The sequence below is a fragment of the Pseudophryne corroboree genome, chromosome 10 (assembly GCF_028390025.1).
Source record: "Pseudophryne corroboree isolate aPseCor3 chromosome 10, aPseCor3.hap2, whole genome shotgun sequence".
Taxonomy (NCBI): Eukaryota; Metazoa; Chordata; class Amphibia; order Anura; family Myobatrachidae; genus Pseudophryne; species Pseudophryne corroboree.
The window spans coordinates 292101683-292245861 of record NC_086453.1 but is presented as its reverse complement, the minus strand read 5'-3'; the positions used below and the strand labels follow the sequence as shown (position 1 = coordinate 292245861).

Sequence of the window (144179 nt, the reverse complement as noted above, 5' to 3'; positions counted from 1 at the left end):
GTAGACCATAGGTTCTCAAACTCGGTCCTCAGGAGCCCACACAGCGCATGTTTTGCAGGTAACCCAGCAGGGGCACAGGTGTATTAATTACTCACTGACACATTTTAAAAGGCCCACAGGTGCAGCTTATTATTTCACTTGTGATTCTGTAATGAGACCTGCAAAACATGCACTGTGTGGGCTCCTGAGGACCGAGTTTGACAACCTATGATGTAGACAATTCCTCTTCTTCCCAAGCGGAAGCATCCTCCCACTCAGAATCCAGTTCACCTTCTTCCAGAGGGGTGGCTACCAAATCTAACTCCTCTCCTGGGAAGGCGATAGCGGGCAGCGGATGCTGTCGTTTAGTGGCTGCTGAGCTTGAAGCAGTCACAATTTTGCTAATAGACTGTGCTAAGTCTGAAAGACTTTTGCCCATATTTCTTGCCCATGGTGGCTCCACAGTAGATTGACCGTAATCAGTACCTGACTGGGATTGATGCAAATCAACAATAGCATCGGCCATGTTCCTGGCCCACAGGGGGATAGCCTGATCTGTAGACACACTAGGCTGCTCTACAGCAGGCGTCACGGAGCATGCAGTGCAGAGAGAACCAGGATCCGTGCTACCCTTTGAAAGCTTGGAGCCACACTGAGAACAGGCAAAATACACAGCTGAGCCTGCTTTCCCCTTAGTAAAGTTGTCCGGTTTACTGGCCATTGTTAAACTCTATCAGTGGCCTATTAAGTAAACAATAAGTAAATAATAAATAAAAAGACAGTAATTCTATAGAGTTAAACTTATAAAAGATTTCCCTCTAATTATGTGTTGTAATGCTGTGTACCCCACCTGTAAAAATCACAGTGTAATAAAAGAACCTAGAGTCTAGAAGAAAAAAAACCTAAACTAACTCCACAACATATGAAATAGCTGTGCTATACTTGCTATTTTGCTGCTCCCCGCCTGTACTAAACAGGGTGAGATGCTGGATCCCCTGTGTAAATGTGCTGTGTGCAGCGCAGCATCCCCCGCTGTGTCCTTCCAGGCAGCGATAAGAAGATGGCGCCTGCGGCTGGATCCTGCCCCCACAGAGTGAGGACAGTGGAGGGGAACACGCTGCAGGGCAGGAATGTAAGGCGGGAAGACGTCACCTTCCCCCTGCGTCCCGCCGCGGCTCCCGCCCCTTTAGCAAACGGACCCTAGCGCCTTACAGTCCCTTCCGTAAGAGGACCTTGAGCCCTGAACTGAGGGACGCGGCTCCCGGTTAAATGAGCGGTGGCAACGTGATTGATCCACTCCGTTAGTTCCTCCGCTGCCTCCCTGCTGCAGTGCACAAACCATCTATAGACAAAAAAAAAAATCTGTGCCTGTACTCCTCAGGCACAAAACTAAAACTGAGGTATTCTGCTGGTCAGGCTGGAGATGGGAGGGTTTAGAGGGGGGAGAAGTTAGTTTTTTATAGGTTGTGTGCCAAACTCCCATCCCACACACTCTAACCCATCAGTAAGTGTGCAGCGTCCCCCAGATGGATGAAAGAGAAATTAGGATTTTAATGAAGTCTGGTTTAGTCATGAATGGGCTTGGATGGGATTGGGGGATGAAAAGTGCCACTGCCTGAAGATCATCAACTCTAACTTTCCACGGTTCACCTTTGGCCCTGAAGTTCAGCAGAAGGTTTGGAGGAGTGCTGTCACTAAACTCTGATCTGTGCAGAAGACACTGAAGTTACCAATGTATAGTGAACATTTGGCCTCTTGATGGTTGGTCCCCAGTGCAATGGTCCCTCTGATCCTTGGGTTTCATCTTATTCACAAAACATAGCAACTCTTTACAAGATCAAAAATAAAAAAAAAGGCAAAGGAGCGTGACTCCAGATAAAACTGGAAAATGGCAAATTTTCATTCAAGCCATTCACCAGGGCCAACTGTAATTGTCAATTGTCAGGTTAACATATCAACAAGACAGGGCCGGCTCCAGGCACGTTCGATGGGAGCAGTCGTCAGGGTGCCATCCTTAATGGGCGATACGTGGTTACAGATCTCTCTCCCTCCCTCCGGACTACATACAGCAGCAGATCATTTGCTTCCAGCAACGAGCTGGTTAAAGCTGTGGCAACAAACCCCATCCCCTATTCACAGAAAAAAAGGCAGCTTGGCGCTAATTGCTAAATAGATGGTGTGTGCATAAATTACTAAAAAAGAACACTCTTGGTTTAGAAAGCAGCTGTTAAAAAGGGAAAGTACACTACCCTCTAACTGAAACAACCAAACAACAAAAATTAACAGCGCTAATCTAAAGCATATGTGTACTTTTATTATAGAAAATTTAAAAACAATTTATACATATAAATACCATAATCCTAGGTACCGATTAATTCTACAAGCATGGAATGATCAGCATAATTAATACTGTACACTTTTACAGAGAATAGGTGAAAATTTAAACCATCAAATAGTTAATCATATCTCATGAGTGTAATCACTCTATCTTGACAGTCTCTTCCAGCAGTGATAGAGTAACTTGATATAGATCAATCAGTTAGTAGCAGATGTCAGTAGCTTTACCAATTTCCACTGGGACAGATTTAGCAGTGGGTTCCACAATTCAATTTGAGCAGTAATGAATTAGTGCTTATCACATTGAGCTATCAAACATCAATGAGAATGTCCGTACAGCTATTGCATACAACCTGCCTTTAGAGGTTAAACTTTAACCCTTATGGTCCGATGTATTGGTGTCTCCCGACTCCTGGTGCATGAATGTCCATTAGTGTGGGTCTTATCCGGAGTATCCAAACACGGATCCAATTTAGAGCAGGTAGAGTGGACTTATGCAGCTTGAGTACCGGTACCGGATAGGTGAATGGCTCTTACGCGTTTCTCCGCCTGTCACTTGTTCAGCGGCTTCCTCAGAGAGATATATCACCGTCTCTCCGTGCAGCGTTTAAATAGAGGGCAGTCTCCCGCTTCTAGGGACGTCATACACACCCTCGTTGTATTCCAAACCTCGTTTCCGTGGGGATAGATGGAGCGCATACATCAGTGAACTCACATGTGTTAATGCGCATCATTAATCATTTGTCCGTATCTCCCATCTCAGACATGGAAACAGTTTTCATTCTCATTGATGTGCTATTAAAGTGCTTTGAATATATGCTACTTAATTACCGAGGGGTATAGATAATAGTTTGCTGGATTTCTCCTCTAATTTAACATAATTTGCTTACACGGAGCTGGAGCTTATAAACATGAAAAAACGTATATATATGTATATATAATAAATTAAAAAATGATAATAATTAAAAAGATTTTAAAAGCCATATATATAATGGCATAATGTTAATAACTAGTGCACACACTTAGTGAACATTACCAAACATTTATTTATCATTACTTTAATAACTTAATAGTTAGAGAATTGTTATTTAATTAGAATAAACATCTAACATTATTTATTCATTCATTATTAACTACACCGCTCAGATGTTTCACACATAGAGGGATCATTACTCATTAGCCCGTTGGATCCAATTAACCAAATTGATGAATGTGTAGTCGTGTTGGAGAGAGAGAGAATATATATAGTGTGTAATCATGAGGAAATTATAGGCATCATAAATCATTTAACATTGCCCATAGATAGTAATATAGATAACCGTGGACATGGAGAGTTATTAGCTTAAATTAAATATATTATCACTGCCCATAGGTAATAGCATGTATAACCGCATAAGGAAGTTATTAACTTGAATCAAATATATAGAACTATTCGTATGTGTAAAGGGAGGTTATAGAGGAATTTTTTAGACAGATCAGAGGGACCATGTATCATAGAGAGAGATCACAGCATCTAAAGGTTACGATAACTATCTCCATACACTGATGAATCGGAGAGATTAACAGTTTATATGGTGAATCATAGATCACCTATATCTTATACCTAATATAGAACAAGCATACCTATATGTAAAAAACACACATATATGCACTAGCATATCAGTGCATGCAGACATGCTGTGCATATGTATGCATATGCCCCCCTATTTATTATTATTTTATCCATTTATTTATTTTTATTTATATTTAGTGCTACCATCATTTTATTTTTAGTTTTATTTTTATTTTTAATTTTAATTAATTATTAATACTATCTTCATGATTAGTTAGATTTCTATTATAATGGTAGTTTTTAATTCGTTAATTCTTATACCAATGATCCTATTTGTGAACTGATAGATATGTTCTATAGATGGATAATCTCATTTATACTAAATATTGTTCAATTCAATCGTGTCATTCAGGCCACCAGGTGTTAGGGTTCCTAGAACAAAAATCCAATATGCCTCTCTTTTGCATAGTAGATTAAATCTGTCTCCTCCACGTTTAGTTATTTCTACTTGTTCTATTGCTGTTATTGACACCTTTTTTAAATCTTGTTTTTGACAATATGATATATGAAGTGAGATTGGGTGTGTCCTGAGACCTTTTAGGATATTTCTCCTATGTTCAGAGAACCTTACGTGGAGAGTGCGCGTCGTGCGACCCACATATTGTTTTCCACAACCACATGTGATTAAGTAAATCACATAGGTAGAATTGCAATTGAGAAATTTCTTTATTGGATATGTTTCCTTCGTAGAAAAAGAGGTGAATTCAACGTTTTTTCTGGAGGTGCACATACATGTAGTACATGCCATTCTTCCGCATTTATGAAACCCAGCTGGTTTTGGCGGTAGCCATGTTTCTACCACACCATGAGATTTTGTTGAATTATTGAAATGGCTATGTACTAACTTGGATTTCAAGTTGTCAGATTTTCTAAAGGTGACTTGTATGACGTCCCTAGAAGCGGGAGACTGCCCTCTATTTAAACGCTGCACGGAGAGACGGTGATATATCTCTCTGAGGAAGCCGCTGAACAAGTGACAGGCGGAGAAACGCGTAAGAGCCATTCACCTATCCGGTACCGGTACTCAAGCTGCATAAGTCCACTCTACCTGCTCTAAATTGGATCCGTGTTTGGATACTCCGGATAAGACCCACACTAATGGACATTCATGCACCAGGAGTCGGGAGACACCAATACATCGGACCATAAGGGTTAAAGTTTAACCTCTAAAGGCAGGTTGTATGCAATAGCTGTACGGACATTCTCATTGATGTTTGATAGCTCAATGTGATAAGCACTAATTCATTACTGCTCAAATTGAATTGTGGAACCCACTGCTAAATCTGTCCCAGTGGAAATTGGTAAAGCTACTGACATCTGCTACTAACTGATTGATCTATATCAAGTTACTCTATCACTGCAGGAAGAGACTGTCAAGATAGAGTGATTACACTCATGAGATATGATTAACTATTTGATGGTTTAAATTTTCACCTATTCTCTGTAAAAGTGTACAGTATTAATTATGCTGATCATTCCATCCCCTATTCTCCTGCCTGCCCACCCTTATCAGCTTAGTCAATCGCGGGACACATAGAGCTGGCTGTATTCACAGCGAGGGCAGGCACCGGGACATGCAGGTCATACACATCGCTGCTGTTGCTGCTGGTATAGTGTCACTCCCACCCCCTTTTCTCTACCCAGGCTGGGCTGCACCTCAGAGGCGACACGTGTACTGTCATATCCGGCTTACCTTGCTCCTCTGGGTGCCGGATCAAGGAGGGGGGCAGCGCTGCATACAGGAGGGGAGTCACTCTGCCGGTGGCTGAGGAAGAGACAGCACTTCCTCCGGGTAAGTGACTGCGCTGGAGTAGTTTTAACCAGGAGAAGTGTGAGGCTGGGGGGAGAGGGGTTGCTGTTAAGTGTAATGTTAAGACTCAGACACTTTCCTGCCACTGGAGGGGGGAGGTAATGAGCTTGTTCTTTAGTCACTCTCTGCCGATTCCTGTCCGCCACTGCCTCTCCAAGTCATGCAATGCCTCTCCCTGTCACCCCCAAACCCCCCTATCCCACCGAGGCCTGATGGACCCATTGACACTCTCAGCCTCCCCTGTCACCCGCTACATCCTGCTGTCACCAACTGCCTACCCCTAGCACCCAATGCCTCCTCCATTTCCCCCTCTGCTCCCCCTATTTCACCTGCAGTCACACACTGACACTGCCAGCCTTCCCAGTGACAATCAGCCTCTCCCTGTCAACCAATACCTCCTTCCTTTTACTCCTGCTCTCTTCCCTCCCTCTGACAGCTCCAAACTCTCCTTGACTGTCCCGACCCCTCCCTTCCCTATTTAGACAGGTACCCCTCACAGCTCAACCCCCCCCCCCCCCCCCCGCAGCTTCCATGACCTCAAACAGGTTTCCCTCACAGCTTCAAACCCCCCATCCATGGGACCTGCGATCTCCCTTCCCCCATCCTCAAACAGGTTCCCCTCACAGTTTCAAACTTCCCCCTCATCTGCAGCAGCCTTCCCCTCCTCCCACCTCACATGTCATGTTCCCCTCTCCTGTCTTTCCACCAGCATCAAACTGCCCCCCCCCCCCCCCCCCATCTGCAAACCCCCTTCTCCGACACAGGTTCCCCTCACTGGTTCTTTCCTCACAGTTACAAACCTTCCATATCAGCAGCACCTCCCCCCACTCTCAGACACATACAGGTTCCCCTCTCTTGCTGTGTTTGTCTGGCACTACTAGTGGAAAATAATGTGTATCTGGCACTGTGGGGGCGTATTATGTGTATCTGGTACTTCTGGGGGCATATTATGTGAATCTGGCACTTTTGGGGGCATATTAAGTGAATCTGGCACTTCTGGGGGCATATTATGTGTATCTAGTACTGCTGGGGGCATTATTATGTGTATCTGGCACTGCACTGTGTAGGCATATTATGTGTATCTGGCACTACACTGTGGGGGCATATAATATGTATCTGGCACTGCACTGTGGGGGCGTATTATGTGTATCTGGCACTGCGGGGGCATATTATGTGTATCTGGCACTGCACTGCGGAAGCATATTATGTGTTTCTGGCACTGCACTGCAGGTGGCATATGTGTATCTGGCATTATTGGGGGCATACTGTATGTGTATCTGGCACTGCACTATTGGGGGCATATGTGTATCTGACACTTTACTGGGGACATATATAGTGGCAGATGCTCAATTAGCTTAGTGATATCACTCAGGTGCTTGCAAGGGAGGGGTACCGTATTTCTAAGCAAGAAAAAAAGGCATTTTGTTTCCCCCAGCACCCTGAATGATACCAGTAACAAGATTTAAATCCTACAAAATATTAGAATTCAGAGATCTTTGTTACATACATATGTATCTTGGATACATATATCTTGGTTACAAATGTATGAATAAGCCCCCAAGCCTCTTCAAGGCCTCTCTGTATATTGGGGGTCCCTATTTCTATATCTGGGTGCGGCACCCCAAAAATCAACATAAGCAAGAAAGCCCGGGGCAGCACACCAGTGAAAAAACAATAGTGTTAGGAAGCCGAAGCTATATACAGAAAGTGATATAAAAATAATGAGATGTAATTAAAAAATAGTGTTAATAAAGAAATTAGTAAGTGATAAGTGTTAATAGAATATAATGGTATGCCACACTAGAGCCATCCAGCCCGCCCAATCCAGGGGCACCCCACACCTCCATTACCCCAACCTGGGTCTATGATTAACCAGCAAAGAGCTACATGATAATGGCTCCTTACTATATATATTTTTTCTTACTATACTAGGGACATTATGTAATGGGGGGGGTGTGAAAATATATATACTTAAAGTTTCATAATATAAAGTTGCGAGGCCACACCCACTTTCCCACGAGCGCGCGTGCCTTCGGCGTGCGCATGGGGAGGGGGGGTGCTTCAACATTTCTTGCTCAGGGCACTAGTAGGCCTGGAGGCGGCCCTGCAACAAGACATTTCATACTGCCCATAAACCCATGGGTGACATCCTTCTCCTGATTAAAGGTGACCAGGGCTGCACATAGTGATCCTTGATTTAATGGACCTTGTCCCTGAGTAGGGAGAGGGTGTCTGCCTTCCTGTGGCCTAGATTACCACAGGTCTTGTCGAAGTGGACAATTTGCCCAGTGACCTTTAGCTGCTTGGCTAGTACAGTACTTTGGTGAGGATCTTGTAGTACATGTTAAAGTGGCACCACTTTTAAGGTGGCCAGAGTGGAGAGTCCTGAAAAAGAATTGCATTTTTCTCCCTGATCCAGATTATCCACTTTGGAATGAAACATTATGAGCCTGAATTCCTTTTCAAAGTGCCATTTCCGGGACTCTATTTCTCCTCCAACTCATCACTCACAAGCTAGCCAGGGGCGGAACTACTGGCAGGGCAGGCAGTGCATTGCACTGGGGCCCCGCCACACTCAAGGGCCCACAGCCGCCAGCATTGCAATGAGTCACAATGACTCATTGTATAATGCCGCACACCAGGCACCAGCGCTCCCGTCGGGTCTGCGGCCCGCCGCCCGCCCGTCGTAACGAACAGATCAGGGCACTACGGGCAGCAGCCGCAGCACCAGACACGCTGCCGCGGCTGCCACCTCTGTAACACACTCAGCGGCAGCCCGGCTGAAGGGGAAGGAGCAGGAGGGGTCCTGGCCGAAGAGGGAGGAGGGTCCGTCCCTCCCTCATACACAAACTGGTCTCACTCGACACTCACTGTGACTGGCTGCTGCTGCTACTGCTGCTGGAGGGAATGCTCTCTCCAGCGCCTCCTCCTCCACACGTCCTCCTGCTGCAAGATCATGATGCCAATCAGGAAAGCGAGGAGGGGCAGCTAACTCAGCTCCTCCCCCTTCCTGTTTATATTCCGCCCCTCCCTCGGCTTCCTCTCTCTCTCTCTCTCTCTCTGTATTTGGGCGCCGGGGATCTGACAAGCATCACGCCAAGATCTCGTGGCCGTCCCCGGCGCCCACTGTCATAATGGGAGGGACTGGGAGAGAGAGAGAGAGGGAGAGAGGGGGGCTGGAGCTGGAGCTGCTGCTGCTGTTCATTCCCTAATTTCCCTATGTGCATGGTGAGTCTCCATTTGCTTTTATTGCTGTCTGCAGCAACCCCCTGGTAGGAATTATGTGTTTCAATTGTGTTGCATCACATGTGTATAAAAACACACACACAAAAAAAAAAAAAAAAGGGGACGCTGTCTGCCGTAATGTGTAACAAGGGCACGGTCTGCCGTAATGTGTAAAAAGGGGACGCTGTCTGCCGTTATGTGTAAAAAGGGGACGCTGTCTGCCGTTATGTGTAACAAGGGTACGCTGTCTGCCGTTATGTGTAACAAGGGTACGCTGTCTGCCGCTATGTGTAAAAAGTGTACGCTGTCTGCCGCTATGTGTAACAAGGGCACGCTGTCTGCCGTTATGTGTAAAAAGGGGATGCTGTCTGCCGTAATGTGTAAAAAGAGGAATCTGTCCGCCGTAATGTGTAAAAGGGTCTCTACCTGGTGTAGTGGTGCTACTGTGCGGCGTAATTTGAATAATGGAGACTACTGTGCACCGTTTTATGAATTGGTATTATTTTGTGGCCACACCCCTTCCCCACGAAGCCACGCCACTATGTATTTTTGCGCGCGCCTATGGCATGTTTTGCATGCAGGGGTGGGGCTCCGATGCCGTTTCTTGCACACAGTGCTAAAATGTCTAGTTACAGCACTGTTGCTAGGTATCCATTTCTCTGGCCCTGAGCAGGTCCCCCTCACCAGATCCTCTCCAGGGGTGTGGGGGTGAACTTGGATGGGATGGGGGGGGGGGGGGCAAAGCATTTTGTCGCACCTGGGCCCACCGCTCGCTAGTTCCGCCACTGAAGCTAGCCACAGAGTCTTAGGTCTTGCAGGGACTGCAGTTGTCTTTGCTGCCTTATGAAGTTCCTCCTCTCATATGCCTGAAATCTCAATTTTGCCTAAAAGAGCTACAAAATGTGACCTTAACATATTCCCACCAGTCACTCAATATACAGAATAACATTTATCGTTCTTCCCTGTGATGTAAGTTACTCCAACATCACAGAGATGTAGGTTATTCCAATGCACTGTAGGGAACTCCAAGCACAGTTTAACTTCCAGGAGCCCCTCAAAGACCATAACTGTTAAGCAGGGAACCAAGGCATGCCTATTTTGCTTAACTGCCCTTGATGTGAACAAAGAGTCACTCCAGGAACACACTGAACTATTGTTCATTGCTCCGTGTAGTGTATAATTTGCAGTCAGTCACCTTGGATCTCATGCATCTCATTGGGATGTGTGCCTTCGCTGTGCAGCTTGGATACGGTATTCAGTTTAGTAGTCTTTCTGAAGCTAAATCTTGCCCTTGTCAGGAGTAGTTGAAATCTCCAATCACTACTACCCTAGTGGTTGCAAGCTGGACCTGCAGGGTCTGGAAGATCTCCAAATGCTCACGTGTTCAGTTGCTGCTTATGATAAACAATCTGCCCCTGATCAAATGTAAAGTGTAAAAAAGCTTCACCAACTGTGTGAGGGCTACGCCTCTCCTCTCTTTGATTAGGGCAGTTGCTCACATTAAAAAGGAAATTCTGGCATTAATGGTTTCAGTACCTCTTCCAGATGGTAACGGAAGCAAATATAATGTAGAAGATCCATTTCTTGTAGCGCTGTATGCGGTCTGTAGATAGTGCTCGGCAATACTGGCTAGCACTGGATAATTCACAGCTTTACACAGAAGTCCTGAATGGAGTACAGCAGGACTGACTGGAACTTGAAAGCATTCAGCAATGCACAGGAGTCTCAGGATAGCACTCAGCAGGACTGGCTAGCACTGGAGAAATACACAGCAGCTGGGTGGAACACACTGAACTGTGAAGCTAAACTGCAGGTACTGCAATCAAGAACTACCAGGTAGGATACAACAGACGTTTTTCTGGGAGGCCTGGCTATTGATAGGTCTCTGGAGTCATGTGCATGAGATCTGGACTTTAATTGGTTGAGCACCGGTCAACTGATCTCAGGATAGATGGCTGCCCACATGCCCCGGCAGCGCCAGCTCCATTTGTAGAAAACAAACAGTCTTTATTATTATTATTATTATTATTATGGCTGGGAACATGTCCTGACAGTCTTGGTGAGTGATGCACTGCCATGAAGCGATAGCACCTGGTGTAAAAATGTGCTTTATCAGTCCACCATGTGACAACATGCCATAAAAGTTATCTTAAATGGTGACCTTCTTTGTGGATAGGCCTGCTACCTATCCTGACTTCCTCTATATTACTGAAAACTCTTTTGTCTGTCCTGCCCTTGTCTACTATACTGAAAATTCTGTTACTGAAAAGCCTGTGTTACCTGTCCTTACCTCATCTATGTTGTTGGATATCTGCTGCCTGTCCTGACCACAGACTCTTTACTGGGAATCCTTTCTCTGCTTCCTATCCTTACCTTGTCTAGGTTACTGGATATCTGCTGCCTGTCCTGACCTCAGCTACTTTACTGGTAATCCTTTCTATGCTACCTTTCCTCACCTTGTCTAGGTTATTGGATATCTGCTACGTGTCTTGATCTCAGCTGCGTTCCTCATGATACACTGCTACCTGTTCTGACCTTAGTTATATTACTGGATATCCACTGTCTTCTACCTCATCCTTATCTCTGGCTACATTTCCTTATTCAGGCACTAATTGTCACTTAAGTAAGTCCCTGTGTCGCATTCTGTGGTCTGTCAAGTGATACCTGCCTACTCTGTTAGAGTAAACAGTGTGTTTTGTAATACCACTTTCAGATCGCAATGCCGGGTCGCACCCAGGAATTGGAAACAGGTCCTCCCCGTGTGCGAACTGGCATTGGACCTTTTCTGACTGTCTTCCCAACCCGTAAATATGCCGGGGCAGGTTGTCATTGGGGCGAGGACAGAGGCTGCATTGGGGGAAGTTGCAGAGGCGGTGCTGGGTGATGAGATCATCTCTGCGCCGCATCTGCCTATACTTTGAACGGGTCCCGGGTCACATCAACCCGGCAACCCATTCACACTACACCTGACCTGCAAATAACCTGGGAATTAGCCTTCTTTATTTCTGGGTTGAAATACCGGGCAGGCGACCCTGGAATTCGGGAGTGACCCCTTTCACACCACACAGCGACGCGCGTCAAACCGGCAATATACCGGGTTATTTGTGCGGTGTGAAAGGTGTATAAGATGACTCTAAAAGAAAAAACCTTTGCAGCTCACAATTAGTCTCTGAAAGTTTAACCAGTCTTTCCAAAAACTATTTATCAAAATAAGACTATTCAGTGTAGCTCTGAGTATATCTAATAAAAGTAACAACGCATGTACTGTATCACTGACAAGAAATAGAAACTACATTTCTTAATAAGCAAGTGTTCAAATAGATATTTGGTCAGTTTTCACCAATTGTGTCTCTAAGCAACTTTTCCACATAGAAGGTGATAAAGCTAAATATTTATCTTATTTAAAACCCTTTGTGAGGTCTAAGAACACTGTACGCTATTCACGTATGGAGTACCGTAAGGGTACGCACGTTGCGTAACAATCGCTTAGCCGTGGTCGAGACGCTCAAGCGTCACGTTCGCTCACGGCCAAGAGATCACAGGCAGGCACGCTATTGGCTGCTGACTAACGTAATGGTTCGCTATAGCGTAGCGGACGCTGTATCGGGAGCGGGCCGCTCGAGCGATACAAACGCTCGCGAGATTACGCTGTTGGTATCGGACACACTATAGGTGAGCGACTACCTTAATGCTACGCTATCAGCTCGACTTCTTGTGGTTCAACCTGGAAAATTGTATAAACTTATATATATATACAAAACACTCACTCACCACATGTACACTTTTGTTTCTATTTCTATTTCTGCGCAGAAATTTTCTTTAGACCAGATGTGTTGTGAATTTGGAGAAGGATCTGTTAATCTAAATTTCGGACACTAAAATAGACTTGCGCTACTTACCTCGTTGCCACCTTTCCGCCTGTTGCAATAACACTATCGTGTGATTTGAGTTACGTGGGCGTACCCGGACGCTCCGTTGCGTAATTTACGCTGCGTGCGTCGGCCTTTGAGTTGCGTACGCGAGTCTCACCCTTTGTTAGAGACACGTGTACGCAAAGCAAATATCCACCGTAACACAACTAACACGTTTTATCAATGTAGATGATCCTCGATCGTCTACCGCGCAACACACCAATCTCTCCTTATACCTTAGGTAGAGTTGCGTGTGGGCTTTACACTTTATTCCTTTATATATTACATTTACACTTTAACTATGAAATAGCGACAAATCTCTCTTAGCACGTTTTATCAATTATAAAATGGCAAACAGGAGAGTGATATGAAAATACACGAATGAAAAAGAAATGCAGATATGTGCGTGTGTACGCAAGACAGAAATAAACAGTTTTAAAAGACACTAGCGTGTTGTTCTTACCTCCGGTTCCGGATTCCTTCAGCACCCTTTACTAAGCGAAGCAGACGCTTATCCAAACAGCACTACGAGGAATATGACCTCCCGCCCTTTGCTGCTGGATAATGTCTGCTGAAATTACCTAGCAGAGATATGTGAAGGACAGGACGAGCCGCCAATTGATAAAGCTAAATATTTATCTTATTTAAAACCCTTTGTGAGGTCTAAGAACACTGTACGCTATTCACGTATGGAGTACCGTAAGGGTACGCACGTTGCGTAACAATCGCTTAGCGGTGGTCGAGACGCTCAAGCGTCACGTTCGCTCACGGCCAAGAGATCACAGGCAGGCACGCTATTGGCTGCTGACTAACGTAATGGTTCGCTATAGCGTAGCGGACGCTGTATCGGGAGCGGGCCGCTCGAGCGATACAAACGCTCGCGAGATTACGCTGTTGGTATCGGACACACTATAGGTGAGCGACTACCTTAATGCTACGCTATCAGCGTAGCGGACGCTCGAGACCACGAGGAGATCACGAGCGGCGCAGACGCTCACAATGTTAAACCTTTAAATCTAAACCATAAACAATGTAATATGCAGTAAAACCTTAGTGTAGAGATAGGGTGTAGATGCAACACAGTGTAACCTTATTAACTTAAAAGCTGTTCGAGCGTCACCGACGCTCTGAGAATACTTAACACTATAAGAAATACACAGATACCGTGCTTAGGGTCCAACGCCTTATATGAATGTTATTACTTGCAAAAAGAATAATACAATACAAGTCACACACTACAATATAACATAGACTAACTAACCAGATAACTACACAGGAAATACAATACAATACTATTACGTTTAAGAGAATACGAGAGAAAGAGGAGAAGAGAGAGAGAGAGAGATATGGCCCATAATAACAAGAAAGACAATATGATTGCGGAGAAAACTTACGCACAAGGGGAACGATCGCATGCGCCTCTGGACATCCAGCTCCCGATTTTCAGCAATGAGAACCGTTGAAGAGTGAGCTGGATGTGATCGGCTTGTCTATTTATGCCCCACACACAATACAATTCAATGGTCCCTACAATCTCATTGTTCATTGGACACAGGAATTCCTCCTCGTATTATAACAAAAGGTCATAGGTTGATTCATACAGGTGGGCTGTGACGATTTCCAACTGCTCAGGTGGGTGGGAAACTAGGTTTCCCGCCGCATGGATAAGTAAGTGCAAATAATAGTAAATGGACATAAACTTCTTATGTCCATAACTATTCGCACGAGCGATTAATCCGCTTCAAACCAACACCGGAATATTGCTAATTAAATACTCTTCCGATGGATACTAAACACCACAGTATTACTCCTGTCTGACCCTTCGTATCAAACAAAGAGGGATTTCTCTGTCCATGAACATGCTACATTAACCAAACTTTCAGAATCTATCAACGGGACCATGATCTACAAAATACATTATATAGTGGAAATATGTAACGATTGAGTCGCACTCTACGAACACATGAACTCTACCGTAAATGCACATACCGCGCGCCCGCGGGTGCCCGCAACAGCGAGTATGCGCACGCACGGGAGAGCGCACGCATGCGCAGCGCGGACCTGTATGAGGTGCAAATATGGCAGTGTGCATCGTGATATTTTTCTGACTTTGACAAAGGAAACACAGAGGCTTTCAGTTCTCAATTATGACAGTTCTTCTTAATGCTGAATGTCCTATAGACATAAAGCACTAAGACGTGTACTCCAGTGGCGGAACTAGCGAGCGGTGGGCCCAGGTGCAACAAAATGCTTTGGGCCCCCCTCATCCCGTCCAAGTACACCCCCTCACCCCTGGAGAGGATCTGGTGAGGGGGACCTGCTCAGGGCCAGGGAAATGGATACCTAGCAACAGTGCAGTAACTAGACATTTTAGCACTGTGTGCAAGAAATGGCATCGGAGCCCCTCTTCTATGTATAACAGGGGCAGTGCGCGCCTACGGCACGTGCAAAAATTATAGGGGCGTGGCTTCATGGGGAAGGGGTGTGGCCAAAAAATAATACCAATTCTTATAACGGTGCACAGTAGTCTCCTCTATTCAAATTACGCCGCACAGTAGCACCACTACACCAGGTAGAGCCCCTTTTACACATTATGGAAGACAGATTCCCCTCTTTACACATTACAGCAGACAGCGTCCCCTTTTTACACATTACTGCAGAGTCCGCCTTTTACACATTACGGCAGACAGCGTCCCGGTTTTACACATTACGGCAGACAGCGTCCCGTTTTTTACACATTACGGCAGACATCGTCCCCTTTTTTACACATTACGGCAGATAGTCCCCCTTTTTACACATTACGGCAGACAGCGCCCCCTTTTTACACATTACGGCAGACAGTGTCCCCTTTTTACACATTACAGCAGACAGCGTCCTTTATTTTACACATTACGGCAGACAGCGTTCTCTTTTTACAAATTATGATAGATAGATAGACAGACAGACAGACAGACAGACAGATGGACAGACAGAATAGATTATACTTACTCTCTCCGCTGGCAGTCAGGCTCCTCGGTGCAGCAGCTTCTGGTAGATCCCGGGCAGGGGAGAAGGAGGAGGGAGGGGGACTCGGGAGCCACAGCAGCACACTGTAATTGGTGGAGGCGCCGCTGCAGCTGTCCCTTTCCCTCCACATAGGCTGCCCGCCGCCGCAGTGATGATGGAAGCGCATCCTAGCATTCACAGCAGTGGCCAGCCTATGTGGAAGGAGAGGGACAGCTGCAGCAGCACCTCCACCAATTACACTGGTGGTAGTTCCGCCACTAGTTTACACTTGTTATAGTGCAAATCATCCATTGTTATAAAGCACAAATAGTACGGGTCCACAGATGTATCCATGAATACAGAAGTATAACTGTGGACAAAAAAATCTAAACGTTTAGTATGCTCCGGCAAAGTGTCAAAAAATAATAATAAAAAAAAACCCATTACACATTAATTTATAAAAATCCAAATACAAAGAAATCTTCAGCCCAAATATCTCTCTTAAAGGGCCATGTGGGATTTTCTGTCCCGAAACAATACAAATGTGTACGACTTATGTACTGCCCAGGGGCAAACGCAGGATTTATTCAGGGGGGTTTCCGTGGGTATGTGTATAATATATCATTTGTTTATATGGTTGGTGAGGTAAGTGCGCTTTTCACTTCTGAGCACAAAGGAGTGGTGTGGTGTAGTCTGGCGCTATATTGTTGCTTTAGGAGGTGCCAAATTTCACTGTACATCTAAGGAGTCAATCTCAAGCGAGTTGGGCCCTGCGAGACGTTCTCATATCAAACGTACCTGAAAATTAGGCTGGCTACACATCAGGGTGATGTGTTCCTGGACGTTCCACCGGCCAACATATTGTGCCGTGCGATATGCAGTGGTATGCAGTGCGTACACCATGACAATGTCGTGGTATGACTGCACGATGTACAACATGGCATCATACATAATATCTTCTGATTGACAGTGCAGCACAGCACACCAGAAGCTATCGTGTATGACTCACTGGATTGTGCAATCATGCATAAGAGCCCAGAGATGGAGAGAACCAGGAAGGGAGGGCTTGACAGAACCAGGGTGAATTAGCTGGACAGAACCTGGAGGGAAGGTGCTGGACAGAACAAGGTATTAAGGAACCGGACAGGATCAGGGGGGAAGGTGCAGGACAGAAGCAGGGAGAAAGTGCTGAGCAGAACCAAGGGGGAGGATGCTGGACAGAACCAGGTGGGGGAATGAGATGGACAGAAACAGGGGATCTGGATAGAACCAGACACAACGATTGGGAAGAAGCTGGACAGAACCAAAAGGGAATATGGGGGGGGGGGGGGGGGGATATGGTGGTGGTGGTGGGGCGAAGAAAATAAAGGGAGAGGAGTGGTACTACTACTGTGTGGTGTATTATGTATAATGGTCACCACTACTTTTACCCCTTTCACATCGCACATAACCCGGTATCGACCCGCTCTATTGGTCGCTGTGTGATGTGAAAGGGGCAATGGAGAATTCCCGGGTCACCTGACCCGGTACTTCAAACCGGGTTATAAAAAGGGTTATTCCTGGGTTGAACACCGGGTCAGTGGCAGTGTAATCGGGTTCCCGGGTCGATGCGACCCGGGATCCGTTCACTACATAGCGAGAAGTGAAGCAGAGATGAGCTCATCTCCCAGCGCCGCCTCCGCCCCTGCCCCCACTGCTGGCTCTGTCCCAGATATGGCAACCATATTGGGACGGGAAGCCTGACGAAGCCTACTGTTAGGGTCCAATGCCAGATCCCACTCAGGAAGGATCCGTTTCCAATTCCCGGTTGTGAAAGGGGTATATGTTGCATAATGTGTAAAATGGGCACTACTACTGTGTTGCATAATGTGTATAATGGCCTCTACTACTCTGACATAATGTGTATGTGGGGTACTTCTACTTTGTGGTATGTTTATAATTTATAAAAAAAAAGCCACCCTGGGGCCGCCCCTGGTTTAAATAGTTAAAAAAAGCCACAGCCTTGATTTTTTTTTTTTTAAAGCCCCAGACAACAATAAAAGTCAATATTGTTGGAATAAGAGAAAGACCTAGGGAAATGATGAAGAATGGTCAGACAGCCGTCAGAGAGTACCTAAGACCTCTATTAACGCTAATGTAAAAGAAAACTCTTGTAAAATTTATACTTGATGGTACATGGTTCCCGATTGGTTGCATCTATTTATCCAACGACCTCAGATCTATTCTGGCGTCAGTGTTGGCATAAGGGCACCTATTTTTACATATGGGGGGTAATTCCAAGTTGATCGCAGCAGGACATTTTTTAGCAGTTGGGCAAAACCATGTGCACTGCAGGGGAGGCAGATATAACATGTGCAGAGAGAGTTAGATTTGGGTGGGGTGTGTTCAATCTGCAATCTAATTTGCAGTGTAAAAATAAAGCAGCCAGTATTTACCCTGCACAGAAACAAAATAACCCACCCAAATCTAACTCTCTCTGCACATGTTATATCTGCCTCCCCTGCAGTGCACATGGTTTTGCCCAACTGCTAAAAAATGTCCTGCTGCGATCAACTTGGAATTACCCCCATGGTGAGAATGTCCCCTTATTTCTGATTATTGTGATACTGTCTTGTCAATATTAGGGAATTTCATCACTCACCTACCCCCAAAGGATCTACGCACTGCTATGCTTACCAATACCGGAAATGTCCAAACCTTTCTATAAATTCTGTGGACATGTTTTTAATGCCGCTAAACTGTTAATTGCCTTGAATTGGAAGCAAATTGCTGCACCTTCTATTGTAACCTTAGTAAATAAGGTTTGATACATTGCCCCTATGGAGTATATTACTGCTCTTCTACATGACACTGTAGCCAAATTTCATGAAGTTTGGTCCCCTTGGTTCTCTCACTTTAATCGTACTCTGCCTGGCCTGGGTAAATTTCCTTTAGTAACTATGGGGGTCATTCTGAGTTGTTCGTAGCTGTGCTAAATTTAGCACAGCTACGATCATGTCCCCAGACATGTGGGGGGACGTCCAGCACAGGGCTAGTCCGCCCCGCATGTCTGTCCGGCCCCCCCCTGCACAAGTACAAAAGCATCGCACAGCGGCGATGCTTTTGTACTTGTTGAGTAACTCCCGGCCAGCGCAGCTCGTGCGGCTGGCCGGGAGTTGCTCGTCACTGCCCCTGGTTGCAGCGGCTGCGTGTGACAGCACGCAGCCGCTGCAGCCCGCCCCCGGCATGGTCCGGCCACGCCTGCACTGGCCAGACCGCGCCACCCAAATGGCGGCCTAATGCCGCCGTGCCGCCCCCCTCTACCGTCCTGTCAATTAGGCAGAGGTGCTAGCTAGGGAACGACAGCCTTCGGCCATCTTGCATGCGCCAGCGCACTGCGGCACCAGCGCATGCACAGTTCTGACCTGATCGCTGCGCTGCGGACAACTGCAGCGAGCAATAGGGTAGGAATGATCCCCTATATTGCTGTCTGAAGTACTCACCCCCCCCCCCCCCCATTTTTTTCTTTCTTCTTTCCCCCTTCCTTTATCTTTCTTTTTATAGTTATTCTTCTTACCATCGATTCTTTAATAGGATTATGTTTATAACTTGTTGGGCTGGAAGTAAATTAAAATGTAAAAAATGGTAGTCTGATAATACCTACTTTGAATTGTGATATTTCTTGGCCAAATTAGCAGTGTTATACCTCTAAATTTAGCACAGCTACGATCGTAAACTCAGACATGCGGGGGGACGCCCAGCACAGGGCTAGCCTGTCCCGTATGTCTGTGCCGGCCCCCCGCACAAATACAAAAGCATAGCACAGTGGTGATGCCTTTGTACTTGAGGAGAAACTCCCAGCCAGTGCAGCTCCTGCGTTGGCCGGACCACTCCCCCTAAACGGCGGCTTAACGCCGCTGTTCAGCCCCCTCCCGCCCAGCGACAGCCTCTGTCTCAGAGGCGATCGCTGGGCTCCGACGACTGCCATGCACCGGCGCACTGCGGCGCATACGCAGTTCCAACCCGATCGCTGCGCTGCGACAAACTGCAGCGAGCGAATGGGTTGGAATGACCCCCTATAATCTGTATTTCCTTTTTGCGAGATATCTATATATGTTTTACACAGATAGATGTTATAGCTTGTTGGGCTTTGTTACGAATGTTCCATTGTATTTAACTATGTTTTCATTGTCTACTACCGATACAAAGAGATTTAAAAAAGTTAATTTTTGTCAATCTTTTTTTTTTTTTTAGTGGAAAAAGTTGCGCATGGCATTTATTCACAGTGAATGGACATCTTGGTTGCATCCCACCATGGGGGTCATTCTGAGTTGATCGCTAGCTGCATTCGTTCGCTGTGCAGCGATGAGGCAAAAAAACGGCACTTCTGCGCATGCGTATGCGGCGCACTGCGCAGGCGCGGTGTACTATTACAATGAACGATGTAGTTTCACACAAGGTCTAGCGATGATGCTTTTCAGTCGCACTGCCAGCCGCAGAGTGATTGACAGGAAGTGGGCATTTCTGGGCGGCAACTGACCGTTTTCAGGGAGTGTTCGGAAAAACGCAAGCATGCCAGGAAAAACGCAGGCGTGGCTGGGCGAACGCAGGGCGTGTTTGTGACGTCAAATCAGGAAATGAACAGACTGAAGTGATCGCAAGCGCTGAGTAGGTTTTGAGCTACTCTGAAACTGCACAAAATATTTTGTAGCCGCTCTGCGATCCCTTCGTTTGCACTTCTGCTAAGCTAAAATACACTCCCAGTGGGAGGCGGCATAGCGTTTGCACGGCTGCTAAAAACTGCTAGCGAGCGATCAACTCGGAATGAACACCCATGTCCATTAGAGATGGGCATGACCCCTAGAATGACAAATGGGGGGAATGTTGTAAAGCCATGCCCCCTCACTGGTTGGCCAAACCCCTCTTTTCAGGACAGATTTTTTATTTATTTTTTGTTTGGGGGAGGGGGAGGGGGGGGGGGTTTGCCATTTCTCATTTTAACCCTAGTTATATCTCTGGTACTGACTTGGATTGCATTTGTGTTCTAGAGGACTAATTACCTGGCTGCATAACTAGTCTCTCTTGGGTGTTTGGGGGTCATTCAGAGTTGATCGCTCGCTGCCGAGTGGGACTAAATATTTTTTGCAGTAGCTCTGGACTTACTCAGCCCTTCCGATCACTTCAGTCTTTTTGGTCCCAGAATTGACGTCAGACACCCGCCCTGCAAACGCTTGGACATGCCTGTGTTTTTTCCAAACACTACCTGAAAACGGTTAGTTGACACCCATATACGCCTTCTTCCTGTCAATCTTCTTGGGTTTACTGTCTTGGTTAAATCCATCGCCCAGCAACGATCCACTTTGTACCCGAACAACGCACCTGCGCATTGCGGTGCATACGCATGCGCAATAGGGACCTGATCGCTGCGCTGCAAAAAAACGTCAGCGTGCGATCAGGTCAGAATGACCCCCATTGTGTAATACTTTACCAAGAATGCACATTTTCTTCCTGTTAAGAAATTGCTGTCATCTACTCGGAAAGTACTCCTATTTTTCAGCACATTTATATGGGTCAATCCAATCAGGTGCAAGTTTGCCAAAGTGAGTATGTTTCAGGAAATATGCATTCTGCATGTCAATGTGCACACCCAAGAAATGCGAGATGCATTTAGAAATGCGACCCAGTATACTGTAAGTGCATGAAAAAGTGGAGAAACCATCCAGCCACCTCTCCCTCCCTCCCCCCAAAAAATAATAATAATAACAATAATAATAATAATAATAATAATAATAATAATAATAATAATAATAATAATAAAAATGGCATCTTAGCTAGCAGGACCATATAAAAGGCTGTGTACTGGGAGTTTGTAAAAGGTGTTCAAATGATGATTTTTGCCCTTATTATTAATGGTGGAATAATGATAACAAGTGTTTTTCATCTAATTAAAGTCTTTCTAGCATTTTGGGCTCCAGATAATTGTAAAGTGATTTTTCAATGTTTTATTGTTGTTTTTGTAAAGAGCTGGAATAAGCACTTTTAGCTTTTATTTCAAAAACCCCTCTCCCATCAATACAACACCCCAAGTTCCTGCCCCACACCATTTAACCCATTGTTGAGCTTTACAGAGAAAATTACCTGAAAACTGGCGTCTTTATTGGCAAATTACAACCTTTAAACACCTCAATTTGCATGATTATTCATTGGGACGGGTGTACCAGAGGTACTGCACTGTCTCCTGATATTTGTACCTTATAATTAAGATGTTCTTTACCTTTTCAGCTGCTCAGATGGGTGCTTAAAAAAAAAAAAAAAAAGCTAATTTCAACTACAAAATCAATGCAAGTTTGTAATTGGATTGCAAATGTAACTTGCAGTGCAAGAAAGGCTCACAGGACCCAACTCACACCTCATTGTATTGACCTCTTAGATTAATTGGCTGTCCAGGACCCATTGTGTCAGGGGTGGCAGTGAGGGGAGGGGGGCAGTGGGTGGGGGAGCAGTGGTGGGGGGGGGGCTGCTGGGATAGGGGGCAATGAGAGCAATAGGCAGCCAGGATGGGTCAGTAAGAGCAATGAGCAGCTTTGTTGAGGCAGTGGGGGAGCGGGCAGCCAGGATGGGGGTAGTGAGGGGAATGAGCTGCTGGGATGGGGACAGTGAGGGGAATGGGCAGTCAGGATGGGACAGTGGGGCGAGTGCAGCCAGGATGGGGGCAGTGAGGGGAGCTGGGCAGCCAGGATAGGAACAGTGAGATAAATGGGCAGTCATGATGGGGGCAGTGAGGGATATGAGCAGCGAAGATGGGGACAGTCAGGGGAATGAGCAGTCAGGATGGGACACTTAGGGAAGGTGGGCAGCCAGGATAGGGGCAGTATGAGGAATGGGCAGCCACGATTGGGCAGTGAGTAGGGTGTGCTGTCAGGATTGGGGCAGTGAGGAGAATGGGCAGATGGTATGGGGGCAGTGAGGGGGGTGATCACTCAGGATGGGGGCAATGAGAATGGGCAGCTGGGATAGGGGCAATGGGCAGGCAGGATGGAAGCAGGGATAGTTCCCACTGGGCCAGTCCTATACACCCATTTGCTAGGCTGGCTGACACTCACATGTTTCTCTGTGCTAGTTGCCACATTTTTGGGAATTGCATTCCTCTGTAGAACACAAACCAGAGGCTCCCAGCTTCCCCACATCAGTCATCTCTATCACCTCCGTGTCTCCTCACTCCACTTATCCATTCCCTTCTCTCTGTAGGATGGGTTGGGCTGTCCACTGAGGCTGCTTGAGTAGAGGTAAGCTTCTGTGCTGATGGGACTCGTGAGTAGGAGCCGGAGGAGCGGGACATGGCGGGACCTTTTCAGGCACATTCACTCCAGCTCTTTGTCCTGACTCCTGTTTAAGGCTCAGTGGTGGAACTAGTGAGCAGTGGGCCCAGGTGCAACAAAATGTCCCGTCCCCCCCCCCTTCATCCCATCCAAGTCCACCCCCTCACCCCTGAAGAGGATCTGGTGGGGGAGACCTGCTCAGGGCCAGGGAAATGGATACCTAGCAACAGTGCCGTAACTAGACATTTTAGCGCTGTGTGCAAGAAACGGCACTGGCGCGCCCCCTTAATGTAAAATAGGGGCAGTGCGCGCCGTAGTCGCGTGCAAAAAATGTAGGGCCGTGGCTTCATGGGGAAGGGGTGTGGCCACAAAATAATACAATTCATATTATGGTGCACAGTAGTCACCATTATTAAAATTACGCCGCACAGCAGCGCCACTATACCAGGTAGAGCCCCTTTTACACATTACAGCAGACAGATTCCCCTTTTTACACATTACGACAGTGTCCTCTTTTTACACATTATGGCAGACAGCGTGCCCTTTTTTACACATTACAGCAGACAGCGTCCCCTTTTTACACATTACGGCAGACAGCGTCCCCTTTTTACACATTACGGCAGACAGCGTCCCCTTTTTACACATAACGGCAGACAGTCCTCCTTTTTTACACATTACGGCAGACAGCGTCCCCTTTTATACACATTACGGCAGACAGCGTCCCCTTTTTACACATTACGGCAGACAGTGTCCGCTTTTTTACATATTATGGCAGACAGCGTCCCTTTTTTACACATTACGGCAGACAGCGTCCCTTTTTTACACATTACGGCAGACAGCATCCCCTTTTTTAAACAGAAAGAAAGAAAGAAAGAAAGAAAGAAAGAAAGAAAGAAAGAAAGAAAAGATTATATTTACTGGCTCTTCGGTGCAGGCAGATGATGATCCCGGGCAGGCAGGGAAGGAGGAGGGGGGAGGGGAAATCAGGACTGGAGCCGCAGCAGTGCAGTGTAATTGGTGGAGGCGCTGCTGCAGCTGTCCTCTTCTTCCACATAGGCTGGCCGTCGCTGCTGTGATGAGGGAAGCGCATCCCAGAATTCACAGCGGTGTAGGACAGCCTATATGGAAAGAGAGGGGCAGCTGCAGCAGTGCCTCCACCAATCACATTGCGCTGCTGCGGATCCAGTCCCCCTCCCTCCTCCTCCTTCTCCCCATGGCGTGGCTGTGTCCCTGCGCTGAGTGCGCTCTCCTCCTCGGCGGCCCGCAGCGACAGGCGGCATTTAATGAATCAGTTTGACTTGTTACATGCCGCGCTGGCTTTGGGACCCTTCACAGTGGCGGGCCCCAGTGCAAGGCACCGCTTGCACTGGTGGTAGTTCCGCCACTGATAAGGCTGTTGTCAGTGCTGCTGCTGCCGATGGAGGGAGTCGGAACCCAGGAGATATGGGGAACAGGTGACATTCTTGCTTAACTTAGTCTGACTTCTTCCCGGTGAGTCCCTTTCACTCCCATCCTGCATGTTTCTTCCTACCATTACTTCCATTATGCCTCCTGCTTCACACCGCTACTCCCATCCTGTCCCCCTGCTCAGCAGCACTACTCTCATCCTGCCCCCTGCTCCGCACCACTACTCCCATCCTGCCCCCTGCTCCGCACCACTACTCTCATCCTGCCCCCTGCTCCACACCGCTACTCCCATCCTGCCCCCTGCTCCACACCGCTACTCCCATCCTGCCCCCTGCTCAGCACCACTACTCTCATCCTGCCCCCTGCTCCGCACCACTACTCTCATCCTGCCCCCTGCTCCACACTGCTACTCCCATCCTGCCCCCTGCTCCACACTGCTACTCCCATCCTGCTCCCTGCTCAGCACCACTACTCTCTTCCTTCCCCCTGCTCCACACCACTACTCCCATCTTGCCCCCTGCTCCACACCGCTACTCCCATCCTGCCCCCCTGCTCAGCACCAAAACTCTCATCCTGCCCCCTGCTCCGCACCATTACTCTCATCCTGCCCCCCTGGTCCACACTGCTACTCCCATCCTACCCTCCTGCCCAGAACCACTACTCTCCCCCTGTCCCCTGCTCCACACCACTACTCTCATCCTGCCCCCTGTTCCACACTGCTACTCCTATCCTGCCCCCTGCTCAGTACCACTACTCTCATCCTGCCCCCTGCTCCACACCTTTACTCCCATCCTGCCCCCTGCTCCACATGGCTACGCCCATCCTACCCTCCTGCTCAGCACCACTACTCTCCTCCTGCCCCCTGCTCCACACCACTACTCCCATCCTGCCCCCTGCTCCACACCGCTACTCCTATCCTGCCCCCTGCTCCACACTGCTACTCTCATCCTGCCCCCTGCTCCACACTGCTACTCTCATCCTGCCCCCTGCTCCACACTGCTACTCTTATCCTGCCCCCCTGCTCAGCACCACTACTCCCATCCTGCTCCACACTGCTACTCCCATCCTGCCCCCCTGCTCCGCACCACTACTTTCATCCTGCCCCTGATCAACACTACTACTACTCCCACCCTATCGCCTGCTTCCCATTACTACTACTACTCCCATCCTGCCCCAATTCCCACTACTACTACTTCCAGTGATGGCAGAGTGTATGGAGCTTGTGCTCCAGGCCTCATAGTACAATACCCATCCTAACCACCGCCCCTCCTCTGGAATATACCCGTAACCCACCCTATCATCCCCGGCCTCGTAATATATCCTACCCCCCTGGCACACTAAACATACAGTGCCCCCCTCCCCCCAGAGCAAGGACATACACTACCCTCCCTAGACGCCATCCATCTACCCGTCTAAGGTTACTACTCTGTCAGCGGGAACATTTACTGCATTTAGGTGGTCATTCCGAGTTGTTCGCTAGCAGTTTTCGTTCGCAGCGCATCAATCTGGCCAAAAAAGGCACTTCTGCGCATGCGGCGCAATGTGCACGCGTTTCGTACTATTACAACGAACGATGTAGTTTCATACAAGGTAAAGTGAAGCTTTTCAGTCGCACTGCTGGCCGCAGAGTGATTGACAGGAAGTGGGCGTTTCTGGGTGTCAACTGACCATTTTCAGGGAGTGTTCGAAAAAACGCAGGCGTGCCAGCAAAAACGCAGGCGTGGCTGGGCGAAAGCAGGGCGTGTTCGGGACATCAAAACAGGAACTGAACAGTCTGAAGTCATCGCAAGCGCTGAGTAGGTCTGAAGCTGCTGTGAAACTGCACAAAAATTTTGTAGCCGCTCTGCGATCCTTTCGTTCGCACTTCTGCTAAGCTAAAATACACTCCCAGAGGGAGGCGGCATAGCGTTTGCATGGCTGCTAAAAATTGCTAGCGAGCGAACAACTCGGAATGACCACCTTAGTCACAGCTTGCTGGCTGTCATGCTGCATTTCTGACTTGCCCATATTTCCAGTGTGACTATTTTAGATCTAAAGCTTCCTGAGGTACCTTACATAGGTGAGTCCATATGTATGACATCAATGGATGACAGTTTGCCAGTGTCATCTAGCTCAATGAGAGCATGTAGATGATATGAACTGTTTTGATATATTTTTGATTTTTGCGCGGCAAGTCATATATGACATAATAAAATAGTGTTGTATTATTTATTGAGTCCCTGTCATATTGGAATAGTGAAAGGAGCTTATTCAGCATATTTGACTTAGGGCCTGCTTTTTATTATTGTTGTGAATGCTCCTTTTATTACCTGAAATGACTCAGCCTCCATCTGTGTTTTTATTGCAAAGACCTCTTGTGCATCACTTTCAATTATTTAGTCTCCTCCTGTTATTTTATTGCAAACAACTTGAATTTGTTACTTTTAAGATGATACAAAGTGACATGTTATTTTGTTCCCTGGTAAAACTGAAACATGCAGCGCTGCAGTTGCAAGTCTATATATCTATTTCCAAAGTTCTATAAACGTGGAAAGAGTGGTTACTTTCCTGACATATTCCTGTGTGTAGCTGCAGAGTGCTGTGAAGTGCCACTGTTAAAAAGAAAACTTATTTATTGGTATACGGTACCCCCCCCCCCCCCCCCCCAACCCAGACACATACACTATCCATTCCCCAAGGAACATACACTTAACATCCTCTTTTTTCCTATTGAGAGCAATGTGGTTCACCCTCCCCCCTATCCGGGACCGATGTGCTTGTCTTTTTCTGTGGGGGGCAATATTTTTTTCTTATGCAATGTTTTTTTGTCCCGATGGTGTTCGTACAGAAATGCGGTGCACATTTATACACACGCACAAAGAAGTGTATTAGAAAAGTGCTGGGTTTTCCTAGGCAGCTACAGGTGTTTGGTTAATAAGGCACAGATGTAAAATATTATGGACGTGTTGCTTATACGGACACATTAGAGGCCATACTCAGATGGAAGATCTGTACTTAGCATAGGGCTGGTGAAAGTTTCAGTGGTGGCGTCTAAAGATGCACAAAGCCTGATTGCAGCGTCTGCAGACACTGACAGTGGGTGTCTCAGTTCTTGTAAATTCAGACGCACTGGGCTGGATTGAAATGGGCGATGGCACCCGCTGGCGTTATTCTAATGTTACTGCTGATGGGCGCGACAAGATCATTTCAGCTTGCTACCCCCAGAGGTAGCAAGCTGAAATGCATGTAAAAAGACCCGTTTGGGCAACCAAAATGGTCTTTTCACGATCGCGCCCATTGGTTTAGTCTGGTTTAGGTGCTTTGCACGCCTAAACCAGACTGTACTGGGTGCAATAGGGGCGAAAACGGGGTACATTTGAATATCGCCCCTCTATCTCCCGTCACTTTAGACCGGAGATAGGGGGCGCGTTAACATTTGAATGCAGCCCACTTATGTACACGAAGGAAGGGCTGTGTATTGGCATTAGCATAAAGTTACAGATGCAACTACAGCAAAAGATGCAAGAAAAGCCGGAACTGTGTTCAACTGAGAATAGGGCTGCTGACATAAATTTCTGAGGCTGGTTTTCCATCCCAATCCATCCCTAGTGAAGAAAATGGGCAGGTGGGATGGGGGCAGGGAGGAGAATGGGCAGCCCGGGTGGGGGCAGTGAGGTTAACGAGCAGCGAGGAGAGGGACAGTGGGGGTAATTCAGACCTGATCGCGGGGCAGAGATTTTTGCTGTCCTGCGATCAGATACAGGGGGAGGGTATTTTAGCTGTGCAAGTGTGCGATCACATGTGTAACAGAGCTGCACAAACTGATTTTGTGCAGTCTCCGCGCAGCCCAGGACTTACTCAGCCGCTGCGATCACATCAGGCTGTTCAGGACCGGAACTGACAATTGACGTCAGACACCCGCCCTTCAAATGCTTGGACACGCCTGCGTTTTTCAAGACACTCCCTGAAAACGGGCAGTTGACACCCACAAACCCCCTCCTCCTGTCAGTCTCCTTGCAATCGCCCGTGCGATCGCTTTTTTTCGCACCATCCTATGCTATGCACAGATGCCCGATGCAGTCGTTCGATGCGCCTGTGGATTGCGGTGGATACGCATGCTCAGTTCAGACCTGATCACAGGCTGTGAGAAAACGCAGCCTAACAATCATGTCTGAATTACCCCCAGTGAGGGGAACAGGTAGGTGGGATGGGCAGTGGGGAGGGGTGTGGTATGGTATGCCAGCGGCCGTCTCCCGGCGACAAGCATACCGGCGCCGGAAGCCCGACCGCCGGCATACCGACAGCGTGGGGAGCGCAAATGAGCCACTTGCGGGCTCGCTGAGCTCGCCACGCTGCAGGCACGGTGGCGCGATACGCTATTTATTCTCCCGCCAGGGGGGGTCGTGGACCCCCACAAGGAAGAAAAACTGTTGGTATGCCGGCTGTCGGGATTCCAGCGCCGGTATACTGTGCGCCGGGATCCCTACAGTCGGCAACCTGAAGACCACCCGTGGGGAGGGGGGTAGTGATCAGTCAGGATTGGGCAATGAGCAGGCGGGATGGGGGCAGGGAGGGGAATGGGCAGCCAGGATGGGGCAATGAGCGGAATGGGCAGCCAGGATGAGGGGAGTGGGCAGGCGGAATGGGGCAGAGAAGGTAGTGGGGAGGCGGGATGCGGCGAGGGGAGTGGGCAGCCAGGATGGGGCAGTGAGGGAAGTGGGCAGCCAGGATGGGGCAATGAGGGGAATGGGCAGCCAGGATGAGGGGAGTGGGCAAGCGGGATAGGCCAGCGAGGGGAGTGGGCAGCCAGGATGGGGCAGTGAGGGAAGTGGGCAGCCAGGATGGGGCAATGAGGGGAATAAGCAGCCAGGATGAGGGGAGTGGGCAGGCGGGATGGGGTAGAGGGGAGGCGGGATTCGGGATGCGGCAGCGAGGGGAGTGGGCAGCCAGGATGGGGCAGTGAGGGAAGTGGGCAGCCAGGATGGGGCAGTGAGAGAAATGAGCGGCCGGGATGGAGGCAGTTTAGAGATGGGTGATCAGTCAGAATTTTAACACACACAGCGCTGTCACTATTCCGCTGACTACAATGGAAAAAGCATAGTTGTAGACTGTCAGCGTTCAGGTAGGCCACGCCCTGTGGGCAGACTCTTCCCCCCCCCCCCCCCCTCCCCCGCCACGCCCCTGTGCAGCGGCTCGCGGCTGTTACATAACGTGCACGGACAGGTGACTATCAGCTGTATCCCGGAAGTAGCGCCAATGGTCGCCTCGCACAATCTGTCCCGGCCACGCCTCCGCCAATCCGCGATTGGTTTGCTGTAGAGTCCGGCCTGTAGGAGGACCGTGGGTGGGGCGCTGTCACGTTGCACAGTGAATGTGCGGTGTGTGTTCCCGGGCGACAGCGGGGAGATTCCGAGTCAGATAGGGAGCGAGCAGTAACCGAGAGCGGAGAGTTCTTACCGGAGAATACATTGCCACAGGAGGCCTCAGCGGCAGCTAGACATCCCAGAGGAGCCGGCGCCTGTGTGAGTGCTGCACCAGCTCTGCTTATCGCCTTACTGTGGTTGTTGTTATTTATTTCTTATTAGTTTAATATATATGTACAATTATCACTGTTATTGTTAATAATCATACAACAATATTATTATTATTATTATTATTATTATTATTTGTATTTTTATTATTATTAAGATGAATGATGATGTATAGGTGCACCCACCCTCTGTATGGCAATGGGCATTCCTCTGACTGCCAGTACACAGTAACTTCTCACCGCTACACATGCACTCGCCTGCAAAGAGCATTATGCTGACCAATGTGATATCATGCAGCTCACAAATGTCCTACAGATCTGGTGATGAAATTGTACAGTCTATATAATGTATCAGCAATGCAATATACCATGGCTGCTGCAATGATCACCCATCTCTGGCATTTAGAACCCCAGGAGTCCCCTGGCTTTGGCAATGGGAGCTGGCGCCTGGGCTGTGATTGCACATTGGTGGAACAGATGTTTGGCTGTGTGACCTGTCATTGTGTGTAGTTATCCGGCTGTGCGGGTCCCTGTGATGCTGTTATTGCAGCACATGGCATATCTGTGTGACATGTTTCTGCCCCCCCATCCAGCACAGACTTATTACTGTGGCACGTATAATAAGCGATGGCAGACTGTGCTTGCACAGGGTAGGTCTTGGCATAGAATAGTGTATGTGCTGGATTTCTACCCCCACCTATTGTTTGATCCATGTGGATTTCATGAAAGTGACACATGAGAACATGCCTCGCTATCTGCATGCAGGGCTCCCTTGACTATGTCCCCAAAGCAATGCTTTATGGGTGCCCGGGGTGCAAATGTGCAGCCACGTTGATGCTTCAGTCTGCAGACCATAATAATGTATTTACACCTTTGCAACCTGCTATTTTATACTCTCTGCTATGCTTTATTCACCTCCTCTTCCATGCTATATGGTAAATGTTTGCAGTGATATCTGGCATATTGACGATTGTATTGCTTTCTGATCTGTCCGTAAAACTTGAATTGTTTGAAAGATACATTTGTGTAGCTTGGTGGGCCCATCGCCTGTGGAAATAATAATGCAATCCGTTGTCAATGGCACGTTGATTAGAAATGTGTCAAGCCGTCAATATTAGTGGTGGTTATGCTTTAGACTGGCTGTAACAAACAAACTTAGGCTTTAAATGAGGATGAAATACAGCTTTTCTGTTAGTACTGAGGCTTGGAAGCTGATTGATGTAGAGTTCTGTGCCAAACACATGCAGGAGATTGGCACTCAGTGCAGAGCCAATAGGAGAGGGTGTACTCAGTCTGATCTCCCCATTGGTTCTCCACTGATTGAAAATTCACAGCTTAGCAATTCACGTGAAGCAGACATGCTTTTCTGAAACAGTCTATCTGCGCTGCACATGCTGTACCACCTCCCCGCCATATCCCCACCGCTCCTTCTGATACGACATGCCACCACTAGAAATCTGTCCTTTAGGATAAAACAGCAGTTCTGATTTTATTAACACTGTCCAATTGTATTGAATATGGGTGTATGTGTGTTTATGTATATATGCATTATATAAAAAAAAAAATATATATGACTGACCTGATGACGGAGTGGTAATAAAGTTCTCCGAAACGTTGTATATTCTGCCTTAAACGTATTCTACATCGGAGTGCCGCCGTACCTGGGAGTATATATGTATGTATGTATGTGTATGTATATATATATATATATATATATATATATATATATATATATATATATATATATATATATATATATATATATATAATATAGTGTGTATATATATATATATAATATAGTGTGTATATATATATATATATATATATGTGTGTATATATATATATATATATATATATATATATAATCATAGGGGTTGACAGTCATTAGGTCGACATGAATTTTATATTAAAAAATAATATATATATATATATATATATATATATATATATATATATATATATATATATATATATATATATATATATATATATATATATATATATAATTTTTTTTTTTTTTTGGTGTCTTTTTTTTTTTTTTTCTTCGTAAAGTGATTGGGAACGCCAATTAGTGTACCGTATCCCCTTGCATGACTCACGTAACTATTCCCAATCGTAGTCCACGCGGATTGTATAGTATAAAAAGTAATTTTAAAAAAGTGAAAACCGCATGTCGACCTAGTGACAGGTCAACCACTTTTGGTCGACATAAAGTGCTGTCAACTTAAAGACCAGATACCAGATATGAGATACAAAGCTCACCTTCACTAACGTTAATTAATATAATGTGTGTGTGATTTTTATATATATATATATATATATATATATATATATATATATATATATATATATATATATATATATATATATATATATTTTACTGGGCAAAATAATAATCAGTTATTTCAAATAAATTGGTATACAAGCGATCGCGTGGAACTAAAACATGAAAAAAGCTATGACTGCACTGTGATAGAGGAGGGTACAGGTGTACACGGTTTCTCTGTCCTAAATTGTGGGAGTACTTTCTGTTTTTGTGACTGGGTCACATCATCCCAGGCTAACCCCTTTCAGATTACAAAAGAACGTTGCACCTGGGATTTTGTACACAGGCACAACCCGGCTGAGACCCCTTTTAAGACTTGCGTCTGGACCCGGCTCATTGCCAGGTCAGCAATGTCTCAGCACCGGTGCTTGGAGATGAGGTCATTTCCAAGCGCAGACTCTATGTTGTGAACCGGTCCCTGGTCGGATCGACCTGGGTTGCCCGTTTACGCTGAGCCTTATCTGAGTCCTTCCTGGAATAATTCCTGGTTCACTGGACCCGGATTGAGACGTTTTCACTAACCAAAATCTCGGGTTCACATGTAATACCCCGAGATTTTCATATCCGTGGAAAAGGGGTGTAGATCCTCCTGGCTCCTAGATGTGACAGATCTGGTATTTTAGCCAGCTCTGAATGGATCACCTTATTACCAATGTTGCGTACCAAGTTACTGATGTGGCTCATTAATTACTGTCCTGTAGACTGCAGTGTTTTGATATAGAAGTCCGAGTTATCTATAAACAATCTTGGTGCAGTTCAAATATGGGTGACTCTCGGCTGCGCACATATTTGCAGTACACAGCTGTATTGCAAGTTTTCTGTGGCATGTGAGGAAAAATCTCCCTTATCGGCTGGACACGGTGTGCCGGTAAGAATGTCACATTGCAGACGTCGCATGTAACTGCATTGCCCCCTTAGAGGAATTTCATTTTGCAGAATTTTTATCATGTTGATTATGGAGCTCCATTAAGAGCTGGCCGCTGCTGCGTCCCAACAACACCGTTTGCCTGCGTGGCCTCGAGCATTGCGGCCGCATTCCTTCATGTGATTGACAGCGCCAGGCATTGGGTTGCGCCGGCAGCATTTTTTGGGTAGGCTGTGTGACGCCACATGCAGGCCAGTGATCGCGCTGAGACCAAAAAAAAGTGGGTCCCAGGGACCCCTCACTTTAAAAAATCGGGGTCCTACCTGTCCTTTTCTGGGTCCCATCGGAATGAAGGTTTTAATTTCGTCTTATTAATGATTCAAATATAAAAACACAAACTTGATGTGGACACTACAAAAGTGGTGCAAAGGGGAGAATGGGGTGACGATGCTGCTGGGCTGTGTAGCATACAGGACAACCCGCACTATAGATGTAACTAGACATTTTGGTGACCTTGTGGCAGAAAGAGAATTGGTTCTCCCTCACCTACACTGAAAACTGCGACAATGTGCGCCAAATTTTTTAGGGGCGTGGCTTCATGGGGAAGGGGCGTGGTCACATAATAGTACCAATTCATATTACTCCACACAGTAGTGCCGCTTATACAAATTGCACCAGGTAGAACCTCCTATACACACTGAGCCAAGGAGAGCACGTTATACACATTGCGCCAGGCAGAGCACGTTATACACATTGCGCCACACGTTGCGCCAGGCAGAGCACGTTATACACATTGCGCCAGGCAGAGCACGTTATGCACATTGCGCCAGGTAGAGCACTTAACAATTATATGATTAAAAAACAGGACAACATTATTAAATAATACATTTTATATATGTAATGGCTTTATGGTGCCGCTATAATAGGAGCCCCAGACTGGATTTAGACACTACAGAAGTGTTGTGGGGGAGGGAAGGTGACAATGCTGCTGGGCTGTTATCATATCGGAAGTATGCGTTCAGGATCCTGGCTGTCGGGATCCCAGCAGCGTAATACCGATGCCGGAATCCTGACAGCCGCCAGAATACCAACACTGGCATCCCGAGGAGATCAGGATCCCGGCAACGATATCCTGACAGTCAGGATCCTGAAGGTAAGTATGCACTGCCGCCACTGGTTTAGCGGGGGGGGGGGGCTGGGGGGGGGTTAGGATATGGTGTTGGGGAGGTTAGGGTTAGGCTGCAGAGAGGGGGGATAAGTGTTAGGCACTAAGGGGATGGGTTAGGTTTAGGCTGCGGGAAACGGAGGGTTAGGGGTGGGAGGTTAGGGTACCCTCTGCACTCGTCACTCTTGTCAGCTTTGCTGCGATCGGGATGCTGGTGTCGGTATACTAAATGCCAACATCCTGACCGCCGACTTCGGACACTTGGTACAACCACTGGATTCGAGTCATGCTGCCTGTAATTTATTTGCTGACTGATCAACTTCAGTGACACTCACTGTGCTGGCTGTCTTTACAGTAACCAGCAGCAACCAACAAAGACAGCCAGCACAGTGAGTGTCACTGAAGTTGATCAGTCAGCACATAAATTACAGGCAGCATGACTCGAATCCAGTGGTTGTACCAAGTGTCCTGTATGCTGCAGAGACCAGCAGCACTGTCACCCTCTCGCCTCACCCCCACCCCATGCAACATTTTTGTAGTGTTTAACACCTGTTTGCCGGCGCCATGCAGCCCCCATCTCCGCCTTCCCACCGATATGAGCAGCCCCCCAGCCGCCACCGCAAGTCCAGCTCACCCTTCCGCACAGTCCGCGTTCACTTCCACCCGCAGCACAGTGTGTTAGCGCACCGTAGAGCCGTCCTTGCTCTCTGTGTGCCCCCCCCCCCCCCCCCCCCCCCCCCCGTGTGAAGCTGCAGCAGGTGATCGGCGGGGGAAAAGCCGTTCTCTCTGTCCGGCCCCCGTGATGCTGCAGCAGGTGATCGGTGGGGGGGGAAGCCGTCCTCACTCTCTGTCCGGCCCCCGTGATGCTGCAGCAGGTGATCGGTGGGGGGGAAGCCGTCCTCACTCTCTGTCCGGCCCCCGTGATGCTGCAGCAGGTGATCGGCGGGGGGAAGCCATCCTCACTCTCTGTCCAGCCCCCGTGAAGCTGCAGCAGGTGATCGGAAGTGTGTGTGTGTGTGTGTGTGTGGGGGGGGGGGGGGCCGCACCGCCGCAAGAGGGCTGGTCAGGCTCCGTCTCTGTCCTCTGTTACAGGAAACTTAAACAAGACAACCAGCTTCAGCGGAGCGCCTCCCCGGGGACCCACACAGTTTAGAAAAGTGAGTCCCCCGGACCACAGATCAGGATAAAATACGTGCTATAGCGCGTATTTGCGAACACTGGCAGGCGCTACAATTTAAAAACACGGCGGCGGACCGCCTGACAGCGCAGCCAGGAGAGCTGCCAGGGGTCAACCTTAATTTGATGTGTCAGCAGTGGACGTGTTGGCAGGTGGCGCCACACATGCTGGTCGGCCTTGTCCTGTGCTGGGTGGCACCCAGCATGTGCGGACATGGACGCAGATCTTTCTGCGTATGCATCAATCTGCGTCCATCTCTGAAACAGGTCCCTATGCAGTACTTTATCACCCACTTCTTCATGCAAAAGCTGATGCTGTAAGCCAGAATAATATACACATTCTCCAGGGAGGAGACGGAGCGTTGCTTGGGCGGTGCGGCACAAACTGGGATGGAGGGGTGGTCAAACTGGGGCGTGTTGTCGGTGTGATCACGGCAACTGCGTGATGTCGCACACAGCCGCCGCAATAAAATGTATGCCTGCGGGACTCCTGTGGGCGCAGCTAAGCTAGTTTCTGCTAATGGGCAGAAATTGCGATGCGTTTGCAATTTCTGCTTGTTCAACGAGGGGAGGCGGCGGTCAGCATGCTGGGCGGCCTTCCCCAGCAATGGGTGGCCACCAGAATGTGCGCCAAAGCGTTGCAAATTCTTCTAATTAGCAGAATTTGCAATTCTTACTGAATTAGGCCCTGTATTCGAGAGCTCCCATGTGTTCTGTGCAGCACAGCATAATGTTTTGGGGCTGTATAAATAACTATATACTACTTCTTTTAGGTAAATGGACATCTTAATCTGTTCCAAAAAACATCTCTTCTGGTGTCACTCAAACCCCTCCTCTTTTGGGAGTTCACACCTGGAATCCACACCCCATTTAGTAATTTAGGCAATCCCAAGAGATGACATGTTTCATTCTCTTACCTTCTGTGGCCTTGGTAAGCTGCTTTAAACACTCTTGTGCTTTCTTTCCGTCTTTTTAGTCGTTGCTGTTTTGTATAAATTATAGTCTTGCCTTGTTTCGTCTATCATTTTGGTTAAACCACAATCTCCCAATTAGCGTCTGATTAAATTGTAGTCTGAAATAGCGTGTTTAAGGTAAGGAGCTTAAAAAACCAAACACAAACCATTGTAGAAGTCCCTGTGTATCGGGCGCCTGCTGAGTTTTTACGTGTGGCAGTGAGTCATTGCTTGGCACTTCTCTAGGAATAGGGGGTAAAGGCAGCAATCTTTGTGCTGGCAGTACTAAAATATCTGGATTGTTTATGATCACGGATGTTCTAAACCCTGTCTAGAATTTAATGCGACATGTACTCATTACAGTTCATTAGCGGTAGGTCTCTTGCGGCTCGCCAGCTGATATGGCACTACATGTCCCAGCATGCCCTGACAACCAACTGGAGAGCTATATCTAACCCAATCACTCCCAGCTTTGGAAGCAGCATCTCTCCTTGGGTATCATCTGCCGGGGGGGGGGGGGGCAGAAAGCTGAATGAATTGGGAAATCTTTACTGTATAATACAGAAAAGCTCCCAATTTACACAAACATTTGTGTGTGTGTGTGTGTATATATATATATATATATATATATATATATATATATATATATTAATGTGTGTATCTCTGTTTTAGTCTTCCTGCTGTTTCAGATGGATTGTAGGCATATTGTTATGCTTGGTGTTGGCGTAGTGCATGGTACTATAACTTGGCTCGGGGCCGAGTAGGTGTAAGTCTCTGCCTCTGATTGGCTGGCAGCTTTTTGTTCTAACCATAGGTTGCGTAATGACACGTGTGGTGCTGGAACATTTTGTACTAATGTACTTTCTCTGTTCTGTCAGTCTACAAATATGTCCTCAATAGTACCCAGAACAGGAAGCCAAGCATGTGTATGGTTACATTGGGTACATGTGTTATTCATCATTGTCTTATCTGTTTATCACAACTTGAAAATGCATAGTACTGCTGGGAGAGTTTGCCAAACTTTCAGTCCCTTATAAAGCTTATATACTAGAGAGCACTGTCTGCTGTTGGATATTAACTTTTCCTTATTAATGAGCCGTGTGCTATGCTTTATTGTGATTTTATACCAGCATTCTCATAGGTAAATACTGCAGTAGGCATATGCGGTGTGTCATGCATGACGCCGGAATTCTGGGGGGGGGGGGGGGGGAGCGCGAAATGAAGCCCCTAGCGGGCTCGATGGCGACCTGTGTGTTTTACTCTCGCTCTATGGGTGTCATGGACAGACCGTTGGGATTGTGAGGGTGCGGGATGTAGGGAGGGTCTCCTGACCGCTGGTCACATAACTAGATTCCTGGCATATGTATTGGGCCTTACACACTGGACGATTAGTGTGATATGAATGATGATCGATATCGTCCAAATTGGCTTACATTGAAAAACGATGAACGACCATGGGGACGCGCATCGTTCATCGTCTGTGCCTCCACAATAAATTATGTGAACGATATATCGTACATTTCGGAACGATATCGTTCTTGGATATCGTCCAGTGTGTAGGGCTTTTTGCTCTTTTATGGTTCATCATTGGAACTTTAGGGTGTGGTATGGAGGGTCGACAGTGTCTAGGTCGACCACTATTGGTCAACATTAACTAGGTCTACAGGGATGCTAGGTCGACATGGCCTAGGTCAAAAGGTCAACATGAGTTTTTCTTTTAAATGTTTTTTTTTTTTTTTTTTTTTTGGTGCCGTTTTCTCCGTACAGTGACCGGGAACCCCAATTAGTGCACCGTGTCCCCTTGCATGGTGAGCGGCTTCAGGCAAGGTTACTATTCCCAATCGTAATCCGCGTGGATCGTTAAGTATGAAAAAGTTTAAAGAAAGAAAAGAAAAAATGTGAAAACCTCATGTCAACATTTTGACCTATAGACCTAGATAGAACATGTCGACCAATAGTGGTCGACCTCGTTACTGTCTACCTAGAAACCGGATACCGGATCTTTAGAGTACTCTACTTCTATTTGTTTTGGGCTATTTGTTATCTGTGAGAATACAAACTACTGGTGAAAGAATTTAGGAAGGCGGGGGCATAGGTTTCGCACCGATGTTAGTCATTGGGAAGAAGTCATGCTCTTATGTAGGTTGTACTATTCCTAAGTACATGCTACTGTATGTTTTAAACACTGTCCTTACACTGTATATTGCTAATGTTGAAATGCAGAAGAGCGTTGTTTAAAATATACAATGCAATAACATGATTTATACAGATGTTATCCACTTATGTTCGTGTATGTGTTGGAATTCGTAGGAACCAGTTAAATATTAATATAACCTACTCTCTGGTTCCTGTGGGTTGTAGAGCATCTGTGCACATCCAAAATATTTCACCACATATCTTTGTTTTACCTTGTTATGAAGCAAAACGTTCCTCCCCTTAACTCCAGTACACTGTGAACTTCCCCTGCAACTTAGAAAACTCACGTGGCTGCAACTGTGTTTGTGGTTCAAGAACAGTCGGTTTGGCTGCTGTCAGTGGCACAGTATGTTCAGCCAGGGGGTGTGTCGTCTGAGAAGAGAATAGGATCTTATCTGTACTGTACCATGACTGCTCTATGGGCTGTGTGACAGTACGAGCAGATAAAAATATCTTGCAAACTGTAGGACAGGAGCGAGGCCTGATGTCATGATAATTACATTCTCTTTTATCGCCCCTAATTGACTAGGAAGTTAAGGTTTTTTTTTTTCTTTTGCTTTGATACTTTTGCAGAATTAACCATTATTCCTAAACAAACCTAATAATTAAGTATCTCCTGTTACCATTCAACTCCCACTCATTTCACTTGCTTTTGTGTTTATTTTTATATCTCGCTGTGCCGTCATTACACGCATTGAAAGGGAGATAAAATAGTAATGGGAAGTCTGCGTAGAGAGTTGGAAATTACGCTAAATGCTGTGCCATTGATAAATATAGGAACTTGGAGAAACAGATGTATTCAGATTCCTTTTGGCATGCTTAGTCTAATTATGATCATTACTATTTGAATCCTTTTCCTGTTAAAACTGTGTGTGTCATGTTCCCAGTCAAGTGAGAGCTAATGTTATGTTTAGCAAAATGTGTTTTATTTGAACACCACGCCTAAATATCCTGAGCAGTTAAGTAAGAGATTAATGATGATGATTAATAATATCATATCATATGCTGTGTCTCTCTGACCTGGCATAACTTTTGTATTTAACTGTAGTAGGACATAGTGATTTATTTTTCCGTCCAATAGGAGGCCAGCTACCTGACTTTAGGTCAAAAGGACGTGAGGTAGACTCAATTATTCATATAGATTGTGCCCTGGAGCAGCCTGCGCTGACTATAAAATTACAGAAGGACCCGAGTGGTGTAATGTTCAGCAAATTTCTAATATCCTCTCACATCAACCTTATTCCCACCTATACCAACCATACTGATACACCTTTTCCACTGTACTAACCACATTAATGCCCCCTCACACCTACCCTACTCCCACCTATGCTACTCACACTAATACACCCTCACACCTCCCCTACTCCCACCTATACTACCTACACTATTACACCCTCACACCTACCCTACTCCCACCTATACTACCTACACTAATACACCCTCGCACCTCCCCTACTCCCACCTATACTACCTACACTATTACACCTTCACACCTACCCTACTCCCACCTATACTACCTACACTATTACACCCTCACACCTCCCCTGCTCCCACCTATACTACCTACACTATTACACCCTCACACCTCCCCTACTCCAACCTATACTACCTACACTATTACACCCTCACACCTACCCTACTCCCACCTATACTACCTACACTAATACACCCTCGCACCTCCCCTACTCCCACCTATACTACCTACACTATTACACCTTCACACCTACCCTACTCCCACCTATACTACCTACACTATTACACCCTCACACCTCCCCTGCTCCCACCTATACTACCTACACTATTACACTCTCACACCTACCCTACTCCCACCTATACTACCTACACTATTACACCCTCGCACCTCCCCTACTCCCACCTATACTACCTACACTATTACACCCTAACACCTCCCCTACTCCCACCTATACTACCTACACTATTACACCCTCACACCTCCCCTACTCCCAACCTATGCTACCTACACTATTACACCCTCACACCTCCCCTACTCCCAACCTATGCTACCTACACTATTACACCCTCTCACCGCCCCTACTCCCACCTATGCTACCTACACTATTACACCCTCTCACCGCCCCTACTCCCACCTATGCTACCTACACTATTACACCCTCACACCTCCCCTACTCCCACCTATACTACCTACACTATTACACCCTCACACCTACCCTACTCCCACCTATGCTACCTACACTATTACACCCTCTCACCGCCCCTACTCCCACCTATGCTACCTACACTATTACAACCAGCTCCTGTCGTGTTTTTTGAATCCAGCCTGTGACATGGCACATAGAAGCTGGTTGGCTGGTACTTTATCACTTTTTATCTATCTCCACATTAAAACTTTTTAAGGCTCAATACATTTGGGCGGTGTTATACCATTAAGCAGTTTATAATGAAGACCAAATCCCATTGAGCTACAGTGAATCAGCAAATGCAGATGCAGAATTTGCTTCAGTGTTTAATAATCTCTTCCTGCGCAGGTTTGCTTTATTCTAATTGGCCTTTACTAGCTTTCACTTACATAATAGTGGTGAGGGGAGAGGTAAGATCAGGATCACTGCTATGAATGACTGTAAGCTGCTAAACCCTTTTATCCATCCTAGCTGGCAAACTCGCACATCACATACATATGCTAATGTACGCACCTTTTTAGAGCAGGATTTCTGTGTCTTGTGAAAACCTTATCGCACTTATCTGTTCCCTCTTCCATCCTAGAACTGCAATGATAAATATGTCAGGTGTGTTTTATATTTAGTGACTTTGTTTATAGAAACTCACTTTATCTATTGCTTTATTTTTAGGTAATAATATTCCTTCCGTGACCACCTCCATCTGAGATTATGGAGAACAACAAATTCCACAGACATGGAGATCTCCATTGAATCGGTTTGCTCTCTCAGCCTTTTATGAAAGATTAGAGGTGCACTTACAGACCCCAGCAGTGTTCCCCTTGCAGGACGACCTAACGATCAGGCTCTTCATTGGTGTTTGAGACCATGGTAAACTGGGCAGATAGTTTATAATCGGTGACCGCTATCATGAGCGCAGAGCCTCAGAGTGAGGGCTTGATGCAAAATGAGAACTGGACTGCAGCCGGGCGAGTGGAGGAGGAGGAAACCCCTCCTGAAAAAACTTTTAACTGTGAAGCTTCTGAGGAGCAGAGCTCTGAGCACCATGAGGACATGGAAATGAACTCTAATGGATCTAATGGCAATGACTCTAGTGGCAATGACTGTAATGGCCATGAGTCCAGTGGGACAGACTCCCATGGTAATGAACCTAGGAGGCCAAGCTGTACTTTCCGGAGACCGAGCAAGTCTACGGGCAGCAGCAATAACGGGTAACGCTGACGTTCGTAAAGAAAAGCTACTGTCAAAGTATGAAAGATGCAATCAAAAAAGGAAAACCACCCATAACGTAAATGACAGATTTTGGGTGCTGTTTGGCATGTTAAATACAGAGACTTGCTTACCTTGGTGTACGACAAGTGGTGTACCCGCTGGACCTCTTTGGGTACAGCGGGTCACCCAGTGCATTTCTCATTACTCTGCTAACAATAACTGACCCGTTTCATATAGACGGCGAGCGGGGTTATCGCTTTACTTGTGACCGTCTCATTTGCATTAGCAAACATTCGCCTGTCACTATTAAGATAGGTAATCGGTATCGGTGCCACTGTTTGAGGTATAGTGTCAGGGACGGTTTAAGAAAGGAGGGGATTGGCTGTGTAGTCCCCCTCTCTGTTAGTGCAGTAAATTCTGGCTTTGTGCCAGAGTCTACAGCGCATGTGCAGATCTTCGTGAAAAAAGCCGTCATGCCATTTTCCCAGTTCTTTGTATCTGCAGCACAGGCCAACACGGGACTCTGGTAATGTAAGTGTCATTATGGGTACACCCATGATAGATAAGCTAGTGCAGTGTTTCTCAAACTGTGTGCAGTGGCACCCTGGGGTGCCTCGGAATACTTGCAGGGGGTGCCTTGGTTTGGTGGTCCAAGAACAATTAAAATTATTTATGGTCAATGTAATAGGCAAAATCAGTGGTGATGGCTGTTGGTCATAAAATATGTGGACAAACAGAAGCAAATCTGGTCCCTGACCACACAGTAGAACCTAAGGATGACCTATAAACACAATTTACATAATTTAATATTTCTTTCTAAATTTCTCAGTAAGAAACCTTTGGCCTAGAGGTGCCGTGAAAATAATTCTGATACTCTAGGGCGCCACTGTTCTAGTGTATAGTGGGTCCCACTGGGTCAGCTGGTTTGTCAGCCCTATATTTTAGCTTAACATGCTGAGCTACAGACAAAACGGTCATAATGTAGAATAATATAATTCTGCTTTATGATTCGTTATTCTCGATCTTTATTATTTAATATACCGCTTCATGCATCTACTACTATTTCATGTTTTTTTTGACCCAGGGAATATTATTTACTGAATAAAAGCAAATAAACTTGCCAAACATTAAACGCTGCTTACTAACCAGGAGCAAAAATACAATATGTTATAGTGACCATTAAAAAGGCCGTTTTTCTGTCGCCCCCAAAGCGAACAAATGGAGAGGACTCGGTCGCACAAAGAACTGATGACCATGGTGCAGGAAATGAAACGGCGGCTCCCACTAGAAAAAATAAACCGCAGCAAACCCAGCACGGTGGATGCGTTGAACTACGCCTTAAAGTGCGTTCGTCAAGTCCAAGGTGAGAAATGGTTTGTTACGGTTCTGAAGTTGAGCTGAGAAAGAATGGAACTTTCAAGTAATTCTTTTTTTTTTTTTTTTTTTAATTATGTATGTGTGTATGTATGTATGTATATATGTGTGTGTGTGTGTGTGTGTGTGTATATATATATATATAATCTCTCAAGTCTCAGACTGTAGCTGTAAACACTGTGTCTGATCTAAAATCGAATTACAAAATGATTTCCACATAAAAGGAAGGTGAGATGTATCAAGCCTTGGAGAAAGAAAACGGAGACGTTGTCCAAACCAACCATTCAGCTATTGTCATTTATCTAGCACAGTCTTTAAAAGGACAAAAGCGGACTGGTTTCTTCTCCATTTTCGCTCTATCCAAGGCTTGATACACCTCACCTTCCTTTTATGTGGAAATCATTTTGTAATTCGATTTTAGATCAGACACTGTTTACAGCTACAGTCTAATGAGACTTGAGAGAGAGATATATATATATATATATATATATATATATATATATATATATATATATATATATATATATATATATCTCTCATCTCTCAAGTCTCATTAGACTGTAGCTGTAAACACTGTGTCTGATCTAAAATCGAATTACAAAATGATTTCCACATAAAAGGAAGGTGAGGTGTATCAAGCCTTGGATAGAGCGAAAATGGAGAAGAAACCAGTCCGCTTTTGTCCTTTTAAAGACTGTGCTAGATAAATGACAATAGCTGAATGGTTGGTTTGGACAACGTCTCCGTTTTCTTTCTCCAAGGCTTGATACATCTCACCCTGTAGTCTTTGTCACCATGGCATGAGGCACAAAGTTATTGTTTCGCTCTGACTAGCTGCACCCACTGAGGGTAAGTTCTGTCCGGCTTTCAGACTATTTATATTACACCACTTTCTGTCCTAGGTTCACAAATGTTGTGGTCAAATGTAATATGTGCCTGTGACCGGACTGTTCTGTACGAAAGCCCTCACCGCCTCGCATCCCGCCCCCAGTCACGGAATGGAGATTTAGGTCACGTGGGACCTGGCCAAATAGGGATTCCCGCTTACTGTCAGTAACAGTCTGTTACGGACTCCACTCACTGCACAGTGGGCGTGTACTACGCTGCCACCACCAGACTCCTTGTTGCCGTGGCATCTGGAACCACGGTTCTGCTCTGTCTTACCACCCCTGTGTGTTGTTGACGAATCCCCGCTGGTCACTTGACCAAGCCTCTGCATGGTAGCTGGCGGGAGGCGGAGCTTGGAGACGCTGGGTTTACCCTGGCCAGCTGAAGAATGGAGCTAGGTTTCGCCTAGCCCTGCAGGTCACAAGAAGAAGTGGTCGTCTTGAGGCAGAAGATGTTTTTTCACCCAAACAGTCTTAAAAAAAGACCCTTCCCTATTTCTAGGGACAACAGCAATACAGCAGATGTTTACAGCAGAATGAAATTGGTATAATACCTCCTGAAGCTCACAAACCTCCTCTTTTTATCTCAAACCAACATACAATATCACAGGGGGGTAAGCCCTCCCTGTCTTCTCCAACCAATCAGGTTATCGCACAAAATATAAATAAATACAAGTTACATTTCAAAAGAGTTAAGAATCAGATAAAGCAATGTTCTGCTCCTTTTCTTATATGACCCAAACCAGTGTGCTTTCCCAAACACAATCTGATTAACATGTTCCTGTCTCTTTCACACATGTAAATATAACTTGAATTTCAATTGCATTCACCCTTTCACCCATAGACAAAGTTCTTGTAATTTAAACATAAATCTGCATCCTACATAATGCAGCTTAGGAAATCTTAGGTCAAACTGTTGTTACATGAAACCCACTAGTTTGCATTCGTAAAACACAATCTGATTTAGCATCCACTGTTGTCTTTCACATCATGCAAAACCAGTTTTGGCTTATCACAGAACAGGAGATGCTGCAAAGCACCCTACAGTCTGCTCTCCAGACCTAAGTTTGTATCTCAAAGAAAATGTTTGGCCACCAGAAGGCCTGCTAATCAACACCTATTCCCTACTGGAGCTAGGACAATGAACATATGACTTTCTATGTACAAGTTGCTGAAGATCAATTGTCAATGCCTTTTAGAAACAAAATACCTCATACTTTTCTCATAAGTGCTTTGTCCATGCAGTTCTATAACTGTGCAGTCCATCATTCTCCAACTATGCACTGCGCAATGATATAACTTATAATACATTATTAAACATGCATTTATAGAACATGGCGCCAATTCGTCTATTTAAAAATGGCGCCGGTGATGGAGGGTTAACCCCTTACATGCCTTTGTCCATGTGGCTGACGGGGTCTCCGGCCACAGTGCTGATAGACTGAGAATTGGGAATGGTGTTGTCTGTTAGCTTATCTTTCAATTGCAATATATAAATAAAGCTGCCTGATTTTCCTGTATTAAAGGATAGTGAGAGAGCAGACCGTGTGAAAGCAGGATCTTCCTTTGTATCTCTGGAGGCAGTCAGTTGACCGCCTGTCGGGAACCCGGCAGTCAGGATACCGACACCAGCTAAAATATCGGCGGTCGGAGTCCTGACCGCCGGCTGGTTACCCCTTTCGGGTGGTGGTCCACGCCACCACCCGGAGGGGAATAGAAACTTCGGTCGCCATTGCGAGCCCGCGAGGGGACACGCTGCGCTCGCCGCTGGGATCCCAGCTGTTGGGCTTCCGGCGTCTGTCTCCTGACCAGGATCCCAACCGCCGGGATCTCGTACTGATTGCGTATCCCTTTGCTTCATAACATCTGCTCCTGACTCATAAATTAGCCCAAAAGTGGCTAATGTGTCCTTGCGTGTTGGCTGAGCTGTGTATGGATGGGAGCACTTATATACTTTATTTACATGCAGTGAGAGTTTGGAATGGCTCTGGTCTGATGGAAAGGGTTTACTTGTACTGTGTGCTGTTTAATATCCGGGGTTTGCATCTACATACAATAATTATTTGTATTGATTGTGACCAAATACTGTGTCCTATAATGTCACTTTTTCTTGTCCCGCAGCAAACAGTGCATTTTTCCAGGTCCGTGGTGACAGTGGTACATCTCGAGTGGATTCCAACCTACATACCATTGAAGATCTGGAGACCATAACGTCAGAACATCCGCCAAAGAACACGGTATGCTTATGAGTCTTGTTCCTTTTCAGATCTGTCAGGAGATGATTTAAAGTAGTTTGTCCATCAAGGGCAATTTAACCAGCATTTTGCATGATATATTAATGAACACAACTTGAGGTCACCAAGAATCAACAAATCGCCAATTGTTTGATTTGCAGGTAAGTCATATATCCTCATGCTTCCTGTTAGTTTACGGGGAAAGTGGTACCTGCTATTTCATGCTACAAAGAAGATGTAAAATATAGTACAGCATTATAGAAGGATGCTACCGAGAGATCTTTCTTCTCCACCGCTACATAGTAGACCCATATGCTCCCATGTGTGGACTCTTAAGGTTCTAGCCCCCAACCCCAGTGATACCTGCACTTGCACAACTCTCCAATAATCACAACCAGGAGAAACCCATTCTTAAAATAGGTAAAACACCTCACACCTGGTGTGTCGGTAAATGTACAGAAGTCTATTAATGGCCTGGATGTTTGGTCATCTTTTTAGGGAGCAGCTAGATCTTATCGAGTTTGGGCAACTGTGGGCCTGAATCTGAGCTGAAATAGGGATAACTGCACCTGAGAAAACCATGTTGTAATGCAAGGGGGAGAAAAAACATATATTGCTTTTGCGTGCAGGGTAAATGGTGTCTGCTTTTGCATTTAGGCTACAAATAGGTTCCACAATAGCTTTATTGTTACACTGTTATTTAGATTTCGAGTTTGGACACTCCTCTCCCAAATGTAAATCTATGCACATTATACATTGGCCCCATCTGCAGCGCATGAAGCTTTTACCCAGATGCAAAAGGTTACTTACTCCACTCCCAGCCCTGAATCTGCACCCATGTACCTCCAAGTCAGGAAAGGATTGGGCCTTTTAAGCTTCATTAGATGGACAGATGGGAACTTATTGAATATACCACAGATTTTCATATTTTCATTACCCATTAGAAGCTGTTTATAGAGGCATTGCCCTCTTACTCTAGACCAGTGATCTCCAACCCGTAGTTCGCGAACTACTGGTAGCTCGCCGTAGTATTTTCGGTAGCTCACAGAGCGCACGGGCTTGAGCAGTCACTGGCACTCCTCCCTTCATTTTTATTATGGTGCCGGCCGTCAGCCAATCAGAGCTCATGGACCGGCAGTGGCGGCACCTGATTGGCTGCCGGACCGCGAGTTTTAATTGGCTCGCTTACCGGCACTATATTTTAAATGCCCGCCACCGGAGACTGTCACCCTCACCACAGCTGCTCTCCGAACTTCACAGGAGAGGCGCGCGCTGCGCTCTTCTCCCCATCCGTCCCTCATACAGGAGGAGCAGCAGCACCGGTGGCAGTAGAAGAAGCCAGCAAGGGTTAGCACTGTGTGGGGCACTGTATCGGACACTGCGGCGGGGCGGGGCATTATTTGTGTATCGGACGCTGCGGGGGGGGCATTATCTGTGTATCTGGCACTGCTGGGAGGCATTATCTGTGTCTCTGGCACTGCTGGGAGGCATTATCTATGTATCGGGCACTGCTGGGAGGCATTATCTGTGTATCTGGCACTGCTGGGAGGCATTATTTGAATATCTGGCTCTGCTGAGGGGCATTATTTGTGTATCTGGCACTACGCGGGGGCATTACTTGTAGTTGAGGCCGCACCCACTTTCGCAGGAACGCACGTGCATTGGGCGGAGGGGGTAGCTCCTTCAGAGGTTTTATTTTCCAAAAGTAGCTCATACCCCAAATAAGGTTGGAGACCACTGCTCTAGACCTACTGTTAAAATGCTATTGATTAGATCCTCAGAGTGTTTGTGTGGCCTTGTTTCTACAGCGCTCTACTGGCATTGCATGGCAAGCAAAGATTTTAAATGCAACATCAGGGCACTACATTAAAAGTGCTTTTCAGTGGTGCTGTAAATCAGATTTTATTTTGTTAAAAATGTTTCTATCCATTTTCCTTCATAGGACACATTTGTGATTGTGTTCTCGCTGACCTCTGGGAAGATGGTGTACATCTCTGAGCAGGCAGCATACATACTGAACTGCAAGAAGAAACTGCTGGACTCCTCGCGCTTTGTGGAACTGCTGGCCCCTCAGGATGTCAGTGTCTTCTACAAGCACACAACCCAGTCCCATCTCCTGCCTTGGAATATCGGAGCAGAGACAGGTATAGCCCGGAACTTCAGTGTGCTCCTATAGTACCCAGCAGCTAAGCTCGTTTTGCAACTAGTAAATCATTTACATACATGGGCAGATTGGTTAGACAATTACATCAAGTTCATCCCGGGTCTTGTAGTGCTATGTTGTCACACACGCTTATTTATGGAAAGAATAGAATTTAATTTTAGGTAGCTTTATCTTATTGGACTCGTGCAGTTTGTTAACACATTTGCTACAGATGTACTGTACTAGAATTTTTTTTTTTTGTTTTCTTTTTTTCATTCCAATTATGAATAAGTCTTAATGCATTAAAAGCCACGTTTAATATGTATGCCTCCATTCTGTGTATCCGCTTCTCAAGATTCATAATCTCTTCACACCTATACACTATATAGTCACATGCACGGATGGCGCTGGTTTTGTACTCTGAATTTTCACTGGTATAAAATATGCTGTAACCTGAATTCCTGGCCTAATGGAGTGGATTCAATTGGATGGCGGTCATTAGGTCGACCTAATGAACCACACCTGATTCAATTAGCTGCAGGCGTTAAGGGGGGTACACAGGGAGAGATCCGCTCTTAAAATCTAAGCAATCTGACTAGATTGCTTAGATTGTAAGCACGGATTTCTCGGGTGTATGCCCCGCAGCGATAGCGATGCGCGGCCCTGCACAGCGCTATCGCCAGTGCTAGTTTGGCCTGCACAATCTAGCACATATCACCCCTTCCCCCTCTCCCTCTCAGCACACATCGCGCTGTGTTGAGTGGGGGGAGAGATCGTTCAGCACGCATCTCTGGACGTGTGTGCTGGCCTTTACCATGCCTTTTGTAGCTCCCGGGTTTTATGCCTTGCAGTTACTTGACAATTTCCACGAGTGTTAACTCCACAGCTAACATGCTAACTTAGCACCTGGGTTAAGTGCCCGGAGCTATGTAATTACTCTGCACGGTAAAGGTGTGTACACACTGAGATAAAAGGAAAGTTAGTGCACATCTCAAGGTGTTAGGCAACTTGCGATCCCGATGCCCGGCATCGCAAGGCTAAATAGACTGTGCAGGCAAGTCAATCTTGACTAGTGTACTATCTAGTACAAAGTATAGTGAAAATTAGTACTTAGCACAGATTTTGACTATGTACGATTTTGACTATCTGGGCTCTGGGGGCGTTCAAGGGAAATCACATGATCAAAATCGGTCATAGCAAGGATCTCACCGTGTGTACACACCTTAAGCCTCAGATGATGCACGTAACTCAGATTTTGTTTCTCCCCCTCTATCAGAAATTTTAGCCTTTGAAATGCCCCTTTTTTTAGTAATAGTACAGATGACAAGTCAGATTTTTCAAGAATAATGTATCTTTATGGTCTTACATGTAAAACAATAGTTATTTTTATTTCTTTGTGATTATTCTAAGGACCAAGATAGATCCTCACATATATTCCCTGGCAACCTTCTGATTTCTTTTTGTATTTTTCATTCACTTTTGCAGCGTCACTTTATGAATATACTCAAGTCAAATCCTTTTTCTGTAGAATAAGGTAAGCTTGTATTTTTATTGCTTTTGAAAATGTGAATTGTGGCAAAACCCATGCTTCTCTAAATGAAAAATAAATTACTCTTAGGCATTAATGATTTGCGAGATGTAAATATTGCCCAGGAAATTGGCGTGCCTGCATTTGTGAAGACTATTTTTTTTTATATATATTTTTTTTATTATTATTTTTTTTTTCCCTTAAATGTTTGCATCTCTAGTGAGCGAAGTGCTTCAAAGCAAAACTAAATGTTACTGTGAACTTCAAACGTCTCACTGCGGGAGCCGGTGTGTTGTTTAGTAACGTGTCTGGATGCAGTAACCTTTCCTATGTAGATTAAATCTTCAGATCTGACAACCAGGACTGTCTCAGACTATAAATAATCTTCTACTGCTGCAGGATCTAATTTTACACTTTCACCATCTTGGCTGGTTTGTTCTCATTTGTGTAGTCTTTCTATTGTACTACAGATAACTACGCTATCCCTGTAGTTAGCAGTTGTTGCTGTCTATAGTAGTCCATAGTGGACCTTGTGTTGGGACCTGACTGCTGCACAAGACTCTTCTAGACACACAGTGTAGCAAGCACACTTTGCTGATAGGACAGTGTTCGCTCTCTGGAAAGATAGACCTTTCTTTGGTAATAAGGCTCAACATGTCTAGCCGCATAAACACCCGGGATCCATCGTGTGTGTGTGTGTGTGTGTACGTATAGAAGTGTTTCTGATCTTCTACACTATGAGAAGTTTTTTTTTTTAGTTTTTATCCATATGAGTTTCTGATGAATCTGCATTTATAATATTGAACAGAGAAACCTTTATATGCCTGTATCAGCTGTTTCCATGTAAGACAGAGGTGCGGGTTCCTGGCCGAACTCGGACGTTTTTGTAAAGCGGCAAGCATGTACCGGGCAAAAGCATGCCTCTTTAAAAAAATCACCTCCAGCCAGCTCTGACGTAATTACATCCGGTCCAGAGTGTGAGCCTCACTCTGTATTCCATTTTAATGTGGTGTGCTTGTATTCTTGTGAAGAATCTGCTTTGTTATCCAGTTAAAGAAGCCTTTGTGTATTCTTCATACTCTCTATAAGTGGATATATGTATGCAAAGTTTTACTCATAATACAGACCGATATTTGTGAAACAGGATTGGCCCAAGAACTAATTAGCTCTTTCTTTTGTATATTTAGCGCTGCACAAGTTTGGGTGACTTGTTTTGGAGTACTTTTTTTGCTGACTCTCATAGCACCCAGGTTTAGGTTACAATTTCTTTTGTATAATATTAGTGATTATGGCTGTTGTATGACCCTGAAACTGCAGAAGTGTAGGGTATCTGTATGTCAAAGCCATCTGAAGGGAATTGTCCATCTTAAATGTCTTTTCCACAGTGTTACCCTAATGGCAACGGAAAATGCATAGTGCCAGGGTATAGGTCCTTCTGGTGCCCTTAGTTGGAGTATTGTGCGTTCTCCTTTTAAATAAATATAGGGATTTTCATGAACTTTGCACCTGCTCAGGAGTTGAAAAAAATAAATAAAATTATGTTAAATCCTTGCAGAGAATTATCGCGTGTAATCTTCACCTGCAATTGAATTGGGTGATAACCACACTTCTTGAAGAGTAAAAACTTTTTTTTTTTGGTCCCCTCTCATCCATGGGGAACACATGTTTAACCATGGCTATAGGGTGTTGAGCTGACTTGGACACTAAACACGGTCAGCGGACACGTTTGTCCCCCATTCTTTTTCTTCTTTCATTTTATAATTGCTTTCACCTGAGTGTGCAGGAGGGCAGTGCCCACGCGCATCTCCCCACCGCTCCACCAACCTGTGCATGGCAACTGGAGCACTGGTAATAGGTCCAGTGACCTCGGCCAGGGCACAGGCACACAAAAGCCCGGCACATTGGGGCAGGTTTGCTGGCTCCCTGCTTGCCACCTGGGAGCGAGGCCCCGCTGGTGATGGCAGTGAGGGCCAGGTTATTTCCACACCCCCACTAGACCTCCAGGGTCCTAAATTGGCAGCAGGGCACTATTAGCTATGGTGGCATTGACACTGTTGTTGACACCAGATTTGGGGGGGGGGGGGGGGGGGGGGGGAGTTAGGCTGTCCCCATTAGTCCCTCCTCCACTCATTGGCGCGTCCCATCATGCAGGCCACCAGTCACTGGGTTAACTCATTGGATGGCTGGTGAATCCAGTTTATCTAGTGCAGAGGTTCTCAAACTCGGTCCTTGGGGGCCCACACAGTGCATGTTTTGCAGGTCTCCTCACAGAATCGCAAGTGAAATAATTAGCTCCACCTGTGGACCTTTTAAAATGTGTCAGTGAGTAATTAATACACCTGTGCACCTGCTGGGTTACCTGCAAAACATGCACTGTGTGGGCTCCCGAGGACCGAGTTTGAGAACCTCTGATCTAGTGGATATGTTGTGGGTTTTTTTATTTTTTAAACATACTGTATAATATTAATTTGAAGGTGTTTGTTAATCATCTAAAATGATTTTGATTTTTTGATGTCCTTTATTATGAAAGTACACTGCAACACTTTTTTTTTTTTTTTAAAGAACTAAGGGGCAGATTTATTAAGCTCGGTAAAGTGATAAAGTGGAAGGTGATAAAGTACCAGCCAATCAGATCCTAACTGTCATGTTACAGGTTGGGTTTAAAAAATATCAGTTAGGAACTGACTGGTTGGTTCTTTATCACCTTCCAATTTATCACTTCACCGAGCTTAATAAATCTGCCCCGGAGTTACGTTGAGAATATTTGAATGAGTGAATAGTCTAAATGCCCTAAATTTATTGGCTTTGAGTCAGAGACTGGGCACGGGGCAGGATCCTGACATTACATAACACCATAGCCATGTGATAATGTGTTGTACGCTCCCTCCTTTATCCCTCTCCTCTCCTGCTCAGTACAATTAGGACCCAATGGATTCCTAGAACTGGTGCAGAATTGCTAATTAGTGGTGTTGGTGAAGACAGGAGTGTGCTGAATGGTGGCATTATGCAGATGTCAATAAGCATGGATTTTTTTTCTTTACACTTAATCCATACATGACATTAATTAAATGGTGCTTATGATGTTACACGCTGAGCATAGCATGGACGTGTTGTATAAGTGTAGATCATCTGCGCTGCATCTCGACTGCTGCTGCTAGTAAATGTGCACCCTGACCTCCCGGAGCTGCAAGCTCTAGTTATGTAATCTTCTCCACCGGCTTCTGTAAAGCAGCAGATTCTGAGTTACTGTATTGCAGCAGTCTGCTCCTTCCCAGTAATCTTGTATTTCCTCACCTGTTAGAATGTTTCTGAAAATGAGAATCTGCCGACAGCTCCTCAGTAATTTTATTGCTTAACACTGTAATACCCAATACCTCCTTTACTGCTGTAGCAACCCCCACACCTCACCAAAAAAAATTAAAAAAAAAATCATGCAGGTGATTCGTGTCTCTACCCCCACCCCACAGACACACACCTTTTCCTTCTTCTTTGGACAGGAGGGAGCACATTTAGATCTAGCGCATACTTTGGGTACTGTGCGCTCCCCATAGAAATTGCATTATAGAGCGATTCCTAGCAGTGTGTGATTATGTAATGGGGAGTGCTGGTACAACCATTGCCTCATGTGGAAAAGATTAAAACAGCTGGTTATCATTTATTTACTGATGGTCACATGGCTATGTATTCATTCTGATTTTGCAATGAACTACCCATCGTCTCTGTAAACATGATACACGGAATGTCTGCACATAGGAAACCTTCAGAATGGGAAAGGTGGAACCGCTCTCAGTTCTCTGCCACATGACTCTGAACCCGTGGTAAAGCTTTTCTGTTTCAGTAATGAAGATTTCTTTCATAATGAAGGACTCTGCCCATCCTCTGTGAGAGCCAGACTAATTTTCATTGATGGTACACCCCTATCATATCTGCAATAGCTGGTTAGATATACTCTGACAGTGAATGTGTCTAACACTTATCTGAGACAAAGGTGCAAAATGCAAAAAAAAACCAAAAAACTCTTGCACGTAGAAGGCCTGAGTTACGAGCAAATCAACAAAAAAAGTAAAATTCGAACAATTTTCACCTTGATAAAACCTTGTTACACTGCAGATTGGGCCTATTTATAATGTGCAGAGCGTTTTATAGCTGGGTGTGTCCTAGATTGACAAATTTCAGTGTAAAAAAAAACAAAAAAAACAGTTTCCCGGTGTTTGTTCGCTACATGTCCGTTATTCTCTTGCATGCAAAAAAATAGATGCCCATGCATCCATTGCACTGCAAAGTTAGTTTCGTGTTTTTGGGCGGAGTCCAGGTAAGTTTTCAGTCTGCTGATTTTACTAAAGAAATCCGACTGAAATCTGGAGGGAACACAAGAAAACATTGGCCCACCATCTTTGTTTGTTTTTTATTAGCTAAAAGAATAGAAACCCCAGATTTATTAACCATTGTATTAATATACTGGCTGCCTTTAGCAGGAGAGATTATGTAAAAAGGTTATACATTAAAAACCTGACATTTGGGTACAGAGACAATAGTATAAATAAAGGTACAATTATTATTGTTCTTTTACAGGTGGACTACGAGTGCCAGCATGCCACGGCCAACTTGTTGGGACCTGTAGTCCACATGTAAAAAAAAAACAATATTAAACAAGACAGCACTCGGACAGCGACCGTTGAAATCTTGTATTAAAAAATACAACCCAACACCGCTCTCATTTGCACATTTATTAATCTGAAATCATGGTTGTCGGCAAAACCAAAAAACACTGCTACTGCTCCTTTGGGAGCGCAGTCGCAAATGAGAGGTCACTCAGGGGAAACTCCCAACTGGAAGCAATAGGGCCACGCTGATTGGTCCGTTTTTTAGCAGTTCCCCTCACTCTGACCAATCAACACACCGCCATTCATTCCTATGGAGATTGTCCCAGAGTGACTTCTAATTTGTGAAGGGGTATCGAAAAGGGGCATTTGGGGCGTTATAACAACGGATATTCTCCTCTGATCTGCAGAGGAATAGGGGCTTAAAAATTGACTGGTACTAAAAAATGGTCAAATCCTCTTAATAAGCTTATTTATTGGTAAGGTCAGTGCAGAGTACATGTGGTGCTTCATACCAGGGTCTTGGCCACCTTTTTTGAAACCAAGCCGTTAGTAATGAATCTTATTAACGAAAGAGAACTTTTTAATTTTTTTCCCCTTCGGTAAATCTCTTGCATCGTCAAATCAGTGTGTTATCAAAAGAGATGAAAATTAGATTTGAAGCATCCAATTTCTCTGAGCCGCAAAATATAACCTAATAACCTCTCCTAACACATTTCTGTTGCACAATCACTTAACAGTAACACCTCACACAGAAAAGAAGTTCCTTATGTAATCATAACTAAATGTATAACCTTATGCTGAAAAGATGGACGACCTGTCGTGTTTGCCTTTGTGTTTAGAGAAAAAGACCTGCAGGCAGCTTAATGCATGCGCTGGGACTCAGAGACTAAACGTCAGGTGTAATGCATAGACACTTGCACATTAAAAATAGATCTAGTTTCAAAATAATCTCCTTGTCGCCCCTTTTTACAGTATATTTCTGCCACCGCCACAAATCCGCCTTCTCATTTAAATCTTTTCACTACATCGTCTTGTTATTTCTGTGTTTTTCAGCCATGTTGTTTTATGATCCGACACTGGATACATAAAGTAGCTGTATATTGAAGGTAGTGTAGTAAAAGCTGCAGGAGGGCGGACACAAGTTTAATAAAGGAAGTGTAGGGATTTGACATCTCCTTTTTTTAAAACCTCTCAAAATCATGTAACTATGGGGGTTATTCAGAGATGGACGCAAATCTTGGCAAACACCCGCCGCTGTCAATCGCCTTGCGGCCGCAAAGAGGTGTTTTGCGCACTGCAGCCGGTGTGATGAACCTCTGGATTTTTCAAAAATAAATTTGGGGTGGATTTATGGCAGCTACTTAATCAGATCCGAGTGGTTTCTTTTTGTGCGGTTCATAAGACTGTAAGTAGGAATTAATCCCCTGCTGGACTGACATGATCTAGAAACTTGCCATAATTATTTCCATGTTTATTCTTCCATGGAGTAAGATAACATGCTGGTTCCTCTTCAAGTCATGTGACTGGCGTCTCCAGTACTGCTTGTGTACATGGATGTAAGACTTCTATTTATACTCCTGGGTGGAATACCAGGGACAGGTCCAGTCATTGAAAGTAGAACTATTACACCCAACTGCTTCAGGTACCTGTCCAGTGTTCCAGGCCACCATGGTTCCCATACATGTCTGAGGATCACAGTGGTGCAAGTCATTAGAGTGGTAGCCAGTTGGGTACACTCATGAGAAGTTCTAATGTGCCGGAAATCTCAGTGGAAACCTGTGCTTGAGTCCTGTCTCAGCGACTCCTTGAGAAAGTAGTATAGGAACTTGCTGGAGGCTTGTTTTCCATGGTCCAATGCAGTCCTTTGACCAATTTTAATTCATACCCTTTTATTTATTTTATTTATTTATTTATTCCCATAATGCAGTGTTGTATGTTATGTCAGCCTCAGGTCTGAATAGTTTTTGTTGGTTTTATCCTTTTATAAAGCATCGACCTGTTACATAGTGCGGTACATTGTGGTGGAACAGTGTTATGTTGGCCTGGCCCAAATGTACTTGCAATCTAAGACGTGGGGGACGTAATGCATGATTCAGGGAATATAGAAGCAGAAATATAGAATTTGACTTCAGATAAGAACCACTTGGCCCATCTAGTCATATATGGAACCTATGATTGGCTCCTGTAGAGCAATTGCTCAAAGGCAGCTTCATGTTCATGCCGTAAATATGTTGTGATCTGTTCATTTTCTGCTCTGATTTGTATGGGGTAATCCCTTCACTGTTTTACACTACAATTTGTTGTGAGTTGTAATTCTTTAATTCCAGAGGTGGGAAAGACCGGGATCATGAGGTCCGATACAGCCCCTATCGAATGACGCCGTATTCTGTCAGAGTTCGAACATCTAATGTTGAGCCAGAAGCCTGTTGCCTTGCTCTGGTAGAAAAGATCCACTCAGGATACGAGGGTAAGGTTTGCTTTCTCCTTGCACAGCCGGGTCTCTGCTTGCCAGCACAGAGATAAGCACTCGCAAATCTAAATGGGACATATGCTCTTTCAGCGGCCTGGCAGCAGAAAATCATGTGCTGTGTTTATACTGTAGGCTTTCTACTGGTGCAGACAGGTCAGAACTGATAAGGGTGTAATAATGTGCGCTCACTAATCTAAATATACCTCCAAGTATTTCCAGTTCCCTTCCATGTTTTGGAATGTAACGCTGTTAAAGTGGGACAGTGTGTCGGCTAGGGAAATGTGTCGGCCAGCGCAATACATGTCAGATTAGTTGTAGTTTGTAAAGGTTGCAAGTTTTCACAGCGCATCATTTTATGTTTGTTTATTTTTTGCTGTGTTTTTCAGCTCCCAGAATTCCCCTGGATAAACGGATATTCACCACCACACACACGCCTGGCAGCGTTTTTCTTGAAGTGGATGATCGGTGAGTTGTTTTGTGTTTATCCTGTTGTAGAAAACGTCTACCAGTGGGGGAAGTAATTGTCTGATGTCCACTGAGTGAGCCCGATTGCCGTCAGCAGTCTGTCCTATTAATTGGAGACTTCTAAGCGGGGATTTTTGGCAACAGATGCAGGAAGTAATGTAGGACATAAATAAAAGGGCTTCTTTTTAATGCTGACATTTATATATATATAGTTGATGGGGGATGAGGATATTTTTAAGTTTGTCTTTCATGAATTTCACCTATGCCTGTGTGAATGTGTTGTGTTTTTAAAAAAATAATTATTCTTATTCCTCCCTCCCTTTCAGTGCTGTACCATTATTGGGCTACTTGCCACAGGACTTGGTTGGAACATCTGTTTTAATGTACTTGCACCCTGAAGATCGTCCTTTAATGCTCGCCATGCACAGGAAAAGTAAGTCAGGACAACTGTAACTGGAATTCCAAACTTGACATGTTCTTATAGTGAGCCTGATTGGAGAATGATGTTCAGTGGTAGCTGGTTATTCCGCTGCTTGTAGAGAGTGACATTTGCTAGAACATTACTTCTCCATCCCGTTACTGACTCACAAGAGGTGAACGCCAAGGTTACTAGGTGGTTCCTGGCACTACAACCTTTCAGCTGAGCATAGGCCTGGGATCCAACAGAAAAATGCAGATACCCTGTCCCAGAAACTGAGGGGGGAGGGATATTTGGCAAATGCTTGCTGTAGATAGATATATATAATAAATAAATATATATATATATATATATATATATATATATATCTCTATATATATATCTCTATATCTAATTATCTTTTATTGAAAAGTATGTAGCTCTCATTCGTTATTCTGTTACTTATGAGTCCTTTATGGTAACTGAAATGTCTAACTAAGGGGGTCATTCCGAGTTGTTCGCTCGTTGCCGATTTTCGCAACGGAGCGATTAAGGCGAAAAATGCACATGCACATGGTATGCAGGGTGCATGCGCTAAGTATTTTAGCTCAAAACTTAGTAGATTTACTCACGTCCGATCGAAGAATTTTCATAGTTGAAGTGTTCGGAGTGTGATTGACAGGAAGTGGGTGTTTCTGGGCGGAAACTGACCGTTTTCTGGGAGTGTGCGGGAAAAACGCAGGCGTGCCAGGATAAAACGCGGGAGTGTCTGGAGAAACGGGGGAGTGGCTGGCCGAACGCAGGGCGTGTTTGTTACGTCAAACCAGGAACGAAACGGGCTGAGCTGATCGCAGTGTAGGAGTAAGTCTCGAGCTACTCAGAAACTGCTAAGAATTTTCTATTCGCAATTCTGCTAATCTTTCGTTCGCAATTCTGCTATGCTAAGATACACTCCCAGAGGGCGGCGGCCTAGCGTGTGCAATGCTGCTAAAATCTGCTTGCGAGCTAACAACTCGGAATGACCCCCTAAGTCACCAAACCAACAAAGTGCAGTTTCTAAAGTATTATGTGATACTATTTCTCCCCTCTCTCTGTTTTGTTCCCTTCAGTTCTAAAATATGCCGGACAGCCACCATTTGAGCATTCCCCCATCAGGTTCCGCACACAAAATGGCGACTACATCACATTGGATACCAGTTGGTCCAGCTTTGTTAACCCCTGGAGTAGAAAAGTGGCATTTATCATTGGTCGACACAAAGTCAGAACGTAAGTGCTTGTACTGTGAATGAATGCGGTGATGTTTCATCTTTTCACCTGGGCTTCACCAGCAAACCTTTAGAATGGCATGTGGTTAGTGTCCGTGGTCCTGTGTAAAAATAATTTATTATAATATTCTGGTACTCCGTTTGACGGTCCAAGTTTTGGGAGAGTCTTCCCCTTTCCTGTACACGTAAGTGAACAAAAGCCAGTGACCACTTTCTGTTTTAGGGGCCCACTCAATGAAGACGTCTTCGCTGCCCGAAGCACAGAAATTAGCAATGTTGACAAGGAAATTAAAGAGCTACAAGGACAGATTTACAAAGTGCTATTACAGGTACATTGTCTAATTTAAATCTATTTTGGGAAAATTTCAGATTGTGCTAGAATCTGATATCGCCCCTGGGGGAGGGGGGAGGGGACTTTTGCTGTTTTCTCACAATTAAACCTTGACAATTTAAAATACGGTCACTCCAATTTAAATGATGGAATACTGTAACATGTGGAACATAGTTGACACAGGACTTTACAGATGCACCGCTACCAATGTAAACGTATTTACCAGTGTGCCCCTGCCATAATAAACCAAAAAAGCAAATCCATGAAATTCTCCAAACAGTGCTCCTGGGGGTTAACCGCGTGTGCGATGACCACCAGGTGTAACCTTTAGAGTATACAGAGATCTCATTGCAGAATAGAATGAGCGTTTTAATTGCTTGAAAACAAAGCTGTACAAGTACATACATGTAAAATGTATGTCATGGTAATTATTGGGCTACTTATTATCGAATCCAATTTGCATCAGATCTGCAAGTCCTGAAAATAGGAACACTTATTGGTGCCTAAGAGGACACATCGGTGTCTATTCGTTAACTACCTTTCTAACTTCAGAAGACTTTGATATCTCTTCTTATACTTCAAGTAGATAATGATGGTAACGTTTCTGGAGTGTTACTAATTATGTAGAATGAAGCTGTTCCCAAGCAGTAGAAGTGATGTCCTGCAATGTTTTCCTGTTTTTTTGTTTTTCATCCCTCTTTCCGTTGTATCAGTCTACCTGGTCGATCTAATACTGTAATGCAGTATAGACTGACTACAGAGATAAGAGGTTCTGCAGGACACCGTCATTTCACAGCTATTTCTTTGACGTTTCAGAACAACGTTATTATGAAAAAAGATGAATGGAAAGAATGATTTTTGGGTTTATTTAGGCCACCTCAATTATCCAAGGCAGCCAGTGAAAGGTCCTCCTTTGTTGCTTTCCTCCACCGTCATTGTGACAGATAATTGGCCACCGCAGGAAAGAATAGGGCATTACATCACTATTCTGCAGGATAATGCAACTAAATCCCTTTGTTACAGAGGATGTCATAGAAATGTTGAGCTCTTTCCGTCCAATCTGCAGCCAGAATCCAGTGATTCACACATCACATGGAATTTTCGTTCAGCTCTTATATGTTCTGATAGATGTGGGGGGGGGATGTTGGGGTTTTGTTTTTGTTTTTTGTGTGCTTTGATGTTTTCCTCCCTAAATTCCATTGTTTTCTACAGATAATAGGCCACGTGTTGAGCCACATTCCAGTTTATTAATAATGAAAAAACAAACAGATGCCAACAGATAAAAATAGATAATTTCTAGAAGATACTGTGGTTGCCGAATGCTACTTTTGTGGAATAGTTTCCTTCTGTATTTAAGCAAAACTTGTCATTAAAAAGGGGATTTTGGTACTTACCGATAAATCTATTTCTCTGTATCCACTCGGGGACACTGGAGAGTTAAACAGCTGGGGTGTGAGGAATGGAGACCGGAGGTAGCACAATGTAAAAAAAAAATCAAAAGTGCACAGCTGGCTCCTCCCCCTTCACGCCACCAGTACCTCCAGTTTGAAAAATTGACGTAGAGAAGAGGGAACGTAGACTAAAAACATTCGGGAAAGAACCAACCATACCATATTGTTAAGCATCAACCAAGAAGCTATCAAACTTTGTTTCAAACTTGTTTGAACCAATATTAGATTGGATTGAGACACTGTAGGGATTAAGGGGAGCAATGAAACAGAGAGGTGCTCAAATGGTAAATGTATAAAACAAAATTTAGCTTGAAAGGCATCAAACACCAAAAACAAAATGACATTTTTTTTTTCTTTGCACCAGCCTCAGATTTTCAACCCCCACACCAACTTTTCTCTAGTCTCTGTCTTTGTAGAAGATATTGGCGCTCCCCTCCGCAGGACCTGTTATCGGCGTCCTTTGGGAGAAATAAATATACACATATCAATGTACCTCAGATCAGTGAGCTGCAAAATGGTGGCTCCATCCCTCCCCCTGAACTCACTGGCCGCTCTCCTGCCCGCCTTAAGATGGCCGCCACTGAAAATTTCTAGTCACCTCGCTGTTGGCTAACCAGACAGCGAGGGTGCCTATAACTCCGCCTTGGCGGTTACAGTCAGTCAGGCTGCTTCCATGCCCCGGAGCTCCTCTCTGGCTTTTGGTCTCCGCTTGCCGCCAAGTGTTACTGCACCTCCGCACCCTTTACACCGCCGCTCAACTCCCGCTCCGGTCCTCTGCACACTGGGCTTCCTCTTCTCGTCCTGCTGCGCTGAAGCCCCGCATCTCTAGCGTCTCTCGCCCAAGTCTCCGGCGCCGCTCTGATAACCGCTGTACCTGGCTGAGCGAGTTGCTGACCGGATCTCTACCTCACTGCGCCTACACTGTGTGTGTGGGGGGGAAAGGGGGGTTACAACTCCTCCTGATTGCCTCCTGATTAGTGTCACCTGCTCCCCCTTTTGAATGAACTGGGATTAGGCCACTGAATTTTCTATATGGAGACGGAACTCCCAGATGTGCTTCTTTCTTCCTCGGCACAATTTTTCAAACTGGAGGGACAGGGGCGTGAAGGGGGAGGAGCCAGCTGTGCATTTTTTTAATGATTTTTACATAGTGCTACCTCCGGTCTCCATTCTTCACACCCCAGCTTTTTAACTCTCCAGTGTCCCTTAGTGGATGACAGAGAAAAAATAGATCCCCCCCCTCCCTGCCTGTGGTGCGTTACAGTTCATTATTGCTGTACTATACTATAGTCTGCTATCCTATCTAGCACATAATATAGCGTATAGGGCAGCATTTTGCATATGTTCCTTTTCACACTCGTTAAACAGGTGCTAGGTAGAAGTCCTTATTTATATAACGGTCAGTGCTGAATAGGTATATAGGTGCATGGTTAATCTGTAGAGTACAGATTATGGGATTTTAGTGCTTTACAGCTCCCCTACATTTCTTTTTGCACATTCCCAGTGGCAAACATTTGAATTATTATGATGCTTTTTTGAAATTACAAAGATTTCCATATCCTGGATTGCTTTGCACTTTGTGGCCAGAGCTTCCAAATGTGGAAGTTACATCACTGGTTACTAGAGTATTGATGAGGTGTATTTCCATGAGTACTAGTATAATCCACAATATGGCTGCCCCCACTGTGTTTCAGTGACCTCACTGGTTACTAGAGTATTGATGAGGTGCATTTCCATTTGTACTAGTATAATCCACAATATGGCTGCCTCAACTGTGTCTCAGTGACCTCACTGGTTACTAGAGTATTAATGAGGTGCATTTCCATTTGTACTAGTATAATCCACAATATGGCTGCCCCCACTGTGTTTCAGTGACCTCACTGGTTACTAGTGTATTAATGTGGTGCATTTTTGTGAATATGAATTGGAAAATGCTTTATACTGAATAGTTATTGACATGTCCCATTTAAAGGCTGGGTATGGCGTTAATTCCTTCATGTATACTATATTTAAGGTGGATCCTGTGTGCTAACATCTTCTGTTTTCTCTCTCTCTCTCTCTCTCTCTCTCTCTCTCTCTCTCTCTCTCTCATTGCGTTCAGCCTGTTCATAACAATGGTTCCAGCGGATATGGGAGTCTGGGAAGCAACGGCTCGTACGAGCATTACATAAGCATTGCGTCATCTAGTGACTCCAATGGGAACTGCGTGGATGAGACCCACAAAGAACCGGTAAACCTTACGCCCACAATTTTAATAAGACTAATATGTTGTATTGATCTTTGACTAATGTCTCCGTTGCCAAGTATTCGGTACTTAGAGAGTCTGTACCCATATAAAAGGAACCCTTTACATTCTGTGTTAGTTTAGCAGAAAAAACCAGATGATCATCCATAGTAATGTTTTGCCCTCCCTGTTATGGTGTTTTCCCTTATTGGCATAGCTGTTCCGATCTGTACTGCGAGGGGTAAGATTCTGGGATACGTGGGGTTAAATAGAAGGGAGTTTTTGCTGCATATTGACTCCACTTCCCTGCTTATTTAACCTATATAGTCCCAAAGAAAATCTTGCTTCTGTGGGTAATATACATTATATTTCTATCTATTAGCCATGTGGCTACATCTGCTGCCTTGTGTAAAACGGACAATAGCTTTGTTATGCACATTTTATGGCATACACTAGTTCTGACAGCCATCCAGAAAGTTACAGATCAGACAGATGCGTGAGCTATGCAGACAGATATTGTGCGCTTACAGTTCTACACATTGGGCGTATCACACCTTACCATAACCAACCTATTATTGATTAAAATAAAAGTTAATGGAGTCAGCCAGGTTATCACGCAGCACCTGCCTCCAACACATTATACTACACACTACACCAGCCTATGCCTCTCACATAACCTGTCCTGCTGATGATTACATACGTCCTTTGCCCTCATCATCCGATTACAGTGGTGCAGTGATGTCTGTGTCAGGTGCTTCTTTTAGGGTAGCATATGCCTGATTAATTGCAGCTCTGCACTAGCGCCATAGTGCTCAGCACTGTGCACTGCTACTAATACTAGCATAGCTGACAGCTGCTCTCACTCCCATAACTAGTCCCAATTAGTCAATCGCTATAAATTCTTGGGCCTTTGCAAAGTATAAGTGTTGTTGTGCAGGATGAGACTCAATGGTTCACTAGTGACCTTAATAAATCAATCGCATTGTTTTGCACAAGTATTCATTGTGGCTTTAAAAGTGTTTGTTTCACATGTTCCTGAAGATGATAAAATATAACCCTCAGAATTTAATCATGGCGGAAGGATGCTTCTATCTCTCTCTGTGGCAGAGCTGGGTGTTAGGTCCTGTATGCCCTTATGCATACCCCCGGCTCTTTGTAGCCCTGTTCTGTGTTTCCCCGTGATTTATATAATTGGACAGAGTTGTTCATGCCTCTTACCCTGTGATATATATAACATATCTCCACATTACATACCATTGTATCTAGATGCCATGTTAGGTCTTCCTTACTACACAAACAAATGTTTGTACTATAGTACAACATATAGGCTAAAAGGATGTGGATGGAAAGCCAAAGTGGAGATTAATGTGTTCAGTAACAGTTGCACTAAGGCATGTACAAGCTAGTATAAGTTGCAGGAAGACGTGTACCGGCCAGCATGTTTACCATCTGAAGGTGGGAAAATCTGGTAATTGCGTGTTTCACCTTGAACACACTTTGTCACTGGCACTTTACACCACTTTTGTTTACTCGCAGATGACTTTAAAACAAGTATGCACAGACATTAACCGCATCAAGAATCTAGGGCAGCAGGTCTACATCGATACCAGGAGTAAACCTCTACCCAAGAAACGGGAGGTGCTGGACAAAGAGATTCCGAAAGGTGAGAACGTCTCTGGTTCTACATTTTATTTCAGCACGGTTGTTCATTATTTAAGGTTATATCTACATCTTGCTGACTATATTTTTTTTTATTTTTACTTTGAGTCATATAAAGATACTTGCTTGTATTTTATGCAGCCACTAGAGGGTGCATCTAGCCCATTCTGACTGCCAGAATGTAGAATGACCTCACTGGAAATGATTGCTGGATGAAATAGAATTCTAAGATGTGCAGCAACTCTAAGATGCAGCTACTGTAAAAAAAAATCTAATTTGATAAAGTTGTTGAAATAGAAATACATATTGCATGTTTATCTTATAATGTAAAGATGGATCAGTGCCAAAAATTCTGCACAGAGACTCTCTACGATGTCTGCAGTGATTTTATTGGCTGCATCCGTGTTAATATTCATCCCGCAGTGGCTTCCTCCACTATACTTATCGTTTCCAATCAGGAAATGTATAATCTAAAATAGTCCCTGTGCACAGCATATGCACCAGGGCTGCCCTCAGCCTGTGCTTACATAATTGTGCTCTGTTCCGGCAGTTAACTGCGGCAGCCTAACAGTGTCTACATTATATATATATATATATATATATATATATATATATATATATATATATATATATATATATATATATATATATCTAGCTGTGATTCCGCTTAGGTTCTGTTTTCTCCGGATGCCCAGACCACTCAGTGCTTCCAGTAATATTCCTACAGTATCCCCCAAATTCACACCCCAAAGCTTTTGTATTGTCACATCTTCTTGCATAAAAAACGATTACAGGAGGGTTTTTATCAGACTGAGAAATACTAGCACTCCTTTATGGAAGCTAGAAAATGTCCTGCAACATGCTCTCTACGTGCGTCTTTTAATATTTACAGTCAAAAGAACTAAAATAAATTACCACCTGCATTTAGGTTCTCTTCCCACCTCCCTGAACATTCCCAACCTCCTCCCTCAAAGAAGAGAGCAGAAGATTTTGGTCGCTGTGTGAAACTTCAGCAGATACCAGGGAAAACAGATCCCCATTCCAACAAGCCTTGTGGTGAAGGGCGGTCTGAAGACCCTAGCCCTCCCCTAAAGGAACTCTGTTTCCAGCAGTCACTGATAAAGATGCCCTTCAACTGAACCCATTAACGTGTTTTTGGGTGTCTTTACATGTCTTTTTTTCTTTTTCTTTTCTTGTTTTCCTCCTTTTTTGTTTGTTTTGTGTGTGTGTGTTTTGTATGAGTGCACCGTCCCGGGTTTCAGTAATAATAATTAAGAAGTATTGATCAATTGTCAGTTTTGTTTGTAATGACCAACAGTTTAATAACGTGCTCTTATTTTATTTCTTAAACAGCAAAACCAAACCCAAATACATTCCTGCGACTTCGGCAGGAAAACGTAGTTATGGATGGACAGGCAGCCTCATCCTGTGATGCGTCTAGGAAGGGACAACACATACCCTCCTACCAGCAAATCAACTGCGTGGACAGTATTATTAGGTAAGGGGCCGCATTCTCCCCCACACTGACTGGCAGGGCCAAGCGGCATTCTCATGTTGTAGTGGCGGCCAGGCGTAGGTCACATCATGAGTTAAGGGGTTCTCCATAGTTAGAGCAGCACAGAAACCTGCATAAAGAAACAGTCGTCGTTTGTCATGGGCTCAAATTGTTGCATATTGAAAATTCTGAAATCGGGCCCTAAGTTCTGTTAAAATAAAATAGTTTATTAAATAGAACCAAAGTGTTATTTGTGAGAAGATCATATAGAAAGCCTATGTCAATTTGATTATGGGCTGAATACAAACTTCACCCTATGTATGAAAGTAAACCAACAGTGTGCTGTTTAAAATGTCAAATGTTTGTCCCCATAAGCATCGTTCATACTTGGTGTAACATTTAATAATTAAAAAATAATAATAATAATCATAATCTGTAAAATATTTTTATATTTAGGTTAAGTGATTGTAAATTTTAAGATCCATGCAGGGGATTTTTATTTCAGCTTTTAAATATAGACCTAAGTACATGTTTTCTCCCTCGGTTCTTCACTTTGTATCTCTTTTTGCAAGGAGGGGGGGAACTGGCGCAGACCTGCCTGTGGCACATCCACTGTAACATTAGGGGGAAATAAAGGCGGGTTCCTGTAACTGTAATTTCTCTAACGTCCTAGTGGATGCTGGGGACTCCGTCAGGACCATGGGGAATAGCGGGCTCCGCAGGAGACAGGGCACATCTAAAAAAGCTTTTAGGTCACATGGTGCGTACTGGCTCCTCCCCCTATGACCCTCCTCCAAGCCTCAGTTAGGTTTTTGTGCCCGTCCGAGAGGGTGCAATCTAGGTGGCTCTCTTAAAGAGCTAGTTAGAAAAGTTTTTTTTTAGGTTTCTAATCAGTGTCTCCTGCTGGCGACAGGAGCACTGCAACGAGGGACTTAGGGGAGAGACTTGCAACTCACCTGCCTGCAGGAGGATTGAAGTCTTAGGCTACTGGACACTGAGCTCCAGAGGGAGTCGGAACACAGGTCAGCCTGGGGTTCGTCCCGGAGCCGCGCCGCCGATCCCCCTTACAGACGCTGAAGAACGGCAGAACGGAGGTCCGGAAACAGGCGGCAGAAGACTTCAGTCTTCATAGAGGTAGCGCACAGCACTGCAGCTGTGCGCCATTGTTGCTACACGGCTCACGGATCTCGGTCACGGAGGGTGCAGGGCGCTGCTGGGGGCGCCCTGGGCAGCAATATAGAGTACCTTAGAGGCAAATAAATACATCACATATAGCCATTAAGGCTATATGTATGTATTTAACCCAGGCCAGTTTATTAGAAAAACCGGGAGAAAAGCCCGCCGGAAAAGGGGCGGAGCTTATTCTCCTCAGCACTCGGCGCCATTTTCCTGCACGGCTCCGCTGGTGAGGAAGGCTCCCACGACTCTCCCCTGCACTGCACTACAGAAACAGGGTAACAAAGAGAGGGGGGGCATAAATTGGCGATATAAATATATATTGAGAGCGCATATATAAAAACAACACCTTCTAGGGTTGTTATATACTGTATAGCGCTTTTGGTGTGTGCTGGCAAACTCTCCCTCTGTCTCCCCAAAGGGCTAGGAGGGTCCTGTCTTCAATAGAGCATTCACTGTGTGGCTGCTGTGTGTGTCGGTACGTGTGTGTCGACATGTATGAGGACGAAGTTGGTGTGGAGGCAGAGCAATTGCCGATGATGGTAATGTCACCCCCTAGGGAGTCGACACCGGAATGGATGGCTTTGGTTATGGAATTACGTGATAATGTCAGCACATTACAAAAGTCAGTTGACGAAATGAGACGCCCGGCAAACCAGTTAGTACCGGTTCAGGCATCTCAGACACCGTCAGGGGCTGTAAAACGTCCCTTACCTCAGTCAGTCGACACGGGTACCGACACAGATGAATCTAGTGTCGACGGTGAGGAAGTAAACGTATTTTCCAATAGGGCCACACGTTATATGATCACGGCAATGAAGGAGGCTTTGCAGCTCTCTGATACTACTGGTACCTCAAAAAGGGGTATTATGTGGGGGGTGAAAAAACTACCTGTATTTTTCCCAGAATCAGAGGAATTGAATGATGTGTGTGATGAAGCGTGGGTTACCCCCGATAGAAAAATGCTAATTTCAAAGAAGTTGTTGGCATTATACCCTTTCCCACCAGAGGTTAGGGCGCGCTGGGAATCACCCCCTAAGGTGGATAAGGCGCTCACACGTTTATCAAAGCAAGTGGCGTTGCCGTCTCCTGATACGGCCGCCCTCAAGGATCCAGCAGATAGGAGGCTGGAAACTACACTGAAGAGTATATACACACATACGGGTGTTATACTGCGACCGGCAATAGCCTCAGCCTGGATGTGCAGTGCTGGGGTAGTGTGGTTGGATTCTCTGACTGAAAATATTGAGACCCTGGATAGGGACAGTATTTTATTGACTCTAGAGCAATTAAAGGATGCTTTTCTTTATATGCGAGATGCTCAGAGGGATGTTTGTACTCTAGCATCAAGAGTAAGCGCGATGTCCATATCTGCTAGAAGAAGTTTATGGACGCGACAGTGGTCAGGTGATGCGGATTCCAAGAGGCATATGGAAGTATTGCCATATAAAGGAGAGGAATTGTTTGGGGTCGGTCTTTCGGACCTGGTGACCACGGCAACTGCCGGCAAATCCACCTTTTTACCTCAGACCCCTTCACAACAGAAAAAGACACCGTCTTTTCAGCCGCAGTCCTTTCGCTCCTATAAAAAGCGACCAAAAGGACAGTCTTATCTGCCGAGAGGCAGAGGAAAGGGTAAGAAAGGGCAGCACGCAGCCCCTGCCCAGGAACAGAAGCCCGCCCCGGCTTCTACAAAGCCATCAGCATGACGCTGGGGCTTTACAAGCGGACCCAGGAACGGTGGGGGGTCGACTCAAGATTTTCAGCAATCAATGGGCTCACTCACAAGTGGACCCGTGGGTCCTGCAGATAATATCTCAGGGTTACATGCTGGAGTTCGAAAGGTTTCCCCCTCGCCGGTTCCTAAAGTCTGCTTTACCAACGTCTCCCTCAGAAAGGACGTCGGTTTTGGAAGCCATTCACAAGCTGTATTCTCAGCAGGTGATAGTCAAGGTACCCCTCCTACAACAGGGAAAGGGGTATTATTCCACACTATTTGTGGTACCGAAGCCGGACGGTTCGGTAAGACCTATTCTAAATCTGAAATCCTTGAACCTGTACATACAGAAATTCAAGTTCAAAATGGAGTCACTCAGAGCAGTGATAGCGAATCTGGAAGACGGGGACTTCATGGTGTCCCTGGACATAAAGGATGCTTATCTGCATGTCCCAATTTACCCCTCACACCAAGGGTATCTCAGGTTCGTGATACAAGACTGTCATTATCAGTTTCAAACGATGCCGTTTGGTTTGTCTACGGCCCCTCGGGTCTTTACCAAGGTAATGACCGAAATGATGGTTCTTCTACGAAGAAAAGGCGTATTAATTATCCCTTACTTGGACGATCTCCTGATAAGGGCAAAGTCCAGAGAACAGCTGGAAGTCGGTGTAGCACTAACCCAGGTAGTGCTCCAGCAACACGGGTGGATTCTGAATCTTCCAAAATCTCAATTGACCCCGACAACTCGTCTGCTGTTCCTGGGAATGATTCTGGACACGGTTCAGAAAAAGGTGTTTCTCCCGGAGGAAAAAGCAAGGGAGTTATCCGAACTTGTCAGGAACCTCCTAAAACCAGGAACGGTGTCAGTACATCAATGCACAAGAGTCCTGGGAAAGATGGTGGCTTCGTACGAAGCGATTCCATTCGGCAGATTCCATGCACGGACATTTCAGTGGGATCTGCTGGACAAATGGTCCGGATCGCATCTGCACATGCATCAGCGGATAGCACTGTCACCAAGAACAAGGTTGTCTCTCCTGTGGTGGCTGCAGACTGCCCATCTGTTAGTGGGCCGCAGATTCGGCATACAGGACTGGGTCCTGGTGACTACGGATGCCAGCCTACGAGGTTGGGGAGCAGTCACAAAGGGAAGAAATTTCCAGGGCGTGTGGTCAAGCCTGGAGACGTCTCTTCACATAAATATACTGGAGCTAAGAGCGATCTACAATGCTCTAAGTCTGGCAAAACCGCTGCTTCAGGGTCAGCCGGTGTTGATCCAGTCCGACAACATCACGGCAGTCGCCCACGTAAACCGACAAGGCGGCACGAGAAGCAGGAGTGCAATGGCAGAAGCGGCAAGGATTCTGCGCTGGGCGGAGAATCATGTCATAGCACTGTCAGCAGTGTTCATCCCGGGAGTGGACAACTGGGAAGCAGATTTCCTCAGCAGACACGACCTTCACCCGGGAGAGTGGGGACTTCATCCAGAAGTTTTCCACATGATTGTGAACCGTTGGGAAAAACCAAAGGTAGACATGATGGCGTCTCGCCTCAACAAAAAATTGGACAGGTATTGCGCCAGGTCAAGAGACCCTCAGGCAATAGCTGTGGACGCTCTGGTAACACCGTGGGTGTACCAATCAGTGTATGTGTTCCCTCCTCTGCCTCTCATACCAAAGGTGCTGAGAATTATACGGAAAAGAGGAGTAAGAACGATACTGGTGGCTCCGGACTGGCCAAGGAGAACTTGGTATCCGGAACTTCAAGAGATGCTCACGGAGGATCCGTGGCCTCTACCTCTGAGAAGGGATCTGCTTCAGCAGGGACCTTGTATGTTCCAAGACTTACCGCGTCTGCGTTTGACGGCATGGCGGTTGAACGCCGGATTCTAAAAGAAAAGGGCATTCCAGAGGAAGTTATTCCTACCTTGATTAAGGCTAGGAAGGAAGTGACTGTACAACATTATCACCGCATTTGGCGAAAATATGTTGCGTGGTGTGAGGCCAAGAAGGCTCCAACGGAAGAATTTCAATTGGGTCGATTCTTACATTTCCTGCAAGCAGGATTGTCTATGGGCCTAAAATTGGGGTCTATTAAAGTTCAAATTTCGGCCTTATCAATTTTCTTCCAGAAGGAATTGGCGTCAGTGCCTGAAGTACAAACTTTTGTCAAAGGTGTACTACATATACAACCCCCAATAGTGCCTCCAGTGGCACCGTGGGATTTGAACGTGGTTCTAAATTTTCTCAAATCTCATTGGTTTGAGCCGTTAAAATCGGTAGAATTAAAATACCTTACATGGAAGGTAACCATGCTGTTGGCCCTGGCTTCTGCCAGGAGAGTTTCAGAGTTGGCAGCTTTGTCATACAAGAGCCCATATCTGATATTCCATTCGGACAGGGCAGAATTGAGGACGCGTCCTCAATTTCTCCCTAAGGTGGTTTCGGCATTTCACTTAAACCAGCCTATTGTGGTGCCTGCGGCTACTAGCGACTTGGAGGACTCCAAGTTACTGGACGTTGTCAGAGCATTAAAAATATATATTTCAAGGACAGCTGGAGTCAGAAAAACTGACTCGTTGTTTACATTGTATGCACCCAACAAGATGGGTGCTCCTGCGTCTACACAGACGATTGCACGTTGGATCTGTAGCACAATCCAACTTGCACATTCTGTGGCAGGCGTGCCACAGCCTAAATCTGTAAAGGCCCACTCCACAAGGAAGGTGGGCTCATCTTGGGCGGCTGCCCGAGGAGTCTCGGCATTACAACTTTGCCGAGCAGCTACGTGGTCAGGGGAGAACACGTTTGTAAAATTTTACAAATTTGATACTCTGGCTACAGAGGACCTGGAGTTTTCTCATTCGGTGCTGCAGAGTCATCCGCACTCTCCCGCCCGTTTGGGAGCTTTGGTATAATCCCCATGGTCCTGACGGAGTCCCCAGCATCCACTAGGACGTTAGAGAAAATAAGAATTTACTTACCGATAATTCTATTTCTCATAGTCCGTAGTGGATGCTGGGCGCCCATCCCAAGTGCGGATTGTCTGCAATACTTGTACATAGTTATTGTTACAAAAATCGGGTTATTATTGTTGTGAGCCATCTTTTTAGAGGCTACTTCGTTTTGTTATCATACTGTTAACTGGGTTCAGATCACAAGTTGTATGGTGTGATTGGTGTGGCTGGTATGAGTCTTACCCGGGATTCAAGATCCTTCCTTATTGTGTACGCTCGTCCGGGCACAGTACCTAACTGAGGCTTGGAGGAGGGTCATAGGGGGAGGAGCCAGTACGCACCATGTGACCTAAAAGCTTTTTTAGATGTGCCCTGTCTCCTGCGGAGCCCGCTATTCCCCATGGTCCTGACGGAGTCCCCAGCATCCACTACGGACTATGAGAAATAGAATTATCGGTAAGTAAATTCTTATTATAACAGGGACGTGAAATGTCAATTACAATAGTTTCTTTATGTTTTAATACACAGACTTCTAATCCAGGTCTAAACAAATGCCCGGAGCTGGGCTGCCAGTGCTCCTAACAAATTACTGAGGGCTCCTAACTATTGCAAGCAATTTCTAATGATACCAGTGGTGCCATCCTCCTAGATGTGACTGGATCCTGAATTTTACATTTTTTTTTTTATCAACCCCTACAGCTAAGTAGGTTTATATAAAGATGACTGGGCCACCGTATTCTGGAATACAAATTCTGCTGAATGTCATGGCAGATCAGTAATGGCCTTCTAGATGGGGGTATTCATTTTAGAAGTTCTTTGCCCTCTGTCCATGCTGTGTTGCTGGCACCTGTTGTAGTAAGGGTCTAGTAATATTTGTCTTTAGGGTGTTTTGCAATAGCCTTGTCTCTCCTCCTACAGTGGGCGGGACCAGCCACCAACACCCATTTCCTTGCCGTGTTGGTGTAGGTGGGTGAAACTGCCATAAGTCATGCAGCTGACCAATTCTGTCATACAGGGCTCTTTCTGCGCTAGCTTAAACTCTGTTGCAGCGATTGTGTCTTTTGTATATCAATGTATAATATCAAATGTACTATATTGGAGGCAGAATGATGACACAAGCCTGCATTCTGGCTTTTCAGACAGCGGGTACAGGAGAGCAGAGGGGTTAATTATTGATTTAAATTTAGGCATACAAGACTCCTAATTAACAAGAGCAAAACAGACACACAGTCTGTGCAACAGAATGATTTTATTTAGTTATCCTAATTTGCAACAAGTCCGCTTTTAATATGACTGGCCCTACGTAGGTTGGGTAATAGTGCTGCCTTATCCGATGATGCCAGTGTGATAACAGAATGCTAATAGAAGAAGCTAGCTTTGTATGTTTCACACATTAGTTCTGGTCAACTAAATGCATTCAGCTAGTGGCTGCCATCTGTTATTATAGAGCCACTATGTGTATGGTAAAGTGTCCCCTCAGCTCCCGACACAGATTACAATCCAGTCTTGTTTTGTCTTCACAGGTACCTTGAGAGCTACAACATCCCAGCTTTAAAGAGGAAGTGCGAGTCCTCCACCAACACCACCTCCTCTTCAGAAGACGATAAGCAGGGTCTGGAAGGTAAAAGATTAATTATGCTCCCAATTAAAAACATTGCTGATCAAATACCATTAAATAACATGACTTGAAGTTGGATTTACATTGATAGTACAGGTTGTACTGGGTGTAAGTACAGATATTGTCATAAATGTCACCCTAAAATTAACTTGATGACTGATAATCATTCTAGCGAAGTGGGCTGGCACGTCTGTTTAAATTGGACAGTGATCCTTTCACTGTGTGCTCAGGCCAGGCGTCCCCAGTTTAAGTCTTCACATTTTACTTATATTCGGTATTGGCTATGAGATGGCTTCAGTTCCTACATTTTATTATTTCCCCCTGTGCCTATTTAAAGAAACATGGCTCCTGATTCAGAGATGTACACAAAGCTTATGTTTATGCAGTTGATCGATTATGGGGCGACTGCGCTTGCTTTGTGCTCGAATTGCGCAAGCGCCAAGGTACGTTTGTAAAGTCGCTCGCAGTAAGTATTCACAAGGTGAGTGACAGAATGCAGGCGAGTCACAAGGGTTTTCGGGGCGTCTCAGCCTACAGCTGTATGCAGAAAACATGGCGCCAGTGGGCATTCTGCGCTATCATGGGGTTTCTTAAATGGTCGGTTATCTGAGGATTTGCGCGCACCGCTGCATGTTTCCTCGCGGATGCTGATATTTGTGAGGCCGACGGTAGGCGTCTCAGTACATTGGCAGCATTAGCATATATCCGCTGCGTGCTGTATCTCAGCTGCACGTAAATTGGCGTCATTCTCTGAATCAGGCCCATGGTCATGAACGTTCTGTACAATTCTTGTTTAAAACTAGGAAAGCATCGGTCATATCTTTAGATGGCAAAGCAGCGGAGCTATTACATGTAGTGGAACAATTGGTCTCATAGGGGGAGATGTATCAAAGTTGCCCATAACAACCATTCATTTTCTAGCTATAGAATTGGCTTGGTGAATGCTAGCTAGAATCTTATTGGTTGTTCTGAGCAACTTGTCCACTCTAGTGTTTAGAGTTTGATACCCCCTTCTTTTCTATGTTTTTATAGGCCCCCTACAGATCTCCCGACTCCCATAGTAAATGCAGTGAGTCGCTCAAAGGATTCACTTATTTGTAAGAAGAGATCTAACGCAGGGGCAACAGTCTAGGCTGCACTTTTCCCTCTCCTAGGGGTAAATTTACTAAAATGTGAGTTTTTTTGTTTTTTTTAAGAAGTGGAGAGGTTGCCCATAGCAACCAATCAGATTCTACCTATTCTCTTCTATGAGGTGCTAAATGAGTCATAAGTTGACTCTGGATGCTATGGACAACATCTCCACTTCTAAAAAAAAAAACCCTCACACTTTAGTAGATTTACCCCCTAGTCCCTTCCACATATAACTGGACACTGTACACCCCACCGTTATAGAGTACGGAGTTCAGTCTCTGAGCAGTCACTTAGTGAGTGCTGGCACAGGTGAGTGTCCGTATCCTGTGCTCTTCTTTTGAGACCCTTTTTTTTTTTTTTATATTTTTATTGTGTTTAAATTCATCATTTTATTTATTGTGCAACTGAATCTGGATACGAAGTGCTACGATGCAGCGGCCTCCGTGGCAGGTTCAGTTGTGCTTCGTATAGAGACTCGGGCGGAAAACAGATATGCAAGTGTCACACATCAAATTGATCAGTGCAGTTTCTTGGTGAGTCCTAATCCATACCCTCCAACATTTTACACGCAAAAATCGAAACCCATTAGGGCCACGCCCTTTCCCTATACTTTCAATGGAAGTTAGGAGAGCCAAAAATCGGTACAGACCATAAAAAAAAAAAAGGTACTGTACCTTCTAAAAAGGTACAGTTGGAGGGTATGTATTTTCGGGCAAAGGACGTGATGTATTTTCGAGCTCACTCGCATCAGGTGACTTGTGGCTAGGTGTATGAGGACACCTTTGTACATGGGTATGACCATAGATCTGTGCCTATGTATGAGGAACAGTCTAAATGTCCCTTAAATTATTTACAACAGTGGTTTCTGGTGGGTCTCACCCATTCACTTTAAGCTTAATGTGAGTACACAATAGAAGAGCCACTGACCCCATTCAATGAAAGGGTTTTCTTCCTTATGTCAAAAACTGTATGTCCTTTTATCTGTGTTGCCAATTCTTGTTTTCCTCTGTAATTGTCCATGCAAACAACTGCTTGTGATTCGGATGCAAGTGGGCTTACTAACATCAATTTGGTGAAACTGATTACAACCAATTAGGTGTTGGCTTTTATCAGTCTGGTTAGCTCCAAATGGATGTAAGGCGTTCTCTGGTTGGTTGTTATTGGATACAGCGCATTAATGCTAGAAAAGCCTGCAAAGTTGTGGTTAATTTATTTCTGTCCCTCATTATACTCCATATGGCTGAACACGAAAGATGTCGCAATACAGATCTTCTGCACATATGATAAATTGCACTTTCAATTTTTTTTAAAGTGTACCTGCCACCTACACACAGCCCATATTGTTAGCTGAAATAGTACTTGAGAATGCAACTTGTCCGTAACTTGGAATCCAGTAACATCACTGAGTCATGAGGCACAAGTGTGAGGCATCTGGTACACTTTGATCACCTACATCCGCATTGTTTTTTCTTTATATAAACCTGAAAATAAGAATTTACTTACCGATAATTCTATTTCTCGGAGTCCGTAGTGGATGCTGGGGTTCCTGAAAGGACCATGGGGAATAGCGGCTCCGCAGGAGACAGGGCACAAAAAGTAAAGCTTTAGGATCAGGTGGTGTGCACTGGCTCCTCCCCCTATGACCCTCCTCCAAGCCAGTTAGGTACTGTGCCCGGACGAGCGTACACAATAAGGGAGGAATTTTGAATCCCGGGTAAGACTCATACCAGCCACACCAATCACACCGTACAACTTGTGATCTAAACCCAGTTAACAGTATGATAACAGCGGAGCCTCTGAAAAGATGGCTCACAACAATAATAACCCGATTTTTGTAACTATGTACAAGTATTGCAGATAATCCGCACTTGGGATGGGCGCCCAGCATCCACTACGGACTCCGAGAAATAGAATTATCGGTAAGTAAATTCTTATTTTCTCTATCGTCCTAGTGGATGCTGGGGTTCCTGAAAGGACCATGGGGATTATACCAAAGCTCCCAAACGGGCGGGAGAGTGCGGATGACTCTGCAGCACCGAATGAGAGAACTCCAGGTCCTCTTTTGCCAGGATATCAAATTTGTAGAATTTTACAAACGTGTTCTCCCCTGACCACGTAGCTGCTCGGCAGAGTTGTAATGCCGAGACCTCTCGGGCAGCCGCCCAAGATGAGCCCACCTTCCTTGTGGAATGGGCCTTAACCGATTTAGACTGTGGCAGGCCTGCCTCAGAATGTGCAAGTTGAATTGTGTTACAAATCCAACGAGCAATCGACTGCTTAGAAGCAGGCGCACCCAACTTGTTGGGTGCATACAGTATAAACAGCGAGTCAGATTTTCTGACTCCAGCTGTCCTGGAACATATTTTCAGGGCCCTGACAACTTCTAGCAACTTGGAGTCCTCCAAGTCCCTAGTAGGTGCAAGGCACCACAATAAGCTGGTTCAGGTGAAACACTGACACCACCTTAGGGAGAGAACTGGGGACGAGTCCGCAGCTCTGCCCTGTCCGAATGGACAAACAGATATGGGCTTTTTTGAGAAAAAACCACCAATTTGACACTCGCCTGGTCCAGGCCAGGGCCAAGAGCATGGTCACTTTTTATGTGAGATGCTTCAAATCCACATATTTGACTGGTTTTAAACCAATGTGATTTGCGGAATCCCAGAACTACGTTGAGATCCCACAGTGCCACTGGAGGCACAAAAAAAGGGGTTTGTATATGCAATACTCCCTTGACAAACTTCTGGACTTCAGGAACTGAAGCCAATTCTTTCTGGAAGAAAATTTACAGGGCCGAATTTGAACCTTAATGGACCCCAATTTGAGGCCCATAGACACTCCTGTTTGCAGGAAATGCAGGAAACGACAGAGTTGAAATTTCTTTGTGGGGCCTTCCTGGCCTCACACCACGCAACATATTTTCGCCACACGTGGTGATAATGTTGTGCGGTCACCTCCTTTCTGGCTTTGACCAGGGTAGGAATGACCTCTTCCGGAATGCCTTTTTTCCCTTAGGATCCGGCTTTCCATCGCCATGCCGACAAACGCAGCTGCGGTAAGTCTTGGAACAGACAAGGTACTTGCTGAAGCAAGTCCCTTCTTAGCGGCAGAGGCCATAAGACCTCTGTAAGCATCTCTTGAAGTTCCGGGTACCAAGTCCTTCTTGGCCAATCCGGAGCCATGAGTATAGTTCTTACTCCTCTACGTCTTATAATTCTCAGCACCTTAGGTATGAGAAGCAGAGGAGGGAACACATACACCGACTGGTACACCCACGGTGTTACCAGAACGTCCACATCTATTGCCTGAGGGTCTCTTGACCTGGCGCAATACCTGTCCCGTTTTTTGTTCAGACGGGACGCCATCATGTCCACCTTTGGTATTTCCCAACGGTTTACAATCATGTGGAAAAAAACTTCTCAATGAAGTTTCCACTCTCCCGGGTGGAGGTCGTGCTGAGGAAGTCTGCTTCCCAGTTTCCATTCCCGGGATGAAAAACTGCTGACAGTGTTATCACATGATTTTCCGCCCAGCGAAAAGTCCTTGCAGTTTCTGCCATTGCCCTCCTGCTTCTTGTGTCGCCCTGTCTGTTTACGTGGGCGACTGCCGTGATGTTTTTCCCACTGGATCAATACCGGCTGACCTTGAAGCAGAGGTCTTGCTAAGCTTAGAGCATTATAAATTTACCCTTAGCTCCAGTATATTTATGTGGAGAAAAAGTCTCCATACTTGATCACACTCCCTGGAAATTTTTCCCTTGTGTGACTGCTCCCCAGCCTCTCAGGCTGGGCTCCGTGGTTACCAGCATCCAATCCTGAATGCCGAATCTGCGGCCCTCTAGAAGATGAGCACTCTATAACCACCACAGGAGAGACACCCTTGTCCTTGGATATTGGGTTATCCGCTGATGCATCTGAAGATGCGATCCGGACCATTTGTCCAGCAGATCCCACTGAAAAGTTCTTACGTGAAATCTGCCGAATGGAATTGCTTCGTAGGAAGCCACCATTTTTACCAGGACCCTTGTGCAATGATGCACTGTTTTTAGGAGGTTCCTGACTTGCTCGGATAACTCCCTGGCTTTCTCTTCCGGGAGAAACACCTTTTTCTGGACTGTGTCCAGAATCATCCCTAGGCACAGCAGACGTGTCGTCGGGATCAGCTGCGATTTTGGAATATTTAGAATCCACCCGTGCTGATTGTAGCAGTATCCGAGATAGTGCTACTCCGACCTCCAACTGTTCCCTGGACTATGCCCCTATCAGGAGATCGTCCAAGTAAGGGATAATTAAGACGCCTTTTCTTCGAAGAAGAATCATCAATTCGGCCATTACCTTGGTAAAGACCCCGGGGTGCCGTGGACAATCCAAACGGCAGCGTCTGAAACTGATAGTGACAGTTCTGCACCACGAACCTGAGGTACCCTTAGTGAGAAGGGCAAATTTGGGACATAGAGGTAAGCATCCCTGATGTCCCGGGACACTATATAGTCCCCTTCTTCCTGGTTCGTTATCACTGCTCTGAGTGACTTCATCTTAATTTGAACCTTTGTAAGTGTTCAAAAAAATTTTTTAGAATAAGTCTCACCTAGCCTTCTGGCTTCAGTACCACAATATAGTGTGGAATAATACCCCTTTTCTGTAGTAGGAGGGGTAATTTAATTATCACCTGCTGGGAATACAGCTTGTGAATTTTTTCCCATACTACCTCCTTGTCGGAGGGAGACTTGGTAAAGCAGACTTCAGGAGCCTGCGAAGGGGAAACGTCTCGACATTCCCATCTGTACCCCCGGGATACTACTTGTAGGATCCAGGGGTCCTGTACGGTCTCAGCGCCATGCTGAGAACTTGTCAGACGCGGTGGAACGCTTCTGTTCCTGGGAATGGGCTGCCTGCTGCAGTCTTCTTCCCTTTCCTCTATCCCTGGGCAGATATGATCTTATAGGGACGAGAGGACTGAGGCTGAAAAGACGGTGTCTTTTTCTGCAGAGATGTGACTTAGGGTAAAAAACGGTGGATTTTCCAGCAGTTGCCGTGACCACCAGGTCCGATGGACCGACCCCAAACAAGTCCTCTTCCTTTATACGGCCATACTGTGCCGTTTGGAATCTGCATCACCTGACCACTGTCGTGTCCATAACATCTTCTGGCAGTTATGGACATCGCGTTTATTCATGATGCCAGAGTGCAAATATCCCTCTGTGCATCTCGCATATATAGAAATGCTCTATAGTCAATAAAATACTGTCCCTGTCAAGGGTATCAATATTTTTAGTCAGGGAATCCGACCAAGCCACCCTAGCTCTGCACATCCAGGCTGAGGCGATCGCTGGCCGCAGTATAACACCAGTATGTGTGTATATACTTTTTATTATATTTTCCAGCCTTGTCAGCTGGTCCTTGAGGACGGCCCTATCTATAGACGGTACCGCCACTTGTTTTGATAAGCGTGTGAGCGCCTTATCCACCTTAAGGGGTGTTTCCCAACGCGCCCTAACTTCTGGCGGGAAAGGGTATACCGCCCATAATTTTCTATCGGGGGGAACCCACGCATCATCACACACTTTATTTAATTTATCTGATTCAGGAAAAACTATGGTAGTTTTTTCACATCCCACATAATACCCTCTTTTGTGGTACTTGTAGTATCAGAAATACGTAACACCTCCTTCATTGCCTTTAACGTGTGGCCCTAATAAGGAATACGTTTGTTTATTCACCGTCGACACTGGATTCAGTGTCCCTGTCTGTGTCTGTGTCGACCGACTAAAGTAAACGGGCGTTTTAAAACCCTTGACGGTGTTTTTGAGACGTCTGGACCGTACTAATTGTTTGTCGGCCGTCTCATGTCGTCAACCGACCTTGCAGCGTGTTGACATTATCACGTAATTTCCTAAATAAGCCATCCATTCCGGTGTCGACTCCCTAGAGAGTGACATCACCATTACAGGCAATTGCTCCGCCTCCTCACCAACATCGTCCTCCTACCTGTCGACACACACGTACCGACACACAGCACACACACAGGGAATGCTCTGATAGAGGACAGGACCCACTAGCCCTTTGGAGAGACAGAGGGAGAGTTTGCCAGCACACACCAAAAACGCTATAATTATATAGGGACAACCTTATATAAGTGTTTTCCCTTATAGCATCTTAATATATATATAAGCATATCGCCAAATTAGTGCCCCCCCTCTCTGTTTTAACCCTGTTTCTGTAGTGCAGTGCAGGGGAGAGCCTGGGAGCCTTCCCTCCAGCCTTTCTGTGAGGGAAAATGGCGCTGTGTGCTGAGGAGATAGGCCCCGCCCCTTTTTCGGCGGCCTCGTCTCCCGCTCTTAACGGATTCTGGCAGGGGTTAAATATCTCCATATAGCCTCCGGAGGCTATATGTGAGGTATTTTTAGCCAAAATAGGTATTCATTTGCCTCCCAGGGCGCCCCCCTCCCAGCGCCCTGCACCCTCAGTGACTGCCGTGTGAAGTGTGCTGAGAGGAAAATGGCGCACAGCTGCAGTGCTGTGCGCTACCTTTAGAAGACTGAGGAGTCTTCTGCCGCCGATTCTGGACCTCTTCTTACTTCAGCATCTGCAAGGGGGCCGGAGGCAAGGCTCCGGTGACCATCCAGGCTGTACCTGTGATCGTCCCTCTGGAGCTGATGTCCAGTAGCCAAGAAGCCAATCCATCCTGCACGCAGGTGAGTTCACTTCTTCTCCCCTAAGTCCCTCGTTGCAGTGATCCTGTTGCCAGCAGGACTCACTGTAAAATAAAAAACCTAAGCTAAACTTTCCTAAGCAGCTCTTTAGGAGAGCCACCTAGATTGCACCCTTCTCGGCCGGGCACAAAAATCTAACTGGCTTGGAGGAGGGTCATAGGGGGAGGAGCCAGTGCACACCACCTGATCCTAAAGCTTTACTTTTTGTGCCCTGTCTCCTGCGGAGCCGCTATTCCCCATGGTCCTTTCAGGAACCCCAGCATCCACTAGGACGATAGAGAAAGCTTATCACTATGTGCTGGAGTAATAATAAAAACTGGACAGATCTATATACCAAAAAAAAGAACTCTGGTAATTTTTTTTATATGTAGTTAAATGGACCCCGATCACCAAGCATTATGCTCTCATAGCTGTGACTAGTCAGTACTGGGTCACTTCATCAAAGGTTTCCTACAGATACATCTTTAGTGGCGAGATTATACGCAAGTTTTGAAATAAACTATTCCTAAACTGGGTTAATTTGTTTCTGAAACGTGCCGTTCCATCTCAACACTTGGCAATCTTTTGATGGGGACCCAATCCGGGTTTTTCCAAGTCAGGAAAGAACTTGATTATTATCCTTCAAACTGAAGTGTCTACGAATTTGTCTTGTATCGTTGCAAGATGTTCCTGGGTTAACCGCGCCAATCTCCACGAGCCAGTTATCCGCCGAATCGATGGTCACCACCGATGCTCAGACAACAACCGCTGTGGTGGGAGCTCCACTGACCGATCTGACCCTGTCCATCAAGGCCATGAGTGTGGTTTCAGTCACCAGCCAGTGTAGCTACAGCAGTACAATTGTACATGTTCCACAGCCTGAGTCAGGTACCTGTCGTGGTTACATATAATAGAGGATTTCATAATCACATTCTTTTCCTGCAGTTTATACCATCTAGGTACGTTTTTGCCTTTAGAGAGAACTGCCGAAGTCTGTTTTGTCCGGCAGTTTCTGCTCAAGAGATAATCCATGCCCTCCTAGTTGAATATATGAGAATGCCCGCTGGCAAAAAGCCTTCTGGATGTAAGGGAAACCTCATCCAACAAAACTCAATCCTTCAGGGTAGTTGTAAACCGTAATTGGTTAACAACAATTATGACTCAAGATATTAGATTTTTACGTTAGTAAAATATTAATATTGGGCTAAATTCACAAGATTGATTTAACAAAATCAAGACCTGAGGTGCTCTGATATCAGCTACAAGCACGTTTCCACTTTTGAAGTCCAAAGATCATTGATTAATTATTACTATTATTTTTTTTGTATTTTTGTATTTTTCTTCCAGGCTTGCTTGCTTGCTTAAATTTTTTTTCTTCTTTCTTTTTCATTCTGGCAAAACATGCTCAAATTGTAAAACAACTTATTTACTTAGAAATTTAACTATCAAAGCCAGATTTCCCCAAATTAAATATAATTATATAACATGTGTTATATAATGCATAGTGCTTTTTGTTAGGGGTTCATACCGAATATCTTGAAATATCAATTTTGAATTTTGTAGACAACTCCTCTATGTTGTACACGTGTACAAGTTTTTATTTTCTGGGGGGGGGTTTCCCCCCCTGGATGGTTTAAAGATGTTTGCTTTTTCCTTTTTCCTTTTTTTTCTTTCTTTTTTTTTTTTTTTTTTTTCTTCGTTCAAATACCATTTTGTTTGTCTATTTGTACAGGATGATAACTGTCTAGATGTAGTCTGTTTTCTGGTTAATTTTAGTTTTTTTTTTTTTTTTTTTTACTGTATTTAAAGAAATTTCTTTAAAAAAATAAAATAATACATTTTGACAAATAACTTCTGTTACTTCCCATATGTTCAGAGATCACAGCGATAGAAGATGCTACAGGTGGTAGTGAACAGATTGAGATGAGGTCCTCTCAGGCAGCCAGTTCCATTGTAGCTCCAGAGGAATTAAGACTAGTCGGATTAACAAAGGAGGTTCTATCTGCTCATACCCAAAAAGAGGAGCAGAATTATGTGTATCGGTTCCGGCAGAGGATCTTGCAGTCTCCTTACAGTAGCTACCTCCAGCAAGACAGTCGCAGTAAGGCCTGCTCCCACGAACAAGATATACAAGGTAATTGTCACGTATGTTTTGTGTCTCCACCATTCTCAGAACTTTAGCAACTACTTAACTTTCAAACGTACTTCTTTTATCTTATTGCTAGTGACTTGTTCATTATTGAAGCAGGAAAATGGAAATATCCCCAAGGCGCATCAAATAAAGCAGACCTATGTATGCATAGTCACTAGATTTTCAAAATTACAATACAATATAACAAGAATATACAATAATAGGCACATAATGTCCCACAAAATAAGTAAGTCAAGATGAAGATGACCAACCAATTTCACTTGTACTGTAATTGTTCTTCATCGCTCTATGTATGTAAAAGAAAAATGTGTGTGATAGTAGGAAAGGAATGGTGGTAATCAGCTCCCAAGAAGGGTATGGCATGTTGAATGAATAAGTTGACGCAATGTAATCCCCCAAGTTTCAATTTCTACAAAGCAAATATTCAGAGATCCATAGCCGGTTCTTTGTGTGGTCCTTAACATCACACCCCTTGATATTCCAGGTTCCAATATTCATTTGTAATAAATAAGGACATGGAAGCCCTTTCATGCACTATTAGATCTTACCCTTATGTGGCAGAACTCAAAATTGGTGAGGTAGAATATAAATTGGCATTATTCGCGGATGACCTCTTGGCGATTTCTGTCCAAATCTGACATCTCGGTCCTTAATCTGTTGAGTGAATTCTGGAAACTCAGCTCCATATCTAACTTTTAGGTAAACTATTCTGAATCCATTGCCGTAAACCTGACTGCATCATCGCACTCATTTGATACGTTAAAGAGGTTGTTTGCTTTCTCTGGGCACAACTCTAGCCTTGAGCATCTTGGGGTCATTGTCAGTAGAGACTTCTCCCAACTGTTTGTGGATAATGTTACACCTTTACTTCAAACAATATAGAATGAGCTCCATAGTAAGTTCGTCAATTTTTTCTTGGCTGACCAGGGTTAGTATCGTGAACATGTAACATTCTCTAGAGTTTTAGATCTGCTGAAGTGTCCACTTGCCTTTCGTACCCCTAAACAGTGGTTTTGAGATTTGCATTAATTGGTGAGGGACTTTGGGGGGGGGGATTGGAAACCTGGTCTCAAGCACGTCATACTATTTAGACTCAAACATATGGGGGACTTCACATTCCAAACTTCCCCACATATTATGACGCGATAATGCTTGGTCGGATTGTGGACTGGACGAGGCCTGGGGATGGTAGGCAGTGGGTACAGCTTGGAGAGCCATTCTGTCCCTTCTGCTCTTTCATTATTCCTGTGGAGATTCAGGGTGCCCACAATACCAAACCCTGCAATGGATCCTACTTTGACTAGGTAGAATAAATTGAGGAGACGCCCCTGGATTTCTTCTTTATTCTCTAACCTTTCGCTCTGCTTTTTGGCAAACCAGACTGTATTGGAGCAATATTGGTTCACTTACCGACACACTGCAGACCTACTGTGCACATGGGTTCCACATCAAAACCAAAATAAATATAATCATTTAAATTGTGATTGGTGTCATGTTGATTTATAGACTATTCTGTTGTTTATAGACTTTATACTATATTTAAATGCATATAACAAAAATGTGATTGCGTCCCTTTTAAAGGAATGTTAAATATTCATAAACTCATTTAATGTTTTTAGAACTGGGAGCTTCCACAGCATTTCACCTATGGTTTTATTTCCACAGGTGAACATTCTTCTCAGCAAACTACACCTGCTGCTTGGAAAAAGGGTAAAAAGCATGGAAAACACAAGAGGCAGAAACCCATGGAGTCATCGGACAGTAATGGTTCTCACCCAAATTTACCACCACGACCAAGAAGACAGGGGCCTATTCCACAGTCTTGGCCACCATCCGAAGTATCTCATCCAAGCCCCTCACACATGGCCTTTGCTCCCCCTATGATGATCCCTATTCAACCTGCCTATACCATGCCTGGGTTTCCACTTCCACACATGACTCCCACCGTGGCAGGAGACTGCAACACCTCTTCCATAGCTCCGGAGTCTGTACCTCAATCAAACCTTTCCTACAACATGCAGCCATTCCCAGCTTTTCCATCTCCGTACATGGGTCCTCTCATGGCTGTTCTCCTACCCAACTATAACATGTATCCACCAATGACCCAACAGATACCTCAGCCTTTTTTCCCTTCTCAATACCCCTGTCCACCTTCTTACCCGTACACTGGAATGCCCAGCGCTCCCCAAAATGTGCCCTCACAAATTCCTACAGACTTTGTGGACCCAGCGTCTCGAGCATCTTCCCCCATGTCGGCAGAGGGACATCACGATGTACAAAGCGAAGATCCACATCTTTTCAGCAACTCGAGAAGCAGCTCTCCATTACAGCTAGTTCTTCTTCAAGAGGAGTTACCAAAATCAGTAGATCCTCTGGAAGGAACCAAGATAGAAAGCCAAGTAGACATCAAATGTGTAAGCATCACTGTGGAATTTGGGATTGTTTTGGGGACACATTGCACTCTTCACTTCACCATACACAAAAATCCTTCAGCGCCTTAGTCATGTCTGCTCCATTTTTAAAATGCAATACATTGGTGACGCTCAGGGACTCTATGGGGGTTATTTTGACCTGATTGCACGCTAGGATTTTTTTCTGCGATCAGGTCAGAACTGCACATGCACAGCAATGCGCAAGCACGTCGTATGGGTACAAAGCGGATCGTTGCTGAGCGATGGATTTTACTAAAAATCCATTCGCACAGCCGATCGCAAGGAGATTGACAGGAAGAGGGTGTTTGTGGGTGTCAACTGACCGTTTTCTGGTAGTGGTTGGAAAAACACAGGCGTGTCCAAGCAGGGTGTCTGACGTCAAGTTCCGGGCAAGAGCAGGCTGAAGTGATCGCAGCGGCTGAGTAAGTTCTGAGCTACTCAGAAACTGCACAAAATTTTTTTGTAGTGCTCGGCTGCACATGAGATCGCACACTTGCAAAGCAAAAATACACTTCCCTATAGGCGGCGACTGTCTGTTCGCAGCGCTGCAAAAAATAGCTAGCGAGCGATCAACTCGGAATGAACCCCTATATACAGTAGTTCGCAGAGTCCTTTAGGGGCAGGCTTTTTGCATATGGCATCAAAGTTTCTATGTCTGATAGTGTATGTTAATGAGCCCAAATGACATTGGCTTACTATATAGGATGAAATCACACAATTGTCTCTTCTTCCAGGTGGACCAAGCTGAGGACAGTGGGAACAACGATAGTCACTCTGCCTCTAGTGAACTTTTTGACCTCTTGCTGCAAGAGGATTCCCAGTCTGGTACTGGGTCAGCAGCCTCGGCAAGTGGATCAGCAAATTCCAGCTCCTTAAGGTCTGGCTCTAACGGTTCTACCTCAAACGGGACTTCAGGAAGTGGCATAGGTATGACAGGCTTGAAAGTTTCATGTTGACCTAAATAAGTAACGTAGCTTTTGTAAGTATCCGTTATCTTAGTCTAACAGTGCTCAAACAATGGACCCAACAACACGCTAACTTGTGATGCATTGAACTGTATACCAGACTGTTAGGTATCAGTGAATAACTGAATAAAGAACGTACGTTCTAGGTGTCTTCAGGGCTGGACAGTTTGCCTTAGTTACAATGACCACATAGTGATTTTGTGGGTAAGTAACACTGGGACTAGGCCAGTGGTTCTCAAACTTTTTTTGAGTCACAGCGCCCTAGAGTATCAGAATTTTGTCACGGCACCCCCAGGCCAAACGGTTCTTATCGAGAAATCTAAAATTAAGTAAATTGGGTTTATATGTCAGCCACTGGTTTTGTCTATTACATTGACTGTAAATAATTTGAATTGGTCTTTGACCAACAACCCAGGGCACTCCTGCAAGTACCCCAATGCATCTCAGGGTGCCTAGGCACACATTTTGAGAACCACTGGACTAGGCTATTGTTTCTGTGTCTGTTTCAGTCCCTCTATTAGTACTAAAACGATCCAGTCTTTTTTTAAATAAGAAATAGAATGCCCTCCTTTTTTTTTTTTTTTTTTTGTATAGATTTCCATTTCTAACCATTGTTTGGGTATTTTTCTAAAGATAATATTTGTAATATATTTTACAGGTAACTTGTGTGTGTGCTTTCCATTCTGTTGCCAAGAGTGACCATGACATTTTATATGCGTATATCTTTTGTTTGGTTTGTATTCACATGAAGAATAATATCCAGACAATAGTAGGAAACTGCAGACCACCCCCTGCGTGGTATAAGGCATTAGCTATTCTGGTTCCGTCATTCTCCCAACGGTCACTCTGTTGCATTGTAGCTGCCTGTTGCATTGTTAGAGTTTGTCTTTAAACGAAGAGCTGCACATGCTTTTACCATTCATCTGCCTTTAGCTTAGTGGATTAGGCTTGTTGTAGATGCAAGTGAGGCTTGTTGCAAGTAGTTAAAAATATTAAAAAAACTTCACCCTCTTGGCTACCCACCTTCAGCAGTTTTTGCTTTTTATCCACTGTGTTTCCCTTGGAGTATCTGAGTTAGAGGTGTAAGGAAAAAATAATTATTTTTATATATATATATATATATATATATATATATATATATATATATATATATATATATATATATATATATATATATATATATTAATATATATTATATTATATTATATTTCTTTACACCGCATATATCTCAGCGCTCTCTTGTAACACCTTATCATGGCTAGGTGCCCCCTGTGTTCAGTTCATGCGGAGTAGCAGTGTCAGTGTGCCATGTGAGAATGATAGGGTGATGGCATGCAAAGACAGGGACCTTCAGGTGTAGGCCTGTCCGTTCTGGTTATTGGCGCAAAAGTGGGTGAGCACCATTACAATCTGGAATACAGTATTAAGTGTGAGCAAACTGCTGAAGGGAGCTGGCCAGGAGACTGAAATAGGGATCATTGTTCTGTATAAGAATCAACGTCTGATAAGCACGGTTGACGGAATATAGTCATTGTCTAGTAAACATTGTGTCTGTATCGCTTCTCATCTGAAGTTCTAGCCCGGAATAGCAATGACCTGTGTACCTGTTGTTCAGTAAAATAGTTCCGGTTTATCTATTACATGTTTTCATTTTGTTCTTATTCTGTCTATTAACACTTTAAGGGAGTAGTAACAGCAGCAACTATTTTGCTAGCAAATCCTCTGATACCTCCAAGAAGGGGCACAAACGTCAGGAGGTTGTGGAATCAGACTCTTTTCCCAAAGCTGCTGGAGACTCTATATGGACAATGATAGAGCGAACGCCTACTCCTATTATGATGACCTATCAGGTCCCTGAGAGGTAAGAATTGGGTATGGCACCCGTTACTGAGACCATTAATAAAACTGCCCCTACAAAAAAGCCCTACTACATATATGTACCCTTGGTAAAAGTAATACAGTTGGAAGGAAAATAGCTTTATATTGCACCTTGACCTGAAAAGAAAATTCTAAAAATGTTTTATTTTTAATCTTTTATTAACCTACAATTGCTAAAAATGGACAGATATTTTATTCTATAATACTTTCATTCACAGTATTAAAGCTGGGTACACACTGGAGCAACGGCTCATCAAATATAGCACCCGTCACTAGCGACCATGATAGCGCGATATAGTTACAAAACTGCAAATCGGTGCAACATCACTCCAGTGTGTACCTAGCTTAACACTTTCATGCATAGTGGACAACTGTTTGTCATTTCTTTATCATCCACTAGGGGGCACTGGAGTACTCTTGGGATATGGACGGGCGTGGCCGAACAAAGGCACTGAATATTTAAATTTAGGACTCTCCCCCTCCTCCATATCCCCGAGTACCTCAGTGTACTCTCTCAGTGTTTTTTCGGTGCTCACAGCACGAACATCGGCTTGTGGTATAACCACACTTGGATTTTAATTTTTATTTTTACACTTGGCACATCCCTTCCCAGTCTCTGGAAAAACATGGGTCCGGGATAGTGCCGCTGCACGGGCAGCGAATGGCGTGTCGGTCCTCACAAAGAGCACCCTCACAGCCACAGACAGCATGGCGTGTCGGTCCTCACAAAGAGCACCCTCACAGCCACAGACAGCCCACTGCTCCTACAAGCAGCCAGGACTAGAGAGCTGGACGGAGCTTGCACAGAAGAAGCCCGTCGCAGCCATAGATCACTGGGAAGCTGACTGGAAGCTGGACGGAGCTTACACATAGAAGCCCCGTCGCAGCCAGGACTACAGAGCTGAACGGAGCTTACACAGAAGAAGCCCCGTCACAGCCAGACATGATCATAAAGGTAGGCTGGGGAAACGGGGCGGTCAGCGCAGGCTGCCGCCCCGCTATGTAGGGGTTAATGCCTCGCGCTCATACTGAGCTCCGTCCGGCTGCACAGCAGGGGGAGCTCATACGCGCTATGCCCAGCCGCTATGAAAATCACAGGGTCTGACACTGGACGGAGCTTACAGAAAGCCCCGTCACAGCCAGGATGAAAGCCCGTCACAAGCAGGACGTAGCTTACAGTAAGTGCGGCAAGGTATGGTGGGGTGTCAGGGCGGTCAGCTCACGCTGCCGCCCTGCTGTGTGGGTGTTTGCACCGCTGAAGCCGCCATTGATATGCCCCGCTGAACTACGCTAGAGATCAGAGCGGCCGCACGTCACTCAGAGACGCCGGCCGCTCTCCCAGCGCTGATTACCCGGCACAGGCGCCGCCCGAGCCAGCCACTCTACCCGCTTTCTAAGACAGAGCGGCCGCACGTCACTCACAGACGCCGGCCGCTCTTCCTGCGCTAACACCGCACGCCGCTGATATGATGTATGAAGGCGCCGGCCGCTCTTCCGGACGGCTCCCCAGCGCTAGACACAGCGCTCCCCTGCTCTCCCGTCCGCTGCAGGTAACATGGGGAGACTACCTCACAAGCAGCGCAGCTGCAGGGGGGGTGAGGGGGAGTATGCCCATAGCAACAGCACCATATAGCAAGGCTGCATGGGTTAATAATAGGCTGGTCAGCTTTTTAAACAGTAAGGAATAGGCTATCAATGTCATAACATATTGCATTTTTTAACCATGTTTCCTGGTATTTTCTGTTAAGGCTGCAATATAAGGCTGCAGGCAGTGTTCATATTAATGGAAGGCTAACTAAATGCAGGTATTTTACTGTATCCTAGACCTGTGTTATCACTGTATAATAGGCTATTAAGCCTATATTAACTGTATAATAGGCTATTAAGCCTATATTAACACTGCAGCAGGTAATCTGTACTGTGATTTTCTGTGAAAGCATGGCATTAGGGCCATTTTAATCATTGCTGTTTTTCCAGCTTATAATTCCAGAACATTCCGGCCATACACCTCTACTCCACAAGGAGGCGCAGGGGTGTTAGTGGGAATTTTTTGGTTCAGGTTTCACATAAGTTAGCCATGTAATTCCTGCCCGCCATGTAATCTGTATTTCTACATAATTCTAGAACATTCCTGCCCTACATCTCTAAGCCACCAGAGGCGCAGGGGAGTTAGTAGGAATTTGGTTCGGGTTTCATATGCCCATGTGAACTGCTTTTCACATAAAGAATACTTTGGTTTCTCTTCATATCGAATAAATCTTTCGTTTTTTTTACTAAAGATTTCCGTAGAGAGAAACAAGCATGAGTTTCATATGAATATGCTGTTCAGCAATAACATATATATATATATATATATATATATATATATATATATATATATATATATATATATATATATATATATATATATATATATATATATATATGACACAAAGTCGTGCAAGTGTCTGTCTGTTGCATATTATGGTGTCTGTCTACATAGCGAGTAAGGCTCTAGTGCAGACTAAAATTAATTTTACAGAATCCTATGTTAACATTGGCAATTCAAATTAAAAGAGCGGTAACATCGGAGTCTCGGAATGACTCCGCCAGCTCTAACAAAAGACAGTCTTTCCAAAGGGCCAATTTCCCTTTGGGTACCAGAGTGTTTATTTCACTGGTCTTATAATATTAATGCACGATTCTATGTCAAATCTCACACCGATAACTACGAGTGAGAAGGGTACATTAGTCCAGCACTCAGATAGTGCGGGGTTTTTGACAACCATACATAATCGTTTCCAAAAGGACGCGATCCGCATTGCTAGATGCGTTTCTGTCAAACATTATAAAAACCCAGGATACATTTGGGTCACTAGAATTTATGTATGAAACAATGACGATCACGGTTAAAAGAAGCTGCAGAGTATATCTGTAAAGCTTCTGCTAACGCCGGTTACTTTCATTGTCGCTAGTTAAGCGCGACAAGGCCAGAGCTTGTTTGCTCCTAAATTTGATATATTTATCCCTTTATGATATTCAGCCATTACCGCATACAGTATACTTGTAACGGCGTTTTATCCCTTTATAAGAAACAGTCACGCCTTGTAACGACAGGACGTTACAGTCAGCAAGCCAGTGGTTTGATGACCTCTTTTACAATTGGGGAAGCGCGTCTTTACATGTTACATTTGCGAGGTTTCATGACTTCAACTCATGAATGTCTCAGCTATTTACAGCTTAAAGGACAAAACTGCCTCTGTCGAACGGTTTGGCAGGTTGCCATTTAGTCTTTGCTGGTTTATAAACCAGGCAGTAGTACTCCAACAGAGTCAGAGTTACTTATTCCCCTCTGTTTGAGCAAAACCAAACAGCTCCGTCGCAATATCAATCAGCAAGTCACTTACTACAGTTAGGAAATGGAATTTTTGCGGTTAGTATTTGCTTATTGGAGCCACAAAATTGCATAATTGCATTTAATCTTCACAATGCGTACTTACCCATTCCGGTTTGTTCATCACAGGTTCTAGCGTTTGCAAATCGCCACAACCATTAACCATTTCAGGTCTACCGTTGCTTATCGACTCGGGTATTTACCAAAGTGATGTTGGGATGATAGCTCATCTCACATAAAAACTCTGTCTCAACAGAGTTTCTCTATCTTAGATGATTTGCTCATAAGAATTTTGTCTCAACAAAGTTCCTCTAACTTGTGCTACTAAGGTATACTGCGGTAGCAGATCAAGTTCGACACTAAATGATGTCAATTCCTAGGTAAGATTATAATTTTACCTACTACACCAGCAAGAACAAATGTACATCTAGTAATTAGTGCAAAACACGCACACTAGCGGTACATTGGTGTATTCACCTATTAAGAATAAAGATGTGTGTTCAATTTAGTTCGCCACCCTTCACTCGCGTTTCCCACAGAGGTACAAGGGTGCATATACTCTGGACGAGAGTCGCAGAGGGTCAGGATTTGTAGTTAAAATCAGCGACAAAGGTTCTAAAACGGATCACGACAGATTGCTGTCGATAAATGTCCTAGAACTCCGTGCATTTTACAATGCAATACATGATTCGTTTTCAGTCTAACCAGGGGCAGTCAGACAAGGCAACGGCAGTTGCATACACAACAACCAGGGAGAACCAAGAATCCGCATGGCAATGCGGCAGGTAACTCAAATCCTCAATGGCTCAGAACACCATTATGTGAAAATGTCAAGAGATCATTCAGTGAGTGGACATCTGTTAGACAGATGATCACAACCGTCAGAATTTGGATCCTGAAAACTGGACATTAAATCCAGAGGTGTTTCATATGCGAGTCCACAGAAGGGGGTTACCCTCAAGTATACATGATGGCATCTCGCCACAATTACAAAAGCTCAGTATGTGTACAAAACAACAGATCACAAGGGCAGTGGCGGTGGAGTCTCTCACATTCATGTGGTCATTCAGCATCGTGTATCTGGCTCCGCCACGCTGCTCTCTCCGTTGCCAAAACGGATCATAAAACAGTTCGTCAGTCATACTGGTGGTATCTCATGGGTTTCGGAGAAGTTTGCTTCTCGAATTTCCAAGGAATACTGGCACACGATCTTGGCCCGCTCATAATACGTCCAACCTGTTACATCAGGGAACGTTCTTTTACCCATAGTTACCTATGTACCTATGTACCGCAGCTGCGGTTGACGGGGTGAGGGTTCAGACCACCCTCTTAAGAAATAGAGCATTACAGTATCGGTTATACCAACCCTGTTACAAGTTAGTAAGCCGCTTAAGGCAGCTCATTATTACAAAATTTCGTGTGCTTACATAGCTTGTAAACCTCGGAGGTTTCCAACATCATCCTTCAGGTTACCCGTATTCTGTTAAACGGGGTGGGATGGAAAACTGTGTTGATCTGCACTAAGAGTGCAGGTATCTGTGTGGTAAACTTATTTTCAAAGACGTTTGCCTCTATTTGCGTCTGTACACCTCTTTCTACAAGGTGTCATCAAAGTTCAGACTCTATTTATCCCACCTACGGCGCCAGACGACTTGAGGTTGGGTTCAGATGTCTTACAGTTTTCATATTTTGAACCCTTACAACAAATGGGAATTAAGTTTCTCACTTTGGAAAACATTTTTCTTCTAGCCTTGGCTTCGGCAAGGGTTTTGGTTTCATAATTGGGGTGCCTTGTATTCCAAGCCACCGTATTTGAGTTTTCTCATGACAAAGCAGAGTTTCGGACGAATTCCGCTTTCGTATCCTTCACATCAATATACCAATAGTGGTTCCTGTGTGGACAGCACATTCTAGAATTCTGAATGTGGTACACGCATTACGCGTTTATATATGTCCCGAACGTCTACAGTACGTGATATGAATACGTTGTTTGTTCTCTATGATACTACCAACTGGGGTTAGCCAGTTTCTCAGCAGACATTATCCAGTTGGATAATAATAATGACTACAAGTCAGGCTTACTTTAAGGCTAAGTTACAATCGCCTACGTCAGTAATAGCTCATCCCACAGGTTCTGTGGGAATGTCAGACCCAGCGGGTCGTGGAGCGTCTACGACGCGGCTACATAGCCTTTAGTGCACCACGTTTGTGCACGTTTACACGTTATGAATGGTGGCGCCATCAGCATCTAGCTTTGGGCTGCCTACTGTTACAAGTATCAAACAGCTCTCCCGCCCACGAGGGAAGCTTTGGTACGTCCCAAGAGTACTCCAGTGACCCCTAGTGGATGATAAAGAAAATAGGATTTTGGTACTTACCAGGTAAATCCTTTTCTTTGAATCCATAGGGGGCACTGGACGCCCACCCAGAGCAGTTTTACCTGGGTTGTTTTAAGCTCAAGGGAGCTTAGGGTAACAAGTTTTACTTGATTGATATTAAGCTCAGAGGAGCTTATGTTAACACATTTTCACCGATTGGTTCAAATTATAAAGTTCTATCGGTTATGGTGTCAACTGTTTAGTTGACAGTAAGGTTATGGGTCAACATTGTGGTTGTCCGTTATGTTATAGGTATTCTCCATTGTCAACCTCTCTATCGTTCCTGTTCGCTCAGTAAAAAACACTGAGAGAGTACACTGAGGTACTCGGGGATATGGAGGAGGGGGAGAGTCCTAAATTTAAATATTCAGTGCCTTTGTTCGGCCACGCCCGTCCATATCCCAAGAGTACTCCAGTGCCCCCTATGGATTCAAAGAAAAGGATTTACCTGGTAAGTACCAAAATCCTATTTCTCTATCGTCCTAAGTGGATGCTGGGGTTCCTGAAAGGACCATGGGGAATAGCGGCTCCGCAGGAGACAGGGCACAAAAGTAAAGCTTTTACAGGTCAGGTGGTGTGTACTGGCTCCTCCCCCTATGACCCTCCTCCAGACTCCAGTTAGATTTTTGTGCCCGGCCGAGAAGGGTGCAATTCTAGGTGGCTCTCATAAAGAGCTGCTTAGAGAGTTTAGCTTAGGTTTTTTATTTTACAGTGATTCCTGCTGGCAACAGGATCACTGCAACGAGGGACAGAGGGGAGAAGAAGTGAACTCACCTGCGTGCAGGATGGATTGGCTTCTTGGCTACTGGACATGAAGCTCCAGAGGGACGATCACAGGTACAGCCTGGATGGTCACCGGAGCCACGCCGCCGGCCCCCTCACAGATGCTGAAGCAAGAAGAGGTCCAGAATCGGCGGCTGAAGACTCCTGCAGTCTTCTTAAGGTAGCGCACAGCACTGCAGCTGTGCGCCATTTTCCTCTCAGCACACTTCACACGGCAGTCACTGAGGGTGCAGGGCGCTGGGGGGGGGCGCCCTGGGAGGCAAATGTAAACCTTTAAAAAGGCTAAAAATACCTCACATATAGCCCCAGAGGCTATATGGAGATATTTACCCCTGCCTAAATGTACTAAATAGCGGGAGACGAGCCCGCCGGAAAAGGGGCGGGGCCTATCTCCTCAGCACACGGCGCCATTTTCTGTCACAGCTCCGCTGGTCAGGAAGGCTCCCAGGTCTCTCCCCTGCACTGCACTACAGAAACAGGGTATAACAGAGAGGGGGGGCAAAATAAATGGCAATATATTAATATAGAAAAGCAGCTATAAGGGAGCACTTAATCATAAGGCTATCCCTGTCATATATAGCGCTTTTTGGTGTGTGCTGGCAGACTCTCCCTCTGTCTCCCCAAAGGGCTAGTGGGTCCTGTCTTCGTATAGAGCATTCCCTGTGTGTCTGCTGTGTGTCGGTACGTGTGTGTCGACATGTATGAGGACGTTATTGGTGTGGAGGCGGAGCAATTGCCAAATATGAGGATGTCACCTTCTAGGGGGTCGACACCAGAATGGATGCCTTATTTGTGGAATTACGGGATAGCGTCAACTCGCTTAAGCAGTCGTTTGCCGACATGAGGCGGCCGGACACTCACTTAGTGCCTGTCCAGGCGCCTCAAACACCGTCAGGGGCTGTAAAACGCCCCTTGCCTCAGTCGGTCGACACAGACCCAGACACAGGCACTGATTCCGGTAGTGAAGGTGACGAATCAACCGTATTTTCCAAAAGGGCCACACGTTATATGATTTTGGCAATAAAGGAGATGTTACATTTAGCTGATACTACAGGTACCACTAAACAGGGTATTATGTGGGGTGTGAAAAAACTACCAGTAGTTTTTACCGAATCAGAAGAATTAAATGACGTGTGTGATGAAGCGTGGGGTGCCCCGATAAAAAACTGCTAATTTCAAAGAAGTTATTGGCTTTATACCCTTTCCCGCCAGAGGTTAGGGAGCGCTGGGAAACACCTCCTAGGGTGGACAAAGCGCTAACACGCTTATCAAAACAAGTGGCGTTACCCTCTCCTGAGACGGCCGCACTTAAAGATCCATCAGATAGGAGGATGGAAAATATCCAAAAAGGTATATACACACATGCAGGTGTTATACTACGACCAGCTATTGCGACTGCCTGGATGTGCAGTGCTGGGGTAGTTTGGTCAGAGTCCCTGATCGAAAATATTGATACCCTGGACAGGGACAATATTTTACTGTCGTTAGAACAAATAAAGGATGCATTTCTTTATATGCGTGATGCACAGAGAGATATCTGCACACTGGCATCACGGGTAAGTGCTATGTCCATTTCGGCCAGAAGAGCTTTATGGACACGACAGTGGACAGGCGATGCGTAGAGGAGTTATTTGGGGTCGGTCTATCGGATTTGGTGGCCACGGCTACGGCCGGGAAATCCACCTTTCTACCTCAAGTCACTCCCCAACAGAAAAAGGCACCGACCTTTCAACCGCAGCCTTTTCGTTCCTTTAAAAATAAGAGAGCAAAGGGCTATTCATATCTGCCACGAGGCAGAGGACGAGGGAAGAGACAGCAACAGGCAGCTCCTTCCCAGGAACAGAAGCCCTCCCCGGCTTCTACAAAAGCCTCAGCATGACGCTGGGGCTTCGCAAGCGGACTCGGGGGCGGTAGGCGGTCGTCTCAAGAATTACAGCGCGCAGTGGGCTCACTCGCAGGTAAATCCCTGGATCCTGCAGATAATATCTCAGGGGTACAGGTTGAAATTAGAGACAGAGCCACCTCGCCGTTTCCTGAAGTCTGCTTTACCAACGTCCCCCTCAGAAAGGGAGACGGTTTTGGAAGCCATTCACAAGCTGTATTCTCAGCAGGTGATAGTCAAGGTACCTCTTCTACAACAAGGGAAGGGGTATTATTCCACTCTTTTTGTGGTACCGAAGCCGGATGGCTCGGTAAGGCCTATTCTAAATCTGAAGTCCTTGAACCTGTACATAAAGAAGTTAAAGTTCAAGATGGAGTCACTCAGAGCAGTGATAAGCGAACCTGGAAGAAGGGGACTTTATGGTATCCTTGGACATCAAGGATGCGTATCTCCACGTTCCAATTACCCCTCACACCAGGGGTACCTCAGGTTCGTTGTACAAAACTGTCACTATCAGTTTCAGACGCTGCCGTTTGGTTTGTCCACGGCACCTCGGGTCTTTACAAAGGTAATGGCCGAGATAATATTTCTTCTTCGAAGAAAAGGCGTATTAATTATCCCATACTTGGACGATCTCCTAATAAGGGCAAGGTCCAGAGAACAGCTAGAGATGGGTTTAGCACTATCTCAAGAGGTGCTAAAGCAGCACGGATGGATTCTGAATATTCCAAAATCCCAATTAATGCCGACAACTCGTCTGCTGTTCCTGGGGATGATTCTGGACACAGTTCAGAAAAGGTTTTTCTTCCCGAAGAAAAAGCCAAGGAGTTATCTGACCTGGTCAGGAACCTCCTAAAACCAGGAAAGGTGTCTGTACATCAATGCACAAGAGTCCTGGGAAAAAATGGTAGCTTCTTACGAAGCAATCCCTTTCGGCAGATTCCATGCAAAGGGATCTGTTGGACAAATGGTCAGGGTCGCATCTTCAGATGCACCTGCGGATAACCCTGTCGCCGAGGACAAGGGTATCCTTTCTGTGGTGGTTGCAGGAGGCTCATCTATTGGAGGGCCGCAGATTCGGCATGCAGGATTGGATCCTGGTGACCACGGGTGCCAGCCAGAGAGGCTGGGGAGCAGTCACACAGGGAAGAAATTTCCAGGGAGTGTGGTCGAGCCTGAAAAAGTCTCTTCACATAAGCATTCTGGAACTAAGAGCAATCTACAATGCTCTAAGCCAGGCGGAACCTCTGCTTCAAGGAAGACCGGTGTTGATCCAGTCGGACAACATCACGGCAGTCGCCCATGTAAACAGACAGGGCGGCACAAGAAGCAGGAGGGCAATGGCAGAAGCTGCCAGGATCCTTCGCTGGGCGGAGAATCACGTGATAGCACTGTCAGCAGTATTCATCCCGGGCGTGGACAACTGGGAAGCAGACTTCCTCAGCAGACACGACCTTCACCCGGGAGAGTGGAGACTTCATCCAGAAGTTTTCCACATGCTATTAAACCGTTGGGTAAAACCAATGGTGGACATGATGGCGTCTCGCCTCAACAAAACACTGGACAGGTATTGCGCCAGGTCAAGAGATCCGCAGGCAATAGCTGTGGACGCGCTGGTAACACCTTGGGTGTACCAGTCGGTATATGTGTTTCCTCCTCTGCCTCTCATACCAAAGGTATTGAGGATTATACGACAAAGTGGAGTAAGACTAGTGGCTCCGGATTGGCCAAGAAGGACTTGGTACCCGGAACTTCAAGAGATGGTCACGGACGATCCGTGGCCTCTACTTCTGAGAAGGGACCTGCTTCAGCAGGGTACTTGTCTTTTTCAAGACTTACCGCGGCTGCGTTTGACGGCATGGCGTTTGAATGCCAGATCCTAAAAGGAAAAGGCATTCCAGAAGAAGTCATTCCTACCTTGATAAAGGCAAGGAAGGAAGTCACCGCGAAGCTTTATCGCCGTATTTGGCGAAAATATGTTGCGTGGTGCGAGCAGCGGAGTGCTCCGATGGAGGAATTTCAACTGGGTCGTTTTCCTACATTTCCTGCAATCAGGATTGTCTATGGGTCTCAAATTGGGATCTATTAAGGTTCAAATTTCGGCCCTATCAATATTCTTCCAAAAAGAATTGGCCTCAGTCCCTGAGGTCCAGATTTTTATCACAGGAGTACTGCATATACAGCCTCCTGGGGTGCCTAAGGTGGCACCGTGGGATCTAAATGTAGTTTTAGATTTCCTCAAATCAAATTGGTTTGAACCACTAAAGAAGGTGGATTTGAAATATCTCACATGGAAAGTGACTATGTTACTGGCCCTGGCTTCGGCCGGGAGAGTATCTGAACTGGCGGCTTTGTTTTATAAAAGCCCTTATTTAATTTTCCATTCGACATAGGGCAGAGCTGCGGACGCGTCCGCATTTTCTCCCTAAGGTGGTATCAGCGTTTCACCTGAACCAGCCTATTGTAGTGCCTGCGGCTACAGACGACTTGAAGGACTCCAAGTTGTTGGACGTTGTCAGAGCCTTAAAAATATACATTTAAAGGACGGCTGGAGTCAGAAAATCTGACTCGCTGTTTATACTGTATGCACCCAACAAGTTGGGTGCACCTGCTTCTAAGCAGTCGATTGCTCGTTGGATTTGTAACAAAATTCAACTTGTACATTCTGTGGCAGGCCTGCCACAGCCTAAATCTGTTAAGGCCCATTCCGCAAGGAAGGTGGGCTCATCTTGGGCGGCTGCCCGAGGGGTCTCGGCATTACTACTCTGCCGAGCAGCTACGTGGTCAGGGGAGAACACGTTTGTAAATTTTTACAAATTTGATACCCTGGCAAAGGAGGACCTGGAGTTCTCTCATTCGGTGCTGCAGAGTCATCCGCACTCTCCCGCCCGTTTGGGAGCTTTGGTATAATCCCCATGGTCCTTTCAGGAACCCCAGCATCCACTTAGGACGATAGAGAAAATAAGAATTTACTTACCGATAATTCTATTTCTCGGAGTCCGTAGTGGATGCTGGGCGCCCATCCCAAGTGCGGATTATCTGCAATACTTGTACATAGTTATTGTTAACTAATTCGGGTTATTGTTTAGGAAGCCATCTTTCAGAGGCTCCTCTGTTATCATACTGTTAACTGGGTTTAGATCACAAGTTGTGTGGTGTGATTGGTGTGGCTGGTATGAGTCTTACCCGGGATTCAAAATCCTCCCTTATTGTGTACGCTCGTCCGGGCACAGTACCTAACTGGAGTCTGGAGGAGGGTCATAGGGGGAGGAGCCAGTACACACCACCTGACCTGTAAAAGCTTTACTTTTGTGCCCTGTCTCCTGCGGAGCCGCTATTCCCCATGGTCCTTTCAGGAACCCCAGCATCCACTACGGACTCCGAGAAATAGAATTATCGGTAAGTAAATTCTTATTTTTTGCGGTATCCTATTAGCCTCGATGCCGCTTGTCCGATCAAAACGTCTGGCTATTGCAATGTATGAACGATGGTCATTATCGCAATTAGAGGCTGAAATTGGATCCGCCATTACACTAAAACAGATTGGATTGGGGATGACTCCCCGATACCATGTGTTATCGCAGCTCCGGCAGCCCCTTATTGCGGATTATGCTTTGAGTGCCTGAGGCACCCGAAGCATATTCTCAGATTAGTGCCAGTATCAGTAGAAAACAATGTCTGCATCGGGGCTAATAGGGTAGCCCCCGGCGATCCTATTAGCAGCGGTCAAGTACCACTGCTAATAGAATACCGCCCTCTATCTCCTATAGAAACAATCTTTTTATATCACTAGTGCATTATGGCCTCTTCTTTGGATCTCTACCAAAATTAGAAGTTATGCCACCTAGTGACAGTTTTTTAATTCCTACAAAAACAATGAGGTCAAAATAAAATGGGGGTGAAAAGCACTGAGCACTTCAGAAATTTCTGTGCTATCTGTTTACTCAGACAGCAGAGCAGGTAAAATAAATAAAATCAAAGAAAGTAACATTTAGGACTTAATATGGTAGATGTTTTGATCAAATACGCAGCTCATATTTTTCATTGCTGTTGTAAAATCATGTGTCCACTTCTGTGGATGTCATGCAATACAAAGATACTGTACATACTGTGTACAAGGCTTATCCTGGCATATAGCCTAATTTAAATATATTCCTCATTTATTAGCCTTATATGCCAGTTTTGACAACTGATAGCCATTGTGTCCTTGGTGCTTCTCCATCTTTCACTCCAAATTCAGTTCGCAAGAGTGTGAGAGAGGCTAACGTTCTAGGCATGAAGCAAACTCAGAATTAGATGAGAATTTGTGTTGTAAACACTGAGGACATTTTTGTATCTCGAGGAATATATCCATAAATAGGCAAAACAAAAAAGTATTATTTTCATCTAAGAGGATTTTTTGTTTCTGGAAAAAAATGAGCAACGTGATAAAAACAAATTTGAACCATGGCAGACATTTTATTTTTCATTTTAACATTTTTATTTTTTTTTATGCAAGAAAAAAAACAAACTTTCATGGTTAAAAGACTGTTCCACAAAAGAAGGGCAATTTTTTTTATATGTTACAGATGCATGTTGCACGTTATCCACTTAAGTAGACGGTTTTATTAATTAAATGTATATGTATAATCTAATATAAACATTTTTTTTTTTTTTAAACCTTGATGACTAATAAAAATATATTAAAAAAAAATTTGAGTTAGGTTCTCATAATTCATGCATGAAAGGGTTAAAAGGCACCAGTCTTCTACAGACATCGGGGGTCCCCAATGTATTTCTCTCCCACCTGTGAGATTACTGGTTTGTGGGGAAGCGATATTGGTTTAGGTTACAGAGTAGTGCTCTGTCGGTGTACTTTGGTGATGTGCTATACCAGAGGTTCCCAAACTGTGTGCCGTGGCTCCCTGGGTTGCCTCGGGACACTTGCAGGAGTGCCATTGGTTGGTGGTCCAGGACCAATTCAAATTATTTATAGTCGGTGTAATAGGCAAAAGCAGTGCTGGTGGCTGCCAGTCATAAAATATGTGGCCAAACAGAAGCAAATCTTGGCCCTCACCACACAACTGACCCTAAGGATGACATATAAACGCAATCTACTTAATGTAATATTTCTTTCTAAATTTCTCAATAAGAAATTTTTGGCGTAGGGCTGCCGTGAAAAAAATTCTGATATTCTAGGGCGCCGTGATTCAAAAAAGTTTGGAAACCACTGTGCTATACAGTCAAGGTCTTTGACCTCACTTTTATTTTATTTTTACGTCTTACAGGGATAAAGAGGCATTATTGAAAGAAGATCTGGAAAAACTGACTGCCATGCGGAACAAGCAGCCCTGGTTTACTGAAGAGCAGAAGGAGGAGCTGGCGGAAGTGCATTCTTGGATTAGAAATCGTACAATCCCGCAAGAGATAGACACTCAAGTAAGGGAAATGAGTCACGGGTATATGCAATAATGCTTGTTATTGAAAAGGAGAATTTATTGAATTTCTACTACGGAATTTTTATTCCTAAACTGCTTCATGAGCAGAAGAAACGTCAATATGAGTTTAGTTGACTTGATCATACAGTCCACATGGTAAACGTTTGTCCTCTGGATTAAATGTCAGTCCAGATCAAGTGTTTAGTTAATTTTAACACCGTAAATACAAGGAAACTGCACATGTCGCCATTCACATTCTAACTGTACTATTCTTACTCTGTATTCCACACATGCCACCATTCTCACTGTAACTCTGTACCATTCTTACTCTGTACTCCACACGTGCTGGCATTCACTCTTACTCTGTACCGTTCTTGCTCTGTACTCCACGCATGCCGCCCCTTTACACTCTTACTCTGTACTATTCTTACTCTGTACTCCACGCATGCCATCATTCTCACTCTTACGCTGTAATCCACACATGCCACCACTCTTACTCTTACGCTGTAATCCACACATGCCACCACTCTTACTCTTACGCTGTAATCCACACGTGCCACCACTCTTACGCTGTAATCCACACGTGCCACCATTCTCACTTTAGCACTTGCACTGTAATCCACACATGTTGCCTTTCTCACTCTTATGCTGTAATCCACACATGCCGCCATTCTAACGCTGTAATCCACATGTGCCGCCATTCTCACTCTTGCGCTGTAATCCACACATGCTGCCATTCTCACTCTTGCGCTGTAATCCACACATGCTGCCATTCTCACTCTTGCACTGTAATCCACACATGCTGCCATTCTCACTGTGACCGCCCTGATCACACTATCCAAATTGTAAAGCTCAACGGAATATGCTGGCACTATATAAAAAACTTGATAAATATAGTTATCACGTTACATGTTTCAGCGCTGAAAGGCGAGATCCACTGTACACAAACGCATTTCTGTGATGTAACCTATTTAATTTTTTTGTATACTTCTAGAATCTCATGAATTTCTGTTTACACCCTACAGGGCTGTATCAGCTGTGTGAATGGCGCCATGGTGAGCTACCAACCCAAAAAGGATAAAGCGAACGATGCAGAAGGAGACTCCACCAAAGTTTCTTTTCAGCCGCCTCCATCACCACAGCAAACGCCGTGCCTGAGCAGTCTCTGCGATCTGGGAGATACAACAAACTGAGACTTAAACTTCTTTGTAAATAATTTTTTTTTTCTATAATGTTTTTATTTAAGTCCGTTTATCACCTCACCAAGGAACATGAAGCTTTGCGTTCTTCCTGGAGTCTTTACAAATCTGTGAAAGAAGCAAGTAACTATGTTTTCTTTGTTGTACGGCCGGCGTTGTGACAAGACACTCTACTGCCCACTTTGCAGCTATAATCTTATGGACACAGCTGTTACATTTCATGATGGAGGTGCACAGTCTTGTTTTGGAAAATACACCATATGTTGTCTGAACTTGAAGACCCTCCAGACGTTTTCCAGATCTCGGTCACTTATTTGTGCACTTTATGGTTTAAATTTCTCCCATCTGTAAATACCACCGACGTTTAAAAGAAGTTCTAGAAAAATGTGGTTTAAAAACATTTTGTTTTGATTTGTAAATTACTATGTTGATTAAAATGACCTTTAGAAATAAAGTTTAACTGTGTATTTTATGCCTGAAAGTGGTGGCAAACAGGCTTCCATCCAAGTGACATTGACCGTCTGTAGTCATAATGGGTTTGGTTTGAGTGACCGACGGTCTCACAATGCCAACAGCGGGATCCCAGCTATTAGACATGCGGTGGGGGGGGAGCAGCGGACTCGGTGGCGCGCTGGGGTCACCACAGGTTCTATTCCCAATCTATGGGTGTCGTGGGAATAGTCCCTGTTGGTCGGGATGCCCCGACGGTATTGTGACGCATCCCGTTATAATGAACCACCATATTTAGCATGCAGGAAATGTGCAAATGTGTTTCTCTAGCATCCATAAGGGATATTGGGGAGACTTAGTACGATGGGGTATAGACGGGATCCAACAGAGCCGATGCACTTTAAATTTCTTCACTGGGTGTGCTGGCTCCTCCCCTCTATGCCCCCTCCCACAGGCAGTTTAGAAAGAAGTTCCCTCAGGAGAAGATGCACATCTCTGGAGCTCCAGAGAATTTTCTTCAATTTCTTATGGACCTTTATTATTTTCGTTATGCTGTTTAGGCAACAGCATACCTGCACCGTGGGAATTAGGGGGGGCGATGGTCACTGGCCTTGCGAGGTGCAGAGCCGCTTCCCTTCTGCAGGACCACCGTCCTGAGAGGTTGTTTGTTCAGCAGGGCGCTGCGCCTTGGCTGTCACAATCGCAGCATGCCGCACACCCCTAACAATGCCTGAAGGTGACATCTGTGATGAGTACAAACCGGGGGCCCCGGTTCAAAGTGCGGCTGAACGTGGGCGCGGCATACGAGACCCTCCTGGGGGGGGACCCGCTAGAGCCCCCCGTGTAGACTGGCTTCAGATAGGCTTAAAACATCACACTAGTGCTAGTTTTAGCTAACAGGAGACACTGCCAGTATAAATAATCACTGTAGCTCTGGTGCCATTAGAGGGGGCGGAGCTACCTCAGAGTGGGACCAGAGGCATTTTAGCGCCTTCCTCTGCTTTAATGCAGCAGCAGCCAGCACACACAGCGCTTCCTGCCTCGCAAGACACGCTGGAAAACTGGTACAGTGTAGCAAAGGGGGAGAGCCGCTATTGTACATGATGTGTGTCCTCTACAGGACAGAAATTATTAGTGTTTACTGCAGTGGTTCTCCCTAGGGTCAGTTGTGTATTGAGGGACAAGATTTGCTTCTGTCCTGAGGCACCCCAGGGAGCCACGGCACACAGTTTGGGAACCTCTGGTTTACTGTGATATAGTTAGCTGTCCGCTTCACTGGGGCTGTGCAGCTAGGGGTGTGCTGGTGTCTCTCTCTGTGTGTCTCCTCTCACATACAGTAAGGGCAGGCTTGAAAAGGATTACTGGCTGTGTGCATGTCATTGTGCTTACTGTAAATATGGGCAAACAAGCTGTGCAGTGTATGCCACACCAGATTCTCTCCATTATCATCTGATTCTGTTTCATGTGAACAATGCAGCTAATCTCCACAGATCAGTGAAGGTGCTGGGGGAGAGGGTCCGGAGCCCTCCTGGCTAGGGTCTCTTAAAACTATGATGTATGATATGTCATCACCGCTCACTGCTAATGTTCAGAAAACTCAGCTACTACAACAAGCTGTTGCAGACTTAGCTGCTAGGGCAGATGTTACACAGCCCCCCCCCCCCCCTCCCCTTCTCATGCAGGTCCACAGAGGTGTGATTTACCTGCTCTACTCTCTGATTCAGATGGGGATGACTTGGAGCCCGTTAGTGGGGATTCCGATTCTGCTCAGGTTATTGAACCCCTAATTCTGGCTATACGGGATGTGTTAAAGCTCCCTCTAGAGGACGCTGTGTCACAGCTGTCATTTTTCTTTACACAAAACAAGCCTAATGTCACTTTCACTGAGTCTACAAAGTTAGATGACCTACTCAAGTTGGCCTGGAAAAATCCAGACAGAAAATTCCAAGTGTCAAAAAAAAGTTTTTGCGCAGTTTCCCATTTGCTCCTGAGGGTAGAAAATTTTGGGAGGAACCTCCGGTGGTTGATGTATCAGTCTCTCGACTGTCCAAAAAGGCAGTGCTGCCTGCCCGGGCTCCTTTACCATAAAGGATCCTGGGGACCGAAAAATAGAGGCTACACTCAAGTCTATTTACATGACAGCAGGTGTATCGCAAAGGCCGGTCATTGCGGGTTGCTGGATGACCCATGCCATTCATTCGTGGGCTACTCAAATTCAGGAGGGCTTCTCTGGGGCTATGCCTCTGGTCACTATGGTGACTCTTCTGAAGCACATTCAGGACACTACATGCGTCCTATGTGACTCGCTCAAGGAAATAGGCAATATTAATGCTAGGACTTCTGCCATGGCAGTGTCGGCGCGCAGGGCTTTGTGGTTGCATCAGTGGATAGCGGACACAGAGTCAAAGTGCAGTGTGGAATCCCTCCCCTTTTTCTGGGGAATGGCCCTTTGGGGTTAAGAGGGATACGTGGATTTACAAAGTCACTGTTGGGAAATCCACGTTTCTCAGTTCTGGGGCCCCGTCGTCGAGACGCTCCTACCCGGGGCTGTCTGTTCAGTCCTTTCGGTCTAACCGATTTCGATCTAGGGCCAGAGGCACCTCCAATGCGGTTAGTCACCAGGGGTAAGACAAGAAAACCTGCAAACACCGGTTCTCAGGAACAGTCCACCGGTTCTGCGTACTCTAAGGCCTTAGCATGACTGTGCCCACCCACCCCGAGGGAATCTCGAGGTGGGAGCTCGACTGCGTCACTTCAGCCGCGTCTGGGAGACTTCCTGCCAGGATACCTGGGTCAGCAATCTCATTTCTCAGGGCTATAAGCTGGAGTTCGACGGTGCTCCTCCCCAACGATTTTTCTCTTGCGTCCTAGAGGAACCTGGGGTCCATTTTAGTACCATGGGGTATAGACTGGTCCACTAGGAGCCATGGGCACTTTAAGAGATTAATAGTGTGGGCTGGCTCCTCCCTCTATGCCCCTCCTATCAGACTCAGTTAGAAAATGTGCCCGGAGGAGCCAGTCACAGCTAGGGGAGCTCTTAGGAGTTTTCTTTGTTTTGTTTTTTGCTTTAATAGAGCATTAGGTACAGGAAGGCTGCTAGTAACAGCCTTCCTGCTTCGTGGGACTTTGGGGGGGGAGCAGTAGGAACCAACTCTTGAAGTTAATTGTTCTCTATCTCCGCTGACAGGACACTGAGCTCCTGAGGGTGCTGATCGCAAGCCCACGAGGCGACCGCTCACTCCCGCAGCACGGCCGCCACCCCCTAACAGAGCCAGAAGATAGAGTGGTGAGTACAGCTCCGGCATCCCGGTTAGTGGGTCGCCGACAGGTATGGAGGCACAAGGGTGGGAGCGCAGCTCTGATAGGCTGCGCTCCATGAAGGCTCAGCAACACAGTGTAGGCACTTGGATGGGCGTCCTGGGCCAGCGCGATCACCCTAAACTGGAAAAGTCAGCTAACGGGCTAATCCTGCTGTTGGCATATAAGACCTCCCGGCCAGTATAATCAAATTGTGCAGGAAGCCGCGCGCCATTATAGGGGGCGGGGCTTCTCCGCACATCCAGCACTCACAGCGTCATTTTCTCCCTGCAGTCATAGAAAACAAGACGCTGACAGGGAGCGCTGCCCTCCACATAACTCCAGTTATCCTCTGTGGTACCAGGGTGTTATGGACGGGGAAGGGGAGCGTGTTGTTCGTACTAATTAACCTATTAAGGTTGGTTAGTCAGCGCCGGGCTATTATATAACTGATGTGTGGCTGGCTCCTTAGACTCTGTGGCTCTCTGAAGGTACTCTGGGGGAAACTATCTGACATTTTCCTGTGTGTGTAAGTGTGTATATCCCACATTACCATGTCCAAGGACTCTGTGTCCTGCGCTGCAGAATGTTTATCTTCTCCTGAGGAGTCTATTCCATGTACTCAGGACTGCAGTATGCTTTCTCAGCCTTCCGAATCCGAACCCGCATGGGAGGATTCTTTAAGGGGAATGATATCCCAGATTTCTACAAGGATGTCACATACTGAGAAAGAGATGCAGTTTTTGAGGAAATCTGTTGAGGGTTTGCAGTATTTGGCCCCCACTAATTCGTCAAAAACCCCACCTACTTACCCATAAAAGTGTACACTTGCCCAGATAATGCAAGCTGATACTGACTCTGATACAGGGGACGGTGATGGGGATATGCGGGGGGGGGGGGAATGCATCCCTTGCTAAACGGGTGCAACTAATGATTGAAGCCATTAGCGGTGTTTTGCACATTACTGAGAAGGTACCTGAGCAGGTGGAGGAATCTTATTTTACAGAAAGTAAGAAATCCTCACTTACCTTCCCGGTTTCTAAGGAGTTAAATTCTTTGTTTGAAAAATCCTTGGAAAACCCAGAGAAAAAATTCCAGATCCCGAAAAGGGTTCTCATTGCTTTCCTTTTTCCTGAGGAGGATAGATAAAAGTGGGAAAACCCCCCTATAATTGACTCTTCTGTATCTAGGTTGTCAAAAAAGGTGGTTTTACCTGTTCCTGGTTCAACCGCTTTAAAAGAGCCGGCTGACCGCAAGACTGAGACTACACTCAAATCACTATACACAGCTACTGGCGTAGCTTTAAGGCCCACTATTGCTTGTGCGTGGATTTCTAAAGCGGTAGTAAAGTGGTCAGGTGCATTGCTAGAGGACTTGGATACTATGGATAGGAGTGACATTGATTTGTTCTTGCGTCACATACAGGATTCTGCAGGGTTCATGGTGGAGGCCATGAAGGACCTTGGCATGCTGAAAGCACGGGCTACTTCTATGGCGGTCTCAGCGCGCAGAGGACTCTGGCTACGCTACGCCAATGGACTTCGGATGCAGAATCCAAGAGAAGAGTGGAGAACCTACCCTTCACAGGTCAGGCTCTGTTTGGGGATGCGTGGATCTCCACAGCAACTGCGGGTAAGTCAACCTTTCTTCCCTCAGCAGCACCACCTGCTAGAAAATCTTATCCTTCGCCTATGCTGCAGTCCTTTCGAACTGCAATATTTAAAAAATCCCAAAACCCTGACCCACCTTCTTTGGAGGAGGTTGGGGAAAGTCCAGAAAACCTGCACCATCAGGTTGCCAGGAACAGAAACCAAGTTCTGCTTCCTCAAAATCTTCAGCATGACGGTGGACCTCCCAGCCTGGAGGTCGGCCAGGTAGGAGCGAGACTAAAAGCTTTCAGTCACGTTTGGGCGTCGTCATGCCTAGACCTCTGGGTAAAGGATATTGTTGCCCAGGGATACAGACTGGAGTTTCAAGAACTCCCACCTCACAGATTCTTCAAATCAGGCTTACCAGCTTCGCTGACAGAAAGTGCCATCCTACAGGAAGCCATTCAAAAATTGGTTCAAACGAATGTCATTGTTCCAGTTCCACTTCACCTACAACACAAGGGTTATTACTCAAACCTGTTTGTGGTACCGAAACTGGATGGTTTGGTAAGGCCAATATTAAACCTAAAATCATTGAACCCTTACTTGAGGGAATTCAAATTCAAGATGGAGTCTCTGAGAGCGGTGATCTCAGGTCTGGAGGAAGGGGAATTCCTAGTATCCCTGGATATCAAGGATGCATACCTACACATTACGATCTGGCCTCCTCACCAGGCTTATCTCAGATTTGCACTGCTGGACTGTCACTATCAGTTCCAGGCACTGACATTTGGCCTCTCCACAGCACTGAGGGTGTTCACCAAGGTCATGGCGGAGATGATGCTGCTCCTCTGCAGACAGGGAGTGAACATATTTCCATATCTGGACGATCTGCTGATAAAAGCATCTTCCAAGGAGAAGAAGTTGCAGAGTATTGCTATCTCAACTCTACTACTCAAGGATCATGGGTGGATCCTGAACCTTCCAAAGTCACATTTGGAGCCGACAAGGAGATTGCCCTTCCTGGGGATGATACTTGACACGGAAGTGCAGAGGGTGTTTCTACCAGTGGAGAAAGCGTTGGTGATCCAATCAATGGTCCGGGAGCTCCTGAAGCCAGCCCGGGTATCTATTCATCAGTGCATTCGCCTTCTGGGGAAGATGGTTGCATCCTACGAGGCTCTTTAGTACGGAAGATTCCATGCGATGTTCTTCCAACTGGATCTCCTAGACAAATGGTCGGGATCACATCTTCACATGCACCAACGGATACGCCTGTCACCGAAAGCTAGAATTTCACTCCTAAGGTGGCTGCAAGCTTCTCACCTACTCGAAGGCCGCAGGTTCAGGATTCAGAATTGGATCCTTCTAACCACGGATGCAAGTCTCAGAGGTTGGGGAGCAGTCACCCAAGGGGAAAACTTCCAAGGAAGGTGGTCCAGTCAGGAATCTCTCCTTCCAATAAATGTTCTGGAACGGAGGGCTATTTACAACGGCCTTCTACAAGCGGCACATCATCTGCAATATCAAGCCATTCAGCTTCAGTCGGACAACGTCACAGAGGTGTCCTACATAAACAGGCAGGGCGGAACAAAGAGCAGATCTGCGATGTCAGAGGTAACCAGAATCATCCTCTGGGTAGAAAAGCACGCGGTGGTGCTGTCGGCAATCTTCATTCCGGGAGTGGACAACTGGGAAGCGGACTTCCCCAGCAGACACGATCTCCATCCATTAGAATGGGGCCTACACCTGGAAGTGTTCACAGAGCTGGCAAGCAGATGGGGTGTACCTCAAATAGACATGATGGCCTCTCGCCTCAACAAGAAGCTTCGGACGTACTGTTCCAGGTCGAGAAACTCGCATGCAGTGGCAGTGGATGCACTGGTAACTCTGTGGACGTACCAGTTAGTGTATGTGTTCCCTCCACTTTCACTCATCCCAAGGATTCTCAAGCTCATAAAGAGAACAGGAGTTCAGGCAATCCTCATTGATCCGGACTGGCCAAGAAGGACTTGGTACGCGGATCTTCTGGAATTACTGCTGGAGGATCCGAGGCCTATTCCTCTTCGCGAGGACCTTCTGCAACAGGGGGCGTTCGCCTTTCAAGACTTACCGCGACTACGTTTGACGGCATGTAGGTTTAACGCCAGATCTTAGCTCGGAAGGGCTTTCAGAAAAAGGTCATTCCTACCCTGATACAGGCTAGGAAGGAAGTAACATCAAAACATTACTATTGGATTTGGAAAAAGTATGTGCCTTGGTGTGAATCCAAGAAAATTCCTACGGTGGAGTTTCAACTGGGACGGTTTCTCTTTCTGCAAGCAGGTGTGGATGTCTGCATATGTTTGGGCTCCATACAGGTCCAGATTTCAGGCTTGTCTATCTTCTTCCAGAAACAATTGGCTGCTCTTCCTGAAGTTCAGACATTCTTGAAAGAGGTTCTGCATATTCAACCACCCTTTGTGCCGCCTACGGCACCATGGGATATTAATGTGATACTGCAGTTCCTGCAATCAGATTGGCTCGAGCCTTTACAGGACGTGGACATCAACTTTCTTACTTGGAAAGCGGTCACACTGTTGGCTTTGGCGTCTGCTAGACGTGTGTCTGAATTGGGGGCATTGTCATGCAAGAGCCCCTACTTGATTTTCTATGAGGATAGAGCTGAGCTCTGAACGCGTCAGCAATTTCTTGCGAGGGTTGTGTCAGCCTTTCATATCAACCAACCTATTGTGGTGCCAGTGGCTACTGACTCCTCAAAGTCCTTGGATGTTGTGAGGGCATTGAAAATATATGTGAAGAGAACTTCTCGTCACAGGAAGTCGGACGCTCTGTTTGTCCTTTATGATCCCAACAAGGTTGGGTGTCCTGCTTCTAAGCAGACAATTTCTCACTTGATCAGGTTCACTATCCAGCATGCTTATTCTATGGCAGGCTTGCCATTGTTCAAAATTTGTTAAGGCTCACTCTACTCATAAATTGGGTTCTTCCTGGGCGGCTACCCGGGGTGTCTTGGCTTTACAGCTTTGCTGAGCAGCAACTTGGTCAGGGTCGAACACGTTTACTAAGTTCTACAAGTTCGATACTTTGGCCTCTGAGGACTTAAAGTTTGGTCAATCTGTTCTGCAGGAACCTCAGCACTCTCCCTCCCGTACTGGGAGCTTTGGTACATCCCCATGGTACTGAAATGGACCCCAGCATCCCCTAGAACGTAATAGAAAATAGGATTTTAATGACCTACCGGTAAATCCTTTTCTCGTAGTCCGTAGAGGATGCTGGGCGCCTGTCCAGTGCTTCGTATTTCTGCTTTGTTACTTGGTTCAGTTTGTTGGTTCTTCTGTCGCACCATGGGTGGATCCTCAATTTACAGAAGTCTCACCTGGAGCCCACTCAGCAGCTCCTGTTTCTGGGGATGTTGCTGGATACTGTGGCCCAGAAACTGTTCCTACCGGAGGACAAAGCAAGAACACTTCAGGAGATGGCCTGCATGCTGCTCCAGCTTACTCCAGTGTCCATACATCTTTGCATAAGATTGTTGGGAAAAATGGTAGCCTCCTACGAGGCGATCCAATATAGGAGGTTCCATGCCAGAACATTTCAGTTGAATCTCCTGAGCAAGTGGTCCGGATCACATTTACAGATGCACCGGATGATTCAGCAGTCCCCTCAGGCCAGGATTTCCCTCCTGTGGTGGCTGCAGTCCTCCAACCTACTGGAAGGCCGGAGTTTCAGGATTCAGGATCGGACCCTCCTCACGACGGATGCAATTCTGCGAGGATGGGGTGCTGTCACCCCAAGGGGCACAGTTGCAGGGCAGGTGGTCAGCCCTCGAAGCCCTCCTGATCAACATTCTGGAAGTTCAGGCGATCTACAATGCACTGCTTCAGGCTTCTCTGCTCACGGATCATGCAATCCAGGTTCAGTTGGACAACGCCACAGCAATGGCGTACATCAATCGGCAAAGAGGGACAAAAAGCAGAGCCTGCATGCGAGAGGTGTCAAACTCCTCTGGGCTGAAAGAAATGCAAGAGCAATGTCAGCAATCTTCATTCCGGGTGTGGACAACTGGGAAGCGGACTTCCTGAGTCATCACGATCTCCAGAGGGAGAGTGGGGACTCCACCATCAGGTGTTCCAGTAATTCAGCCACCGGTGGGGCTGCCCACAGATAGACATGACGGCTTCTCGACTCAACAAGAAGCTTCACTGGTATTGCTCACTAACCAGGAACCCTCAGGCTCGGGCAGTGGATGCACTGACGTGACGTCGCCTTGGCCTTACGGGCTGGTCTACCTGTTTCCTCCAATTCCGTTGCTCCCAAGGGTGCTCAGGCAAATTGGAAATCAAGGAGTCCAGGCAATTCTGATTGCCCCGGATTGGCCTCGGAGGGCGTTGTACGCAGATCTTCTGGACATGTTCGTCGAAGACCCTTGACCTCTACCACTAAGAAGCGATCTTCAGCGAGGACCTTTCGTCTACCCAGACTTACGGCGACTTCGTTTGATGGCATGGAGGTTGAGCGGAACATCCTAGCTCACAAGGGCCTTTCCAGCAAGGTTATTGCTACCATAGTTCAGGCCAGGAAACCTGTGACGTCAAAATACTATTATCATTTCTGGAGGAGATATGTTTCTTGGTGCGAGGAACGCGCGTATCCACCTGCAGAGTTCCACTTGGGACGTTTCTTATGTTTCCTGCAGGCTGCTGTGGATAAGGGCTAATGTATGGGTTTAATTAAAGTCCAGATTCAGCGCTCTCCAAACACTGAGGTCGTACACTGAGGTACTCTGGGATATGGAGGGGTGGAGAGTTCTAAATTTAAATATTCAGTGCCTTTGTTTCTGCTACGCCGTCCATATCCCAAGAGTACCCCAGTGCCCCCTATGGATTCAAAGAAAAGGATTTACCTGGTAAGTACCAAAATCCTATTTTTTCTTCCAGAAGAAATTGGCAGTGTTGCCAGAAGTTCAGACCTTCTTGCAAGGGGTACTCCATATAGAACCTCCTTTTGTGCCGCCTACGGCACCCTGGTATTTGAATGTGGTGTTGGAATTTCTTTTTCATCCACTAGGGGTCACTGGGGTACTCTTGGGATATGGACGGCTTCCGCAGGAACAAGTCACTGAATATTTAAATTTAGAACTCTCCTCCCCTCCATATCATAGAGTACCTCAGTGTTTTTTCTGTGCTCATAGTAGCAACAAGGCTGGTGTGGAGCTTATCCACACTTCTTTTGAATATTTTTATTTTTTATTTTTGCTTTTCTTTTTTACAAACAGCACATCCCTTCCCAGTTTCTATAAAAACGTGGGTCCGGGATAGTGCCACTGCACGGAGGCAGCGCATGGTGTGTCGGTCCTCACAAAGAGCACCCTCACAGCCACACGCAGCTCACTCACTGCTGCAAGAGCTGGACGGAGCTTACAGATAGAAGCCCCGTCACAGCCATCGCTACTGGAGTCAGGTATGCTGGGGGGACGGGGTGGTCAGCGCACGCTGCTGCCCCGCTGTGTGGGGAAAATTAACATGCGCCCGCACCCGCCTCTCCTTACAGGCCGCCTGCCCCAGCCGCTCCGGCAACCGCTCCGATCAGCGCCGCGCTCCTCTGCCGCTCACACCCGCCAGCCGCCGCTGCAGGACCGCTCTCCACTACAGCGCTCCCTGCACCCGATCTCGGACTGCCGGATGCCCGTTCCCCGATACCTCCTGCTCAGACAGCGGTACCCGGGCCACAGGGGAGGGAGCAGAAGGCGGGGAAGGATGCATGACATTAGCGGAGGGCTGCATAAGGGGGGTGACAGCATTAATGACATAGGCTGTTAAGCCTATATATTAACGGGTTTGCTGCAATAGTTACAGGAATATACCCTGCACTGTGATCAGGACTGTAAGCATGGCATGGGGGCCATTTTAACCATGCTTCCTGTTTCTTCCTGTTGTGATTCCAGAACGTTCCTGTACTACATCTCTACTCCACCGGAGGCGCAGGGGTGTTAGTGGGAATTTGGGATCAGATTTCATATAGTACTGGCGTGCACTGCACTTGGCCAGATATATATATATATAGAGAGAGAGAGAGAGAGAGACACCTTAGTACTATTTTACGGAGTCGTGCAAGTTGTCTGTCTTTGTATATTGTGTTGTCTGTCTGCATAATGAGTAAGGCACCAGCAAAAACAAAAAAAAGCAGTTTCCCTGCCATGTCTGTAAGAGTGTGTTACCGGATGGATCTACCACATGTACAGTATGTTTTGTGGATTCAGCTACGAATACAATTTCGGCTCCGGTTTCAAAGCCGGTTTCATCCCTGGACCCGCCATGGGCTATGCTAGCGGATGTCATGGCTGGATTGCAATCAGAATTGGCCGCCGCTCGACAGGAGCGGGAAGCGGCAAGATCTGAGTCTAGGGTGAGACCGCTAGAACTACCGGAGGGGTCTCAGCCTTGCCAAAAGTCCAAGTCCATTTTGGGTAGTAGGGATAAATTTAATTTGTCTTTTGATTTACCAGTTTCTGCTATGTTGCATTCTGATGATTCTATGCCAGACCTCAGTGCGCAAGATGAAGGTGAGGAGGGTGAAGTAGATCAGCACTCAGATAGTGAAGATTTTGACAGCCCAGGCATTGATAATCTCATCAGAGCGGTGCGTCAGTCTCAGAAGTTTACAGAAACTGAGGAGCCTCTGACAAATGATGAAGTCGTCAGAGGACTCCGATGTGTTTTCCTGTTTCGGAATCTCTTAATAAGATGTTACTAGAAACACGAAAGAATCCGGATAAACGGTTTTCTATACCTCGCAGATTTAAGTCTAGTTACCCGTTTTCAGAGTCTGTGACAGCTACATGGGAGAATCCGCCATTGGTGGATTCGTCTGTGTCTAAACTTACAAAGAAATTAACCATACCAGTACCAACAGCTACTACGCTTAAAGACCCTTCAGACCGTAAATTAGAAGCTATGCTAAAGTCCATGTATATAGCAGCAGGTGTGTTGCTTAGACCTGGGTTGGTTAGCATTTGGGTAACTAAGGCGCTAATGGTATGGATAACAGAACTCAAGTCTGCCCTACGTGACGATCACCTTATACTTCTCGCTGATCAAATCTGGGAAGCTGCTGATTATCTATGTACAGCTTCTACTGACGTCTGTCAGCTCACTTCTCGCCTTTCATCGTCGCAAGTTACAGCACGACGAGCACTCTGGCTGCGCTCTTGGTAGGCGGAGGTCAAAAGAGGTATAGAGGCGTTACCTTACGGTGGCGAGAAGTTGTTTGGTCCTGAATTGGACAAATGGATTTCTGAGGCCACGGGAGGAAAGTCTGTTTTCTTACCATTGCCTCCAACGGTACCTAGATGGAAATACTCTGGCCTGGCGTTCAAATCCTTTCGGCCTCGGCCCTTTCGAGGCCGTGGTAGAGGACCAGCCACGCCCGGTAGACGAGGGCATGGTTTCCAACAAACCAACGCCAGTCGTCAAGACGCTAAGGTCACCGACAAGCCAGTGGCATGATGGACTCCCAGCCCATCTTGGATCTCCAATTGTGGGAGCACGCCTTCAGACGTTCCATTTGGCGTGGTTCCAGACGTCCACAGATGGGTGGATCCGCAATTTAGTGTTAAAAGGTTACAAAATAGAGTTCGACTGTCTCCCGCCACTGCGCTTTTTCAAGACAGGACTGCCTGTGTCGGACGACAAGAGAGCGGTTCTGCAAATTGCCATTCAGTCTCTGCTGGAGTCAGCAGTTTTGATTCCGGTCCCTGTACACCAACAAGGTCAGGGTTATTATTCCAGTCTGTTTGTGGTACCAAAGCCGGATTGCTCGGTCAGGCCAATATTCAACTTGAAGGGCCTCAATCAGTACGTCACTTACTACAGATTCAAGATGGAATCTCTGCGGTCAGTAAATGCAGGTTTAGAGCCACAGGAATTCATGATTGCGCTGGATCTCAAGGATGCGTACTTACACATTTCGATTTGGCCACCTCATCAGAGGTTCTTGCGGTTTGCAATACGGCAGAACCATTACCAGTTTCAGGCTCTACCGTTTGGCCTCTCGTCAGCGCCTCGGGTATTCACCAAAGTGATGTCTGTGATGATAGCTCATCTCAGATCCCTGGGAGTGATAATAGCTCCGTACTTAGACGATCTGCTCATCAAAGCTTCCTCTCAACAGACGCTCCTCCAACATGCGTTGCTAACGTACGATGTACTAGTTCAGCACGGTTTGATTGTCAACTTCAAGAAATCACATTTGATTCCGTCTCAACGACTCCAATTCCTAGGTATGATTCTCGATACGGTAAATCAAAGAATTTACCTACCAGAACAGAAAGTACAGGTCATTCGTCATCTAGTACAATTAGTGCTCAAGCCACGCACAGTCTCGGACATTTGTGCATTCGCCTCTTAGGCACAATGGTGGCGGCTTTCGAATCGCTTCAGTTCGGGAGATTTCACTCGCGTCCTTTTCAACTGGCTGTGCTCGCACAGTGGTCGGGCTCGCATCTGCAGATTCACCACAGGGTGAGGTTGTCGCCACGGGCCAGAGTATCTCTGCTCTGGTGGCTCAAAGTACACAATCTAACCGCAGGGAAACTGTTCGGCGCCTGGAATTGGATAATTCTAACGACGGACGCGAGTCTCAGAGGTTGGGGAGCTGTAGTTCAAAATTGTCAGCTCCAGGGTCTCTGGGCGGATCACGAAAGATTGCTGTCTATAAATGTCCTGGAACTCCGGGCAGTTTACAATGCGCTACGACAAGCAGTGCACATGCTTCGGTCTCACTGTCTAGGTGCAGTCAGACAATGCGACGGCGGTCGCATACATCAACAAACAAGGAGGAACGAGAAGCCGCATGGCAATGCGGGAAGTAGCTTGAATCCTCAATTGGGCCGAGCATCACCAAGTGATATTGTCGGCAGTGTTCATTCCGGGAGTGGACAACTGGGAGGCGGATTATCTCAGGCGTCGGGATTTTCATCCAGGTGAATGGGCATTAAATCCAGAAGTGTTTCACATGCTGGTCTAGAGGTGGGGTTACCCTCAGGTGGACCTGATATCATCTCGCCACAATCACCAAATGCCCCAGTATGTGTCCAGAACGCGAGATCCAAAGGCAGTGGCGGTGGATGCTCTCACAATCGTGTGGCCGTACAGCCTCGTGTACCTGTTTCCACCGTTTCTGCTGCTCCCTCTATTGCTAAAACGGATCAAAAGAGAGTCCGCCACAGTCATACTAGTGGCGCCTCATTGGCCTCGGAGAGCTTGGTTCTCAGATCTCCGCGGTCTACTCACAGACGATCCTTGGCTGCTCCCACTACGCCCGGACCTGTTACAACAGGGTCCGTTCCTTTACCCCGATTTAGCGCAGCTGCGTTTGATGAGGTGGCTGTTGAGACTGCCCTCTTAAGAAGAGAGGGCATTCCAGAATCGGTTATACCAACCATGTTACGTGCTAGGAAACCAGTTACGGCAGCTCATTATTACAGAATTTGGCGTGCCTATATAGGTTGGTGTGAAGATCGGAAGTTTCCGACATCATCTTTCAAGTTATCCTGTCTTTTGTTATTTCTACAGACGGGGTTAGATGGAGGACTGCGTTTATCTACACTAAAGGTGCAGGTATATGCTTTGTCAATTTACTTTCAAAGACGATTGGCTCTATTGCCGTCTGTACACGGCTTTCTGCAAGGTGTCCTCAGAGTACAGTCTCCATTCATTCCACCTACAGCGCCATGGGACTTGAATCTGGTTTTAGATTTCTTACAGTCTTCATATTTTGAACCCTTACAACAAGTGGATATTAAGTTTTTCACTTGGAAATCAATTTTACTACTAGCCTTAGCTTCGGCAAGGCGTGTTTCAGATTTGGGTGCCTTGTCATGCAAGCCACCGTATTTGGTGTTTCATGATGACAGAGCGGAACTTCGGACGAATCCCGCTTTCTTACCAAAGGTAGTGTCATCTTTTCACATCAATCAACCAATAGTAGTTCCTGTGTTGACAGGAAATTCTAGAACCTTGGATGTGGTACGCGCATTACGCGTTTATGTATCCCGAACGTCTACAGTTTGTAAGACGGATACGTTGTTTGTTCTCTATAATGCTGCCAAGATGGGTTGGCCAGCTTCTAAGCAGACCTTATCCAGATGGATTAAACTGACCATACATCAGGCTTACCTTCATGCTAGGTTACAGCCGCCTACATCAGTAACAGCTCATTCCACACGTTCTGTGGGAACTTCGTGGGCAGCTGGTCGTGGGGCTTCTACGACGCCGCTTTGCCGTGCGGCTACATGGTCATCAGTGCACACGTTTGTGCGCTTTTACAAGTTTGATACGTTTGCGGCATCAGCATCTAGCTTTGGCCGCCTAGTGTTACAGGTGCCAACCTGCTCTCCCGCCCACGGGGGAAGCTTTGGTGCGTCCCAAGAGTACTCCAGTAACCCCTAGTGGATGAAATAGAAAATAGGATTTTGGTACTTACCAGGTAAATCCTTTTCTTTGAATCCATAGGGGGCACTGGACGCCCACCCAGAGCAGTTTTACCTGGTTCCTTGGTACGTTCAGTGGATCTTATGGTAACATATTCTTACCGACTGGTTCAATGTTTCAAGTTCTATCGGTTATAGTTGTCAGTCACGTTATGTGTCAACTTTATTGTTGTCCGTTATGTTATATGTAAGTCTCCATTGTCAACCTCTCTATTTCTCCTGTTCGGCTCAGTAAAAAACACTGAGGTACTCTGGGATATGGAGGAGAGTTCTAAATTTAAATATTCAGTGCCTTGTTCCTGCGGAAGCCGTCCATATCCCAAGAGTACTCCAGTGCCTCCTATGGATTCAAAGAAAAGGATTTACCTGGTAAGTACCAAAATCCTATTTTCTACAGTCCTCCTGGCTTGAACCTCTGATGATGGTAGAAGACAAGTACCTCATGTGGAAGACGGTGATGTTACTGGTACTGGCTTCTGCTAGACGTGTCTCAGAATTAGGGGCCTTATCGTGTAAAAGTCCATACTTGATCTTTTTCGAGGACAGTGCGGAGCTCAGAACTAGGCAACACTTTCACCTGAATCAGCCTATTGTGGTTCCGTCCAGTTCTGACACGTCTGCTCCTTCGGAGGCATTGGATGTTGTGCGAGCCTTGAAGATCTATGTCAAGTGGACAATTCGGATCAGAAAGACTGATTCCTTGTTCGTGCTCTAGAAAAAGGGTTGTCCTGCTTCGAAGCAGTCCATTGCTCATTGGCTTAGGCTTACTGTCCAACAGGCCTATGTGTCGGCAGCCTTACCTGTTCCTAAGTTTCTGAAGGCCCACTCTACAAGATTGGTGGGCTCTTCCTGGGCGGCTGCCCGTTGAGTCTCTGCCTTGCAACTATGTCGAGCTGCTACCTGGTCGGGGAAGAACACTTTTGTTAAGTTCTGCAAGTTTGATACCCTGGACAAAAAGGATCCCCAGTTTGGGCAGGCAGTGCTGCAGCAGTCTCCACACATTCCTGCCCGTTCTGGAATCTTTGGGACGTCCCCATCATACTAAATCTCCCCAATATCCCTCATGGATGCTAGAGAAAAAAGGATTTTAATTACCTACCGGTAAATCCTTTTCTCCTAGTCCATAAGGGATATTGAGTGCCCGCCTCAGTGCGTTTACTTTTCTGCAGGTTGTCTCTTCTTTGGTTACCTGTTCAGCTGTTGTTGTTACCAGCCATTGCTGGTTGTTGTACGTTAGTGGTGTGCTGGTATATGAATCTCACCACTTCTTGTTATGTTCCTTCTCTCATACATGTCCTTTCTCCTTCGGGCACTGTTTTACCTATAACTGCCTGTGGGAGGGGGCATAAAGGGGAGGAGCCAGCACACCCAGTGAAGAAATTTAAAGTGCACTGACTCCTTTGGACCCTGTCTATACCCCATCGTAATAAGTCTCTCCAATATCCCTTATGGATTACGAGAAAAGGATTTACCAGTAGGTAATTAAAATCCTATTTTATCACACACTCGGCATAGTATAATAAAATACTTAGATATAAACCCCACTCCCCAGACTGAGTCATCACAAACAAGCGCTATATATAAAGTTCTTTATAAAAACTAATAATTAGATCGTTTACAAGGTCTAGTCTATGACTCCCCTCACCCCTGTTTAGATAGGATATTTTTACAGTTGTTTAAATTAGATGCAAAGGGAATTTATTATTGATCACACTCTCCTGCATGACGTCCTCCAGATTATACCAATTCTATTGCATTATTGATCTGATTTAAGGATTATTTAATGACTTGCTAGCCTCGTACTTAGGTGATTCTTTATGACTATAAAACAGATATATGCGGCGGGATGTAATGAAGTCCTGTCTGAGAAGTTTTATTAAAGGGGCAATCACTTTTAAGGCATGGTTTTGCCTTATAAGTGTTTGCCACTTAAAAAAAACAAAAATGTCCAAGATTGGCCGGCATCCCGCACCTCCGGCCATCTTGGACTACATTGCATCCCGACAAAATTATTTTTCGCAGTAAGTGTGTTCCCTCTTCTGACCACCTGAGCTGTCCGTTAATCTGTTGCAGACCCTATGTTTCTCTAGCATCCATATGGGATACTGGGATGGTGAATTACAGTGGGGGTATAAATGGGTCCATTGGAGTCGGTGCACTTTAAATTTCTTCAACCTAGTGTGTGCTGGCTCCACCCCTCTATGTCCCCTCCCATCATACTAGTTTAGAAAAATGTGCCCTCAGAGCCAGTCACACGCTGGAGGGCTCCAGTGTCTTTTTCTTTAAATATTTTATATTTCTCTTATTTTTCAGACACGCATCTGGCAAATGCCTGTCTGCACCGAGGGACTTAGGTTGGGGACCCATCCAGACCTTATAGAGAGGTATGGCCCCGGGTACCCGGTTACCAGGACATCTGTCCTGGGGGGATCTTTCACCATAGCCATATGAAGGGCTAGTGCTGGAGCCTCATAACCTGCTAATACCCCCTAACAGAGCTGAAGTATGGAAGACGGGTGAGCATGCGCTGGGTCCCGAATAGTGGGATCCCCGGTTCACAAGGCGGCAAAGCAGCGATCAGGCACACTGCTGTAATAGAGCTACTGTGCCTGATTAGGCTGTGTATAGATTACGCTGCAGGCGCGCCATAGAGGGGCGGAGCTTACAGAGCAGGACAGCGGGTGCCATTTTAGCTGTGTGTACAGAGTGCAGCAGCGGCTATAGGAACGCCAGAGCCAGCGCAGACCTCACAAGTCTCCTGGTACTGTGGTACACAGTGGGGGCTAGTTGTGGGGGAGCAAGTTAAACTTGGGGTTGCTATAAGTGACTCCGGAATCGCTACTGCCTGGCTATATTATACACAGCTCATATATGCAGAGTGTGCTGGTTTCTCCCACTCTGTGTTTTCTCCTGTTGGCTGCTTGGTTTACTACTGCTTGCAGGAGGGGACTGTACTTTTTCGTGTGTGTGTCATCTATACTGTGTAAGAATGTCAGGGAAAAAGGTTGTCTGTAAAAACTGCTGTAATAAGTTTACACAGACAGCTGAAGGATCACATATTTGTGACAAGTGTACTGAATCTGAGTCACAATCTGGTAGCAGGCTACAAGAATCGGCACTAGTGTGGCTGTCCACTTTAACAGGTGTAATGACAGATATTTCCTCAGAACTGGCTGCTGCCAGACATGACAGACAAGCTCTTAGACAGTCTGTGGAGGAATCAGTCTCTAAAAAGGGGGGAGTAAATCTTCTACTCCCCTGCCCTGATTTATGCCCAAAAACATGTTTCCACAGGTTCTGTAGTCGGATGACTCAGGGGAGGACATGCCAGATTTATAGGATGGGGATTTAGAATGTTTGGATGAGGAAATTGGGGACACTGGTAGCCCTTCTCAAGGGGTTGAGTCACTCATTTATGCAATACTTGAGGTTCTGGAAATACCTGAAAAAGAAGACACTCAGGTGGAACCTGTATATTTTAGTAAACCATAAAAGTCTAATTTTACGTTTCCTGTGTCTCCTGAACTAAATGCCCAATTTAAGGAAGCTTGGTTTCATCCTGATAAAAAAAAAAATCCAGATCCCTAAAAGGTTTTTTTTCTTCTTTTCCCTTTCCTCCTGAAGACAGAAAGCTTTGGGAAAATCCACCCACGGTGGACCCTTCAGTTTCCCGTCTCTCTAAAAAGATTGTACTTCCAGTCCCGCGGGCTACCTCTTTAAAGAATTCTTCATACCGTAAGATTGAAGCAACACTAAAAATTATGTATACCGCTGCAGGAGCTGTCCTGCATCCTGTCATTGTTGGCTGCTGGGTTTCTAAGGCCGTTGAAAAATGGGCTGAGAACCTCATAACAGGTATCCAGGAGGGATGTTCCCCAGAGGAACTGGTTACTTTAGCAAAGCACATACAGGAATCAGCAACTTTTTTATGTGAGACTACCAGGGAAGTTGGTATAATTAATTTCAGGTAGTCAGCCATGTCCATATCCGCCTGCAGAGCCTTATGACTTCGTCAGTGAACTGTGGATGCTGAGTCAAAAAGAGGAGTGGAAGATTTACCCTTTACTGGTGAGGCTTTATTTGGGGAGGAATTGGATAAATGGATTACAAAGGCTACTGCTGGTAAATCTACTTATCTCCCATCAGCTGCACCGCCACCAAGATGTACTTATTCTGGTCCGTCTTTCCATTCCTTTCGTTCTACCAGGTTTAGATGCAGAGCCAGAGGGGCCCCAAACGCAGTATGTGGTTCCAGAGGCTGCGGCCGTAAAGCAGCAGTTGCCAGTCAGCAGGAACGGAATAGTGCTTCCGCTGTCACAAAGCCTACAGCATGACGTTCTCCTTCTGCGCCTGGGGGATCTCAAGGTAGGAGCACGTCTCAAACATTTTAGTCAGGTTTGGAAATAATTCTGCCAAGATGCCTGGGTCAAGGACCTGATCTCCCAGGGCTACAAAATAGAATTCGAACTGACCCCGCCTCACAGGTTTTTCACTTTAGGTTTACCAGTTTAATCGGACAAGCTGTTAAACCTGAGGGAGGCCATCAACAGACTCCTGCTTGCAGAAGTTATTATCCCGGTTCCCGTTCATCAGAGGAACAAAGTCTACTACTCAAACCTGTTTGTAGTACCAAAACCAGATGGTTCGGTCAGACCCATTGTGAACCTGAAATCCCTCAATCCATATCAGGACTTTCAGATTCAAGATGGAGTCTCTGCGAGCTGTCATCACAGGTCTGGTGGAAGGGGAATTCCTAGTAACCTTGGATATAAAGGATGCCTACCTCCACATTCCCATATGGCTGCCTCATCAGTCATTCCTAAGGTTTGCACTCAAGGAATAACTATATCAATTCCAGGCTTTGCCTTTCGTTCTTTTGTTGGCGCCAAGGGTGTTTACAAAGGTCATGGCGGAGATGATGCTGCTTCTCCGTATGCAGGAAGTGAACATAGTTCCATATCTGGACGACTTGCTCATAAAGGCACCATCCAGGGACCACCTCCTTCACAGCATCGGTCTCACAAAGCAGCAACTATTCAAGCGATGGTGAGGTACGTCTTGAAGCTACGCCGGGTCTCAATCCATCTGTGTATCTGTCTGCTAGGAAAGATGGTTGCCTCCTACGAAGCAATACAGTACGGCCGATTTCATGCAAGAACCTTCCAGCTGGATCTGTTAGACTAATGGTCAGGTTCACATCTCCACCTGCATCACCTGTTTCGTTTGTCACCACAGACAAGGATATCCCTTCTGTGGTGATTAAAAACCTCCCATCTTGTGGAGGGTCGGTTCTTCGGAACACATACTTGGATGTTGTTAACCACGGATGCGAGTCTCCGGGGCTGGGGAGCAGTAACCCAGGGGTCTCAATTTCAGGGAAAGTGGTTACCACACTAAACCATTCTCCCCATAAACATCTTGTAACTAAGGGCGATTTACAACGCCCTTCAGACTTCCCACCTGTTACAAAATCTCGTCATTCAAGTACAATCAGACATTGGCCTACATCAATCGACAAGGGGTAACCAAAAGCAGGGCGGCTACAAGAGAAGTCACCTAGATCCTCTTTTGGGCAGAAAGACATGCCACGGCACTGTCGGCCATATTCTTTCCGGGAGTGGACAACTGGGAGGCAGATTTCCTCAGCCGGCAAGATCTCCACCCAGGAGAATGGGGTCTCCACCCTCAGGTCATCCGCCAGATGGTATCCCGACGGGGGTGGCCTCAGATAGATCTGATGGCATCCTGACACAACATGCAGCTTTAGTGTTACTGCTCACGGACAAGGGACCCACAGGTGATGGCTGTGGACGCGTTGACAACGCCCTGGACCTTTCAGACGGTCTAGCGGTTTCCTCCATTCCCTCTACTGCTACAAATCTTGAAAAGAATAAAGAGGGTGAGGGTTCAGGTGCTTGTAATCACCCCAGATTGGCCTCGTCGTGCCTGGTACCGCAGATCTCTTCTCCCTGTTGGTAGCCGACCCCTGGCCCTTGCCGCTGAGAGATCTTCAGCAAGGCCCATTCGTCTATCCAAACTTACAGCGGCTACGTTTGACGGCGTGGAAGTTGAGAGGGAGATTCTATCCAGAAAGGGCATTACAGGTCTTTTATCCCGACTGTGCTCCATGCTAGGAAAGATGTCACATCACAGCACTATCATCGATATGGAAGGTGTATGTCTCCTGGTGTGATAGCCGTCGTTATCCGCCTGCGGTTTTTAAATTGGGTCGTTTCTTACACTTCCTCCAGTCGGGTGTAGATGTTGGATTGCGTTTGGGCTCTCTTAAGGTTCAAGTGTCTGCCTTGTCTGTTTTTTTCCAAAAAAGGTTGGCCTTGATCCCGGAGGTTCAGACCTTTCTCAAGGGCGTGCTCCACTTGCAACCACCTTTTGTACTTCCTACAGCTCCTTGGGATCTCCAATTGGTGTTGGATTTCCTCCAATCTTCCTGGTTTGAACCATTGCACCTGGCGGAGATCAAGTATTTGACTTGGAAGACGGTCACCTTGTTGGATCTCGCTTCTGTGTGGCGAGTATCGGAATTGATGGCTTTGTCCTGTAAACCTCCTTATCTGGTGTTTCACGACGATCGGGCGGAACTCAGGACTCGTAGGTTGTTCTTGCCTAAGGTTGTATTAGCCTTTCGCATAAATCAACCTATTGTAGTTCCGGTTGTAACCTTTTCTTCCACACTTCGCAGTTTGGATGTGGTGCGAGCGTTGCGCATTTATGTCAACCGAATGGCTCGTACCCGAAAGTCAGATGCTCTTTTTGTTTTGTATGAGGCCACCAAGATTGGGTTTCCTGCTTCGAAGCAAACCATTGCGCGTTGGATAAAACTCACTATCCAACAGGCTTATTCGTTTGCGGTATTACAGTCTGTTACCGCCCATTCCACTAGGTCGGTGAGTTCTTCCTGGGTGGCTGCTCGGGGAGTCTTGGCCTTGCAGTTGTGTAGGGCTGCTACCTGGTCCGGTACCAACACTTTTGTGAAATTCTATGGTTTTGATACCTTGGCGTCGGCGAACGCTCAGTTTGGTCATTTGATATTGCAGGGATCTCAGCACACTTCTATCCGTAATGGGAGCTCTGGGACGTCCCCACTGTAATTCGCCATCCCAGTAATCCCCTATGGATGCTAGAGAAAACGGGATTTTGGTACTACCCGGTAAATACTTTTCTTGAAGTCCATAGGGGATACGGACGCCCACCTCTGTGCTTTATTTTCTGCATATTGTTTGGGTTGTTATACATCAGCATATGTGTGTTGCATTCGCTGTTTTTCTCTTCTACTTGTTCAGTTGTGTTGTTCGGTTTCTTCTGTTCTGTTTTCCTCCTCTTGAGGTATGTTCCGTCTCCTTCAGGCACAGTTTTCTAGACTGGTCTGACGGGAGGGGGCATAGAGGGGAGGAGCCAGCACACACTAGGTTGAAGAAATTTAGAGTGCACCGGCTCCAATGGACCCATCTATACCCCCACTGTAATTCACCATCCCAGTATCCCCTATGGACTTCGAGAAAAGGATTTACCGGTAAGTACCAAAATCCATTTTTTTGGTATCAGGCTTTAATATCACTGCAGAAAATTTTGCAACACTGGATGCTGTGTACAGGCATGGGAGGACAGATTCCTGTAATATCACAGGTGTGGTGGACAGAACAGTTTCTAATCCTTCAGTTCTTGTCGTGTTATAACATGCCTTCACATGCTCTAATTTGTATTATGGTGTCTAGCAGATCTGATAAGAGGCTGTCCCAATAAAGAGCTTATAAGTGAAGTTTAGCTATCGTGTCACTGCAATTTCTGACATGGTGCATAGATGGCCATCAAATCACACATGTGCAATGCCAATTTGCAAAATTGGTAGCATCAGTTGGCTTGATTCAGAGATGGACAGAAATTAAATGCCACTTGTAAGCAGCTTTGAATGGATTTGAGGGATGGACATGAAGGAGACATTTCAGTAGAAGAGATGCCTTCTGCATGTAGCTGCGATCCCAGCGCTGCGACCGGCGTCACAAGCTGGGATCCAATGGTTGTGTTGCTCACACAGAGAGCCAGCTGACTAAGCCTCTGCTTATGACGCTGGCTAACGAAAGTGGGGGCTATGAGGCCAGGAAGTCTGTGTGTTGACACACAGGTCCTTGGCTTTCCCCTCCCAGAGGCACACCCCTATTTCCAAGAATGCAGACCTGTCCACCTCTCAATGCTGTTGCCTGTCAATCAGGCAGTAGCAGAGGGGAACTATGGGCGATATCATCACTACTGGACAGGGATCATAATAGAGCCTAGATCTTAAGAGTTGCACACATTCGACAAATGTAAAGCATGCCAGCTTATGGTGAGAACTTTAGTATTGCGATTCAGGTTTGGGACAGTGCATGTACTGGATATGATGGACTGTGATTCTAGAAATGTGATGTCCTGAATAAAATGTACATATCCTAAAAACCATTTGTTTTCTATTTAAATACCAGCATTAATATATACTGCGGATGCAAGGCGCATCTTATTACCATATACGCTGATAGTGTGCTGGACGTCGCAGCACTATGTCCCTTAAGAGAAAGCAAGTAGTCTCACACATGGTATACTGAGGTCCAACGCTCAGAGATATATACTGTATGTATTTGATATTAAAAGTTATGCATACAAAATAACATGAACAGTATATCATTCCGTATAACATGTATATAAGCCTAGGTAAGTGGTACAGAATTACGGTTACAAAAGAAATAGTTACAGCCAGTATACATTACCCTATCCCATAGAACAGTCCTCTGTAGATAGACTCCGCATATCTTCCCCACAGCAACTAACTACTGTATGCCTTAGAAAACTGCATATATCAAACAGTGGGAGTTAACAGGTTGTTGGCCCAGGATAGGGAGGTTTCTCATCCATTGTGTGTTATTGGTCAGTTCATATGTAAGCAATGTCCAGTTTGAAGATACAGATACAGGGGTTAACCACTGGGATTCTGCACACATGTTTTCTCAGGAAGTCCTTTGTTCTCATAGAATGTGACTTTATATTTCATACATTTGTTCATAACTAATCGTTGCAATGTGCTACAATTTACCCATAGCTATTGAATTAATCCACACATTCTCCTGACTATTTTGACACTAAGCATGATATACTAAACTTGTTCTGTCCCGATACTACATATATATCTGGTTTTACACTCTATTATATAAATACGATATAATGTCTGGTGCTGGACATATTTTGTCTATGTGTAATTTATGTGTCGTATGGAATATGTGTCCGTATGTGTCTGTACTTCAGCCTGAACCCTAGCTTCCAAACGTCTCTCGCTTGTGCATTTAGCTCCCATTGTGGGCCTTTTAACACGATCACCAAATGGACAAAATGAGCAGACGGTGAAAGTCCTCTGAGTTCTTTCACCAACTCCTTCTCAACCGAGTATACCACGCCCCACCGACTGACGACACGCGTATATCAGAGGGGACCCTATCAGACCCCTCAAGCACTGGGAGCACGAAATGTATTAACAGAGTAATACCACGCCTTTCCAGTGGAGGTTACAGGCCTGCTACTTTTGGGTTTCTATCCACTGGAATTCAGGATGAGAAACATACTATCGATCACCCTATCCAGGGAATGTCCACCAAGAATCTTCCTGGGAGAACAGTGAAGATCTTAACTCTTTACGCAATCACCTCTGCGTATGCTAACATAGTGCGTATGATGACGCTATTTGCGCAAAATGATGCAAAAACTGTATCACATAAGCAGGTCAAATCGCACGACTCACAAATACTTGTTATTTGTGTGCCTTACAATTATGAAGACAATTTTACTTTTTACGGTAGGCTATGTCTCCGTCACCTGGAGTGTTTTATAAATGGGCTAACTCCACACCTGTCCATACTAACGTGTGGTTGCGAGCCACCACACCACCTCAGCATCTCACGGCTGAGTGTCACTCTACGGCAGTGGTGGCCAACGCGTGGCTCTTGAGCCACATGTGGCTCTTTCTTTATTCAAATGTGGCTCCCAACACTCAAAGTCACGTAACCACAAGAGATCTGTAAACCGCTGCACTCCAGCCAGACATGCAGCAGCACTACGTAGACTGAGAACTGAGGGAGCCAAACACACACTGGGGGAGCTGGCTGGAGTGACACAGGCGGGTGCTGGCTGGAGTGACACAGGCGGGTGCTGGTTGGAGTGACACAGAAAGGTGCTGGCTGGAGTGACACAGGCGGGTGCTGGCTGGAGTGACACAGGAGGGTGCTGGCTGGAGTGACACACTCGGGTGCTGGCTGGAGTGACACAGGCGGGTGCTGGCTGGAGTGACACAGGAGGGTGCTGGCTGGAGTGACACAGGCGAGTGCTGGCTGGAGTGACACAGGAGGGTGCTGGCTGGAGTGACACAGGCGGGTGCTGGCTGGAGTGACACAGGCTGGTGCTGGCTGGAGTGACACAGGCGGGTGCTGGCTGGAGGGACGCAAGCAGGTGCTGGCTGGAGTGACACAGGCGGGTACTGGCTGGAGTGACACAGGCTGGTGCTGGCTGGAGTGACACATGGGGGAACTGAAGTGTATTATGTGAATCTGGCTTTTCAATATATTTTATGCGGATCTGGCTTTTTCAATTATTTGATGTAGAAGTGGCTTTTTCATTGTATTTTATGTTGGATCTGGCTTTTTCAATGTGTTTTATACCAGGGGCGTGGCCTAGCAGGCACGAGGTCACACCCCATTTTTGCAAGTGCGCCTTCGGCTCCAAGTCGGCTCTTTGATGTACCTAACAAGATTTCTTGGCTCTTTGTCTCTGACTGGTTGGCCACCCCTGCTCTACGGGATCCCAAATTCCGCAGTTCAATCCACTCACACTTACTTTCAACCCACACAAATTCACAATATTTTCTGTACAGAAAAATAATCATTTTGCTAGTGATTGATAACATCCCCCCAGAGGTATTACACTTCAATTCAATATGGATATTGACTATAATTTAAATGCTATGATTCAGATTGGATAGCTATCCTGCAGAACCTACAATGATATAAATATACATATATCCATATAATAATATATATATATATATATATATATATATATATATATACATACACACACATTAATTTATTATACTCTATGAAACCCTCACACAGCATATATTTTTATTTTTTATACACATATACTGATTGTAGCTTCCACAGCAGCCTAATTTGCATCTCAACAGATGCCCACATGCTCTACTCCTGTCCCAGAGTGGTTGTACAAGTTCATTAACATTTCAATTGTTTAGGTCAAAGGGCTCATCTTAAACACTCAGTATCTCTAGTTCTAAGACAAATCATGAAAACCTTTCTCATCTGTGTGTATTTTTCTTACATCAAGCTAAGTATTAATCTCACTATTAATCTCACTAGGTCTAATTGAAACACTAATTATAATTGACTATGGCATGTGTTAGTTAAATTCATTGGTAGCTTTTAAATGGTGATGGGCTTGTGTGTATATATATATATATATATATATATATATATATTGTTCACTTGTGACAAAGGCTACAAATTGTTTAACAAAGGCTTTCAGGACTTCCTGTTTGGTGCTGCATGGAGTAGCAGCTCCCTGAGCCAGCTCCAGTGCCAGCCACCTATCTACCCTGCTACACGCCATTTCCAGGCATCTAAACACCCCCTTACAGCACCCCATACCTGCCCCAGGTTGCCCCCCCTGTGTATGGATCGCTTCCTGGCCGGGATGCCGGGGAAATCAGCCCATTCGCGGCCCGATCCTGATCGCGGGTCCACATCCAAAATGGCACCTGCCACTCAGCCTGATGCCGGGGACCCTGCCTCTGGACCAAAGGCTGACGGACCTGCTTCAAAAAGGTCAGGTAAACATCCTCCCAATGCTGAGCAGCCCCCTGACCTCCCTCTGTCCTACCAAGATATAGTTAAAGCAGTGAGAGAGACAGTGCAGCCCCTGTTCCAGGAACAAGCACAAACACATGCTGCAGCTTTGCAACAAGCAGTTACTGATATAAAGAGTCAGTGTAAACAACTTGCTAAACATATCTCTCATGTTGAACACACTGCTGGGGAAAATTTCCAAGCTATAGCTGACATGAAGGAGGGAATGATCAAGTTGCATGATTCTGATGCAATGGTGAGGCGAAGTTGGACGATCTCGAGAACAGATCGAGGTGAAACAACCTCCGTCTGATTGGCCTTCCGGAAGCCATCAAAGGACCCACGTTGTATGACTTTCTACGTAGTACCCTGCCTGATTTATTGGGGATACCTGACATTTGTTCCGATTTAGTTGTGGAAAGGGCCCACAGGACGGGTCCTGCGCGTATGTCTTCCTCTGCCTCTGCTAGACCCAGATCGGTGCTGTTTCGATGCCTCAACTTCTTACACAAAGAAGCCCTGTGGTCTGCATCACGCAAGAAGAAGGATCTCATTTGGGAAGAATCTCGGCTCTTAGTGTTCCAAGACTATTCCCCTGAGCTTACCAGGCTGCGTAAAGCTTTTTCCCCTACCTGTTCTAAATTGGCCCAAGTGGGGCGTAAGTTCGCCTTGCTATACCCAGCGAGATTGCGGGTATTTGAAGGTGCCTCATTTAAAGATTTCACAGTTCCTGAGGATGCAGAGGCATACAGTATACCTCTGAATCAAATCGTTCCGAGAATGAGGCTGACTGACTATGTTGACCCAGGAATTTCATGGATAATGTGTAATTTTCCAATTTACACGTGATAGCTGTTTGTTTCTGCAGTGCCCTTGTCATTTTATTTTTCCCTAATGTTTTGGATGTGGTCTTGCAATCATGTACACCTTGTCTGACTCTGGACATGTCTTTAGACAGGGGCAGTCTCCGTACTGTTCTCTCCTTTCCTGTGGTCATATATTTATGTTTGGGTAACCAGTACTCCCTTTTTGATTATGATAGGTGGTGGTGGCTAGGAGTGAGTACCTCCATGCTAGATAGTGCAAGGCCTTCCTTGCCTGCAGTGAAGTCTCTTGAAGAGAGAATTCAGAGTTTTCCAAGCAAGGAGTTTTCTCTGAAACTGTTTTTTTGTTTTACTGTTAATATGTTTATGTGTTGTTTTGGTGTGGCTGGGTATGTCTGGTTGTCTTGTGTGTCCCCCCCCCCCCCCCCCCCCCCCCTTCACCTTCCTCAGGTTCCCCCCAGTATTTCCTTACTTTTCTGTTCACAAATTGATATTATTATTACACAGTTTTATATATTGTCTGTCTTTCTCAATATAAGACGGATTTATGGCTACTCTTAAAGTAGCGACCTAGAACATCGGTGGTATACACTCACCGTTCAAAAGAAAAAAATGTCTTATGTACCTGAATAAATTGAAGCTAGATTTTGTACTCTTGCAGGAAACACATCTCCTCTCCCCCGAAGCCCAAAAATTGGGTACTTTAGGCTGGCGTGTTCTTGCTGATACCGCCTATTCCACAAAAGCTAGAGGTGTTATCAGGCTCGGACTGGCCCACAGGGGTACAGGGGAAACACCGGTAGGCCCCACTGCCTGGGGGGCCCACCTCCTCTAGGGATCAGGTTCTAGACTGTGCACTTGAATTATATATTATACATATGTTACCTTATACTGCAAAGGATTATGATGTATTGTCTACAGTACATTGCTGTCATTAATCTTGCACATTATCATGCATGCACTATCATTAATTACTATATAAATTATCAAGGAGTCCAGACCAGGTACTCTATAATGGTTAGCCAAACCTCTGTAGTGGCTGGTCACACCCCCTTTGGAGGCTGGCCACATCTCTAATCACGGGCCCCTACCACTGCATACCCCCGGTGGGCCCTTCATGCTCCAGTCCGACACTGGGTGTTATGATTCTAGCCAGATCCCGACTCCCGATCCAGATAATAACACCTGTCCCAGACCCAGAAGGCCGGTTTATAGTACTGGAAATTGATGTCCCGTCTCCGGGACAACGAACATTACAATCCTATGGAAAGAACCCGGGGGCGGAAGTGACGTATCGCGCCGCCATGGAAACGGACATCAAAAGTGCTTAGGACTCTGGGAACTGTAGTTTGTATGGGCCCTCTAGCGGAAGTGACGTCAGGTCACTGTGGAGACGCGTCGTGATTCACAGCTGATCGGGGAATCGTCAGGAAATGGACACAATTGTTATCAGCCGTGTTTGGAGGGACTCTATTGGTTAAGGGAAGTTTAAATTGTGCATGTCTTGTAGCTCCACACATACACTCCTTGAAAAAGACCCAAGAGCGGGGTAGAAACGCGTCGGAGGTGACAGCAGAGGCCACCCAGGACGGATGTGTGACGGTGACACCGGATGATTGACTGCAGCTTTATTTAACACCGAGGGTGCCCGGGACTCACCTGTATCATGTTGTTTTGAACTGTTTGTCCAGTTCACAAAACTTCGGTAATTGCTCTCACTATATCTGTGCTGGATGAATTCGCTGTGTATTCGTTCTATATGGAGCAGGATTACTTTATGTATTGTTATGTAAATTAAAGGTGTTTTTACTGTACTTCACTATACAAACCCTTTTTTTTCATACCCACATATTATCTGGACATAACCGATATTGCTCCGGGAGTGAGCCAGACCAGTATTATTTTGGCGGATCTACAAACCACAGCGCCGGATAAGTGATACCTGTTATTGTTCTTCATAATATGAGATATGTTTTCCGTGCCGTTTATGCCCCCAATAAGTACTCTAAACAATTTATCCGCCTACTCATTTCAAAACTTCTCCCGTATTCATCTATGCCGTTAATTATAGGCGGGGATTTCAATATGATATCCTCGAAAATACTGGATACTAATTCTTCCACACACTCGAGATTCCCCCCCCCAAGCTTGGTATTCCATATATAATGCAACAATTGAAGACTGCTGAAGTGTGGAGATTCTTTCACCCTACGGAGAAGGAATTTACATGTCTCTCTGCCGCTCATCATACATTGTCACGTATAGACTTCCTCCTATTGTCTGATTCTTTAATCCCCAGTTCGGTGCAGACTAGTATAGAACCTATGGCCATCTCTGATCATTCTTTGGTTTGGGTGGAACTTTCTACTTTTCTGGATGTGGGTGCTTTGAGGAGGTGGCGATTTCCTACTGATTTTGCCTCCTCTGTTTCCTTTAGGGAACAATTGATAGTGTTTTGGGAGGACTTTTAAAAGGAAAATGCTGACATGGCTCTAACTGACCCTCAACTTTTTTGGTAGGCCGCAAAAGATGTTCTACGAGATCGTATAATAGAATTTGTATCTCGCCGCAAAAAGCAGTTTGCTACCACTTTTAAATTAGCACAACAGACATTGACTGAGACTTATACTACTTTTAAGACGAAACCCACATTATCCTCCAGACGTCTCTACCTTGCAGCTAAAACCCACTTTGAGGCCACTTTAAAAACCATAGGAGATAGACATGCCTTCCATAAAAATCATAGGTTTCACCGTTTTGGAAATAAAACAGGACGACTGTTATCAAATTTATTAAAGGGAGTTTCTCCAGACGCCCTGATGCTTCCCTTGCTACAGAATCTAGAGATATAGCGGCTGTGCTTTCCGGTTTTTACTCGGATATATATGCAACCCCCCAGATTGATTTGGGTTCTAAATCTTCTTTTTGGCAGTCTCTGCAGTTACCGGTTCTTGATTCTTCTCTGGCTAATGGCATCTGTGCTCCAATTATTCTTCCAGAAGTTGAGAAAGCAATAAGGTCTCTGAAGCCAGTTAAGACTCCAGGTCCCGATGGTTTTTCAGGGGAATTTTATGAAATCCTACATTCTCGCATAGTGACAACCCTGACGGACGTGTTCAACGTTATTTTGTGTTCCCATAAAATCCCACGATACTTTAATGACGCCATGATTCGTCTTCTCCCTAAACCGGGGAAAGACCTTAATCTCCTGGGCAGCTATAGGCCCATCTCACTACTTAATGTAGATTACAAATTATTTACAAAAATTTTAGCAGACAGATTAAAACCCCTTTTACCCTCTTTAATTCATATAGACCAGACTGGATTTATCACTGGGCGGCACTCCTCTAACAATATTTGAAAAGTCCTGGGGGCGTGGCCTGGCAGGCAAGCAGGGAAGTCGTGCTTGAGGAGAGCTCCTGCACAGTACACCTCAATATAACTTTTCTGGCCCTGTTCCACCCTATATCCCTCCCTGCTCCCTGCATCACGCCCTTACCTCCCCTGTTCCCGGTGTGTGGAGTCCCGGAGCCGGAGGGGGCCTCCTGCCTCCTTGCGGGTTGGGGCCTGCACACCCTCCTGAAGCCGGGGGCTCAATTCCCACTACGCTCCGTGCCTGGCGACTCCTGACGTGGAAACCGCTGCTGCACCTGATTTGCCCGGCACCCGGCCTCCTGTCGTCCGCGGCTCCCTCCACCCCTGGGCTGTCTCTCCCTCCTGCTTGTGCCTGGTGGAGCGGACGAGCGGGCTCTGTGCCTGGCATCCGCCTCGAGGCCTACTTCCGCCCGCTGGACCGGGTGCTGGGGTGACGGCGGCGGCCGCGCGCACTCCTGGTGGCCTGTGTCCGGACCGGAGGTCTCCGCGTCCGAGAGGGGTGAGCTCCCTCCTACAGCAACAGACCTATCCATAGGCTCCGGGCGCCTGGGGAGCCCGGTTAGAGGTAGCTGCAGGGTGCTGGGCTCCGGATACCTCACCTCCCCCTGACGCCGGCGGCCATCTTGGTTGTGGGAAAGCCGGAGATCCTGCTTTCCCAGGCTGTTGGTGGTAATTGAGGGGTGCCCTGGCTACTGGCTGGTCCATGGCTGGGGCCCTCTATTTGCTCGGCACTGGCCTTTGTTACCTGGGATATATTGCAAAGTGACGTGGGGACAGAAAAGAGATCTCCATCCCTCATAGCATTCACCCCTGTCCCCATCCTGGCTGGTTCCCCCTATATGTTCCCCACAGTTGGGGTCCTGTACTCTCTGCACCACAGTGTGGGGTTTCAGGGGGGGCTCTTCCTTTTTTCCTTTTTTTTTATTATTACTTTTCTTTTTCAAGCGTGCCCCACATGCTGGGATTATTTCTATTACTATTATACACCTTCAGAGCCCAGGATGTGTCACACCACCTATGACCACTAACACTGGAGCTCCACCTGCTGGCGGCTTTTCTAGTTGGGTTTGGTTTGCCTGAGTGAAGCTTGCTTCCCTTAACATGTGATCCTTTGGAACATGCCCTGAGTCCTGGGACTTCCTCTTACCGATATCTATGTCTGAATAACTACAGGACTGTCTCACTACTACCGAGATTTACCTAGCTACATATTGCAGTGACTTTTCTCAGGTGTTCTGTCTCTGGGTTCCACCATGCCTAGAAATAATAAAAAACAACGTGGAACGGACCTGACCCAGAGCATAGAAAATTTTGCCTACTCCCATGCTACCTCTCCAGGCCCAGAAACCCCCTCACATCCTGATGTCTCCGACTCGGAGGACTCGGACCACTCCCTGTTGACCCGGAAAGATTTACAACTGCTCTTCCGTGAGATAAGGGAGATGAGGAAATCCATCCAAGCGGTACAGGCGGAGGTGCACACGGCAATAGCCTCTCTCAAAACAGATGTTGCCGAATTTGGGGACAGAACGGACCACCTGGAGACTAGAGTAGATGAAGTGGTCACTACCCAACAGGGTATGAGCGATGATATTCACGGTCTAAAGAAGGAGATCCAGCATATCTTGGAGCATCAAGAAGACCAAGATAACAGAGCGCAATGTAATAATCTGCGCATTAGAGGCGTCCCTGAGGACGTTGACATGGCGTCCCTGCAAGATTACCTCAAAAAACTGTTTGTGCATTTATCACCATCGACTCCAGAGGACCAGCTCTTGTTAGATAGGGCCCATAGGGCTCTACGCCCTCGATCACAAGACTCTGCTCTACCTAGGGATGTCATCCTGAGATGCCACTACTATACTACTAAGGAGACCATCCTTAGGGAAACTAGGAAGATCTCCAACTTACTATTCCTGGGCCACTCACTCCAAATTTTCCAAGACATTGCTCCCGCTACTCTGATCAGGAGAAAAGATTTCAGGCCTATAACCTCGGTGCTCCGGGACAATGGCATTCGCTACAGATGGGGTTTCCCTTTCCGCATTTTGGTGAGGAATCACAACCACCTCCATTCGGCTAGAGACCTGGCCGTAGCTCACGGACTTTTGCACACCTTGGGCCTCCACCGGCCTCATATGATTCCCCGCAGCGGGCACATGTGGCCTCGCCTATGGAGTCAGCAACTACCCCTCGACGATCCTTGAACTGGGAGTGGACGAAAGTACCCTCTGCGCGGAAGTCTGCTTCCGCTGGTCCTGCCACCTGATGTCGTACATGTCTTAATGATGTTTCATTCTGTGGTTTCCTATTTCTGTTTATGTACATGTTGTGAAGGGTTTCTTTCATTTTTTTTTTGTGTAAACTGTTTTTTATTAAATAAAGCAGCATACAAAACATTACAGCAATACTTTTCCAAAAAGAAAGCAGAAGGGACAAAAACATCACATGTCATATATGTCAGTCCAATACACATACAGCGCACAGAGTAGAAAAATAGTTTGTCTGCTTCGCTTACAACATCAGAACTTATAAATGAGGAACATTTTAACAAAACAGTATAGGAGAATGAGAAAGAGAAAAAAGAGAGAAAAAAAGAAAAAGGAGAGGGAAAATTAAGACAGGTGTGAAAGTCTGCGCAGTAGGGACAGGTAGTTTGGGGGGACGGAGGGGAAGGGATCTCCACCATTTAAGGGTTTAAGCCATATTAAAGAGACATCATAATCGAAATCTGAATATGGATATGAATATGAATAAGAATAAGAGGGGGGTTATGTCGTCATGTGGGACCGATATAGAGGTGTGTCTTTAAAGTCGTACCAGGGAAACCAAGTGGCTATAAAGTTAACGGTTTTCCCAGATGAGAAGGAGACAAGGTCTTCCATGTCCAAAAAGTAATCGACCCTTGAAATCCATAATTTAATCGAGGGTGGTGAGGTGGATCTCCAAAGGAGTGGAACAACCGCTTTTGCTGCGTTGCTAAGGTGTCTCAACAGTGAACATTTGTAGGAGTGTGTTCCCATGGGGGTGTGGTTGAGGAGCCAAAAACCTGGGTCTTTCGGGATCTTATCTCCCACTACTTGTTCGGTGCATTTAAATACCTCTGCCCAAAATGGGGTTATAAGAGGGCATTCCCACCAAATATGTATGAAGCTCCCTGGGGCATTTTTGCATCTCCAACACACATTCGAGAGAGAGGGAAACATTTTATTAAGAACACGAGGAGTCCTATACCACCTATATATAAGTTTATAGAGGGTCTCAAGTGTCGATAAGCATAGAGAACTCGCCTGGGCGTTCTTAAATATGGATTCCCAATTAATCTGCGAAGATAGCCCTAATAGTTCCTTTTCCCAGGAAGCCATAAAGGTAGGGGGTTGTGGGAAAAAGTTTTCCATGATAAGCACATATATTTGTGAAATTGTATGTGTGGAAGAGCCGGGCGAGGTGCATAGACTTTCAAACGCGGTGAGGTCCCTGGTTATATCAGAGAGGTTCTTAGAGGATGATATGAAATGATGAACCTGTAGGAAGCTCCAGAACTCAGCACTGTGTAGGTTCCAAGAAGACTGAACATCTGAAAAGGAGCGCACCCTACCCGAGCTCACAAGCTGACCAACTCTAAAAATCCCGGCTTCTGCCCATGGAGTGAAAGCTGTCCCATGAAGACCTGGAGTAAACTCGGGGTTATAGAGAAGGGAGGTTAGTGGGGACCATTTGGAGGATATATGGCTCTGGGATCTCAGCGTGGCCCATAATTTGAGCGTGGGGGAGACCGTAGGGTGTGAAACCTTTGGAAGGGTAGGGAGCCAAGGTACAATTTCAATATAATGTGGGAAACAGCCCTCCTCTAGCAGGACCCATTGTTTGCAGTCTTTAGCACGTGTCCATTCCAGAATCCTATTCAAATGTACTGCGTGATAGTAGTTAGGAATATGCGGGAGTTGTTGCCCCCCGTGTTGTTTTCTCCTAAATAAAATGTCGTGTTTAAACCTGGGTGTCTTACAGCCCCAAACAAACGCACGAATAAGATTCTGGACGTCTCGGAGCCAAAGCCGGGGAATGTGTATCGGAAGTGTCTGGAGAAAGAATAGTATCCTAGGGAGGGTATTCATTTTGACAACGTTAATCCTGCCGAACCAAGACTGTCTTAATTTCTTCCATTTCTGGAAGTCTAGGCGAAGCTTGGCCAATAGGGGAATAAAATTCAGGGAAAATAATTTGGCTAGATCGTTGGTCAGTAACACCCCCAGGTATTTTAATTTGTGGTCATGCCAAGTAAAAGGGAAGGCATGTTTCAGGCCCTCTACTATATCAGGAGGAGTAGTTAAATTCATGGCAATAGATTTAGAATAATTTATTTTGAAGTTAGAGAGGGCTCCAAACTTATCAAATTCTACCATCAAGTTTGGCAAAGAAGTGACCGGTTTTGTGATTATAGCGAGTAGGTCGTCGGCATATAATGCTAATTTGTATTCTGTCCCTTTTACCAACAGACCCGAAATACTCGGGTTCGCCCTAATGCTTCGAGCTAAGGTTTCCATGCAAAGGACAAAGAGCAATGGGGATAGTGGACAGCCCTGTCGCGTGCCATTGGAGATTGGAAAAGAATCAGAAAGGGAGCCGTTAATCCTAATTTTAGCGGACGGGGAGGTATAAAGAGACAAAATTCTGTGAAGACAGGCGTTACCGAGTCCCATATGCTTCAGTATACCAGCCAGAAAGTCCCAGTCTACTCTGTCAAATGCTTTTTCGGCATCGGTCGACAGTATGATTGATGGGGATGAAAGCTGGCCGGCATAATGAATCATGTTGAGCACTTTAGAGGTGTTATCCCTAGCTTCTCGGCCTAAAACAAATCCCGCTTGATCACCATGTATCAGACCAGGTAGTAATAGTTTGAGGCGGTTTGCAATCAATTTAGCAAAAAGTTTTATATCTATATTTAACAGTGAGATTGGCCGGTAACTGGAGCAAAGACTGGGGTCTTTACCCTCTTTGGGTAGAACTGCAATATGGGCTTCAAGAGATTGTGGGGAAAAAGGCGATTGATCTGATATGGTATTGAAGGCTCTCGTGAGTATAGGGACTAATTTCTCTTTAAAAGCTTTGTAATAGGCAGTGGTGTATCCATCGGGACCAGGGCTCTTGCCGTTGGGGGAGGATTCAATTACTTTCTGAACCTCCTCAGTAGAGAACGGGGCGTCTAGACCTTCTACTTCTGTTGTGGATAGTGTTGGAAAGTCTAAGGCCCGTAAGTAATCAGCTATAGCAGTTTGATGGGACAACTTATCAATTCTTCCGGTCAAGCCGGAGAGGTTGTACAGGGTGGAATAATATGCCCTAAAGGCCCTAGCGATGTGGGGTGTCTGATGTTGGGATTGGCCGTGGCTATTTTTAATCGTGTGAATAAAGGTAAGAGCACGTTGTTCTCTAAGTGCTTTGGCCAGCAATTTCCCAGGTTTATTGCCCCATTGGTAGTATCTGCTACGGCACTTCCGATAAGAAAACTTGATTCCATCAGAGAGTAACTTATTCAGATCTGCCCTAGCAGCTTCAAGATCAGCATAATGTAGTGGGGTTTGGGATTTTTTGTGTAGGAGCTCGAGAGACTGTATTTTAAACAATAAATCACCCCGAAGTTTCTCCTTCTGCCTTTTGCGGAAGGATCCTATCTGAACACAAACCCCCCTAATGACACATTTATGAGCTTCCCAGACTGAGACTTTAGAAATGTCATCTAGGTCATTGGTACAGATATAAGAATCTAAAGCGTTATCGATTCGGGACCTACAATCTGCATCCTGCAGAAAAGTGTCGTTAAAGCGCCAGGACCATTGGCGGTGTGTACTGGGAGGTAGGCGTAATGTGAGGTTAACTGGAGCATGATCTGACCACACAATCTGTCCTATAGAGGCATCAGAAAGGAGGTGTAGGTGCCGGTGGCTCAGAAACAAGTAATCAATTCTGGAGTATGTCTGATGTGGGTGCGAAAAAAAGGAGTAATCTAACTCAGTGGGATGTGTCAATCTCCATGTGTCAATCAGCTGGTGGTCGAGCAGGGTGCGTCTCATTCCCCTATGCTCCCTCTCCGGCCTGCAAGAGTTCTTTTTAGAGTTGTCTTGGTGGGGGTCTAGGGTCCAATTTAGATCACCTCCCATCACCACCACCCCCTCCAGGAGAGGTTCAACGGTATCTAGTACCGAGGATATGAAGGAAGGTTGTTTAGCGTTAGGGGCGTATATGTTCAGGAAAGAGAAACGTTGACCATGTATGTCGCATTTCACCAACAACCCCCTACCCTCAGCTATTCTATGGGAGGCCACATTAAGAACAGGCAAGTGGCGAGCCAATAATATAGCTACGCCCAATGTCTTACCAGTAGAGTTATTAGACAGGAAAACATGAGGGTAGTAGTGACATTTTAGGGACGGCACATGTCCCATCTTGAAATGTGTTTCCTGAATAAAAGCAACGTCAGCTTTCTCATCTCTAAGCCATTTAAGAAGTTTAGACCTTTTCTCAGGAACATTCAACCCTTTGACGTTAAGGGTAGTGACATGTAGATCGTTCACCCCCATTATCAGGCGGATCCAATTGCTTCATAAAAGTCTTCCCTACGGCAGACATTGGGGGAGGGAAAGGAAGAGCAGCAAGGGAAGGAGATAGGAGAAAAGGGAAAGAAGAGAAAGAAGAAAAAAAAGATGCAGCGTGGGAATCCACGCCGTAAAACACTTCGACAATAAACAGAGACAGTAATACTACAAGAAGAACCGCTGCAAAAAGGACAGGAGCGGAATCCTGCCGACTCCCAGTCCAAAGAGACAGGGGATGCAGCATAGTGGGGGTCTTACGGGGGGCCCAGGACAGCGACCATCCACAAGATAGGATCTAAACAAATGTGTGATATCACTGAGGTGTGCACAAAAGCATAAGTGACAAAAAAAATAAAAAAAAATATAAAAGCTTATGTAAAAGTATACGAATAAACCTTAGACTATCAGACCAGGTTTCATGAAAGTTGGTCAATTGTGTATGTGAGTATCGTCAACAAAATAAGGAATTCGGTATAAAAATGAACCGGAATAATATGTCGACAATACCACATCGCTTATCTTTGAAACCATGGCAACTGCATACTATTACAAAATTACTAAATTACCTGAACCGATCTCACGTGTGAGCAACACATGGCATTATTTAGGGGGGGGGAAAAAAAAAACCCAACAACAAAAACTTAGTGTATAGCATGGGTAGCAAGTAAGTTTACGACCATTCGGAACAAGACTTCCCATTCAGGGGGGCTCTGAAGAACGTGGACCAGGATTAGCTCCCCGCCTCCGTGGGGAGCGAACCTGTTGCCACGCGTCGTCTGGAGGGAGCACAACAGGCAGTTCCGGTAGGTGGTGATAAGCATCCCAATCTGGTAGCGGTACCGGAGGAATTCCTAAGATCGTGAAGAAGGCCTGTGAATCCGAGGGTCTAGAGAGACTCGCGACTTTGCCACCATGAGAGACCTGGAGGGAGAAAGGGAAGCCCCATCTATATTTCAGCTCGAGTTTCCTGAGAGCGTCTGTAAGAGGTTTCAGGGCTCGACGTTGTTGTAAGGTCGACCTGGCGAGGTCAGGAAATATCTGAATCTTGTCCCCCTGAAAGTCAATGCTGTCCAGCTGACGGGCCGACCTCATTATTTCCTTCTTCTGGGCATAATAATGGAGCCTGCAAATCACGTCCCGTGGTCTATCGGAGGGTAAGCCACGAGGACGGAGGGCTCGGTGAGCTCTATCAAATATAATGTCCTTATTCGGATCCAGGTCGATGAGTTCTCCAAACATCGTAGACAATGCGGTTGTCAGGT

General features: G+C 45.8%; 1 protein-coding gene and 1 pseudogene across 4 annotated transcripts; both read left to right on the top strand.

Annotated features, from left to right (window-relative positions):
• The first annotated feature begins 29783 nt into the window (after positions 1-29783).
• On the top strand, positions 29784-104854 carry PER3 (period circadian regulator 3). 4 transcript variants are annotated; one of them, XM_063943379.1, is made up of 22 exons: positions 29784-30065; positions 41583-41780; positions 43334-43485; positions 46505-46620; positions 48560-48761; positions 50246-50294; positions 57220-57359; positions 57749-57827; positions 58154-58260; positions 59334-59490; positions 59713-59818; positions 63373-63501; positions 65032-65158; positions 66508-66652; positions 74025-74122; positions 82626-82829; positions 83818-84075; positions 85759-86507; positions 87260-87452; positions 89174-89351; positions 103052-103202; positions 104227-104854. In XM_063943379.1, the coding sequence occupies exons 3-22, from the start codon at positions 43341-43343 to the stop codon at positions 104392-104394; spliced, it is 3501 nt and encodes a 1166-aa protein (XP_063799449.1). In that variant the 5' UTR covers positions 29784-30065; positions 41583-41780; positions 43334-43340; the 3' UTR covers positions 104395-104854. The 4 variants fall into 4 exon arrangements, with proteins under 4 accessions (XP_063799449.1, XP_063799446.1, XP_063799447.1 ...); XM_063943376.1 differs by having other exon boundaries at positions 41583-42121; XM_063943377.1 differs by having other exon boundaries at positions 29784-30103; positions 41583-42121.
• Positions 91596-91705, top strand: LOC134967962 (U5 spliceosomal RNA; annotated as a pseudogene).
• Positions 104855-144179: the final 39325 nt, after the last annotated feature.

What these genes read in the sequence shown, in the direction of transcription:
- PER3 (XM_063943376.1), top strand. Translation starts at nt 41,820, where the DNA reads ATGAGCGCAGAGCCTCAGAGTGAGGGCTTGATGCAAAATGAGAACTGG. An exon ending in GCCAAGTAGACATCAAATGT is followed by an intron (nt 86,508 to 87,259) that starts GTAAGCATCACT and finishes CTCTTCTTCCAG; the next exon opens with GTGGACCAAGCTGAGGACAG. An exon ending in CGCAAGAGATAGACACTCAA is followed by an intron (nt 103,203 to 104,226) that starts GTAAGGGAAATG and finishes TACACCCTACAG; the next exon opens with GGCTGTATCAGCTGTGTGAA.